Genomic DNA, 144,179 nt, shown 5'->3' with positions numbered 1-144,179 from the left:
AAATGTTGACAAGTCCAGTTTTCTTAGCGTGATTATAATGTAATTTTAAAGGTTACAAAAACATTTCTACTAACTTTATTTTTATCCAGAATATAACTTTTGAATGTTTATTTTAATATTCTAAAAGTGTTAAAATGTCCAGTTTTCTTGTCATAATTATAACATTATTTAAAGGTTACAAAAACGTTTTTCACAACGTTCTGCTAACTTTATTTTAACGTTTATTTTTAATATTCTAAGATCATTTTCTTTCAACATTATTAGAACTATATCAAATATTAATATAAGAACATCTGTTTTAACATCTATGTAACTTTTAAAAAAACATTGGTGAGAGTTGTGAGAATGTTCCCAATTATTTGGGGTTTTGTGAGGTTTAACTATTGCAAAAATACTTCTAAAAATACTAAAATATTTTATGAATATATAAAAAAGCCATTATAAATATATTTAAAAAGAAATAAATATTTTTTAAAAAATTATAAATATATTTTTAAAAAAATTATAAATATATTTTTTAAAAAAGTCAGGCATCACAACATCATTCATGGAAAGTTTTAATTGGATGTTCATCTAACTTCAAAAAAAAAAAAAAAAAAAAAAAAACATGAATATTTACTAAGTTTTGATGGTTAAAAAGAAATGCTACCATAATGTTTGCAAAATGATAAAGTGCAATGCTTTCTCTAACATTCACTAACCAAGAAAAAAAAAGTTGTTTAGAATTTATTTTTGAAAGCAAATATTGCTTTCAATTTTTTTTTCATTTCTTATAAATAACAATAATGTTTAATATTTATTAAAATGTGTTATAAATATATTTCATTCAATACTGAAAAATATAATTATAAGTTAACTAAAGTTAACTAAAGCCATAAAACTATTTGTGTCACTTACAAAATAATTTAAAAAACAAATAAATAAAAATAAAATAAACATTAACTTAAATAAAATAAAATATAAATAAACATTATTTTCTTAATATATTTAGTTATTTATTTATTTACTTATTATCATAACTTCTTTTCATTTGGCTAGTTGCAATTAAATATTTCTAATTTTCATTTAGTTTAACTCGATGCATTGAAATAACTACAACTGAAATTAAAATTTGCAAAAACTATATAGACATTTAAAAAAAAAATCTAATAAAAAGGTGCCAAACAAAACGAAAACAGAAAATTTTTAAGTTTAAGTTTTAAAATATTGAAAAAAAATGTAAACTATTTAAAAAAAATAAATAAATAAATTTAAAGGCAGGCATCACATGTATCCTACACCACAAAATCTAAGAATGCATTGCACAGTGCTTTTTTAGATTTAATAAAAAAAAAAAAAATTATTTATTATATTTTAAAATTAAACAAATAATAATAAAAATAAATGCATTTGCTTTTCTTGCAATCAAATGATATAACAAGTCTAAATTGTGAGATATAAACTCAGAATCGCATGAAAAATAGTCTGAATTATAAGACAAAATGTTGCAATTACCTTTTTTATTTTTCCCATGGTGGAAAAAAATATACTAGACATCTCAGGGCTAATATAGTTAATTGAAACTAAAACTAGAACCATAAAACAATCAAATAACAAAAATAATTCAATTTAAAAAAAAAAAATTACAATAGCATCTCAATTATACTAAAATAATAATTTAAAAAAAATCACTGTGTTTATAAAATAAATAGCACAAAACCAAAATGAAAAGGATGAAACAAAACAAAAAATAAACAAGGATAATTTCTTGTGTGTATATTTGTTCCTATACATTCAATTGGATTTTAACCAGGACTAGATTAGAATAAGTAGTGAGTTCTCATCTGTAAGTGGGACAGTTTTTCTGTCCCTAAAACTATATTTCTTATTCTCGCAGTGATTTTCGCCGCGGCCCGCGAGACGATTCCTGGACTCCAGGTCTGTCAGTGTCATGAAATAATTACACATAAATATTCATGCCATGTTTCTATGCAAAATAGCATCTGTTTTTGAAATAACATACCATCTGTTTTGGGGACTTTTAGGGACAATTGTGATAAAGAGCTCTTGTGATACGCATTATCCATTTTGATCTGAAGAGACGGATGTTTTGGTTGCGCTGTTGGACGTCGAGGCGTGTTTCGCTAATAGATCATCCTAATCGCTCTGTGAAATCCTCATCAAACAAGTGGAGATATTCACTGTCTTTTCTTCATTTGTAACTTATTTTTACTATTTCAACACAGCCAAAGACAATGAATTCTGTTGTTTAAATACAAATAAATATATTATTTTTTTAAAGCACACATATATGTATTTTTTATATATTTTTATATATTTGTTTTATACACACACACACACATATATATATATATATATATATATTTCTTTTTTCTTATTTATTGAATTAATTGTATTTACCTATATAATGTTCATTGTTATTATTATTTATATTATTATTCATGCATTAACTATTTTTAGTTAATTCTTAATTTTTAATTAATAATTAATTATTATTAATTATTATAATAAATAAATATTAATGAATTCATTGTATTATTATAATTTATTAAGAAATAATTATTTATTTTATCGTGTTAACTAATGCATTCGCTTTTTTTGTTTAGTTAATAATTATTTTTGATCAGTTGTATTGATCTGCACCATTTCTTCACGTTAGATGGACAAACCGTCGTCTATCATGCATCCGTCTCTTCATCTCTCCCTCCATTCGTCTATGACAGAGGGAAATGAGAGCGTGTCCTCCGGTTAAATTTAGAGCAGATTTTCACTTTACGAAACGCCGGCGGCTTTTAGCACCCGAGGTGTTAAACACACACATTATAGGTGGGAAAACATTCCCAGCATCCCCTTGGCATGCAGGTCAGCGACGACGCTAAGGAAAAGACACAAGGAGGTCAGAGATCATGTCCAGACCTTGAGTTGGATGCCGTGAGAGCTGCTGATGAGACCAAAGACGCTCAAATGAACCTGCAGCAGGACAGGATGCACACTGCATACTTCGGTTAAATGCTGTGTAAAATAAAAATAATAATAAATATTTAAAAAATTAAATATATAAAAAGAATGTGTAGTGCATACTGCACTCTCCTGTAAAACATTATATAATATAAAAAATACAAAATATTAAAAAATAAATAAATAATGTGTACTGCATACTGCACACTACAGTTAAACAATATGTAATATAAAAAATAATGCATTTTCAAAAAATTTTAAAAGTGTTAAAATAATGTGTACTGCACACTACTTTTAAACACTATATTATATAAAAATAATAAATATTAAAAAAATAAATAAATAAATAAAAATAATGTGTACTGCATACTGAACACTACTGTTAAACACTATATAATAATATATAATAATATTAAAAATAATAATCTTAAAATATATATATATATATATATATTTTTAAATCACAACAAAGTTGCTTAAAAATGATTAAAAGTGATTAAAGTTAAAAGAAAGATATAAAAAAAAATTTCAAAATGTTAATACAAACTACAATAACTATAATGATATCAAAATAACTGCTGCCTACAACATTTAAAATATCAAAATAATAATTAATAATAATAATTAATTAACAAAATAATTAAAAATAATAATTAAAACTAAAACCATTAAAAATGTTGTTGGAAATGAAATAAATGTTAATCTAAATAAAATAAAATAAAACAAAACATTAAAAAAATGTGAACTTACTTTTTAATTTCTGTTTAGTTTAAGATGATTTAAGTACTAAAATAACTAAAACTAAAACAAAAATTAATAATAAAAACTATATAGACATATATATAGAAAAAAACTATATAGACATATATAAAAATCACAAAAACACAACAAAATTACTAAAAAAAAACTGAATTCAAAATGTAATAACTGTAATAATACAAAACAACACTCTTCCTGCAATATTTAAGTAAATAATTGAATGTAAAAAAAACACAATATTTTAAACAGTTGTTGTCCAGTACTTTCTTAAAAATGCTTATTGTGCATGTTTTAATCCAATTTGGTTTATAAATGCTTTAATATTTCGCAATCTGATCAAATAATGTGTCAAGAAATTGATTATTTAAAAAATATTCTAAAAATAAATTATTGTAATTAATAATATTTTTATATACATATATATTTATATTTTTATAATAACATTCAATTTTAAATAATATTCAAATTTCAAAAAATAACTAAAATATATATATAAAAAAAACATTTATATTATCTCTTATGTGCACTGAAGGAAACAGATGCACAAATTTCACAAAAAAATATGAAGAAATGGCAAGTAACACACTGAATTAAATGTGACATTTTTAAGTAGAAACACTGAAACAGTATTTTCTTGTAAAATGTACTACTAAAAGACATAACCTGGAATAAAAGAGTTTTGAACTAAAAGAGCTTGAGTTTTATTCTTGCTTGATGAAAATGAGTTAAACTAACGGAAAAAACAATGTCCCGGGACAAACCCTCTTACCCTGACAAGGCAAACAGCCGGAGGCCTCCAGAGCCCAAACTCACCCCACCAAACCCAAAACACAGCGGCCACCGCGCTTTCATCTCAATGCCACACGGGTCAGCAACGTAACGGCGGTTTGAACATAAATAATGCAGCTTACATCTTCACAAAGACTGGCGGTGTGAGCGTCTTCTGTTGTGGTAACAGAGAGAAAGGCTTCAGGTTCAGAGCTCTTCCCTCATGTAAGAGTTCAAACACTAAAGACCCTGAACAAACACGCATGCCGTCTCTTTCATACAACGAACATGTTTGACTGCATGAAAAACTTCACTTTCTACTATCATCTACACAATTAAACCATTTAGACGACAGCTGATACGTATATAATATATATTGTAAAGTTTTCCTCAAAGTTAGCAAGAGTGGCTACCAAGATTTTATTTATTTATTTATTTATTTATTTATTTATTTATTTATTCATCATTCTATGCACTAATCAGTTTCTAATGCTTCCATTACATGCTTTCTTTTACATCAGTGGACAGAAATATCAAAAATATACAATATACATTTCAATCTTCAGACCGACTTCAGCAGCACTTACAAACACTAAACTTAGCAGTTTTATTCCTATCTACATTCTGAAGGTTTTTACTGAGGGGTTTGTTCATATAGGATTTGCATGGTTTTACTATTGCAACTTACTATTCCTACTTACGTCTATAGATTTAAATTACAATACATATCTATAAAGGGCGTTTTCTCAAAATGAGTTTTTTTCTACCTACACCAAAATGTGGTTTTATTCATGTCTATATTCTGAAGGTTTTTACTAAGGGGTTTGTTCATATATCATTCAGACTGATTTTATCACTGCATTTTAACAATTTGTCTGTAGATTTCTATTTCAATACATGACTTTACATGACAATACATGATTTTTTCTCCACTTTAATAACACTTACAAACACCAAACTTAGCAGTTTTATTCTTGTCTATATTCCCAAGGTTTTTACTGCAGGGTTTGCTTATATATCATTCACAAGGATTTATTTAACATTTTATTTCTAAAAACATGGTGAAAATGCATATATTTAAACGTTGTGAGTTTTTTCTCCACTTCAGCAGCAGTTACAAACACCAAACTTAGCAGTTTTATTCCTGTCTATATTCCGAAGGTTTTTACTGAGGGGTTTGTTCATATATCATTCAGACTCATTTTATCACTGCACTTTAAATATGTATGTCTGTAGATTTCAATTAGAACACATAACTTTTAAAGCCTGTTTTAAAAGCAGTTTTCAAAATGAGTTTGTTCTCCACTTATACCTACAAACACCAAACTTGGCAGTTTTATTCTATGTTCTTAAGGTTTTTACTGAGGGGTTTGTTCACATAATACTTGCATTGTTCTATTATTGCACTTTATCTACTTGCATCTATCTTTTAAGGTAATTTTCACAAAATGAGTTGTTTCTCCACTTTAGCAACACTTACAAACACCAAAATTTACAGTTTTATTTCTCTCTATATTCTCAAGGTTTTTACTGTGGGGTTTGTTCATATGTTATTCACAATAAGTTATATAACATTTTATTCCTAAAACATGGTGAAAATGCGTATCTTTAAAGGTTGTGAGTTTTTTTCTCCACTTCAGAAGCACTGACAAACACCAGACTTAGCAGTTTTATTCCTATCTATATTCTGAAGTTTTTTACTGAGGGGTTTGTTCATATATCATTCATATGATTTTACCACTGCATTTTATCTTCTAACGTCTATAGATTTAAATTATAATACATATCTTTAAAGGGCATTTTCTCAAAACGAGTTGTTTCTCCACTTCAGCAGCACTTACAAACACCAAAACTTACAGTTTTATTACTGTCTATATTCTGAAGGTTTTTACTGAGGGGTTTGTTCATATATCATTCACAATTATTTATATAACATTTTATCCTAAAAACATAGTGAAAATGCGTATCTTTAAAGGTTGTGAGTTTTTTCTCCACTTCAGCAGCACTTAAACACCAAAATTTACGGTTTTATTCCTCTCTATATTCTGAAGGTTTTTACTGTGGGGTTTGGTCATATATCATTTGCATGGTTTTATTATTGCACTTTATCTACTTACATTTATATATTTCAATTACAGTACATATTTTTAAAGGCCACTTTCTCAAAATGAGTTGTTTCTCCACTCCAGCAGCACTTCCAAACACCAAAATTTACAGTTTTATTCCTCTCTATATTCTGAAGTTTTCCACTGAAGGCTTTGTTCATATATAATTCAGATGGATTTCAATCACTGCACTTTAACTATTTGCATCTGTAGATTTCAATTACAACACATAATGTTAAAGGCTGTTTTAAAGGTAGTTTTCAGAATTTGTTTTTTTCCACTTAAGTAATACTTACAAACACCAGACTTAGTACTTTTATTCTTGTCTATATTCTCAAGGTTTTTAGTGAGGGGTTTGTTCATACAGCATTCACACTGATTTCTAGAATATTTTATTCCTACAAACATGGTGAAAATGTGGATCTTTAAAGGTTGTGAGTTTTTTCTCCACTTCAGCAGCACTTACAAACACCAAAATTTACAGTTTTATTCCTATCTATATTCTGGAGGTTTTTACTGAGGGGTTTGTTCATATATCATTTATATGATTTTACCACTGCATTTTATCTATTTGTCTGTAGATTTCAATTTCAATACATGACTTTAAAGGCTGTTATAACAAATTTCTTTTTCTCCACTTTAATAACACTTACAAACACCAAACTTAGCAGTTTTATTCTTGTCTATATTCTTAAGGTTTTTACTGTGGTGTTTATTCACATATCATTCACAATTATTTATATAACATTTCATTCCTAAAAACATGGTGAAAATGTGTATCTCTAAAGGTTGTGAGTTTTCTTTCTCCACTTCAGCAGCACTTACAAACACCAAACTTAACAGTCTTATTCCTATCTATATTCTGAAGGTTTTTACTGAGGGATTTGTTCATATATCATTCTCCTGATTTTATTATTGCACTTTATCTATTTGCGTCTGTAGATTTAAATTACAATACATATCTTTAAAAGTTTTTTCTTTTCTGCATTTCAGCAGCACAAGCTGTGAGTTTGTTGAAACAAATCCATCATTAAAATGTTTTTAGCTTCAAACCATCTTTCCTGGCTAGAACACGAGTTCATTATCCATAATAATGTTTCCTCTAGTGAAAAAGTGGTCTGGTCTGAATCAAGAGAGAAATTTGCACATATCAAGCACCGATTACAAGCCAAAACAGCTCTAAACAAATATGTGGTTGGATTTTGATGTGGGAGACAACAGGAGATGGACTTTTTTCACTGGAGGACTGTGATTGGAGACTCGGATTATAGTTAAAAAACGTCTTGATGGATTTGTTTCTTACAAACACAGAGCTTTTGACTTCTCAAGACGTTAATTGACGGACTGGAGTGGTGTGGATTACTTGTGGACTATTGCGATGTTTTGATCAGCTGTTTGGACTCTCTGACGGCACCCATTCAATGCAGAGGATCCACTGGAGGATCCAAATGTGATGAACATGATGAGGGCATTGTCAGAAAATTTTCATTTCTGGTTGAACTATGAAGTTCCACTAAAATGAAAAAGGAAGAAAGTTATTTTCCAAAGCTTTAAACAGATATTCCCCGTCATCCCGCACCACTGAAACACATCCAGCCTGCAGTCAACCAGCAGATGCTGTGCTTTAGACTCTATTAACTAACTAGCTGGATATATGGCGGTAACACACTGGTGATCCGGCTCTGATTATTGCCACGGCAATGACCTTATATCGAGCCCAGCGGACGCCATCTAATCTGGGCCTGTGAAAAATAGAGCCGGACTCGTGCAGACGGCATCGGGCCTGATTTATGCAAACCAGCTTCCCCGGCCTGTCATGGGCTAATCATCAGCAAGGATGATAGATGATGTTTATTTTACCATGATGGAACGCAACCCCCTGGCTGATGATAATTACAATAAAATGGACAGATCAAGCCGGCCGAGTTATTAAATTATCAAACTATAATTTGCATTAATGTCGCTGTTTTGGGGGCTTCCTGACAGGCGACTGCATGCGGATGCGGGAGAAACCGTATCACCTTCACAGCTGCTGCCCTTGACCTCTAACACCTTCCTCTTCCTCGTTTCCCTCCTCATAGGATCCCACACAGATAACCGAAGCGGCTCTATCTGTGAAATCCAGTTGCATGCGTGCAAACGTCTCGAAATTCATCTCGAGCCAGAATCGATACGTCACATCGAGGGCTCATGCAAAAAGAGCGGAAACAGAAATATAAACAAGAGAAGGCAATGACAGGAGCAGCGTTCACTCCTCAGAGCGAGATGAAAGAGACATGCTCTGAGAAAACACAGAACACACCGAGGATTTTTGTGGAGTTTTGCTTTAATGCACAAACAAACCTGTTCAGAATCATTAAATGTCCTTACAGTCAACATGAAATCAACATCACTGTATTTATATACACATATAGAGACACTTTTACCATCAAATCAATTCATTTATAGATAAAACCAAGAGCTTCTCTTTTTCTCACTTAGGAATAAATCACATTATGGACGTAAAATAGCTTGAGAATATAAATTATTCCTGTAAAACTTGAGATATTAAATAAAAGTCAGTTATTATTTTTCAGTATTATTATTCAGTAAAATCCAAACAAAAAAGTTTGCATGTGTTTTTTAAGTATCATATTTCATACATCAGGTTTTATGGCTCATATAGTCTGATATAGTGAGAATATGGAAGAAAAACAGCTCAATCTGTGTTCAATTCAGAGACACAAATGGAGCAAAAATATGATTTTTTTATATGGACAAAAAGTGATGAAATTTGAATACTTATAATGTAAATCAATGAGATATTTAAAACATTGTTGCAACATTGTTTCTAAAACATTGACATTGTTGTGATTACAATGTTACTTAAAAGTTACAAAAACGTTTCTTACAATGTTATTTTCACCCAAATTATAATGGTATTTGAACATTTATTTTTAACATTCTAAGAATGGTACAATGTTTTATTGGAATTAAAATTATTTCCTACAACATTTTGCTAACTTTATACTCAACCAAGCTGTAACATTATTTGAACGTTTATTTTTACCATTGTAAGAATGTTAAAATATCCAGTTTTCTTGTAATTATTAGTGCACGTTATATAGAGACACTTTTACCATCAAATTAATTCATTTATAGATAAAACCAAGAGCTACTCTTTTTCTCACTTAGGAATAAATCACATTATGGATGTAAAATATAATTTCTGTAAAGCTTGAGATATGAAATAACAGTCTGAAAAAAAAAAACATTTTATATGGTTTATTATTCAGTGAAAATCTAAACAAAAAAGCTTGCATATGTGTTTTTTTTAAGTATCGTATTTGATACATCAGGTTTTATGGCTCATATAGTCGAATATAGTTAGAATCTGGAGGAAAAACAGCTCAAATATGAAATCTGGTGCAGATGCTGATATTTATATGGACAAAAAGTGATGAAATGCGTTTAATGCGTTTAATGTAAATCAATGAGATCTTTCAGATACTTACATAAAATTGTCTAAATATCAGTTTCCAGGTAACAAATTTAGACAAAAACATTGTTGCAACATTGTTTCTAAAAAACTGACATTGTTTTCTTGTTGTGATTACAACGTTACTTAAAAGTTACAAAAACGTTTCTTACAACAAATGTTATTTTCACCCAAATTATAATGGTATTTAAAAAAAAAAGTATTTTAACATTCTAAGAATGTTACAATGTCCAGTTTTATTGGAATTAAAATTATTTATATTGAGCAGATATTTATATGGACAAAAAGTGATGACATTTTGAGGCATTTAATGTAAATCAGTGAGATCTTTCAGATACTTACATAAAACTGTCTAAACACCAGTTTCCAGGTAACAAATTTAGATTATAAAATCATTGTTGCAACATTGTTTCTAAAACACTGACATTGTTTTCCTATTGTGATTACAACGTTACTTAAAAGTTACAAAAACGTTATTTTCACCCAAATTATAATGGAATTTGAACAGTTACTTTCAACATTCTAAGAATGTTACAATGTCCAGTTTTACTGGAATTAGAACGTTATTTAAACATAAAAACATTCTACTAACTTCATATTCACCCAAGCTGTAACGTTATTTGAGTGTTTATTTTTTACATAAAAAACATTTAATATTTTAAAAATAAAAACATATTTTAAAATGTTAAAATATCCAGTTTAATCATAATTAGAATGTTAAAGATTACAAAAAGGTTTTCATTCTACTAATTTTATTTTTACCCAAAAGATAACATTATTAGAACGTTTGTTTAATATTCTAAAAATGTTTTCTCTCACCATTATGAGCACTAAAATCATGAGGACATTCAGAGAATGCTGTTCTAAGAATGTTTTCTCGACGCTATAAGAATGTGTATGAAATATTAATAAAGTTACAAGAAAATTCCATCAACATTACTTTAAGAATGTTTTGTCCCAACATTTATCTAACTTTTTAAAAACATCATTTAACACTGTGAGAACGTTCACTCTCTATTTCTCCAATAATATGTCTTAGTAAGTTGAGATTGAAATGATGCAAACATATAATGTAATGCAATCCAGTGATGATTGAGGGATGAACAAATAAACGTTCCTCAAAAGATCCTGATGATCTGATTTTTCCACAAAATGATTTACGGAGAATCAAGTAAAGCCAAGCTGCTTCAGTCCAGTGAATGTTCATCTGGAAATATGACTCATTCTTACGTTGACTTGATAAAAATCAGATTTGACAGCAAAAAGACACGGTGGAGGTTTGTACAATTAAACTAAAGCACCTTAAAACTGTATACTAGTAGTGTACAGTATCTAGTATGGATAGTATGTGCAGGAAGCGCTGTTGCAGATAATTCAACACGATCACATCTACTGGGTGTGAAGTTCAGATGTAGTTCTACACGGATTCGGCGTTCGGAGTCTCACGAGCGCCTCGTTTTCTTCTGTCCGCGAGCAGAACTGAGTTTACTATGCAGCCAAGGACTCACGCTGAAACATTTGCCTCAGTTGTCCTTTTTTAACGAAGTGTTTGAAGGGTCTCGCTGGGGAAGGAGAAGCCCTGGTGAGCCGCCAGCTGGACAAGAACGAGGAACGAGAGGAGGAAAAAAGAGGGAAGGGAAAAGAGAGAAGAGGCTAATGGGGCTGCTCCTCTTTAAAGTGTGATCTACCAGAGGAATTGATGCATGTGAGAGCTCTGCTTTTGCACTTCTGCTCATCTGTTTGACTAGAAAACGAGAGAAACTTTCTTAAAGACACTGAAATGCACACTTTATCTAGAGAGGAACCCGCCAGGTTTGGTTTTAGGCAAGTTTATTTGTAAGTTTTTTACAATGCACATTGTTTTAAAGCAGATTTATGGTAAAATATGATGTTAATATTTATAATATTTTAATGTCTTCATGCCTTACTGTTGCATTTAGCAGTCACAAAGCTCAGGAAACATATTCCCAAATAATAATAATAAATATTTAAAAATATTACAGTACATATTCTTTCAAAGCAGCTTTACAGAAAAATATGATGTTAAAATTTATAATATCTTAATATTTTCATGTTGTATTTAGCAGTCACAAAGTTCACTAAAAATGAATAAATATATTTCAAAATGTATTTTAATAATACTTTTTAAAAAAGAAAATAAAATATTTAAAAAATAAAAAAATATAAATATGAATAAAAATATATTTAAATAATATATTTTTGTAAAAGTTCAAATTATTAAAAAAATACAAATACATTTGTTACATTTATTTTTAGTAATAAAATTAAATTAAAAAAATGATTTGGTGGTTATTATGGTTCATTAAACTGAAACTAAAATAAAAAAAAAAAACATAAAAAATATTTTTAATGTTAAATGAAAAAAATGTTAACAGAAACTAAGTAAAATGTTTAATAAAATTCAGCTAGTTATCAAGACAAACTTTCTCATTTTCACGAAAAAAAATTTTTTTTTAAAACTATATAAACAATCTTAATGTAATATTTATAAAATAATATTTATTATATCTTAATATCTTCATGTTGTATTTACCAGTCACAAAGTTCACTAAAGATGAATAAATATATTTCAAAATGTATTTTAATAATACTTTTTAAAAAAGAAAATAAAATATTTAAAAAATAAAAATATATAAATAAAAGCAAAAAATAAATATTTGCTTTTAATGAGTGATTAATGCTGTGCATTAATTTAATTGTATTTGCATTGTCCTCAATAAAAACTCAATAAAATAAATAAAAACAAAAAATAAATATATTTGATTTCATTTCTGATTATTGTAGTCAAATTATTGTAGTTAAATGTATAAACTTTATATAAAGAGATGGACAATAATATATAATTTAATTTTGATTGTTGGTTAATTAATGAAATATTCATTAAGTTTATTTATTCAATAAAAAAATATTTGGTGGTTATGTTCAAATAAAAGAGCAACTGGTCATTTAATTTTAGTTATTATAGTTAACTAAAACAAACTCAAATAATAAAAAAAAAACATTAATTGAATGTTAATTGAAATAATAAAATAAAAATGTAATAAAATAACAAATATTTATTCAAAATTTTCTCATTTTAATTTGAAAACTGAAATAAAAATAAATAAAAATTATATATATAAACAAAATAATAAAAAATGCCAAAACACACACAACAAAATTACTAAAACTGTAAGTAAAATTAAAATTTAAAAATAAAACCTGATTCAAATTATTAATGAAAAACTATTATAGTAAATAGCACTGTTATTTAAGGGAAACCAAGTACATTAATTTTGCGATTTAAAACATGACAGAAACTAATATTGTATTTATAATTAGATTACAAATATTGTTGTAATAAACCAAACTGTCCAAACATACACTCATGTATTAAAGCCATTAAATCTCCTCAAAGCTGATAGGAAACGTGTTTCACGTCTGCACTGAAGGAGTTAATCCATGCTAATCTGAACATTGTTTATTTCTGTCTTTTCATACAAAACACAGATCATTTACTGTGAGACATGAAAGGGAGCACCAGCAGCCCCCCGGTGATACGGTCCAGGCTCTGACCATTAAACCCTGTTTATGGATCACAAAACAAACAATAACAAACAAAAGAAATCACGCGTAATTAGCAGAGGTGGCAATTTCAAACAGATGTGAGATCTGGCCGCAGCCCAGTCGCCGGTAAATACAGAGAGCGATTGACGGCGAACGCTCCAAAACTCGCTCTCGGCCAATCAGGGCGGAGCGTGTGTCCCCAGCGGACTTGGGGGTCAAAGGTCACCTGAGCTGAAGCAGATCAGAGGGGCCGAGGGCCTGGAGCCCGGACACCGTCATAAATCCAGCAGCGCAGAGGAAGCAATCCTTTACCAACAATCACACGCGTCTCAAACCATATTCACTCAGTTATTTTCTGTTTATGCGTATAAGCACTGATTAGATCATTTTTAATACCTATAGTTCTCTAAATTATGTTTGCATGACCTGCACTTGAAGTTATTGTAAAATGCACATAAACAATCAAAAAATAAATAAATATATATATATATATATTGGTCAAAATCTATCTTAAATATATGCTAAATGTATGTTGTAAATGCTGAGGTTCTAGAAAATATATTTTTAAAATTTAATAAAATAATTAAATAATATTTAAGAAATAAATTAAATATTTAAAATAACTTATACTTAAATTAATTAATTTCAATTAATATTTAAAATAATAAATAATATTTAGTTCACAAAATATATTTCAAAGTGTATTTCAATAAAACACATTTCCAGTCTTACAATATTCTGCAATTAGGCTAATGCAAATGTGGATGGAATATCTTAAAATGAAATACATCATGATTTCATACTGCTTAATTTATATATATATATATATATATAAATATATATTGTAATAATGTAGCTAATGTTTAAATGTGAAAAAAATTAAATTAAAAATTATATATATATATATAATTTTTTTTTTTTTTTTTTTTTTTTTATTTTTTTATTGATTTTGAATGTAATTATATATGTTTTGGTCATTCTTTTGTACATTTTATTATACTTAATTCATATATAGCATTATTTTGCATTTAAATCAGCTAAAGTTGACTTTAAATTAATAAAATATTGCAATTTATGCGCTTTATTATGTTTAATTATATCACAAATCAGTCAAATGAACTTGAGATGTAAACGCAGCTTTTAAAGATGATAATAAAAAAAAAAATTTTCTTCCTCCCCAAGTCTGTAATATGCTGCAGTGTCCCAGTTTACTACGGTAAACCTACTTACAGTTGGACAATATTAGTGCATGTAGGAAATAATACAAGAATGCAACAAGTCTGAGTCATAAACACATAAGAGCATGTGAATTATCAGCATAACACGCCCCCTAGTGGAGGACAAAACCAAATGTGCAGTTTGACTTTGCAAATTCATTAAAACATAAATGTAAATATTTTGGATGTGCTGAATCAACTTAATTTTTGCAAAACTCACCCATTTGTAACATCTTTTCCTCTGCCATCAAAGTTTCTTTAGAGAAGAGCATCTGTTAAAAACATGAATGCAGATGTTAGACAAAATGGACTTGAATTGGTAAAAATGCACCATGTATAAATTGTTCTATTAGTAAATGACATTTAATATCAGTTTAAAATGTTAAATTTTCATAACACGGTGGTGTCTGTACTTAAACGGACGTATAAACGCAGGCCTCAGGTGTAATTCAGCAGCTATTTAAATAATCCAGACGCGCAGTAAACAGCAGAACCATAAAGGTGTCCGCATGTGTGAGAAAGAGACGCTTTATTTAGTGAGTTCACTGTAAAATCAAGGTCAACATGCAGGTTACACTTCAAAGATGAGGAGAGAAAACAAAACCAGAGTCTTGTTAATGAAAGGACACAAAAGAAAAGAGGAAAAACCACAAATCAACACTTTCACTGGAAAGTCCCACATCTGAAATTCATCTTTTCCATTGAAAAATTACAAAACAAAAGCTTCAGGGTTTTATAAAATTGATTTCATTTGAGATGTTTCAAAATAAAACACACACACACACACAAGAATAAAATTAACTTTTGTAATTCATGTATTTCTCAGTGAAAATGTGTTTTTAGTTTATTTTTTATTTATTTATTTTTAGAATAATATGCACCAAATAATCTTCTCATTTCAAGTTCATAACGACTTTGACTAAATGTCAGTTCACTTTACTTTCTTTGCACTTAATGTACTTTGCTTGTAATGGGAAAATACATATTTTTTCAAATGCAAAGCAAGCATGAGTTTAAAACACTTTATTGTCTAAGTATATACTATACTATACAAGTGTGTACTAAAACTATACCGTGTCATAAATGATCCTGATACAACAAACTACTGTTGGTGCTTGTATCTTCGCTAAATTCATTAGCTCAAAATACATTTTTAATGATTAAACTCAAGGGTGTAGAATTTACTAGAGATGCTATGACACCCTACCAATACCCAGCCACTACTAAATCGTCCCTAGCAATAATTTTGAGCAAACAATTAAATATATGTGTATCTGTTGTAATTTTGGCCACATCTGAAATAGATACCGTTGATATTACCTGAGATGTTCTTATGCTATTTTATGTTCATCTGCTTCTCCCATTTGCTCTTTTTACATTGACTATCACTTTATAAAGACTAATACAATCAAATATTTATTACAATATATACTGATAAATGTAACATTGACTTAAATGCCTTCAACTGATTTCCAGTTGAACTGTCAACAACTAAACTGCAGTGCTCAAACTATTTCAAATATAGTGAATTAAGCTACAAACTCCATCATAATGCACAATGTTTCCATCTAACATGTATGTTTGAGCTGCAGCTCGTCATATTAATGGAGTGTTTCACTAGTTAGCAGTAAACCGGTTACCACACCTGTTCGTACATTTGTGTTGGATGTTGACTGGTGAAAAAACCAGCATATGCTGGTAGTTATGTTTTGATGCTGGGATGCTGGTTAGGTAGGTTTTGATGCTGGTTTAAGCTGGTCCTTTGCTGGTTTTTGCTGGTCATGTTGCTGGTCAAGGACCAGCATGAACCAGCAAAGGACCAGCATAAACCAGCTAAGGACCATCTTAAACCAGCTAAGGACTAGCATGAACCAGCAAAGGACCAGCATAAACCAGCTAAGGACCAGCTAGCAAACCAGCAAAGGACCAGCTTAAACCAGCTAAGGACTAGCATGAACCAGCAAAGGACCAGCATAAACCAGCAAAGGACCATCTTAAACCAGCTAAGGACTAGCATGAACCAGCAAAGGACTAGCATGAACCAGCAAAGGACCAGCATAAACCAGCTAAGGACCAGCATAAACCAGCAAAGGACCAGCTTAAACCAGCTAAGGACTAGCATGAACCAGCAAAGGACCAGCTTAAACCAGCTAAGGACTAGCATGAACCAGCAAAGGACTAGCATGAACCAGCAAAGGACCAGCATAAACCAGCTAAGGACCAGCATAAACCAGCAAAGGACCAGCTTAAACCAGCTAAGGACTAGCATGAACCAGCAAAGGACCAGCATAAACCAGCTAAGGACCAGCATAAACCAGCAAAGGACCAGCTTAAACCAGCAAAGGACCAGCTTAAACCAGCTAAGGACCAGCATAAACCAGCAAAGGACCAGCTTAAACCAGCTAAGGACTAGCATGAACCAGCAAAGGACCAGCATAAACCAGCTAAGGACCAGCATAAACCAGCAAAGAACCAGCTTAAACCAGCTAAGGACCAGCATGAACCAGCAAAGGACCATCTTAAACCAGCTAAGGACCAGCATAAACCAGCTAAGGACCAGCATAAACCAGCATCAAAACCTACCTAACCAGCATCCCAGCATCAAAACATAACTACCAGCATATGCTGTTTTTTCACCAGTGTTGGAATAGAAAAATGGATATTTTACTTCTAAACATCATTCTTTTTTCGCTTATTTCAGTTAATGTCATAAAACTAGCGAGCTAAGCCAGTAGTAGTACTGACAGTGTCGTGTAAACATGGCTGAAGACGCGAAAACAGGAACAGACAAACCGAATCAATTGAGTGAGTCATTTACACTGGAGCCGCTCCAATTCATTCAAACACGTGACTTCAATCATTCAGTTCTAGCGATTCACCAGCAAATAAATGAATTAATAAATAAACCAGAACGAAAAACCCTGTCATGAATTTAGATATCGCTTATAATGATTTTAAAAAGCATGTTTACTAATGGGTGAAAGCGGAGCTTTTCGAAACTCCGAATCAGTAAACCATTGCATCGCAAAATGATTCACTGTTTCGAAGCTCTCCAATCGGATCGTGTATCACGAATCATTTGATTCAGATCGGAAATGAGATCCACGCTCTGAAGTCCTGATCAGAAATGATGGTTTTCGAATCATTATTCAGATCGGAACAACAGAGAGCGGAATGTGAATGATTTGATTCAGATCAGGACTTCGGAGCGGGTTCGCAAATCATTTTAATTTTATCAGAACTTCGCATATGGCGAATTATTTGATTCAGATTGGAACTTCGGAGCGTGTTCGCAAATCTTTTATTAAGATTTGATCTTCAGAGCGCGGATCGTGAAACATTTGATTCAGATCAAATTCGCTTCGAAGTTCCGATCTGGAATGATGGCTCGCAAATCATTATTCAGATCGGCACTACGGAGCGCGGATCATGAATCATTTGATTTGGCTCATAATTTAGGAGCGAGATCACAAATTATTTTCAGATTTAGATCAGAACTTTGGAGGGGGTTTGCAAATCATTTGAATCAGATCAGAACTTTGCATATTGTGAATTGATTCAGATCGGAACTTCAGAGCGTGTTCACGAATCTTTTTATTCAGATTGGAACTTCAGAGCGAGGATTGCGAAACATTTGATTCAGATCAAATTCGCTTCGAAGTTCTGATCTGTAATGATGGTTCGCAAATCATTATTCAGATCGGCACTACGGAGCGTAGATCACAAATTATTTGATTTGGCTCAGAATTTAGACGCGATTTTGCGAATTATTTTCCGATTTAGATCAGAACTTTGGAGGGGGTTTGCAAATCATTTGAATCAGATCAGAACTTCGCATATTGTGATGAGATCAGATGATTGATTCAGATCGGAACTTCAGAGCGTGTTCGTGAATCTTTTTATTCAGATTGGAACTTCAGAGCGCAGATTGCGAAACATTTGATTCAGATCAAATTCGCTTCGAAGTTCCGATTTGATTCAGATCAGGACTTCGGAGTGGGTTCGAGAATCATTTTGCGAATTGAATGATTTGCGATCCAAGCTCCGAAGTTCTGATCTGGAACAATGATTCGTGAATCATTATTCAGATCGGGACTACAGAGCACAGATCATGAATCATTTGATTTAGCTCAGAACTTCGGAGCGAGTTCGCAAATCTTTTTAAGGTTACAGTTACAAAAATAAAACAAAGAAATCCCTTAAGATTTTATTTTTAGTGTGTGTGTGTAACCACAGTTTTACTACAAATATAATCGCAAAACCATGGTTAAATTGTGGTTACCATTATTTAACTATATGGTTTTGTCTTTTGTATTTTTTGTTTGTTTAATTTGGTAGTAAAACCATGGTTAAATTTCATAAGAAATGTGTTGCAAGGTTAACAAAAAAGTAATAAACTTACACCTTAAGAGATAATATAGGATGAATATAGAGGTTTAGTTTTGACTGCTTTAGAATTAATAGAACGTTGGATAGTTTCATGTACTTGTCTTTGAATAAATAAAAAAGAGGTTCAGAGATTTTTGTTTCTGTAGGGTATGTGAAATTTAGCTAGCAGGAAACACAAATGAATTAATTTATATTTATTCTCTTTCGAGTAGTCAAACAATCCAAAGGAAACAAATATGAATAGTAAATATTAATAAAAGTTATAAGAACGTTCTATAAACACTACTTTAAAACATTTTGTAACTTTTAAAAATGCAAAATGTGAATTGTTGTTCGAATACAGTTTTGAAAACCTATGTATTCCACGCGAGATGTGTCAGACCGCAGTAATAATGTTTCTGGCCTTATCATTGCGCTGCGAAAGTCTGGTTGTGTTGAGATAATGACATTGGGCTGATTGGAGTCCGTCTTCCTCCAGCAGCACTGCTGCAATGCGACCGCATTAAATTTCATAGTGTGCTCAATTACATCTTCATAATCAGAATGGATGACAGAACGGCCAATTCACCTCCCGGAATCCCTGAACACGAGACATCTAATGTCAGCCTGACAGGCCTCACATGGGCCGGGGGAGCCGAGGCGCGCATACATATTAATCAGGCCGATTAGACGTGTTAAACGCGGGCCAGTATGGAGAGGTGGGTCTCTCGGACCTCCAGGTCTGCATCTCATCACCGCGGCCCGTTCCTTCCGCGATGACCCGCTCGGCTGCCAGCGTCTGCTGCAGTCCGCGCTTCCCTGCGTGCACCGGGGCCGGCGGACTCCCACGAGCCCGCGCTCGCTCCCTGCCATCTGCTGTGATTTATAGAAAACGGCCGATGATTTATGGTCCAGTCATCGCACAATGAAGTCGTCCTCTTTCATTCGCTCGACCTCCCCGACCCAGCCGCCACTCCCAGCCAGGTTTGGGAAATATGCTCTAATCATACACTAAAAAGATGTTTAAACAGTGAGGTCTGGCGGAGGGAATTGAGCCCTTTAATAGAATTAATTTTCTCTGGCTGGGTGAATGTTGATGAGGAAAAAGCGTGCGGTGGCGCGGCGGAGATGAGACGCGGCCACCGCGGAGAGAAGCGGCCGCTAATGAGCGCGCGTCGCTCGGGCTTATACCTGCGCCGGGACTCGCGGCGCCAAATAAACAATTACAGGTGTACGGGGAATCGCAAACAAGGATTTAGGACGCAACCTGGAAATATTAAAATCTCAGATGAGCATTAAAGCAATCGTTTACTCTCCTTCCTCCTTGTTCCAGCTAACAAAAATAAGTCGAAAACGTTATTTTTGAATCTGAACTTTAAAAATGTCCAGTTTTCAATGTATAACGTTCCATTTTTTGCAAACTTTATGGGAATCTCATACTTTTGGATGTTCTGAAAGTAACATTGAAAAAATGTTCCGGAAAAGTAACATTTTTGTTGTATCATTTTAAAAACCTGAAGGAACGTTCTGTTAATGTTACTGGAAGAACGTTTGCTAACTTTTAGAATCTTGTCAGGACGTTCTAAGAACGTTCCCTGTTAGCAGTCGTTTTTTTATCTGTACCCAGCTAATGCCAATGAAAGACTGTTAGCACAGAGAAAAATCCTCAGTCACACATAAACAAAAGTTCATTTAACTAGACAAGCTGTAGAAACTCAAATACATTTTTGTACAGAAGAATTTAAAACTTAAAAAACAGTTTATGTTACTAAATCTATAGTAAAACAAAACTTAAAACAAACACTTTTCAAACAATTTACTTTAATGATGCATTTCTGAGAAAAACTGGAATTTAGTAATAAAAATAAATGTGGAACTTGGTTTTATCCATAGGAATTGGTCAGATGGCTTCTAGATGTGAAGGTGGCTGAAAAATAAGAGGCATTGATGACGTCAGCTGAAAAGAAAAGTTGTTTTGGATCACTGATCTATATAAATATTAGTGTTTCAGCTGCATTTCCTCACAATAAAATGACATGCACTGATAAATCTACACAATCTGACCTCACTTCGTAACTAAAGAGACAGAGCGACATGCGTCATAATCTGAAAACCACGCCCACCGGAAGCGGGTGGGGCAGTGGACCCCAAAAAACGAGCGTTTAAGGACAAAAGTAGAGCTCAACCTGTCATATTACGCTACGAACTACACCCACTGGAGGGAAACTAAATGGTGACAGGAAACAATCATTATTTTTAACAATTTCAAAGGATTATTTCACCACCTTATGTAAACCTGAGAAGAGGAGATGTATTGAGAAACTTAATTTTGTAGGTCTATTTCAGTGCTTCTTTTTCCTTACCTCTCTTTTGCTGGAGAAATTATCCAACTGAATGGCTCAACGTGAAATACCCGGATATCTACAACTATCCGTGTCCTTAAACGCTCTTTTTTGGGTTCGACAGCTTATAAAAACGTAGTTTTTAGCTTGTTTACTGTACACCTTGTCACATAGCAGCTTTCAGACATTGTTCTGTTTTTTGTTATCATTTAAAAATGACAAGGAGGCAGCTTCCCGCAATACAAAGTCAGTGGCGAGCGTTAGATTGTTTTCCCCCGCGGTGTTTTGAGCGACAGTTTATTTAGAGGCGTGGCCTTCATTCGTACTTTTATTTTCTTTTAAAAACCGTACGTTTTCACTTAAAACGCCACCTTGTAAAATACTTATGTTGTCCTGTAAAATTGTGTTTAATAACTTATAGACAACTGTTGACGATTAAAGTGACCAGGTCAATTCTTCATTCCTGAATGACTTTTAGTGTCACAAAAATCGTTGAGCTCCACATATGAATCCTCCTCGTGATATTCCAATGATTAATCACACAGAATGAAGTCTACAGTAAATCAATTTCTCCGTGTTAAGGGCTCTGTCAGCGCGGCGGATCTCACGGACTAATACAATCAGGCGCCATCCCGCTATTTTCAGCTTCACTGCGTCTCTCATCTCTGTCCTCCATCGCAGATGATGATGATGCTCTTCTTCTGATCGCAGGACAGTGATGGTGTGTCAGGACACATGTACCTCTCCAGACATCAGTAATTATCATCGTGTCATTCATGATTCAGACAGCGTTCTGTCATTTCACCATGATCTCAGAGGACGAATGGACGCTTTGACCATTTGCAAATTGACTGTTATGTCTATGTGAAGATGTTTGAGAATTAAGATGTTTACTTAACTTTAAACCCTACACTATTTCAGTGCAATTACATAAAACTCTCTCTATAAATCCCTAGAAATTATTTTAAAAACCTCATCTGGTAATCCAAATGCAAAGTCATGAACCTTGAGTATGTAGTATGCAGTAAATGCAGTGTGCTAGTTTTCCATATCCAGAATCTGATTCTTCAAGAGCTTCAGCTTTGTTTTACCTCCACCTGCTGGTGGGACACAGAAGTGAGATGATCTCCAAAATGAACAATTCCCCAGTCGTAAACTGTACTAAAAGTCAATCATGGATTTCACGTCAGCTCTTATAAAACAATATATCCATTAAAAGCACACAGCAAGATAGAAAAGCAGCGGTAGATAACCAAAGGACAGAATGATGTGCAGGTAACGACTACAAAGAATGAAACTTGTGAAGGTCTGGAGTGAAAGTCCAGTGAGTCTTCAGACATCAGAGTGACAGATGAAAGAGCATCTCATTACTGACACTCGTGACCTTCAGCTGGACGGAACAGAGAGAAGAAGAGCCAGAGAAAGACTTGGGGAACGTCTTGGTTCATGTGTTTGATTGTGCAGAACGGCAGGTTTGAGTGTTGAATCTCACAGCGATTTAAGAACATCAGTTCAGGTCATATTTCACCCTAAAATCAACTGGAAAATTTTTGGCATAGTGGCATCTTCATGGAAATTAAACACGATCAAATTCTACTATTTAAATGCATCTAACTGTAATTTGCACAATGCAAAAGTAAAATATTCAAGAACAATGATCGTTACATTTAAGATAAAATCTCCCAAATGAAATTTGCATAATGCAAAATTAAATTATTCCAAGATATTGATAATTTAACACATATAAGATCAAATTCTACAATTGAAATTTGCATAATGTAAATTATTTAAGAATACTGATAATTTACATATTTAAGATCAAATTTTCCAATTTAAATGCATCAAATTTGCATAAGGCACAAGTAAACAATTCAGATATATTGATAATTTAACATATTTAAGATCAAATTGTCATATTCAAATGCATCAAATTTACATTTGCATTAAAACATTCAAGAATATTGATCATGTTCATTTAAGACAAAACTCTCCAATTAAAATTTGCATAATGCAAAATTAAATTATTCCAAGATATTTATAATTTAACACATATAAGATCAAATTCTCAAATTTAAATGTGCATAATGCAAAATAAATTGTTTCAGAATATTGATCATTTAAACTTTAAGATCAAATTGTACAATTTAAATGCATCAAATCTGCACCAAGCAAAACTAAAACATATTTAAGACAATATTCTTCTAATCAAATTCAAATTTGCAAAATGCATTGATGCAACTGATGCAATTGACAATTTAAACTTTAAGTTCAAATTCTCCAATTTAAATGGATCAAATTTGCATAAAGCAAAAGTAAACAATACAAAGATATTGATAATTTAACATATTTTAAGATCAATTTCTCCTATTTAAATGCATCAAATTGTAATTTGCATAATGCAAAAATAAAACATTTTTGATCATGTTACATTTAAGATAAAATTCACCAAATGAAATTTGCACAATGCAAAATGAAATTATTTCAAGATATGATAATTTTACTCATATAAGATCAAATTCTCCAGTTCAAATGCATCAAATTCAAATTTGTATAATGTACACTGTTTAAGGATATTCATAATTTCAAATAAATACATTTAAGATCAAATTCCCCTATTTAACTTTACATAATGCAAAAGTGAATTGTTTCAGGATGTTCATTTAAACTTTAAGATCAAATTCTTCAATTTAAATGCATCAAATTGGCATAAAACAAAAGTAAAACATTCAAGGATATTGGTAATTTAACATCTTTAAGATAAAATTCTCATATTCAAATGCAAATTTGCAAAATGCAAAAGTAAATTATTTAAGGATTTTGACCACTTAGGACCAAATCCTCCAAATTTGTTTAATGCAAAAGTAAGGATATTGATAATTTAAGGTTTAATTGTATTTGTCATGATGTCTTTAAACATTTTAATGGTCTAAAACAGCCTTGCTTTTTTAAATTTAATTCTACTGAAGTTTCGTGTTCTGATGAAATGTTCTGCAATTAAAACCGTTGCTTCTTTCTTCATCACAATCCCTGACTGATGTGATTAAATGAGAAAAACTCACAGAGAACGTCGACAGATCCGAACACAGAGACGTCAGCATTAAACCAGAGAAGAATCACCATCGATAACCTCAATATCAACACCTGTATTAATATTTAAAGATAAGATGACAAGACGCTGCATAATCAAAAATCATTCACATCCAGTGCAATAACGACAGAAAATAAAACTCACGCAGACACCGAAGTGGAAAACTCAGGTTTGGTTTATCTAGATTGCAAATTCTACACAGGTGAACGTGAACAAAAACAGGTGGTGTATATATACAGCCGCAGTGTCAAATAAATACAGACGTGGATATTAAACATAAGCATGCGCAGCATGTCAAGCTCTACGTCTCAATCTACTGGCGTCAGCGAAGCGTTTATGCAAAACTTTCTTCAGTTAACCAACTTCATCCAGTTAACTAGTCACTGATCTGAGTTGCTCTTATCAAACTGAATTAAAGATTCAAGCAGGTCCGTATGTAGTGCCCTATAAAGTATTTACAAATCTTATATTTGATTCTCTCAGCTTCACATATAATGACCAGTAGTGACGTTTGTGTAGTGAAAGACTGAATTAGTGTGAATCGATTGCTTGCATGCAGTGTCCAGAAATCGAAAATAGGAAATGTTTAAAATATATTATCTTTTTTGAATCGTTACTAGAAGGATTGTAAATGATTCACTCCACAAAAACACAATTTTTTTTTGTGTGTGTGTGTGGAATGTTCTTTGGGATTCCTAACAAGAGCGAATAGTGTGACTTTGTTTCCATAAACTGATGTAAGGCCTTTAAAATCAAATTGGAGAAAATAAAACTGAATTAAATCTGATGTGAAACATCCAGCAGTAGCACAGAGTGATTCATTTAAGCACCAAGATTTAAAACCGGGTACAAAAAGACAAACAGAGCACTTTAAACGGCACAAACAGGCGCAAACCTTCCTAAAACCGCAACAGCTGGGTTAAAACAGCAATTTGACTAGTAGAAATCCAATTTGGATTATTTTTTAGGTACAATCATCGTTCTAAAAGGTTTAGAATTCTGCTTTTGTAAGTGAATCTTTCATTTAATGATTCGGTTTTGTTCTGGATCATTTTTGAATGAACACTGAGGAAGATTCTAATACATCAATATGGTCCTTAAATCACAAAAGGAGACACACTTATCATAAATCTCCATGTTAGTGTTGAAGTAATCGTGGTTCGCCTAAAATTTCTTCTGTAGTGCAGGAATGCGAGATTTCGAACTAAGTTCGTGCTAATATTCGTCCTTCTTATAATCACAAGCTCTTCGCCTGTTGGCCGGAAATAAAAGGAATACTGTACAAATACAATCTCTGTTCTTGCATATTCTTAAATGCCCAAAAATGAATCTCATTACTAAAAGAGCATCCTAGAGAACTCGAGGCAGCAGCGTTAAAGACGTAAAAATGGGCGTTACATTCACTAATGAGAGGTAAAACGACTTCTGATTGGCCGGTCGGAGAGAACGTTACATGTGCTTTGAATATGAGGAAGATATACGCCATGGCAACAATAAAAGAGCGATAAAAACAGTTTCTCTTACACACAGAGGCACGACTGCTGCACACGCACATACACACTATGTTGGTAGCAGATGTTTGTTCTAACGCAGCCGATCGCAGACCCCAGCGGGCTCCGCTTGAATCGTGTAAGTGTTTGCACCTGTTCAATTAATGAAGCAAATGCACACGTGCAGCTGAAGATCTACTCGCAAATGTGCAAAATCATGGGAGAGAGTTTGAGGACGCGTGAGCGGAGGAATGATTCAGCTGTGAGACGACACGTCTGAAGAACTGCTGCTGTTGCTGTTGGTGGTTTGAGCTCGCTTGATGTACAGATTCAACAGCTTCATCTGTAGAGAAAAAAATCAGACACATTAGCTGCCTAAATATATATTAAAAATATATAGACAAAAGAAAAAAGATAAAACTAAAAATGACAAAAGCACAACAAAATTACTAAAACTTTAAGTCAAATTAAAATAAAAAACAAAAATAAAATCATTCAAAATATTCACAAAACTATAGTAGTATATCAATGATACTAAAATAACACTTGAACATTACGCTGCCTTCATTTAAGCATAAAAAGACAAAATTACATATACACTACCAAAAGTTTGGGGTCAGTAAGAAATGTTTACATTTTATAGTTTATATTTAACATTAACATGATTTAGCATTATTTAGCTTGTTGCTAGCACGATTTAACGTGAATTATCATGTTGCTAGCATGATTTAGCATGTTCCTTGCATGTTGTTACCATGATTAGCACGTTACTAGCATGTTTTTAGCATGATTAGCATGTTACTAACATGTTATTAGCAGGTTTCCACCATGATTAACATGTTACTAATATGTTGTTAGCATGGTTAGCAAGCTACTAGCATGTTTTTAGCATGATTAGCACGTTACTAGCATGTTGATAACATGATTAGCATGTTGTTAGCTTGATTAGCATGTTTCTAATATGATTATCATGTTACTAACACATTGCTAGCATGATTCTAGCATGATTAGCATGCTACTAGCTAGCATTTTAACATGATTGTAACGTGATTAGCGTGTTACTAGCATGATTAACATGTTTCTAACATGATTAACAAGTCACTAGCATGTTGTTAACATGATTAGCATGTTTCTAATATGATTATCATGTTACTAATACGTTGCTAGCATGATTCTAGCATGATTAGCATGGAACTAGCATGTTAGCATGATTCTAATGTGATTAGCGCGTTACTAGCATGACTAACAAGTTTCTAACATGATTAGCAAGTCACTAGCATGTTGTTAGCATGATTAGCATGTTTCTAATATGATTATCAAATTACTAACACACTGCTAGCATGATTCTAGCATGATTAGCATGTTACTAGCTAGCATGTTAGTATGATTCTACTGTGATTAGCATGTTATTAGCATGATTAACATGTTTCTAACATGATTAGCAAGTCACTAGCATGTTAGTATGATTCTACTGTGATTAGCATGTTATTAGCATGATTAACATGTTTCTAACATGATTAGCAAGTCACTAGCATGTTGTTAGCATGATTAGCATGTTTCTAATATGATTATAATGTTACTAACACGTTGCTAGCATGATTCTAGCATGATTAGCATGGTACCAGCAAGCATGTTAGCATGATTCTAATGTGATTAGCGTGTTACTAGCATGATTAACAAGTTTCTAACATGATTAGCAAGTCATTAGCATGTTGTTATCATGTTTTAGCATGATTAACATGTTACTAGCATGTTAGGGGGTTACTAAAATGTTGTTAACATGATTCGAGCAGGATTAACAAGTTACTTGCTAACATGATTAGCATGTTTCTAGCATGATTAACATGTTTCTAACATGATTAGCAAGTCAGTAGCATCTTGTTAGCATGATTCTAAGCATGATTACCATGTTTCTAGCATGATTAGCATGATTCTAACGTGATTAGCATGTTATTATCATGATTAACATGCTTCTAACATGATTAGCAAGTCACTAGCATGTTGTTAGCATGATTAGCATGTTTCTAATATGATTATCATGTTACTAACACGTTGCTAGCATGATTCTTGCATGATTAGCATGGTACTAGCATGTTAGCATGATTCTAATGTGATTAGCGTGTTACTAGCATGATTAACAAGTTTCTAACATGATTAGCAAGTCACTAGCATGTTGTTAATATGTTTTAGCATGATTACCATGTTACTAGCATGTTAACGTGTTACTAGCAGGATTAACATGTTTCTAACATGATTTGCAAGTCACTAGCATGTTGTTAACATGATTACCATGTTTCTAGCATGATTAGCAAGTTACTAGCATGCTTAGCGTGTTGCTAGCATGTTTCTAAAAGGATTAGCAAGTTAACGTTAACATGATTCTAGAATGATTAACATTTTATTGGCATGTTGCTAACATGTTACTGGCATGTTGTTAGCATGATTAGCATGATTACTATGTTTCTAGCATGATTAGCATGATTCTAACGTGATTAGCATGTTATTATCATGATTAACATGCTTCTAACATGATTAGCAAGTCACTAGCATGTTGTTAGCATGATTAGCATGTTTCTAATATGATTATCATGTTACTAACACGTTGCTAGCATGATTCTTGCATGATTAGCATGGTACTAGCATGTTAGCATGATTCTAATGTGATTAGCGTGTTACTAGCATGATTAACAAGTTTCTAACATGATTAGCAAGTCACTAGCATGTTGTTAATATGTTTTAGCATGATTACCATGTTACTAGCATGTTAACGTGTTACTAGCAGGATTAACATGTTTCTAACATGATTTGCAAGTCACTAGCATGTTGTTAACATGATTACCATGTTTCTAGCATGATTAGCAAGTTACTAGCATGCTTAGCGTGTTGCTAGCATGTTTCTAAAAGGATTAGCAAGTTAACGTTAACATGATTCTAGAATGATTAACATTTTATTGGCATGTTGCTAACATGTTACTGGCATGTTGTTAGCATGATTAGCATGATTACCATGTTTCTCACATGATTAGCAAGTCACTAGAATGTTACTACCAAGATTAGTATGTTTCTAGCATGAGTAACAGGTTTCTAACATGATTAGCAAGTCATTAGCATGTTGTTACCATGATTCTAGAATTATTATCATGTTTCTAGCGTGCTTAGCATGTTACTAACATGTTTCTAGCAGGATTAGCAAGTTACTAGCATGTTGTTAGCATTATTCTAGCATGATTAACATTTTATTAACATGTTGCTAACATGTTTCTAGCATGACTAGCAAGTTACTAGCATGTTGTTAGCATGATTCAGGCATGATTAGCATGTTACTAGAATGCTGTTAGCATGATCAGCATACTGCTAGCATGATTTAGATATATAGAAATATAGAAATACAGTACATAGAAGCGAAGCTTGATTTCGTCTCAAGGGTCACTTTCAAAAACATAAAATTTTATTTATTCCCAACTTTTGAACACTAGTGTATCTTTGCAGTGATGGGAATCCTAGAATGCGCTGCAACAAGTAACCATATCGATAGTATCTGACCTTGCTGCCGGTCAGCTGCTGTAGATGAGGCTTCAGATCTTCACCGATGACAGAATAAATGGCCACCAAACAAAACACACTGGCCTTGCGTACGCTGCTCTCTGTGTTATCATAGCCCTGAAACACACACACACATTCATCTCACTGACTCTGCATCAGGGTTACAGCTGACAGGTGTGTGTGTGTGTGTGTGTGTACCTGTAAGAGTCCCGGAATGATGTCGGGCAGGAGCAGAATCAGGGAATCCTGGGAAATGCGCTCGATTACTTTGGTCTGCATTTTAATGGCGGCGAGGTTGATGGGATAGTCGGCCGTCTGGACGATGGGACACAGGACTTTGATGCACTGCTCCGAGTGAATGGATCCGGCCAGAGTGGACGCCGTTTCTTCTGCCGCTCGTACAACCTGAGGAGATGCGAGACACGACCATCACACAAACAGCACAGAAAAGACGCCTACTTTCTCTACTGACGTTAAAGATAAAATGACTGATTTTAGAGAAAGAGCTTCTTAACCATTTTGGCCCCACATTGAAGGCCTTACACTGTCCAAAGCAATATTTCAATGCTCGCATTTGGAATAACATGTATCTGTAAACATATTTTTTTTGTTAATTAATTATGTAATTAATTATTAATTAATTGCAATTTATTAATTTAATTTAATTTACTTTAAAATATAACCAAAAAACCAAAATCATATTAAAACATTCATTACTTCAAATAAAAGTCTAAATTAAAAATAAAAAAAAAAATAGATAAATAAATAATATGTGTATATATATATATATATATATATCCATCTATATATATATATATATATATATATATATATATTATTTATTTTATTTTTTTTCATTTTAATTTAGACTTTTATTTGAAGTAATGAATGTTTTAATATGATTTTGTTTTTTTTTAACTAGCCAATGATACTAAAATAACACTGCCATTTATTAAAATAGGTAAAATAATTATAATAATTATAATTAAATGACAACAATTAAATGTAATTATTTCAGAAGTTTTAAGAGCTGAATGATCTTTTTATCCAGTGAACTATTATAGTTTTGTTAGGTGTTTTTTAATTTAATGTAATTTAATTGAATTACTTACTATTGTTTTATTTTAATTGTAGTTCAATTTTTAGTAATTTTATTGTATATCTTGGGTGTTTTTATTCGTTTTTATAAAACTTATCAATATATTTTTTAGGCATTTTTATTAGTTTAATACAGTTTTAGTTTTTTTTTTTGTCTTATTTATTTTAGTATTTCAACCTGATCTAAATACAAAGATCAGCAACTAGCTGAAATAAAATAAAATAAAATAAAGTAAAATGTGAATGTAAATTCTGTTTTAGTTCACAATAAGGCTTATATATATATATATATATATATATATATAAAACCAGGTTATTTCATTTTTTCGTGTTTGTTTAGCTTATTTTGTCTTATTTCAAGTTGTGCTGTTTTTAGAGAGATTCTCTCTCGATCTGGCTCACCTCTTTGTGACAGTCTTTATGGGCCTCCAGGGTTTTCATGATGGTGAGTTCTGCATAGTTTTTGAAGCGCGCCGGTTGACTGCGCATGATCTCCTTCAGGACACGCAGCGCCAGCGCTCGGATGGTGTGCTGCGGATGGAAACAACCATCATCTTGTTATTTAGCTGCATCTGTGCTGTTTTTAATTGCTGGAGCTCAGATTTCTGACTATCAACATCATTTCTATACGAGTCGAGTGCGTCTCTCACGTCTTTGTCTCCCAGCGTCTCCAGCAGCAGCAGCAGCATGGTTTTGAAATGCTCCTCCCACACGGCCAAACTGTCGTCACGCGTCACCTTCAGCAGCTCCAGCAGAGCGGCCCGCCTCTCCTCCACACGGTCGCTGTGATTGGACAGCTCCTTCAGCAGCTCGCCAACCATCTCCAGGTGCTGCCCGGGTCCTTCCCAATCAAATTCGGAAAACATCAAACAACAAATCTGAACATTTATGCACCAAATCACATCTGTATGAATCACTGAAGCAAAATGGAATTGCATAATTCAGAAAAGGCCTTTAGTACTAAATGACCGTTAACTTTTTTAGTAGCCTTATATTTTAACCAGTCCTTAAAAAGTATCTATAGAAAATCATCAATGTATTTAAGTATTTAAGTATTTAACTAAATCTGAATGCTTTCGAAATGTTTACACATTATTATTAATCCTAAACTAAAACATGCAAAAAAGCAAAATAAACAAAACATAAAATATGACAAAACATAAACTTGTTTTATTATAGATAGGCAACACTACTCGTTGTTTTTTGAAGTACTAAAATAACTGACACTAAAAACAGAGCAAAATCACTAAAATGTAACTGAAATGAAAATGAAAACAGAAAACAATAAATAAACATAAATTGAAAATAAATATTAATATTTAGATCACAAAAACTAATAAAATGGTATAAAATTCCAAGAAATTGAACTAAAATAAAAATAAAAACAAAAATAAATAAACAAACTAAAATAAATTAAACCAAACCAGTAATATTTAAAACACAAAAACTACAAAAAAGACAAAGAATTAAAATTAACTAAAATTAAAATGAAAAATAAACAAATAAATAACAATAAATTAAACCTATTTAATATTATATTCAATATTAAAAACACAACAACTAATAAAAATCGCATAACAAAAACACTAAACCTTACACTAAAATTAAAACAAAAACAAAATAATAAATCAATCTGAAAATAGCAATACTTAAAATACAAAAATGTAAAAAAAATAAATAAAATAAATAAATTAAACTAAAACTAAAAACTGAAAATATTTAAATAAAATCTAATTCAAAATATTAACAAAACCAATAGTATATTAGTATATTACTAATAGCACTTATAGTATATCAGTGATACTAAACATTGATCTATGGAGATTCTCTTCAAACATGTTCAAATCATTTTCATACCTGCAGAAAAACTTTTTGGATGCATGATTTTGTTTTCTCCGCCGTCCTGTGGACGACCTGAAAGAGAAACCCAAACGCATTGGCCTGTTTCTGTAATTATTAGGAAACTATTCTTTAATTGATGTGTTTATTCTTTTACCGTCTCGGATGTGCTCCACATCATCAAACACAGCAAGCGCTCCTTTCTCGTAGGTGCTGATGGAGTCGCTGTAGTTGTATGGATTGTATTCCCGAGCCCACGGGCCACTGAACGATCGAGGGGACGGTGTGTTTAATAATGACGTCTTGTTGTCCAGCGCCGTCCGGCCTCCCTCCATCACACCAGCAGACAGACGAGGATCCACACCGGACGACGCCACACTGGTCTGAAAGACAAGCCTGCTTATTTAGCTTCAACCTGGTGAATATAACATCTATTTATCAGAAAAAGTCATTCAAAAGTCAACTACTGTCATGCTGGAGCAACATCTTGAAGACAGTCTTGCAGGTAGTGGCACTCACCGTATCTTCCTTCTTGCCATCGCGTTTGATGGGCTCGAGTATGTCTTCCTGACTACGGAAACTGAAGCTCTGGATGGCTTCGGTTACGCCTCTCAACGAGCTGAAGATCTCCTCTGAGTTCATGTTCTCAGTGTCATACTCCAGCATACTGCACACACATACACACACAGAGTGAGGTGTGACTTCATATGCATTGACTTTAACATACAACACAAGGCTGACAGACGACACACAGATGTGATGAATGCGTTTACTGCTCAGCTGCAAAGTCAAAGTGACACATTTTAAACATTTTATACAGACAGATCAACACTTGACAAACATCTGCATTTGCCACAAAGCAAAAAGCAGTGGGAACAAAAGAAATCAGATTGATGAGAGACAGAAAGACATGACAAAAGTAATGAAAATGTAAGACACGGATTGTCACGCTGAGAAAGTATAAACAGTAGTGCAGTTTGACCAAAATATAAGGTTTGCACATTTTTTTAGGATATTTAAAATAGTCTTAAGGCAAGACACTACAGGTGAACAGTGTAAAAATATTCTTTTCTCCAGATGATTATTCACATTACATTAAGAGAGCTGTTGTGTATTACAAGTTTTGTTGAAATATTAAGTTTAAATATGCACTTACGGCATTATCTAATTAAATTTGCATACATTGATTTGAACATTGGATAAATTCAGGTTCAAAATTATTTTGATTTTGTTGAGATATTAGGCTTAAAGATTTTAAGAGAGGGGATTTTGGATTTCTCTTTTAATCACTCCATAAATCAGAAAATACTGTCGACAAACAGAAAAAATACCATGTTTTTTATGAATAAACTGTTGTATAAAACCAGGAGAATGACATATGAACAAATCCTTCATTAAAAACCTTCAGAATATAGACAAAAATAAAACTCTTAAGTCTGGTGCATGTAGATGCTGCTGAAGAGGAGAAAAAACTCATAGCCTTTAATGATATGCACTTGCACCATGTTTTTAGGAAGAAGATGTTGTAAAAATAAGTCTGAATGTTATATGAACAAACCCTTCAGTAAAAACCTTCAGAATATAGATAGAAATAAAACTGTAAGTTTTGGTGCATGTAAGTGCTGCTAAAGTGGAGAAAAAACTTTTAAAGATAAGTGTTGTAATTGAAATCTACAGACGTAAATATATAAAAATACAATAATAAAACCATATAAATGATATATGAACAAACCCTTCAGTAAAAACCTTCAGAATATAGACAGAAATAAAACTGTAAGTTTTGGTGCATGTAAGTGCTGCTGATGTGGAGAAAAAACTTTTAAAGGTATGTATTGTCATTAAAATCTATGGACGCAAATATATAAAAATGCAATAATAAAATCATATGAATGACATATGAACAAACCCCTCAGTAAAAATCTTCAGAATGTAGACAGGAATAAAACTGTAAATTTTGGTGTATGTAAATGCTGCTGAAATGATGGAGAAAACTTTTAAAGATATGTATTGTAGCTGAAATCTACAAAGGTAATTACAAGTTCAATAAAATTAGCATTTAAATGTGTATTCTGGGTATTTTTCTTACCTCTAATTTAAAATAAGACATGTTATAGAAGCAAAATAGCAAAATTGACTAGTGCTCGAAAAAAAAAAAAAAAAAAAAAAAAAAAAAAAAAATCACTGGCTTTGCCTGTAGTGTTTTGCCTTAAAGGAACATTCCGGGTCAACTTAAACCCGAAACAATCCTTTAAATGTCATGCATCGACTTTGATTTATTAGACTACAAATGAAAAACCAATAATTGTGCAGGAGATTCCTGCTCTTATGTGTTAGCATCCTGACGCCCGGGCCGAGGTGTTACCTGGGCGAATACGCCCTCCGATAGGCCCGGAGAGGGGGAGTGGCGGGGCCAGGGTGGGGAGGAGGAAGGTTAGAAGGCTTTGAACTCCAGCCCCACAAACGACTGAGTCAAGAGGAAGAGGAGAATGAAGAGAGAGCAGGGAGGTGTAGAAAAAGAGGAGGAAGAGAGGAAGAAAAGAGGAAACAGTGAAAGACGCTAGTTCTCAGACTAACATATCCTGACCAATCATGACGCCATCAAAGAGTACATCACGTCTTGCCAGTTAAAGTGAGTTTTGGTCCAAACCAGCTGTATGCACAAATAGATACTTGTGTTTTTTGCATAGTGCTGGGAAACTCCACCCACAATGAAACCTGATTGGTCCGCATGGCTGCCTAATAAACAGTAAATGTTATTATTGTTAAATAAAATTAAAACCATAAAAAATCATTACAAAATAAACATGAAATATTTCAGTTATTTGCCACAGCAATATTTCTAATTTTCGTTAAGTTTAATAAATAACTAAAATAACTAAAAGAAAAAAAACTTACTAAAAACTATACACACATATAAAAAAAAACAACACACACAAAGGTAACCTTAAGTAAAATAAACAGATCATCTACATATAAAATTACAAAAACTACAACAATGATACTAAAATAACACTGATTCTGAATGGCTGAAATTTTATCACTACAGACAGCATTTCTACAACATTAAATCATAAAGAATATTTAAAAAACAATAATTATTAAAAGAATTAACAAATAAACACATCTGAGTGGTTTGATAGAATTACAGTCACTGTTGTTGCTCATTTCAGCCAAAAAAAAATAGCACGAAATGTCAGTATTTCACTAAATTTACTGTATGAGCATCAAGAGTTTTTTCTTTCAATAACAAAAAAAAGAGAAAAACTAAAAGATAAACTCAACAACTAATAAAATCGCTTATCATGGCTGGTCAGAACAAATTTATCACATTGCATCACAACAAAAAACAATTACAATCTGCAACATTAGATGCACCACCCTTTGAAATGCCAAAATTTAGTAATATTAGTAATATAACATGGATTTAATGTCGCATTTTATGATGTGCATTTAGTGCAAAAGCTGTTTGTTAGTTCATGCAGAAACGACAAACATCCTAAAAACAAATCTAAACAACATCAAAATTTATTTTCACTCAAAGAGTCTGAAAATGAATGAAACATGACTGTTTATTCATTTTCGTTATTAAACTAAAACGTGTAAAATCATGTTCAAAGATGGGTTACTGATGAGGATAGAATCACTAGAGCAAATGTTTGTCTTTTGGAGCAAAAGACAGTGAGAAAGCATGTGATTGTCATTATGTCCAGGACCAGAGGGAATCTGCATCAAGTTTGCTGTAATTATATTAAATGGTGCATGATAAAAAAAAAAATGTTAGATGTAGCTGAAAATGTAGGTTTTATTTTAGTACAAAATAGTATTAAAATAATATATATATTTAAAAATATATATATTCAAATAAATATTCTGGTTGATGTTTAGCATGATTACTATTGTTAACTAATAAATAATAACATAAAACGTAAACCTATTTTTTTAATTCTCTTTCACTTTAAGCTAAACTTAAACTTTTAGTTAAGTTTAAAACAACTAAAACTAAATTAACAAAAAATAATAAATCAGTAATAAACTAAATTAGCATACATATAAAATATAATATAAACATAAAAAAACACAAATTATTAATAAAACGCAACAGAAATGTAGGTGAGAATATTATATATTATATTAATATTAAATATTTATTTTATTCTAGTACATTAATATGCTAATTTTTTAAAAATAAACTAAAATATTATATTTTTAAATATATTTAAAGAAATATTTCAGGTGATGTGTGTATAATTTAGCAGTGTTTTTCCTCCTATTTCTGCGGTCTCAGATTCCATGTAGTCCTGAAAATGTCCCACAGCTTCACAGACTGTTGATGTATTTTATTTGGTTGTTTTGAGATGATGTACCTGGGTGACAGTCCTCCGTGTGAGCCGTTGGTGGGTGAGGTCAGAGGGCTTGTGCGGGTCACCGGGTGTCGTGGAGGGGTGCGTCCCACACTGCCGCCGCTGCTGGGAGATGCCTGAGACTTAAGAAATGACACAAAAGTGTGAGCGAGCAGCACACTGTAACATTCACTGATGGAAAGCGAGATCAGCGTGTGTTTACCACTGCAGCCACATTACTGCTGTTCTTCAGATGGTTGTGCAGGAGTTTAGTGGCTCCATCCTGGAAGGTTTTGGGTAGGGCGCCTAACAGCATGGTGAACTCTGGGGTGTTCAGCTCAAACAGGGCGATCAGAACCATCTGAGCAGCCTGGAAAACACACAACCAACACAAATAAACACTAATGAGATCAGGCAATGTAAGATTTTGTCACTCGCCAATGTAGTTTTGGTTTTCAGTGAAGAAGGAAAAATGATTAAACGCTCAAAATGCATCACATTGTGCCTGATTAGGTGCAAATAAAGTCTTGCAATAACATGTGAGTTTGATATGCATCCCATTGGGCTTTAGTGAGGGGTAGAAGTCATGTGAAATCTGAAGTGAATGCATAAAGACTGTGAGGGACAGAAATTTACATCGAAAGGTCATGGATCACACCCCATCCATTTTATAGAGTTTTTTCAATGTTTCATCAGATTAACAATCAACATCAAGGTTTTTTTTTTTTTTTTTTTAATTGGCTTCAAATTAAATAAGCTTCTATTTAGATATTAAGTTATTAATATTAATTCTATTCTTTTTTTTTTATTTATCTTAATTTATTTCCAGTTTATTTTTGTAATTTTATGTCATTTTTTTTATTAAGCTATTTAGGTTTCATTTATTTTTATTTATTTGCAGTTTCATTTTTAGTAGTTTTTGATTTTTAAATAATATTTATTGACTTCTAGTTTTTTTGTAATTTTGTTATTATTATTATTATTATTATTTTAGTATTACTATATTATGTTATACATTACTATATTTAGATTAGAATATAATATTATTGTTTTTATTAATATTTTTAATTAGCTTTTATGTTTGTATTTTCAGTGTTCATTAATTACTGTTTTAGCAATTTTGTTGTCATTTGTATACATATACACATGTTTTTGTAATAATATTATTTAGGCTTGATTTATTTTTAATATTTAATTTTATTTTTTGTTTTTTAAAAATGTAATTTAATTTTATTTATTTGTATTTATTTGCAGTTTAATTTTTAGTAATTTTGTGAAAATTTTATTAGGTTTTTGATTTTTAAATAATACTTATTTACTTCCAGTTTATTTTTAAATAATTTTGTTATTATTATTTTATGTTATATTATATTAATTATATTATATTATATTATACATTATTATTAATTATTATTATATTTAGATAATATACTATTATTATTTTTATTAATATTTTTAATTAGCTTTTATTTTTGTATTTTTTAGTGTTATCATTTTAGTAATTTTGTTGTCATTTTTTTAAAAATTGTATTAATAATATTATTTAGGTTTAATTTATTTTTAGTATTTTAGAATTGTATTTTAGTATGTTTTGTGTGATTGTTATATGGGTTTTTTTATTACTATTTTAGGTTTATTTTATTTTTATTTTACAGTTTAATTTTTAGTAATTTTATGTCATTAAAAAAACATTATTCACGTTTAATTTATTTTTATTTATTTCCATTTAGTAGTTTGAGCACTTCAACTTCAACTTATTTAAGTTAGTTACCAAGACATTTCTAATTTTCATTTACTTTAAGTTTTTCATCGAAATATATAATAATAAACATTTTTTAATAGTAGTCATTTTAATTGCCCTGAAAAAACTCAAATGTCTGTCCCTCACATCCCCGTTTTCATTCATGCCAACACAAATACACCATCTGCACTGCCGAAGGTCAAAGGTCATTCAAGTGCTTCAGATAAAGATGTTAGTGGCGCAGAAGTGAGGAAAGACGGTCATCGGCTGCCATGCTGAAACATCATCACGCATCAGAGCAAAACCCTCCGCCGCAGCAGTGTTAGACAAGCCCGGCGTGACCTCCACAGGCAGTCAGGAGGTCAAAGGTCAAAGGTCGGGGGTCACTACCTGCTTACATCTCTCCTCCAGGTTACTTTCCCCCGGCAGGGAGGCCACAGTGGAGCTCCTGCCCGACGCCTCCTCGTTCGGCCAGATATGAAGCGTCTGAGACACACCACAACTCACTTTGACAAACGAACATCAGCCGGAGCCTCACAGAAGGGAAGCGAAGCGCGAGCAAAACCACACTGACCTTCCTGACGTCGGAGCTCTTCGGTTCTGTGGTCCACGTGATGATTCGAGAGACGGCTAAACGCGTCTCGCTGGAGTTCACGAAGTCTGACGGATCCATCTGTCTGGCTAAAGATTCGATGTACTTCAGGATGGCCACCTTCACCTGCTCACACACACACACACAGAGTGGTTAATATGACTGTGATTTTTAGGTTATAATGTGAACGAAATGTTTCAGGGCAGGAATTACAACATTATACAAAGTTTAAACTGACCTTTTGCTTGTGACACAATCAAGACATTCAAAAGGTTTGATAGCACTTAACAAAAAATAAAACTAAAACATTTTTTAAAAATAAAATAAGCATTAAGTGTAATAAAATAAAATAAAATAAAATAAAATTAAATTAAATAAAATTAAAAAAAATAAAATACTACTTATATTTTATCCAGTTTCCAAAGCAGCATTTTCATTTTGTTTTACTTGACACACTAAAAACTAATACTAAAATGAAAAAAAAAAAGTATAAAAATGATATGGACAAAAATAAAAACAATAAAAATGACAAAAACACACAACATAATTACTAAGACTTTAACAAAAATGAAAATGAACAAGGAAAATATAAAAATTAAAACTAATTAAAAATAATAATAAAAAAATGATGTCTCAAATAATAATAAAAAAATATATTAAAAAAATGCATTCAAAATATTTTTATGAAAACTCTAAAACTATCTTTGTTACTTTAAATAAAAGAAATGTTAACTGAATTTTTTTTTTAAAAATTAAGGCAACATGTTTTTTTTTGTTTTATTTGTCATACTGAGAACTAAAACTGAAATAAACTTTATTAAAAAATATATATATACATTTAAAAAAATTACAATTAAAACAGACAATTTAAATGTAACAACTAATTCAAATATTAATAAATTCAATATTAATAAAAAACTTTTCTTTAAATGATGCCATTTAAAAAAAAAAAATAAAAATAAAAATAACAAAAACTCCACAAAAAGTCCTAAAACTAACTAAAATTACAATGAACATAGAAAATATAAAAATAAAAATGCACTCAAGATATTTTTATAAAAACTCTATATTTTAAATAAAATAAATGTTAACTGAAATAAAAAATACATATACACACACCCACACACATATGTATATGTATTTTTTATTTCAGTTAACATTTATTTTTATAAAAATATCTTGAATGCATTTTTATTTTTATATTTTATATGTATATATATCTCATTTTAGTTTTGTTTTACTTGTACTAAAAACTAAAACTGAAAATAATAATAATAATAATGATAATAATAATAATACGACAGAGACATAAAAAAAAACATGAATAAAAATGACAAAAACCCACAATATAATTAGTAAAAATTTAACTAAATTTACAATGAACATGAAAAATACAAACATGAAAACCAATTCAAAATATGAATAAAAACTATAATAGCATATCAATGATACTAAAATAACACTGTTTACAATATGTTCATTTATCAGCATCTATTAATCTTAGCTAATGTTAATTTTAACATTTACTAGCACATTTTTTAAAATCAAAAGTCATATCTGTTAATATTATTTATTGAGCCTGAGCAACATAAATTAAAAATGAGCAGTCTATCTAACATTAATAAGGATGAATAAATACTGAAACAAATAAATTGCTCATTGTTAGGTAATAATTAATATAAATAATAATTCTGCTATTTTGCATAGTATTATTCAAATAGTATTTTTCTATTTTATTTAAAATTGTATTTTAATATTATTAGGTCAACTACTATTTTTATTAAAAATGATTTAATCCAAAATGTACAGGGTGGTTTTATGGAATATTACATGTTGTTTTTGGTCACTGGTTATGAGCTCAATTGACGCAGAGGAGGAAAACATTGGGAAATTGGGAAATAAAGAGCGGACAGACCTTGAGGTTTGGGGTCTGCGTCTGATCAACGATAAACCGCATCAGGATGTTGAACTGCTGATCGTAGGGAAAAGAGTCCCTGTGAAAACCAGGACGGGAAGAAGAAAATAAACAAAACGGGTGACACAAAACACCACGGGACAAAAACACAGCATATGATGAACACGCTTGAACCGTTTCTAGTCATTTCATGGTATAACTGCTTAAGTGAAGGCGGTTCGGACCTGGTGACGTCGAGGGCCCGCTGAACTTTGGCCTGAACGGAGCCGAGAAGATCGGCCCCCATTTTTTTCAGCAGCTGCGTGAGGAGAATAAAGAGCCAGTCCTGAAGATCCTCTCGGTGTAACGTGATGAAGTCCACCAGCGTCTCCAGAAACATGCTGAACACCTGACAAACACACACACACACAAACATTTGAGCATTTCTGCCGTTACGCTGTAGGAGCCGTTCACACGTTGTTGTTTTCATTGTTGGTTCACATCACACTTTGGCCGTCCTTTTCCAACTAAACTACACGTGTGAATCAAAATTAAATATAAATTAATTAATTAAAAATGAATAAAATACAATTAAAATAAATAAATGTAAAAAAAATGAAATTAAAAAAAAAAAAAAAAAAATATATATATATATATATATATATATATACACTTTATTTCAGGTAGTTGCCAAACCAACATTTCACATTTTCATTTTTTAAGTAGAACTATTTTTTTAAACAGAGTACTAATTAAATAAAATAAAATGTCATTTTACATTTAATTTTTTACATTAAATTACATTTATTAATATACACTATATATATATATATATATATATATATATATATACAAATATATACAAATATACAAAAGTATAATATAATATAAAAAAAAAATATATATTAATAATATAATATTAGTTATTTCAGCTAGTTGACAAGGCAATATTTCTCATGTATTAAAATAACTAAAATTGAACTAAAAAATAATAAAAATAATATGCACATTTAAAAAAATAAAAAAAATGATAATAACACAAAATTACTACAACTTGAACCAAAATTACAATACAACAACATAAAATTATATATACACACACACATACACACACATATACATATACATATATATATATATACTTTTACTGAAAATACAAAAATAAAAGCTAATCAGCACATTTGTGAACCAATATAAAATAATAAAATATAAATTAATTAATTTTAAATTAATAAAAAATTAAATTAAAATTAAAATAAACAAATGTAAAAAAATGAAATCAATTAAAAATACATATTTTAAAATTATTTTATTTCAGATAGTTCCCAAAGCAACATTTCTCATTTTAATTGTTTAAGCAGAGTACTAATAATATAAATTAAATTGAATAAATAAAATGTACTTTTTAACACAAATTTAATTTTTTTACATTAAATTACATTTTAATTTGAAACTATATAGAGATTTTAAAATCATACATATATAATGTATATTACTGTTATTATTTATATTTAAATTTAAGTTCATCTTTAAATGAAAATTATAAAAATATGACAAGGCAAAATATGCATATATATATATATATACTTCAAAATGACAGTAGAATAAAAAAAAAAAAAAAAAAAAAGATAACATTTAATAATACATAAAAAATAAATAAATAAATAAATCAATAAAAATAAAAATAAAAATATCTAAATACTATAATCGTATCTCAATGGTACTAAAACAACACCAGTGTGAACGGCCCCCAACTTTTAAAAGTGTATTTATGATATTTGTTTACAAGATTTTGAGGTTTAAAACACTTACTCTCTGATGCATCGGCCCAAAACAACACCAGAACATGAAACACAACAAAATCATCAGTATTAGAAATCACAACAAACCTATTACAAATCAAATTATTTTATGAAATTATGATGAAATGTCACCTTGCTGTGAGGATCTGCAAACATCCTGGTGAAGATCTCACACAACCTCTTCAGCTCCACACGACTAAAAACACACACATTAGATTTATAATTTAGTAAAAAACACATCAAAATAAAAAAAAAAAAAATTGTAAATTGTATTATCATCAGAAACTTCTTTATTTTAAAAATGTATAAAATGCATACAATAATTTATATTATTATTAATATTATTATTATTGTTGTTATTATTTGTAATAATCAATGCATTAAAAATTAAAATATGTTTATTATTAATAATTTAAAAATAAAATGTAAGAAAATATTTATATAAATATATATAAAATTACTTTTTCTTTACAAATAATAAAAAAATACTTGTAAATGGTATTATCAACAGAAACTTCTTTATTTTTATTTTAAAAAATGTAGAAAATGCATACAATAATTTATATTATTATTATTATTATTGTTAATAAATAGTGCATTAAAAATTAAAATATATGTTTATTATTAATAATTTAAAAATAAAATGTAATAAAATATTTATATAAATATATATAAAATTACTTTTTCTTTACAAATAATAAAAAAAATACTTGTAAATGGTATTATCAACAGAAACTTCTTTATTTTTATTTTAAAAATGTATAAAATGCATACAATAATTTATATTAATATTATTATTATTATTATTATTAATAAATAATGCATTAAAAATTAAAATATAATATACTTATTATTAATAATTAAAAAATAAAATGTAAGAAAATATTTATATAAATATATATATATAAAAAAATACTTTTTCTTTTAGTTATCAGTGTAGTCGGTGGCGTCTTTACCTGAGGACTCTTTGGCTCTTCAGGAGGTTCTGGAGTCCCAGCAGCCCCTCTTTCCTCTCGGACCAGTTGGAGCTGGCGCAGTGGTTCAGGATCTCGGCCACGTCCTCCGTCTGACGCAGGTAATGCGGGACGCCGCCGTTACGGGAGCCGAAGGAGCGTTCGGAGCAGGCGCTGGACGCGTCGCTGTTGGCGTCGTCATCCGAGTACATGCCGGGAGACTCGTATCGCCGCAGCATCGGCCGCCGCTGCAGGACATAAACCACACACATCTGTCAAATACAAACCTGAAGGATCTAACACTGATTTTTAACACTTAATCAGGTGTCTATAAATCAACTACCGTTTTTCTGGAGTCTCCTAAAAGCTGCAGGTTTTCCAGACGAACGCAGAGGGGAAGTAAAGACAAACACATCAGGAATATGATGACGGATGATAATCAGACCGGACATTGAGGATGTGATTCTCACCAGAGCGTCTGCGACGGCCGCTTCCACCTCCGTGCCCGTGTTCAAGATCCGCATGGCGTTTACAGACGCCGAGATACGAGCCTGATGGATGAGACCGAAACGATCTGACAGAGACAGAGACCGAGAGAGACATTAATAACATTACATGCAACAACGTCAAATTAAATCAAACAGTCAATGCATGCTTTTCATTCATTAACATATCAGCACATAATCATACAAAACACTGATTGATTTCACTGAAAACATGCAAGAAAACAATACAGAAAAATGCATTTAAAATCAAGAAATTACACAAAACTTCAAAAAAAACAACAGTAAACTTCCAAAATTAAACACTAATATGCAATAGGGCCGAAAACAGAAAATATATGATTCAAATCTAATTTTAATGATGAATGATTCAAATCTGAAAATTAAATGCCCGCAAATAATTTTGGGATTTTGAATTAATTAATGCATATATGCATTAAATAAATAAATAAATAAATAATAGAACAAATTCCTAAATATTGACCAGGGTATATTACAGTTAATTACAACTAAAAGCATTTTCATACAAAAATAAATAAATAAATAAAAAACAAAATTTGAACTGAAATTATTTAAATTTATTTATTTCTAAATTTTGACATAAAATGAATAAAAACTAAATATATATATATATATATATATATATAAATAACAATAAAAATGAAAAAAATTACCACAATTTTAACTACAACTAAAATTAAAAAGAAAATGTAAAATACATCATGCACATAAATATATGTGTATATATGTGTAAATAAAAAAATAATAAATAAATAATAGAACAAATTCCTAAATATTGAGCAGGTTATATTATAGTTAATTACAACTAAGAGCATTTTCATTAATAATAATAAAAAAAACACTAACCAAAATAATTTTAATTTATTTCAGCTATTTGCCAAACTATATATATATATATAACAATAAAAACAATAAAAAGAAACACACAAAATGACCACAATTTTAACTAAAATTAAAAAGAAAATTTTTTACCAAAATAATTTACATTTATTTCAGCTATTTGCCAAGGCACCATTTCTAATTTTTGATTAGCTCAACGGGATGTAAAATAAAATAACTAAAATATCTACATTTCTAATCTAAATTTAAAACTAACTTTTAAAATAAAATTAATAACAACTATATAGATAAAAAACCAAAACTAATAAAAATAAAAGAAAACACAAAAATTAAAATAAAAAAGAAAATGTAAAATACAAAAATAAAAACTATTCAAAATATTAATAAAAACTATAATATTATTTGAAAATAACACTGATATGAACTCATTCAAATTTGTTAAACTGACAATGTCATTTTTAAAATAAAACAAAAAATTAAATTAGAAAAATACAAAATATAATTTATTGCTTTTTTGGACCCCACTGTATATTAAAGTATATATTAGAATAATATATGTAAAATAAATAATATGTAAAATAAAATAACTATAATATCTAAATTTCTAATCTAAATTTAAAACTACATTTTGAAAAAATATATATAATAATAAAAACCATATAGATAAAAAACAAAAACTAATAAAAATAAAAAAAATTACTACAATTTTAACTAAAATAAAAAAAAAAATCAAAATAATAATAAAAAATTTATAATATTTTTTGAAAATAACACTGATATTGACTTCAATAAAGTCAAGCTGATAATGTCATTTTTAATATTTTTTTGAAATTTTAATAATTTTTTTTATTTTAATAATAATTTATTACACTTTTGGACCCTCCTGTATGTTAAAATTATATGATGGCAAATAAGACATACATTTTTTTTTTTTCACACAAATCAAAACTTCACATATTAAAAATAAAATAAAATAAAATAAAATACATGCACACCATACTTTGACAAGGCTGTAAGGAGATTTCATATAATGTCAAAATCTCCAAACATCAGCTGATGAACTGTCCTGTCCAATATTATGACATAAATGACAATAAAAAATGCATATTTCACAATAACAACAAAAGCACAAAAATACAAGCAGCATAACTGAAACAAAAAGTTACAAAGGTGCAAAACAACCGTCCAGTTCACATCCAGATAAACTGAGCTGGTTTGATTCACAGTGTTAAATCTTCATCAATGACAGTGAATGCAGCTGTAATTGTTGGTCTCTGGCGCCACCGTGTGTTTGAACTCAAGACACACAGGAGCCTAAACCCGCTGAAAGTCGCTCTTAATCTGGATGTGACTGACATACATACACTTATAAACAAATTCAGCACGAGCCCTGTTAAAAACGCTGATGATCAGGATTGTGGTGCCGTGACCCGGACGCCGTGAAAATCACCTGTCTGCAGGACGTCGGCGGACGTCAGTGCGCTCGTGGAGCGAGAGTGTCTGTGGGACGCTGGGAAGGATGGGGTCACACACGTTACAGAAAAAAAATAAATAAATATTCACACACTCACAAACACAGTTAAATGAAGAGCAGTTATAGGAAAGAAATATATGAAATGTTAGATTTTAGAGTTTCAGGAAAGGCTGGATGACAGATTTGCATTGATTTAGGTTCAGTCAAATTAGGATATTAAACTCCAAACTGCTCAAACCAAACCCATTCTGATAGCTGAAGTGTGTGAGTAAAGACATGCGCAGGAGTCTGGTCTGGTCTGGTTTTCGTGTCTTACCCAGCGGACTGAACCCTCGAGCCGGACTGGTGTCTCTGCTGCTCTCCCGACTCGTGTCACGACTACAGCCCTGACTCATGCTGGGCCGCGGGATACGACTGGCCCGCACTGACACACACACACACACACACACAGGAGCAGCACAGGACAGAGGAAAGACGTGCAGGTAGAATGAGACCGTGATGAAGATACAACAGCAGAGATATTAATAGATGGTGAAGCACAGCTTAAAACATCACATATAAATTCAACTTGTCCTATCAAGACAATCATAAAAATATGACATAATATATATATATATATATATATATATATATATATATATATATTACATTAATATATAAGTATTATTATTTAAATTTAACCTTTTTTTATTTAACTCCTTTCAAAAAATAAAAAATAAAAAAGGAAATAAAAAGTAGAAAATATTACTAATACGTTTATGATTTTTGTGAAATGGGAAGTTGAATTTAAATAATAATAGTAATAATAATAATAATAATAAATACAGTATTATTTTTAATTAGTATTATAATTAAATTAAATTCTATAATTATTATTTGTTAAATTTAACTTCTCCTTTAAAAAAAAAAAATTGATATATAAAATGCCAAAAATAATATTATACATTATTATTATTATTATTATTATTATTATTATAATTATGAAAATTCAACTTCCCCTTTCAAGAAAATCATAAAAATTGAAAGAGGAAGTTGAATTTTCATAATAATAATAATAATAATAATAATAATAATAATAATAATAGTAATAATAATAATAATAATATCTATATATTCTGTCATATTAATACAGTATTATTACAACATTATTATATTAATAATACAGTATTATTTTTAATTATAATTATAATTACATTAAAATGTAAAATTATATTTATTTATATTTAACTTCTCCTTTAAAATAAATAAATAAAATATATAAAATGCAAAAGGTAATATTATGCATTATTATTATTTTTTATTATTAAAATTCAACTATCCCTTTCAAGACAATCATAAAAATATGAAAAAATATATAAATATATACAAATAATAATAATAATAATAATAATAACACAGTATTATTATTACTGTTATTATTATTATGAAATGTCAACTTCCTATTTCACAAAAATATGACAAAATATATATATATATATATATATATATATATATATATATATATATATATATATATATACACAATTATTATTATTATTACTATTATTATTATTATTATTATTATTATTGTTGTTGTTGCTGTAAATCCCCTTTCACAAAGTCATAAAAAATATAACAAAATATTACAAAATAATAATATTATTAATAATACACAAAATTATATTAGTAGTAGTACTAGTTGTGAACAAGTAATCAGATTTTTTTTTAAATGAACAAACTCATTTGAAAAAAAAATCAACTTAACCAAACATACTGAACAATACAGAAAATATCAAGAACCAAATAACGTTAAAAATATGAATACATTATTATTATTCTTTAATTCAACTTTCAAGAAAATTATAACACATGTAAATAAAGAAACAAAAAAATATATACACATAGTAACAATACCATCTTATTTGTAGCAGTAGTAGTAAACATGTATTCTGTAAAATGAAATTAAATGAACAAACATAATGAACAACAGAGAAAAAAAACACAATCACTCAATCACAAATAATTACATGTTTCATCAGTGTTTGCAGGCCAGAAAATCTAATAACACAAATGTATATCTGAATTAAAGAAGAGAACAGTCTAGATCCAGACAAGCGATCAGTCTGCAGTAAATGATGCTCATATAACGACAATCACATGAACACAAACAGACAGGAGAACTGCAGCTGGTTTGTGTGGTTCACTGCAGACATATCAATCACATATTGATCACTGACTCAGTAAATGTGTGTCACATGGATAATAGGCCGCTCTGTGCTAACTAGTCTATCGCACAGGTTTAACCCACTTACACAGCATTTGGCTGCACATACACTTCATAACTACACAAAAATAAATCATATAAAATATAAATGAATCTGTTTTTGAATGAATCATTTGAGTCAATGATTCAGTGACTCATTTAAAAGCCAATCACTAGCTTCATTTCTCAATGAATCAGTTTTTTTGAACAAATCATTTGAATGAATGATTCACAAATTATTAAAAATCAGACAAAATCTATAAATATATACAAATAATAATAATGTATTATTTTTTAACTATTATTATAATTACATTTAATTTTATAATTATTATTATTATTTACACTTAACATCTTTAAAAAAAACAAAATCTATAAATATATACAAATAATAATAATAATAATAATGATTTTTAATATGTTTTGTCATATGTTTATGATTTTCGTGAAATCGGAGGTTGAATTTTAATAATAATAATAATAATAATAATAATAATAATAATAATAATACAGTATTATTTTAAATTATTAATATAATTTATTAAATTAAATTAAATTCTATAATTATTATTGTTTATATTTACCTTATCCTTTAAAAAAATCTTTTAAAAAATAAATAAAATATATAAAATGCAAAAAATAATATTATAAATTACTATTATTACTATTATTATTATTCAATGAACCACTCCTAATTAGAAACTGAAGTTGTGTTGGATAAAGACGATAAATGTCTTACCGTCTCGTGCGCGGCTGGGGCTCGTCTCTCGACTGCAGCCTTGACTGCGCGGGATCTTACTGCGTTTGTCCGACGGGGTTCCTGCGGATCCGGCCGATCGAGGGACTCTCCCGGAAGAACGAGCCAAGAGTTTCCCGGGTGAACTGGAGCGGCTGCCCGCTAAAACACAGAAACATTTAACTTAATGTTTGGTGTCTTGATTTAATGTCAGTGTTATTTAAATACTGTATATGTCTAGATTACATCAATAAAAGCGGATGGGAGCGGCACATGCATCAGACACAAAAACAAAGGCTGTGTAAGACAGAGATCGTCCACTCGTACATTGATAAATGGGAGAAAATTAATACGGCACACTTCTGTTCAGTTTATCATTATATTATGAGTTTTAGTAATTGTCTTTTTTTTATTTTCTTTTTTTTATATATTTTATTTTAATTCTTTTTTCCAGTTTTAGCTTAATTTTTATTTATTTGCTTGTCATTTTTATTCATTTTCATTTCTTTTTAAATATTTCTAAATAGTTTTAATTTATTTTAGCACTTTTCATTTTTACATTATTCTTTAGTTTTATATTAATTTTTAGCAACTGTGCTGTTTTTGTCAGTTTTCTTCATTTTTGTTTTTATTTCTAAATAGTTTTTCATTTTTTTTTTTTTACTATTTTTAACTTTTACCATATTTTTTATTTTTAGCTTACGTTTTAGTAATTGTGCTATTTGCTTTTGTCAGTTTTGTTAATTTTTGTAATTTACTTTTCAACTCTTTTTCAGTTTTAGTTAGTCATTTTTATTAATTGTCTTTTTTATATTTTAAATTTTTTTTTCAGTTTTAGCTTAATTTTTAGTAATTTCCTTGTCATTTTTATTCATTTTCATTTCTTTTTAAATATTTCTAAATAGTTTTAATTTATTTTAGCACTTTTCATTTTTACATTATTCTTTAGTTTTATATTAATTTTTAGCAACTGTGCTGTGTTCTTGTCAGTTTTCTTCATTTTTGTTTTTATTTCTAAATGGTTTTTCATTTTTTTTTTTTTTTTTTTTACTATTTTTAACTTTTACCATATTTTTTATTTTTAGCTTACGTTTTAGTAATTGTGCTATTTGCTTTTGTCAGTTTTGTTAATTTTTGTAATTTACTTTTCAACTTTTTTTCAGTTTTAATTAGTCATTTAAATTTTATTAGGGTTAGGGTTAGGGTTAGCTCAGTTTTAGCTCAGTTTTAGCTTAATTTTTAGTAATTTCCTTGTCATTTTTATTCATTTTCATTTCTTTTTAAATATTTCTAAATTGTTTTAATTTATTTTTAGCACTTTTCATTTTTACATTATTCTGTTTTTTTAGCAGTTGTGCTGTTTTTTTTGTCAGTTTTCATTTTTGTTTTTAAAAAATATTTCTAAATAGTTTTTATTTATTTTCACAATTTTTTATTTTTACATATTCTTCAATTTCAGATTATTTTTAGTAACTGTGTTATGTGCTTTTGTCAGTTTTGTTCATTTTTGTTTAAAAATATTTCTAAATGGTTTTTCATTTATTTTTTTTTACAATTTTTAACTTTACAATATTTTTTCATCTTTAGCTTACTTTTATAGTAATTGTGTCAGTTTTGTTAATTGTTTTTTTTTATTATTTGTAAATAGTTTTAATTAATTTATTTATTTATTTTTTACAACTTTTTACATACATTTCAGTTTTGGCTTGTGTTATGTGCTTTTGTTATTTTCAAAATTCAAAAAATAATTTTAGAACTCATATTTATTCCAGTTTTAGTTTTGTCTCATTTAGCAAATTTCGTACTTCAATTTAAACTTATTTCAGTTAGTTGCAAAGCAATAATTCAACATTTTTGCTTAATTAATTTTTGTTATTTAATATTTATATATTTTATCTTAATTTATTTTATTTTAGCTTTATTTTTAATACTTTTAGCACAAGTTAACAATAATTATACTGGCTGGAAATAACTAAACCAAGAGCATTACCAAGATGTACTTTAAGGGACTTTGACAAAAACAGAGACATGACAGCAAAATCATACTAATAACACAGCGGGAATCAATCGCAGCAGTTCAGTGAATAACATTGCTGCATCTGATGCAGTGGATCATGCTTTCATGACGGGACGCATGCAGACGTCAATCCGTGTTTTACTCCGTACCGTGAGTTTTACCCCCCACCGGATTAGCCGATCTGGATCCTTGACGCGGGACAGTGAAGAGAAACTACATTACCCATGAGTCCATGCGTCAGCATGAACTAGTTGATCTAAAGCATGCTGATGTTTATGAGGCGGGACAGGAAGAGAGACGGAGTTCATATCTCTTCAACCGAAAACACACGAGAGCCACATTATACTGGAGTATAATGTATATTACAGCCAATGATATTAAAGCATACTGTACATCTACTGATAAAGGTTTATTATTTGTTTCACCCCAAAATGAAAACACTCACTCAAACACAAACAATCCTTTTTTGTGAATTTTAATTTGTCTCTTTAATATTCCTATCATTTCTGTGTAAAGATATTTAACATAAATTCTGATCTAATTTGTCAACCAGAGCAGGACTGTTTAACAGGATGACGTAACCACAAACTCACGTTGTGATTGGGACACGGCTTTGGCTCGGCTCCGCCCCCTGCTGTCTGTCACAGGAGCTCCGCCCCCAACCGCAGTCTCTGAACTCTGTCGTCTTGTTCGCACGCGACCTGAAGGAGGACAGAGAAAAATACAGAACCGTAAAATTACAGATGAACACAAAAATTATTTCAGTAACTGTAAAATGCATTTATTTTCATTTTTATTTAATTATTTTTTACATATTTGTAATAAATATTTCACTAACATTTTAAACTACAAAAAATGTGAAAATAATTTAAGTTATTAGTATGAATATTAATAACTGAAATAATATGTAATAAATAATAAAAATGACAAAAGCACATAAACTGAAATCAAAATGAAAACTGAATAATTTAAATAAACCTGATACAAAATAAAATATAAATATTAGTTGAAAAATAAAAACCAAATTAAAAGTATAAAAATTACTACTAAAGAAAATTACTGAAATACATTAAAATGATTTAGAAATATTTCAAAAATCTAATAAAACTGAAAGTAACTAAAAATTCTAAATCAAAATACCAACTGTATTGAAATAAAGCTGAAATAAAAATAAAAATTAAATAAAAACAATAAAAAATTAAACAATTAATTAATTAATTAAATTAATATTCATATACTGAGAATAAACAAAAAATATTACAAATAAATATTCAGTTTTATAATAAAAATAACTATATATACATTTTTTAAATAGAAAAATATGTACAAATATGTATATTTATATATAAGATATTCATTTATTTTATATATATATAAAATATATATATATATATAACAAATATTTAGATATTTTTCTATTTAAAAAAGTAATAAAACTGAAAAAAGCACATAAAATGACTAACACTTCAAAATCAAAATAAAAACTGTACTGAAATAAAGTTGAAATTAAATAAAATCTAAAACTTTTAGATAAAACATAAAAATTAAACAATTAACAAAATAAATTAATACTCATATACTGAGAATAACAAAAAATATTACAAATATTCAATTTTATATAATAAAAATTCTAATTAAATAATTAAAATATATATATATATATATATATATATATATATATCAATTATTATTTTAAAAAAATCAAACACATTATTACAAATGCAAATATTAAAAACATATTTTAATCCAAAATATATATTTATTACTGACATAAACAGACATTACTTATTGCAGAAAGGACTTACTATCATGTAACTGTGCAAACTGATGCATACATGCACAAAAACCTAAATACAAAACCCAAACACACGACTCTTATACTCAACAAGCCCGAACTGAACACAGACTCTGAAGACTCATGCTGACTGACATGAACATGTTCAATCCGCTTATCCAAACACATATACTCATATAAATGCTGGAGAATGACCATCTAAATGTTTTGAGTGATTTTATGTCACTTATTTCTCAAATGTTGACAATGTCTCAATGTCTTTTACCCACACTAGCCGAAAAACTGGACCTGTGTTCTCTGTACGTCTCAAACAGACTGACGACATCTCAACACAAAATGGCACAGAGCGAAATATAGACAGATTAGGACGAGGAGACACACACATACATCTTACCCTCCACATTACCGGCCGCATCTTTGAGCAAATAAGAGCAGAGGCACAACAGAAGACAACAGCGTCAGCGCGTGTGACAGGAAACGCTTTGTGATCATGCAGGAGTGAGTTGTTCATTATAACAAGTGTGGAGTCGCTCAAAACTCATGCTTGGAGTAGATTATAAATGCCTGATCTAAAAACTTGGCTATTTCATCCTGATACACAACATAACATCTTTCTGTTGTCAAACATAAAATAATAATAATAAATGCACACCACTGGACAATTCAACATTACCTGATTTACTTTTATATTTCAAAAAAGGCCAAAATGTTAATTACACGGCATTAAAATTATTATGTGAAGTGACTTTATAGAAGGTAAAAGCTGGTTTAAAATAAACGGAATCAAAATATTTAATTTGGTCATTTCTAAACTCATTAAATAATGTGATATTCTATGATGAGATATAATTTTTTAAATGTATAATTTAAAAAAAATAAATGTAATACAATTAATTATATATTAATTGAATATAAATAGCACAAACATGTTTAAAGTTAATGTACTTTAATTAGAAGTAAAATATAAATATATAAATGTATATATATATATATATATATATATATATTTCATTTATGTATAATATTTATTTTTATTTAAATAATAATTAAAATATATTAACTGCACAGACACCTAAAAAGGGTTCTTAAATTATCTTTAACAAAAATGCAAATAAAATAAATTACATTTAAAAAAAAACATTTAAATAAATAATGTAATAAAATTATATTTGAATATGATTATAAATTAACATATTTCTATATGACATTTACTTAATTTAAATAATAACTGAAGGACATTAACAGCACAGACAGAAAAAATAAAATAAAATAAAATAAAACATACAAAACAAAATAAAACAAACGAAAATATTTTTTATTTAATTAATAAATTACATTAAAAAAACATTTAAATAAATAATGAAATAAAATTAGATTTAAATAAGATTATAAATTAACATTTATATATGACATTTACTTAATTTAAATAATAACTGAAGGACATTAACAGCACAGACAGAAAAAATAAAATAAAATAAAATAAACAAAAATATTTTTATTTAATTAATAAATTACATTTAAAAAAAAAAACATTTAAATAAATAATGTAATAAAATAATATTTAAATATTATTATAAATATTCATATTTACATATGACGTACTTTATTTAAATAATAACTGAAGGACATTAACAACACAGACAGACAGAAAAAATAAAAGAAACTAAACTAAACTAACCTAAAATAAAATAAAATTAAAATTAAAAAAATGGGCCCTTAAATTTCACACCATCACTTCATTGTCAGATTGTCTGAAACTCACAAAAAATTGTAATAAAAAAAGAGTTACAAACAAATTAATTATTTTTTTTTCTTTTTTTATAATAATTGAAAGACATTAAAAAACAGAGGTCTTTAATTTCACACAGTCACCTGATTATGCAATTGTTTGGCTTTCTACACCAGTGTTTACTTTTCTTCATCTCTCTACACATGTACGTGTCGTTGTTTTACCTAGTGAGGCGTAGGAACCGGGCGGCAGCGCTGAGGCTGAGCTGAAGGGGGCGGCAGTGGGAACGGCGGGCATTCGTGATTTGGCACTGGCCGCGGCGTTAACGTCCACATCGCTGCGCGATCGCTGGAGAGACCCGGACGAAGAGGACGCGCGAGAACTCACCACTTTAGCTGAGAGACACAACAAACAAAATACTTACATTTATGCAACACATTTAATAAAACTCAAATTTCAGTATAAACATGCATCTACACCGCTATTATCCTTGTACATGTATATGCTCACTTTTGCTCAAGTTGCTCCCGACAGGTGTTTTGGCAGACAGCGGCCGACTGCGAGACAAATTAAGAGTGTGAACACACGAAGATTGGAGTGTGAAAGCTCATTCGCACATTAAGGAGTGTTAATCAAGAGCGTTTCTCACGTGAGGCTCTCCTGAGAGCTGGAGGACGAGCGGTCGGACTGCGGCAGAGACATGATGCTGTCGGAGCTCTTCAGGTGAGACTGGAGCGCTTTCTGATAGGTCAGTTCCAGCGCCTGAAACAGATGCTCCGCCTCCTTACTGAAGTGGGCGTGGAAACCCCAGTAACATCTGCAAAACATTCATTCATCACATTACACTGTCATAAACTCACTGTACGAGATATCAAAATTAATGCGCAACATAATCAATGACCGTACTGAGATCAACCAATGTTTTATTAGCATTATTAGGCTGGTATTAGAGCTTATTTTCTGATTACAGGCTATTATACACCGTTATTAGTGCCTAAATGTTATTTATCTACAATAACTATTCTATATTGTAATCAGGGTTATTGTTAACTAAAACTAAAACCATTGAAAAAAAAAACATAAAAAAAACATTTCATTTCTGCTGGTTGCCAAGTCAATAATTCAATTAATTCGTCACAATTAAAAATAATAATAATACAATGACCAAAAACACAAAACAAAGTTGCTAAAACTTTAGGTAAAATTAAAATAAAAACTGAAAACTAAAAACATTTATTAAAAAAAAAAAAAAAAAAAAAAAAAAAAAAAATCACAAGAATTATTATAATAAAAATATAGTACAACATTACAACTAAAAAATAAAATCTACACAGTTCTATTTAAAAGAAAATTAATTAAATTAAAATAAATTAAAAAATAAATAAAATTTAATTTAATTTAAAAGATTTATTAAATTAAATAATAAAACAGGTCCTAAATTTCACACAGCCACAGCAATATCGGATTGGTTGGTGCTCTATAACAATAAAATAAAAAATTAAATAAAATTAAGTATGTATATGTATATATATATATATATATATATAGTTACATTAAAAAATAATAATAATAAAATGACCAAAAACACAAAACAAAATTGCTAAAACTAGCTAAAATTAAAATTAAAACATAAAAATAAAAGCATTAAAAAATTTCACAAGAACTATTATAGTAAAAATATAGTACAACATTACAAACTAAAACATAAAACACAGTCTTATTTTTAAAGGAAAATGAGAAAAAAAGCCCACAAAACCAAACTTTATAAAATTATAATTAAATCACAAAACATAAAAATAAAAACATTCAAAATATTCACCAAAACTATTATAGTAAAAACATAATACAACATGACAAACTAAAACATAAAATCTATATTTAGAACAATAATAATATGACAAAATTTGCTAAAACTTCAGCTAAAATTAAAATTCAAACTGAAAACATAAGAATAAAAACATTCAAAATATTCACAAAAATTATTATAGTAAAAATATAATACATTACAAACTAAAACATAAAATCTGTAGTCGAATTTAAAAATAATAATAATAAAATGACAAAAACACAAAACAAAATTGCTAAAACGAGCTAAAATTAAAATAAAAAAATTAAACATTAAATTAAAAACATAATAAACATAATACAACATTAACAAAACAAAATCGCTAAAAATTTCACTAAAATCAAACCTGAAAACATAAAATTAAAAATATTCACAAAAACTATTATAGTAAAAACATAACACAACATTACAAACTAAAACATAAAATTTTATATAAATGTATTTAAAAATGAATACTAAAAATGACAAAAACAACAAAATTACGACAACTTTAACTAAAATAAAAATAAAAACAGAAAGCAAAAAAATAAAAACATATTTATTTATTTATATAGTCATTTTATTATCATTTTAAAAAATAATAATAAAATGACCGAAACACAAAACAAAATAAAAATAAAAATTTCTATAAAATTAAAATTAAAACTGAAAACATAAAAATAAAAACATTCTAAATATTCACAAAAACTATTATAGTAAAAACAAAATACAACATTACAAACTAAAATTTATATAAATGTATTTAAAAATGTATAATAAAAATGAAAAAACAACAAAATTACTAAAGCTTTAACTAAAATAATAATAAAATGACCAAAAACAACACAAAAAAAAAATTCACACACAATCAAAACAGAAAACACACACACACATATTTAATAGTATAAAAATGTTTTTTTTCCCCCCGAAATCAGCTCATTTAAGTCTGCATTTCAGTTTTTTACATTAAGTAAAATGTCTATATCAGTGCATTTCTTCTGTGTTGAGATGATTTGGACATCAACAATCATGTTAGTATTATTATTTCTGAATAGAAACACAGAATCACTCACTTTCTAGCGACCGATCTGGCCTCGGAGTCGGCATCGTGAACTCCTTTCTTAATGGTTTCCATCAGGACAGCGACATGCCTGAGGAGACGACAGAATAAAAACACTGTTAGAGTCCATTCAGCGGCTCTGCCAAACTCCACCACAGCAGAACATGAGCTGAGATCAATCAATCGGCTGAAACTCGATTCCCCATCCATTAACCAGGAAGTGCTGGCGAAGGCGAGGTGACATTGCCACGGCCAACATGTGCGGCTTCATCAAGGACGTCAGTCTGATTCTGAGCGTGTATGCGTTCATGAAGACCTGATTTCATCTCTGAGACCCTTTATGAGATGAGACACAGACACTAGATCCTCTCCGGAGGATTCGGACTGTCATTGTGTCATCAGGTTTCATAAACGAGGCAGGAAAGACAAGAGCAAAGCCACTATGAAACTGTGATTTGTCAAGATATTTAAAGAAATAGTTCACCCAAAAACCTTGACTCAAATGAATCACTGAATCATTTGGATGAACAGGTTTGTTTTGCTTTATTTTCTGATTAAATTTGTACTAAAATAACTAAACAACTAAATAAATAACTAAATAACTAAAACATAAATACAAATAAATATATGTATATAATATATACAATTTATTTTGATTTAAATAATAAAGTGTATAGACAGCAAAAAATAAAATGAATGAATAAATAAATAAATAAAATTACATAAAATTAAATTACATTAAATTACATTAAATTCAATTTAATTCAATTAAAAAAAGTAAAATAAAATAAGATAAAATAAAATAAATGAAACGGGTCCTAAATTTGACAAAGCCACTTCAATATCGGATCGGTTTTTCTAATATGAACGAAATAAGAAAAATTAAGTATATATGTCATATTTTAAAATATATATATATATATATATATATATAATAAAATGACCAAAACAAAGAAAAACAATTTCTAAAACTTTAGCTAAAACTAAAATAAAAACTGAAAACATAAATATAAATATAAAAACACTTAAAAAAAAAAAGAAAAAAAAACCCACAAAAACTATTATAGTAAAAATATAATATAACATTATAATGTAAAACATAAAATCGACAGTCATATTTAAAAAAAAAATACTAAAATGATAAAAACACAAGATAAAATAGCTAACATTTAAATGAAAATTGAAAATACAAAAATAAAAACATTCAAAATAATAATAATAATAATGACCAAAAACACAAAACAAAATTTCTTTAAGACAAAAAAAATCTTTAGCTAATATAAAAAAAAAAAAAATGAAATATAAAAATATATTTGAAAACAAAAATGTAAAAAAAAAAAAAAGGATTAAAAAACACAAAAATTAATAAAGCAAAAATATAATATAACATTACAATGTAAAACATAAAATCCATCGTCATATTTAAAAATAATAATAATGAAATGATAAAAACACAAAACATATTTCATATATACATATATAAAACAATATATTTATTTATACATAAAAATGCAATATATAAAATTCTATATATATCATTTAATAGTGAATAAATGAAACGAAAATAACACTGACTGCAATAACCATTTTTTTTTTCTCACGAAATCAGTTCACTTATGTCTGCATTTCAGCATTTTTTTTTACACTGAGGTGAATGTCTACATCAGTCCATTCCTTCTGTGTTGAGACAGTGAGTTATGCGAGTTATGACTTAAATGAATCACTGAATCATTTGAATGAACAGATTCAATAAGCAGAAACATCTGAATGAACTGATTCACTAAAATGGACTTTCGAACGTTAGTTGAGGACACTGCACGAGACAAGTGTGTATGAATTGCTAAGGTCACTTGGTTGTGTCAGTCTTAAACGCTTCAGTTGTCATTTGCAACCTGTAAATGACATGCGAGTGAGTAAATGATGAACTGTCCCTTTAATTCTCACCTCTCTAGAGAATTCGTCTGCCACTCTTGAAGCAGAAGATCTAAAAACTCATAACAGCGTCTGTAAGTCAAAGAAAACATTTTCTGTTAGGATCAGAGTGGATGTGTTTTTTGTGTGTGTGTGTGTGTGTGTGTGTGTTCTCACCGTCTGACGGCCACTGATTTAGATGTGCAGTTGCTGGTCATGATGGGAATCAGACGTGGGTAGTGAGTGTGCTGAAGAAAAAACAACACATATGACAAATATGATCAAATTAACTTTTTGGACATTTTAATAGCTTTTAGGTTTTTATATATATATATATATATACATATATAATTTATATTATTATTTATATTATATATTATTAAATATATTATTATATATTTACATTATTTATATTATTATTATTATATATTCATAATAAATATTTATTATATTAATATTATAAATAATGAAACTACATATACGTAACATTAACAGTATATTTTATTAACATAAATACATATACAAATATTAAAATATATGTAATATATATTATACACTACCACTACCAAAGTTTTGAACTGTAAGATTTGTAGTTTTTTAAAAAAGACTCTTCTGCTCACCGAGCCTGTGTTTATTTGATCCAAAGTACAGCAAAAACTGTCAAATTTTGAAATATTTTTACTATTTAATATAACTGCTTTCTATTTGAATATATTTTAAAATGCAATTTATTCCTATGATTTCAAAGCTACATTTTCAGCATCATTACTCCAGTCTTCAGTGTCACATGATCCTTCAGAAATCATTCTAATATTTTGATTTGCTGCTCAAAAAACATTTATTATTATTACGTTAAAAACAGCTGAGTAGAATTATTTCAGGTTTCTTTTATGAATAGAAAGTTCAGAACAGCATTTATCTGAAATAGAAATCTTTTGTAACATTATAAATGTCTTTATCATCACTTTTGATTAATTTCAAGCATCTTTGCTAAATTAAAAGTATTAATTTCTATCATTTATCACCAAAAGCTTTTTTAAATGCTGATCTTGGATCTTTCTATTCATCAAACGATCCTGAAAAAATGTACTCGACTGTTTTAAATATTGATAACAATAATCAAAAATGTTTCTTTAACAGTAAATCAGCATATTAGAATGATTTCTGAAGGATCATGTGACACTGAAGACAAGTAATGATGCTGAAAATTCAGCTGCGCATCACAGAAATAAATTAGATTTTAATAGATATTCAAATACAAAGCAGTTATTTTAAACAGTAAAAATATTTCACAATATTACAGCTTTTGCTGTATTTCAGATCAAATAAATGCAGGCTTGGTGAGCAGAAAAGACTTCTTTAAAAAAATCTTACTGTTCAAAAACTTTTGACTGGTAGTGTATAAATATAGTATTAATTACTGCACACACACAATATATTTATAAATACTATAAATAATATTGTTACATGTAGTTTTATTGTTTTTTATGTATATATGTATTAACAACTTAATACAAATATTCCATGTATAAATGCTGTTTAATCTATATTGACTGTTTACGCCGCAGACTCATTTAATTTAAAGTACAACTATTTTCGACAGCATCGGTTATGGAGAATAATTCAATAGGAAGCACTATGGGATGTTTGTAACTGCTGTGATGTTTATCAAACCCACAAAAGCCACAGTAAACACGTGCCGTGCAGGACGCCAGAAGAGACACAACTAACACGCAGATCAATCTTATTGATCATGTTTGCCGCTCTGAATCCAACATCAGGCCTGACTGCGCGACACACAGAACATCAGCAGCCCATTTCTGTGTGCGTGTGTGTGTGTGTAAACATACCCGTATAATGAGACGGATCGCCGCCATCCCGGACGTGGCCATAACTTTAGCGCTGTTGGGGACGAGGTTCAGTAACGTTGGCATGATGTTCTCGGCTCCGTGATCAAATTTATTGGCCAACACAGATGACAGGTGCCTGGAAGAGACACATCAGACATTATACAAATACACAACACTTACACTCCGTTCTAAAACCTACTGAGCTGCCTGTGTTTAATTATATGTTGATATATTTATATATAATATTTATTTTTTAATATATTTAATCGACACAAATTAACGCAATACTGACCGGCATCCAAAAAATATAAAATGACATTTGTATATAATATTTATATATTATATATTATACACTTAAAATGTTCACAATTAAATAAAATTAATATTTAATATTTATATACTGAGATATTTCTTTATATAATATTTTAAAATATTTTTAATTAACACTAAAATTCCATCCAATACTGAAACATAAAAATATTTTATATATATTTATAAATATATAATATTTTAAATATTTTTGATAAACACAAAACTCACACAATATTGAAAAAAAATCAATAATATTTAAAAAATATATTGACTTATTTATTTGTATAAAATATTTTAAAAAACATTTAAAATACAAATTGAAGTGCACTATTTTACTCAATATCTGTGCATATTCCAGCATCATGTCATTAACTTCGCATCATGTTAACTTAAATCAAGTTGTGCATTTTATATGAGGAGCTAAACTTGTAAACTAAATCAGTGGGGCTTTTTTTGGTTCCATTTCAGATGTTGCCTATGAAGGCAGTTGCCTATGGTTTGGAACGGAGCCCGTCGGTCTTACGAGAGAGTGTGTTTTCATGCACACTAAGTGCTTCACACTCTCGGCTCCATCATGAAGCGCAGCAGATCTTACAATGCTGGACTCCGTCCAATGTTTGAAACCAGACCACTTAAACTAATTGATTCTTTTCATTAAACTAAGTCTGTCAGCACCACTCAGCAGTCAGTCCATCTTCAACTAGAGCTGAACGGGATGATGGTTTATAACAGCGACTGTGTCAACCCAGAGAGATGTAGGTATATTCGAACACTTATCAGTGGTTTAGACTGCTTTACATTACAGAAAACAATCAATGGAGATGAAGTTTTTAGCCTAAAAACAAACATTTTACTCACCCGAGTGTGATACAGGCCTCGCGCACCACCTGCGAGCGCAGATCTTTGGCCGAGAGTTTGAACGGTCCCTCCAGCTGCCGTAACTGCTGCGAAAAGCCATCGTAGTCGCTCGCGCCGGCCAACAGCAGAGAACGAACCTTCTTCAGCTGCAAACCAACCAATCAATGAGTCAAAGGACACAATCAAATGACATGAACCTATAATACTGGATTGATGTGATAACGACCAGTTTGATCGTACTTAACAAAACAAACATGACCGGATGGACTTGCATCATGCTGAAAGCTCTAATTTGTATGGAAGCTTGATTCTGCCACAGGATAAAAAACTAAAAAAGGTTATTTATTTATACCTCACAATTCACAAAAATCAGAATTGCAAGAAAAAAGTAGAATTGTGAGATATAAAGTCAAAATTGTGAGATAAACTCAGAAATGAGATTTAAACTCAGAACTGATAAACTCAGAATTGAGAAATAAACTCAGAATAATGATATAAACTCATAAATGAGATAAACTCAGAATTGATAAACTCAGAACTGATCAACTCAGAATTGAGAGATATAAACTCAGAATTGTAAGATATAAACACAGAATTGATAAACTCAGAATTAATAAACTTAGAATTGATCAACTCAAAATTGTAAGATATAAACTCAGAACTGATAAACTGAGAATTGTGAAATATAAACTCAGAATTGTAAGATATAAACTCAGAATTGATCAACTCAGAATTGATTAACTTAGAATTGTGAGATAAATTCAGAATTGAGATATAAACTCAGAATTGTAAGATATAAACTCAGAATTGATAAACTCAGAATTGTAAGATATAAACACAGAATTGATAAACTCAGAATTAATAAACTCAAAATTGTAAGATATAAACTCAGAACTGTAAGATATAAACTCAGAATTGATCAACTCAGAACTGATTAACTTAGAATTGTGAGATAAATTCAGAATTGAGATATAAACTCAGAATCGTAAGATATAAACTCAGAATTGATAAACTCAGAATTCAGATATAAACTCAGAATTGATAAACTCAGAATTCAGATATAAACTCAGAATTGATAAACTCAGAATTGATAAACTCAGAATTGATAAACTCAGAATTGCGATTATAAACTCAGAATTGATAAACTCAGAATTCAGATATAAACTCAGAATTGATAAACTCAGAATTGTGATATAAACTCAGAATTGATAAACTCAGAATTGATAAACTCAGAATTCAGATATAAACTCAGAATTGATAAACTCAGAATTGATAAACTCAGAATTGCGATTATAAACTCAGAATTGTAAGATATAAACACAGAATTGATAAACTCAGAATTAACAGACTCAGAATTGATAGTTAGAACTGATAAACTCAGAATTGTAAGATATAAACTCAGAATTGATCATCTCAGAATTGATAAACTCAGAATTCAGATATAAACTCAGAATTGATAAACTCAGAATTCAGATATAAACTCAGAATTCAGATATAAACTCAGAATTGATAAACTCAGAATTGTAAGATATAAACTCAGAATTGATAAACTCAGAATTCAGATATAAACTCAGAATTGATAAACTCAGAATTGTGAGAAACTCAGAATTGTGATATAAAATCAGAATTGATAAACTCAGAATTGATAAACTCAGAATTGTGAGAAACTCAGAATTGTGATATAAACTCAGAATTGAGAAACTCAGAATTGTGATATAAACTCAGAATTGATAAACTCAGAATTGTAAGATATAAACACAGAATTGATAAACTCAGAATTAACAGACTCAGAATTGATAGTTAGAACTGATAAACTCAGAATTGTAAGATATAAACTCAGAATTGATCATCTCAGAATTGATAAACTCAGAATTCAGATATAAACTCAGAATTGATATAAACTCAGAATTGATAAACTCAGAATTGTGAGCTATAAACACAGCATTTAGATATAAACACAAATCTAAAATATAAACTCAGAATTGCAAGATATAAACTCAAAATTTTCAGATATTGAGATGTAAGCTTGCGCAAAAAAAAGGTAATTTGTGTCGATTGCAATACAGACTTTTTTCTTGTTCTTGCAATCTGACTTTTTACTCAGAAATGTGAGAAAAAAAAGTTCAAAGTGTGAGATAAAGTCACAACAACCTCATTTAGTTTGTCTCCCACGGCAGAAACAGAGTTTCATAATTTTACAATAATGACCAGTTGACATTACATTTTTTCTACTTAATAAACAAATGAATAAATGATGGACATTAAACACTAATTTGATTTTAAATGATTTGTTGATTATTTTGATATTTGAGAACGAGAGACATGAAACTAGCACAGCTATACATGAACTCCCTAAACAGTGAATAACAGCATGGTCATTATATATATATATATATAGAGAGAGAGTCATTATACACAAACATGTGACCACAGAATGATTCCATCGACCAATCACAATCAAGTTTTCCAGAGAGACGGGTAACAAACAGTCGTTTTATTCTGTTATAAATGTGAGATCACTCACTGCAGCCACTCGCTGTTCCCAATCGTGTTTTTCATCGGAGAGAATTTCTCGGATCTTGTTCATGGAGTCCTCAAGCTCTCGAGCTGAGTAAATCTGTGAGAAACAACAGTGTCATCAAACTCACTGAACACTGGCGCCTGTCCAGAGATCTCTAATGGAAAACCACTGAATCCAAACTGACACTCCACATTACAGATAGACGCGTCATTATTGGTGCGTTATTGATGATTCCTTGAGTTACTGACACACACGTGAATTCAGATGCAGTTTGAGGTCAGTAAGATGTTTAATGTTTTGACTTCTGCTCACCAAGGCTGCATTTATTTAATAAAAATACAGTAAAAATACAGAAATATTATTGCAATTCAAAGTAGCTGTTTCTATGTGAATATCTGTTAAAATGTAATTTATTTCTGTGATCAAAGCTCAATTTTAGCATCATTACTCCAGTCTTCAGAGTCACAGGATCCTTCAGAAATCATTCTAATATGTGACCCTGGACCACAAAAGCAGTCGTAAGTAGCATGTGTATATTTACAGCAATAGCCAACAATACATTGTATGGGTCAAAATTATCCATTGCTCTTTTATGCCGAAAAACATTAAATAGAATCTTTTAACAGTGTCTTTACTGTCACTTTGGACAATTGAATGTGTCCTTGACAAACAAAAGTATTCATTTATTTAAAGAAAAAAGTCTTGCTGAGCCCAAACATTGTTGGATATATTAGCGTTCACCTACAAATACTCACCTGTACGGCGGGAACATCTTCAAAGGCACGGATGAAGTCTTCTTCATCGACAGCACCGGCACCAGAGCTCTCTTTACCTGATGAGAAAAGAACAGGTTTTAGTATTTTATAAATACATTTATTTTAATAAATATTTTATAAATAATTTTTTAAATATTTTTAATTACTATTTCATTTTTATATGTATTTTTTCTATAGAAAATAATAACAAATATAAACAAAAAAAAAATCACATGAAATTATATATATATTATAATTATTTAAAATAAAAATAACATTATATTTAATTTATATATACACAATAAAAAATGTAAATATATACATATAAATATTACATATTACATATAACAAATTATATATATATATATATATATATATATATATATATACACTACCGTTCAAAAGTTTGGGGTCAGTACATTTTTATTGTTTCTTTTTTTTTTTTTTTTAGAAATTAATACTTTTATTCACCAAGGATGTATTAAGTTAATAATTAAAAGTTTATTAAAAGTTAATAATAAATAATTTACATTGTTATAAAATATTTATATTTTGAATAAACACTGTACTTTTTAAACTTGTTATTCATGAAAGAATCCTGAAAAAAAAAATTACAGGTTCCAAAAAATATTTGGCAGCACAACTGTTGATATTATCCAACATTGATCGTTCTAATAATAAATCCGCATATTACAATGATTTCTGAAGGATCATGTGAGTAACAGGAGTAACAGCTGATAAATCACAGGAATAAATTCTATTTTAAAGTATGTTAAAATAAAAAAAACATTATTTTATATTGTAAAAACATTTTGCAATATTACTGGTTTTTTTTTTTTTTTTTTAATCAAATAAATGCAGCCTTGATGAGCATAAGAGACTACTTTAAAGACTATTACAAGTCTTACTGACCCCAAACTTTTGAACGGTAGTGTGTATATATATATAATATTAAAAACATTGTACAATTTTTAAAATAAAATTAGCATTATATTTAACATTTAAATATATACATATTAATATTACATTTAACAAATTATATATAAAATGTAAATAAAACATTATACAATTTTTGCAATAAAAGTAACATTATATTTAATTTATATATATTTAATATATATATATTATATATATTTATTATATTTAATTTAAAAATACAATAAAAAATATAAATATATACATATAAATGTTACATATAACAAATTATATATATACATTATATATATACACATATATATATATATATATATATATATATAAATATTACACAATTTTTGTAATAAAAATAACATTATATTTAATTTATATATACACAATAAAAAATGTAAATATATACATATAAATATTACATATAACAAATTGTTTTTTAATATCTATTACAAACATTATACAATTTTTAAAATAAAAATAACATATTTAATTTATATATATACACACACAATAAAACATTTTAATATATATATTAAAAACATTATATGATTTTTTTATTTAAAATAACATTATATTTAATTTATATATATAAAAAATGTAAATATATACATATAAATATTACATATAACTTCTATATTTCACATATTTATATTACTATAATATTTTATATTTTAGATATAAGTTTTAATATTTTTAGGGGGGTTTAATTGAGTTTAATTGTAAAGATAGCCGCAGCTAACATGGCGTTACAATGCACCTCAGCGTTGAAATGTTTTTTACTTGTATTACAGAAACACTGGAACACTGAACTGGCCAATCAGAACACAAAAAGTGTTTTATAAAATCGCAAATTAACAAAGTCAAACTTCACCTGAGCTCTTGGTGCTGGACGCGGAGCTCGGCCTGCGCAGGGATCCCGTCCGCCGCACCGATGACGCTCCTTTAGAGGACGACGAGGAACGACCTCCATCCACCGAATCGTCATCATCGATGTTCTTATCTGAGAAAACACAGAGAAAACACTTCTTTAATGACAACATGCGATTTCAAACAATTTATATACCGTTACAGTTGTTATTAATATTTTAAATTTGATATATTGATAATTTAATTACATTTTTAAATCATTACACGCTTCTGAAGGATCATGTGACACTGTGTGTAATGGCTGATAAAAAATTCAGGTTTGCATCACAGAAATAAATTATATTTTAAAGTATATTAAAATAAAAACCATTATTTTATATTGTAATAACATTTTGCAATTTTACAGTTTTTTTTTCTGTATTTTTAAGCAAATAAATGCAGCCTTGATGAGCAGAAGAGATTTCTTACTGATCCCAAACTTTTGAGCGGCAGTGTATATATATATATATATATATAAGGTTTTATAAAATGCCGCATGTGTGTGAATCTGAAGGACGTCACCTCCTACACTCAGCAGCTCAGGGAAAAACCCCGGCAGAGCCGCTCACGTGGGGAAACCAGCACCAAAATCTGCCAGACCAGCGATCAATCGCCATGAATTATTTATATACACACACACACACACACTCCCCGACCTTATTCATCATGCATTAGTGTCAACACCTCTCTCCCACAATCCTTCACTGTGAACGGCCTCCTAACACACGCCAAACTACTCCAGAAACCTCCAGGGAAACAAACACACATTCATCCAGACGTCCAAACCACAAACACCTATTATTTAACAGGAAAAAACAGACCCAAACCCTCCTCTGAGCCTTAAAAACAACTTTGAACATAATTTATGATCATTCTTACAATCAAAATGAGGTTTCATGTCATTTCTGAAGACAAATTGTGTTTGCAAACACACATTTACACATATTCTTGTTTTTTCTGACCTCTAAACCTTCATAAACAATTAGCAGGAAGGTAAGAAGGTTTATTAAGTATTTTCCATTGAAAGTTTCCATAATGCATGTTGTGAATGAATTAAATAAATTAAATAATTTAATGACTTTAATCAAATAAATAAAATAATGTAGAAAAATGCTAATAATTTGCCGTTTTAATATAAAATATAACAACATAGTTTAAATATAAATAATAATAAAAACATAATTCATGATAATAATAATATAAATTGTAAAAAATAATATTAAAAACTATTTACATTTTAATATAAATACACATAAAATATAATTTAATATAAAATAAAAATACATCATTAATACTAATAAAAATGTTAGTAATTTTTGGTCCAATTTGATGTTAAATTAAAAAAAAAAATAACAAAAAGACAATTAAAACACCTTATTTAAAGTAAGAAAAAACATAAAAAAAATAAAAATAAAATAAAAAATAAATAATGAATCATTTTTGCTTACAAACACACTTTTGTTTAGTTTTAAATTAAAAAAAATATAACAACATATGGTTAAAGTATAAACAATAATAAACAATATATAATTCATACTAATAATTTGTAAATAATTTATTGGTCCAATTTTGCGTAAAATTAAAAATGACATTTAAAATAAATTAAAAAAGGCATAAAATAAAAATAGAGAAGTCAGGTCAAAAGGATGGAGACATAATAATACCAAATAATTTTTGCTTAGCAAAAAACATTTTAAACATCATTTAAAAAATACATTTTTAAAAAAAATAATGTAAAAATATCATTTTAAAATATTATTGAAATTTTAATATAAAATAAAAAATATATAGCATTAATACTATAAAAAATTAAGTAATTTTTGTAAATGCAAAATTTATAAGTAAAAATGTATGCTTTTTATTTTAAATAAGGTATTTTAATTCTGTCTTTTTTAATTAATTAATTTATTTATTTATTTTTAATTTTGCATCAAATTGGACCAGTTTTGATGCAAAATTAAATAATAAAAAGACAGAATTAAAATACCTTATTTAAAATTTGAAAAACATAAAAAAATTAAAAAATAGAGAAGACATGTGAAAAGGATGGAGGCAGTCTAATTATAATAATAATTAATCACACTTTTGTTGTTTTTACACAGAGAAAATGACATTTTCTGTCCTCTAACCATCACAAAGCATCTGTATATCTTAATGAATACATTATTTATGAGTCTATTAAGAATTTTCAAATTAAAGCTTCCACAACGCAGGTTGTAAGGACATAAATGAAGGCAAAACACACACACACACACACACACACACACGGTCTGCATGCAGCATTTAATCACAGCGATCAGATTTCAGGAAGACAGAGGCAGAGAGACAGACAGATGTGAGCCGCTATTACTCTTGAGACAGCATGCAAACAGAGACGCCGTTTGAGGAATAAAAGCGCCACTGATGCTCGTCCCCTCCTGACCTACAGATGCCTCGTCTCTGTCTCTGTCTCTGTCTGTCTGTCTGTCTCCGTCCCTCCGCTCATGCAGTGCTCAGACAGTGAATGCTTACAGGCGCAGATCCTCCGGCACACCAGCTTCCTCAACATATCGTCAGGCTTTCCCACGCTGCCTCATTCTGACACAGCCTCCAACGGCGGTGCGACCCCTCCCTGCCTCCGCGAACGTGTGTGTGTGTGTGTGTAAAAACCAGAGCATGCTGGGATGAGCTATTACTCATGAAGCTCCGCCCACATCACTGGGTGGAGGAGGGCAAGGGAGGAGCTTCACACACGGGCTGTGTTCACAAAACTGCTCACTACATGCATACTATTTTTCAGAATGTGTGTGAAACAGTATGCAGTATGTTTCAGTGTGCTGCACTGTTAACACACGACCTCACCTAATTATCTCATAATACAAATGTAACAATTAAAGTTATTAATTAAATAATTTAATAAAATAAATATATTTAAAAAATATATATATTAAAAATAAAAAATACATTTAAAATATTGTTTAATATAAAATACATATACTACTAATAAAATAAAATATATACAATTATTTAAAAAATAAGCAATAAATATAACATTTAAAAAGAAAATATTAAAATTAATTGAACATAAAATACATATAATACTAATAAAAACATTTATTTAAAATAATATTCCTGACCCAATTCTATAAAAAAGGGAAAAACAGAATCAAAATATCTAATTTAAAAATGACTTTCAAACTAAATAAGTTAGAAGGTGAGTCAAAAGGGTGGAGGTGGTCTAATTATAAACATAATTAAAAAGTATAATTAAAACATTTAAAATGAGAATAATAACAGTAGAATTGCATAGACATTTTTAGATTGTATCTAAAATAGTATGCAGTATGCATTGACAAATGTTTAAGTATGCTGCACTGTAGTCACATGACCTCATTTCACTGCATGTTTAATTCATTTAGTGGCATTTAGTGTCGTCTTATATCAAAAAAAGTTACAATGAAAATAAATAGCAACAAGTCCAGTGTTTTTTTAATATTTTAAAAAATATTTTATTATATTTATTTTCTTATATACAAAATAAAAACATATAAAGTATACAATTATATAGTTTTATATGATTTTATTTAGTATATAATATAAAATATAAATTTTATTTACAATTAATATATTTTAATGCACATAAAATAAGAATAAAAAAATGAAACTGTGCGTATATAAAAACAATAAATATTAATTAGGATAATAAATTTGGTGTAAAATGTCTTCTAAATAAACAAACAAATAAATAAATAAGATTAAAATATCTATTTATATCTAATTAAAATAAATATATTTTATATTTCATTAAAAAATAAATACAAAAAATAAAAACAACAATAAACGTTAAGTAGGACAATAAATTTGGTGTAAAATGTCTTCTAAACAAACAAATAAATAAATAAGATTAAAATATCTATTTATATCTAGTTACAATAAATATATTTTATATTTAATTAAAAAATAAATACAAAAACAAAAAAATAATAAACATTAAATAGGATAACAAATTTGGAGTAAAATGTCTTCTAAATAAACCAACAAATAAATAAGATTAAAAAATCTATATATCTAATTAAAATAAATATATTTTATATTTAATTAAAAAATAAATACAAAAAATAAAAATAATAAACATTAAATAGGATAATACATTTGGTGTAAAATGTCTTATAAATAATTAAACAAATAAATAAATAAGATTAAAATATCTATTTACATCTAATTAAAATAAATAATAAGTACAATTAAAATATTATTAATAATAATAATAATAAAAATGACAATGCATATTATATTTTTAGGATTGCAGTATGTAGTATGCAGTGATAAATGTTTTAGTGTGCTGGACTGTTGTCAAATGACCCAATCTCATTGCATGTTTAAGTGTCCAATTATCTCATAATAAAAAATTAACAACTAAATATATTGGAATCTAAAAATAAATCCATACATAAAACTACAACAGTAAAATATTTTTTAAAAGTTAACTAATTTTGTGTAATATGTCTCAAAATACAAGATTATATCTTTTTAAATTTAAAAAAAAAAAAAGTAAACATAAAATATGATAATCACTGAAAAAATACACGTTTGGATTGGCTGACGTGTCTCAGGAGGGCGGGGTTTGAGAGAGAAGGCGAGTCAAAAGGATGAAGGCAGTCTAATTAAACTATTATTAAGTAAGTATAATTGTAAAAAAGTAAATAATCATTATTAGCAGTAACAGTCTAAATATCTGAAATCATTTACATCAGCTTTGAAAGTCTAATCAAATAATGAGCATAAATGCACAACATTAAATTTAACTGATGACATCAGTCCTGGATTATTCATCACTTCAATCTGAGAGCAATGCATTGTGGGATAAACTGAATCAATGCACATTTACGGCACATTTTGGAAAATGCAATCATCTGGGTATCCAAAGTGAAGACAAAATTCACATGCAGTGTACACGGAGTACATACTGCACACTGCAGAAAGAGTAGTATAGCAGTGCACTATTCCAAAAAAAAAAAACAAAAAAGAAAAGAAAAGAAAACACACTCTGAACAAACACACACACACACACAGAGTCATCTAAACAGCTGACTGAACTACATAAAGCAAAGCATCCGCTCATGACTCACACGTTCATCATCGCTGACAAACACACCGTCACACACTGACACAACAAAATGAGCTTAACCAGCACTTAACACACAAGAACACTGCTGAACACTTGAAGGAGTCGAAACAGACCTCTATTGTGTGTTTCTGAGAGAATTCATCTTTTGTGTGTACGATAAAATCTACAAATCCTTCATATTTCATTTTCTTTTTCAAATACAAACACTACCAGTCAAAAGTTTTTGAACAGTAAGATTTCTCATGTTTTTTAAAGCCTCTTCTGCTCACCAAGTTAAATAGAAATAATTAAATAGAAAGCAGTTATTTTAAATTGTAAAACTATTTTACAATATTACTGCTTATGCTGTATTTTAGATCAAACAAATGCAGGCTTGGTGAGCAGAAGAGACGTCTTTAAAAATATTAAAAATCTCACTGTTCAAAAATGTTATATATGTATAATAAACATTACACATATTTAATATTTATATTTATAAAATATACTATTAATTATAGTACATATATGTAGTTTCATTATTTATAATATTAATATCAATGTATAAATGTTTTATATGAATATAAATATATAAGTATATACACTACCGTTCAAAAGCTTGGGGTCAGTAAGACTTGTAATAGTCTTTAAAGTAGTCTCTTATGCTCATCAAGGCTGCATTTATTTGATTAAAAATATAGAAAAAAAAACAGTAATATTGCAAAATGTTTTTACAATATAAAATAATGTTTTTTATTTTAACATACTTTAAAATAGAATTTATTCCTGTGATGAAAAGCTGAATTTTTATCAGCTGTTACACCAGTCTTAAGTGTCACATGATCCTTCAGAAATCATTCTAATATGCGGATTTATTATTAGAATGATCAATGTTGGATAATATCAACAGTTGTGCTGCCAAATATTTTTTGGAACCTGTGATTTTTTTTTCAGGATTCTTTCATGAATAACAAGTTTAAAAAGTACAGTGTTTATTCAAAATATAAATATTTTATAACAATGTAAATTATTTATTATTAACTTTTAATAAACTTTTAATTATTAACTTAATACATCCTTGGTGAATAAAAGTATTAATTTCTTAAAAAAACAAAAAAAAAACAAACAAACAATAAAAATGTACTGACCCCAAACTTTTGAACGGTAGTGTATAAAAATATATATATTATTTAAAAACATTAAAAGTGTAAGTCTAAATGCAGAATGCAAAAAAAACCCAGGAAAAAATTGCAAAAAATGTGATTATTTAAAAAAAAAAAAAAAAATTACATATTTTAATAATTTAAGAATAGTGTAATAAACATGATTTAGATAATTCAAGAAAAAATGGTCATGTTTCACCAGCAGGTGGCAGAACACTAAAACTAATGAGCTGGTAGTTTGTTTTACAAAACATACTCTTATTTTAGAAATTTCAAGTAATATTAAAGTCAGTTGTGAAATAGCAACATAATAAAACAACACATTAATAACACAAAGACTCTCAAAATAAGACTCTTGGTTGCTTTAAACTTTCATAACAAACATTATAGAACAAACACACAAATATGATCTGGTAAAAAAATCTAAATGACAAATTAACAACACACAAAGAGCAACAATATAAGTAAATGATCATCTCCACATGGGCTGATCAGACCGATAATCTCCTGATGCTGTGATTTAAGACCAAAAAAGTCTTAAAAACTGATCTAAAAGACGTCTTTCAGTGACAAATGATTTGTGAGATTATGATTTAGAAAATTGCCTGAAACCAGAGTACTAGTATTTGGGTTTAAACTAGATGGAAATATGCTGTTGCTGATCTGAGTGAATCTAATAATCCTCATTAAGACAGAATGAGAGGAATGTGAGCAACACACTGACTGATGGGAAGTTACGTAACCAAACATGAGCCCAATTTTCAATATATGCGGTGTAGTTCGCAGAAAACTGATCAAATGTGTCTAATAATAATCAGATGAAATCCATTAGACTCCTAAATGTTTGTGAGAATGGAATTTTCTTGAAAACTGGCTTCATTTTATTCAAACAAAATATAATAATATCTCTTTCATTTGATTTTAGGGTGAATCGTGACAGATTTTGCTACGTACATCATTTGGAGCGACCACTCATCATGTGGTGCGACCGATAATAAGAATAACTGTATTAAAATAAAAATAAAATATCTCATTTCTGTGGTTCTAATATGAATTACTGCTACAGCATGCTTAAGTGAATGATGTTTTTAATACATATTTTTAATAGTTACAGAACAATAAATCTGCTAACTACATTTAAGAAGGCAACTCTGAAATTATAAAACTAAAATATGAGATCATTATTTACAAAAACTCAATAATAATTTAATTACAGAGAACATCTAAAAAAATGTTTAGCATTTTAAGTAAATTAGTAATTTTAATATAAATCATGGTCGCACCACATGACATTTTTTAAGGCTGCGGCCAATTCGTTGAAATTTAATTTTTTTTTAAAACAGGCTTCATTTTATTCAAACAAAATATAATTTCTTATCTCTTTCATTTGATTTTAGGGTGAATCGAATTTTTCTGTTATTCAAAGTGTCAAAAAATCAAGTGGTGCGACCGTCTGGACACAACTTTATTTAAAAAATATTTTTGATTAATTTTCTGCACTATGTGACATGATCCTATATAAAATTACAAAGCATTTGTATTTATATTTATAATATACAAACAAACTTTGTCTGATGATTTCCATTTTATGAAATATCATGTGGTACGACCATCAACAAACTACCATTTTGGGGCTTTTAATGTTAAAATCTATTACCAAAGATAGGACTTTGCATCATATAACAATTTGCCATTGACCCATGGAAGCATCAAGCAGATTTCAAATTTGGAAAAAAATAACCTTTTTAACGACTGGTATGTAGTTACCACATTTGGATATCATGTGGTATGACCTCAAAAAACAATGAATATAAGGTTGTTATTATAAATTTCATAGTGACCTTTAGTGGGAAGCTAGCTTGTTTTGTTCAGGTGGCCAACATTGTACTTGTACATTCTGACTGAATTTGAAATATCATGTGGTGCGACCAAACATCATGTGGTGCGACCACTGCAGAGTGTTTTCCATTATAGATAAATGTCCCAGATTGGCAGTTTTTGTGCTTTTATATTCAGTTTATATACATAAAATACTTTATTTTAGTACCATTTAGAATAGATTTTTATACAATTTAGTTCAATTTAGACCGTTTGATGTTTAATCTTTGTACAATATAAGAAAAATGCAAAAATGAATTTAGAGCATATAATTTTTTTTGGTAATTATACATTTATTAGTATTCTTTTAATTTATTCATTAATAACTATTTTGACTGAATTTGAAATATCATGTGGTGCGACCACTGCAGACTGTTTTCCATTACAGATAAATGTCCCAGATTGGCAGATTTGTGCTTTTATATTCAACTGATAGTTTATATTTATTTTAGTATCATTTGGAATAGATTTTTATGCAATTTGGGTCATTTCAGATGGTTTATGTTTAATCTTTGTACAATATGAGAAAAATGCAAAAAATGAATTTAGATGTAATTTTTGTTTGGTAATTATACGTTTATTAGCATCCATTTATTTATTTATTTATTAATAACTATTATGACTGAATTTGAAATATCATGTGGTCCGACCACTGCAGAGTGTTTTCCATCACAGATAAATGTCCCAGATTGGCAGGTTTTGTGCTTTTATAATCAATTGAGGGTTTATATACATAAAATACTTTATTGTAGTATCATTTGGAATAGATTTTTATGCAATTTGGGTCATTTCAGATAGTTTATGTTTAATCTTTGTACAATACGAGAAAAATGCAAAAAATGAATTTAGAGCATGTATTTTTTGTTTGGTAATTATTCATTTATTTGTATATATTTATACATTTATTTACATTTACATTTACAATTATACATTTATTTGTATATATAATTGATTTTTTAAAATTAATTTATTAATAACTATTTCAATTGGATTTCACTGCCAAGCAAAGTAAAATAAATGCTTGAACCGATCATCTCTTCATATTTACTAGTTATAGCACAAAATAAACATGAATGAACATCAGAAGGTATTTTGTTTCACCCGTGAAAAGATGTCAATACATCTCTTTAAATAGATTTTTAATGATATAAGGCCTTTGCGTCATTTAGAGCGACCACTCATCATGTGGTGCGACCGACGACAGGAATAACAGCATTAAAATAAAAATAAAATATCTAATTTCTGTGGTTCAAATATGAATCACTGCTACAGCATGCTTAAGTAAATTATACTTTTATAACATGTTTTATCAGTTGTCTGCAATTTACAGAACAATACAACTGCTAACTACATTTAAGAAAGTAACTCTGAAATTATAAAACTAAAATATAAGATCATTATTTACAAAAACTCAAAATAATTGAATTACAAAGAACATCTTAAGCATTTTAAGGAAATTAGTTAATTTTAATATAAATCATGGTCGCACCACATGACATTTTTTTAAGGCTATGGCCAATTCATCAAGATGAAAAAACACTAAAATCACTTAATTTTAAAATTTAATATGAATTTATTTGTAGACAACATTCTTAATGTTTAAACTATTACAACAGATATGATTATTTTTTGTAATTTAAAATTGGCCTGTTGAAAATCCTTATACGTCAATGACCCATATGCATGTCTGCATTTGTTACGGTGCATTAATGCATCAAACATCATGATCTTTCTCCCTCCTTCAAGTCAAAAACACACAATATCTGATCAGCAGTGCTCATTTTTCCTCCAAACTGCTCTCTAACCTACTTTAAAAGTCTTTTGTATGAAGTGACGAGTATCTGGACCGACCGAAGATAAAAAAAATGTCCTATTTGAGCCGTGCGTCCAATCCAAAGCTGCTTATTTTTACAGCGGTGCGTGTGGGCTGATCTCAAAACGTCCCACACACTTTCACTCTTACGAAATGCACACAAGACCCTGTGAACAGTGAAATCCCTTCTTCGTTTCTCTATCAAACGCTCGCTTTCACTGCAATGGTGTTAAGACCGTATTAAACTGCACAAACCTCCTTGAGCTTTCATGGTGTCGCCGTCTAACGCTGAAGTTGCTCGTCTCTCTGTGATTCACATGTACAGACTCCTGTTCAACACGGCATGTTAATTGGCAGCTGACAAACGCAGGACAAAAGCAACATTCAGTATCTGAAAACACAAACCTCTGAGGAAACCTCAGCTCATTACGGGTACTATAGTTCTCTCCTAGATTCACGAGTTCATCCAAATTTCAAAAAAAGCTTATAGACGTAATTATAAGTCAGACATTTCAGGTTTTTTAATGTTCATCTCATCTCATTTTGTAAGTGACATTTAAGTTATATTCATCCTAAAGTTGTGAAAACTGCATCTCTATATTCATCCTGTGTGTCCAATTAAGGTGTAAACTGTAAATTAATTTAAGATTTATTTATTTATTTATTAATTGACTGATTGATTGTTAATTTGGCAACACATCCCTTACTCCAAAAAAACACACAAAAAAAAACACATGGTACTATACTTAAAACATGTTTTGCTACACTAGTTTAACCATGATATTTGTAGCAAAACTCTGGTTATACAAAAAACACGGTTACTACACTTTTACTATAGTAAAACCATGGTTAATTTTCTTAAGTGATCTGTACTTGTGTATACTTTCTTTCTACTAATGGTTTGATGTTTTCTATTGTTTAATGAAAAAAAAAAAGAAATCAGAAAAAAAAAGATTTGTGAACCGAAGACCCGATATGAATCAAATTATTCACAATCTGAAGCTCCAACCTGAATCAAAAGATTCACAAACCTGCTCCGAAACTCCGATTTGAATCAAATGATTCATGACACCTGCTCCGAAGCTCCAATCTGAATCAAAAACTTTGTAAACTCGTTCCTATGTACAGATCTAAATCAAATGATTCACAATTTGTGACTGGCGCTCCGAAATCCCAATCTGAATAATGTTTCATGAACCATCATTTAAGGACTCAGAGCACTGAATCATTGAATCGTGAACTCACTCCGAAAACCCAATCTGAATCTAACAATTAACGATACGCAAAGTTTTGATCAATTGATTTGCGAACCTGCTCCGAGTTAAATCAAACGAAGCTCCGATCAGAATGAAAAGATTTGCAAACCTGCTTCGAAGTCCCGATCTGAATCAAATGATTCACAAACCTGCGCTCCGAAGCTCCGATCTCAATCAAATCTGAATCAAACCCGATCTAATAATGTCTCGTGAACCATCATTTAAGGACTCAGAGCGCGAATCACAAATGATTCATTTTGGGAAATGATTTGTGAACTCGCTCCGAAAATTCAATCTGAATCTGATGATTAGATACATGTGAAGTTACGATCATCTGATTCGCGAACCTGCTCCGAAGTCCTAAACCAAGTAACTCAATAGTTGCAATAGTATTTGCAATCCGTGCTTCAAAGTCCTGTTCTCCATCAAACGATTCACAATCTGCGCTCCGAAGCTCCGATCAGAATGAAAAGATTCGCAAACCCGCTCAGAAGTTCCGATTTAAATCAAATGATTCGCGATCTGTGCTCCAAATTCCCGATCTGAATCCACGTTCCAATCATAATGAAAAGATTCATGAACCCACTCCGACGTTCTGATTTAAATCAAATGATTTGCCATCCGCGTTTCGAAGCTCCGATCTAAAACAAATGATTCACAACTAGTGATTAGTGCTCCGAAATCCCGATCTGAACAATGTTTTGGTCATTTGGCCGAATCATTCAATTCGCGAAATAATTCGCTCCAAAATTCTGATCCAAATGAAGTAATCCACGTTACGCGATTTGAATTCCCGATCTGAATCAAAAGATTCGTGATTTGATTTGAGTTTCGAAAAGCTCCGTTCACTATAAGTGCTTTTTAAAATCATTACAAGCGATGTTGAAATTTGAAAATGAATGGCTTTTTTGATCTACTTTTTGCTAGTGACTCGCTTGAACTGATTGATCGAAGTCACGCGTTTGAATCAACCGGAGCGTAAATGACTCACTCAATTGATTCAATTTGTCCATTACACGACACTTTTAGTACTACTACTGGCTTAGTTCGCTAGTTTTGTACCATTAACTGAAATAAGCAAAACAAGTATGATGTTTACAAATAAAATATCTATATTTTCATTCCAAAGATGGCATCCAACACAAATCTACGAACATACTGAGGTAAAGTAACCGGTTTACTCCATTAATATGACGAGCTGCAGCTCAAAATACATGTTAGATGTAAACATTGTGCATTATGATGGAGATTGTAGCTTAATTCACTATGTTTGAAATAGTTTGAGCACTGCTGATAGTTTAAAAAGAAATCAGTCCTTAAAAAGTGCATTTTTTAGCATTTCTCAGGTAATATCAGTGGTATGACCTATTTCAGATGTTGCTGAAATTATAACAACATACACGTTTAACTGTTTGATCAAAGTTATTGCAATTTTAGGGACAATTTAGCAGTTGCTGGATATTGGTAGTTTCACTTTTTTCTTAAAGGACAAGTCCACTTCAGAACAACAATTCACAAATAATGTACTCACCCCCTTGTCATCCAAGATGTTCATGTCTTTCTGTCTTCAGTCGTGAAGAAATTAAGGTTTTTGAGGAAAACATTTCAGGATTTTTCTCCATATAATGGACTTCATTGGTGCACCGATTTGAACTTACAAAATGTAGTTTAAATGCAGCTTCAAAGGCTCTAAACGATCCCAGCCGAGGAAACGTTCGGTCATTTTTTTTGGAAAATAAAAATTTGTATACTTTTTAAGCACAAAAGCATGTCTAGCACAGGCTCTGGGATGCAAGTTCACGTACTATTGAATAACGTCGAAAGGTCACGTGGAACTACAGACCCAGTGTTTACAAAGCGAACGCACAAAGACTAAGAAAGTGCAAGTAAGTCAAACACTGTTTACAAACAAAAAGCTACAACGATGTCGGACGATTCTGAAGTTGTAGGAGAAAATAAGATGGAGTTTTTCACCATACTCTACCTTTTAGAGCCGGAGTACACAGACGATGAACTTAGACGTGATTCGTAGTAGTGATGGGAAGTTCGTATGGGATTATTTTTGTGCCAATAAGAATGAACGTAACTTTATAAAACTGAACGTAACTTTCCAAGAAACGATCAAAAATATGCCACTGCAAAAGAAGAAAAACACAATGAAAATGAAAAAATGAACTCAGTCGCACGAATTTAACATGCTCTTCAAATATGCTCCATTCTTTGTTAATGATTTTCAAAGAATCGTTTTCGCGAATCATGGATTCTGAATGCGTTGCCACAGCTTTCGCTTACGCTTCGCAAATTTTCGTTTGCTGTTTTGGCACAAACCTCTCGTGGGGGCGGGCTTAACAGCGATCTACTCTGATTGGCTAATGAGCTTTTGATGGACAGTTGCTCTCTGACCTGGAAGCACAGACGGTGACGTCAGTGGCGCACATATTGGAAAGTTGTTGCGGTGTGCAATACGTCGTGCTTTGTTTATAGAAACTATCAGAACTGTTGCACACTGTACATGAATAAAACTTTTATCGATGTTATTGATTAACGTTACTTTAGCAACACGAACTTACTTCAAGCTGCCCTGAGGGACAAGCTGAGGTGGAAGATGATGCTGCTCCGTGTCTCTCCTGGGAGCTCATCTTTAGAAACTAAGAGACGACCGTAGGTGAAATACTAATAACATTAATACTTAATATAAACAAAGCACGACGTATTGCACACCGCAACAACTTTGCCCGCCACTGACGTCACCGTCCGTGCTTCCAGGTCAGAGAGCAACTGTCCATCAAAAGCTCATTAGCCAATCAGAGTAGATCGCTGTTAAGCCCGCCCCCACGAGAGGTTTGTGCCAAAACAGCAAACGAAAATTTGCGAAGCGTAAGCGAAAGCTGTGGCAACGCATTCAGAATCCATGATTCGCGAAAACGATTCTTTGAAAATCATTAACAAAGAATGAAGCATATTTGAAGAGCATGTTAAATTCGTGCGACTGAGTTCATTTTTTCATTTTCATTGTGTTTTTCTTCTTTTGCAGTGGCATATTTTTGATCGTTTCTTGGAAAGTTACGTTCAGTTTTATAAAGTTACGTTCATTCTTATTGGCACAAAAATAATCCCATAAGTTCGGATCATTTTACTGACTTGGACCTTTGAGTCTCGTTCAGCAAAATGAACGAATCTTTTTTTTGAGTCATTTCCTTCATTTTAGCAAAATATAATTAAAATGTTACGTGTTGCTTCCCGAACACATCTACTGCTTACACAAACGTTGATCACACTACAAACAAAACAAAACCATAATGCTATAAGAAACAGAAAAGATTCATTCATTGTTTATCTGGGTCTTTAGTCTATGATTAGCTCACCTCACCTCCTATCTGACAAGTTTTTGGGTTCGAGTCGTTCGTTCATCACGTGACAGACCTGTAAGATGAACGAACGACTCGAAGACTCGAAATGTGAACTAATTCCAGTACAGAACCTAATAGGATGTTGCGCATGCGCAACTGAACGAATCACTCCCCGAGACGACTCGTTCTTCCCGAGTCACATTAAAGATCCGTTCAAAATGAACGAATCATTCAAGAACGTGCATCCCAGAGCCTGTGCTACACCAGCTTTTGTGCTTAAAAAGTATACAAATTTTCATTTTCCGAAAAAAATGAGCAATCGTTTCGCTAGATAAGACCCTTCTTCCTCCGCTGGGATCGTTTAGAGCCTTTGAAGCTGCGTTTAAACTACATTTTGGAAGTTCGAAATCGGGCACCAATGAAGTCCATTATATGGAGAAAAATCCTGAAATGTTTTCCTCAAAAACCACAATTTCTTTACGACTGAAGACAGAAAGACATGAACATCTTGGATGACAAGGCGGTGAGTAAATCATTTGTAAATTGTTGTTTTGGAAGTGGACTTCTCCTTTAAGTTCTTATGTAATATCAGTGGTATGACCTATTTCAGATGCAGCTGAAATTATAACAACATACACGTTTAACTGTTTGATCAAAGTTATTGCAATTTTAGAGACAGTTTAGCAGTTGCTGGATATTGGTAGTTTTTTTGTGCAGATATTCTCCTGTGCATTTTTATTTTACACTGAATACAGACGTTAGTCATACAATCAGAGAGCGTTTTCTCAAAAGACAGACGACTGATCACAAGCGTTCACATTCGGGATGTAAATACCAGGTGTAAACGAGGTGATAACAAGAATATTTTGTTCTTGAACAGCCTCAGATGAATGCGAAAGCAGAGTATCAAATATTAAGTTGATGATCATGAATACTTCAGAGCACTTCAGACACGGCTCACAAACTCACACGAACCGAACCGCCACAGAACGAGCCGTTAAAACGGTATTAATATGCTAATGATGATTTCTAGTCACTGGACTATTTGCAACCTATAAACGGAAGAAACAAAATTCAGCTGCTTTTCAATGCAAATGACACTGAAACCCTGAAACGCTTGATCTCAACATGCAATTACATGCAACAAACCCTTGCAAATGTCTTTAATGCACCTGCGACACTCACGTTCACAAACGTTCACATCATCTTACCGTCTCCTGCTGTCATGACGGAGATTTGCAGTAATGAAGCTCTGCTGTGTTTCTCTAGTCTTGTGACTGAACACACACACACAGCAGCGACTCTCTTTCCTCTGACCTCACTCGCATTTAAAGGAACAGTCTGTCCACATTCCACCATCCCAAACGAAACCGAACCAAAACACACACACAAATACACTGAAACTGGGGCAGTGAGGAAACAATGGCTTAACAATGGGAACAATCTTGGCGGTGAGTATTGCACACACACAAGAAACCACTGTTTATGTGCTGGAAACTTCATACATAACTTCATAAAGCGCTTTCGTCCAATTCTAGCATGATAGAAAGTGATTCACACCTGACGGCGTCTTATTATATCACACTGATCACACAGATTGTTATGTGTGACATCAGATATTACAAGACTGACTCACCTGAGGACAAGATCATGTTTCCAGAACGCTGGACTTCATCAAACCTGCTGAAAATCACATTCAGCCTGAACAAAACGTAAAGAAGAAAGACTTTATTAGAGCGTCAATCACATTATAAAAGAGCAGAATTTGAGTCTCTCCAAGCTTTTTACTAAATAAATCATAAAGCGAAAAATAGCAAAAATAAATAATTTAAAAGTAAAAGATTAAAAGTGAAAAACAGTAAAAAAAAAAAAAAATAATAATAATAATAATTTATAAATAATAATAATAAATAACATAATAAATAATTTAAAAGTTAAAAATTAAAATAAAAATATAAGCAAAAGTAAAACAATAAAAAAATAATAATAAATAAATAATTAAAATAAGTAAATAAAATTAAAAGTAAATAAAAGAATAAAGTTAAAAGTGAAAAACAGTTAAATAAAAAAATAAAAAAATAATAATTTCAAAGTAAAAAGTATAAGTAAATAAAATTATACATGTAAACAAAAAGTATAAAAGCAAAAGGTTAAGTGAAAAATTGTAATAAATAAATATATAAAATAATCATTTAAAAGTAACAATTAAAATAAAAAGTATAAGTAAATAAAAGTTTAAAAATAAAAAGTAAATAGTAAAAATAATAAATAAAATAATTGAAAAGTAAAAAATTAAAATTAAAAACATAAGTAAATAAAAGTATAAACGTAAATAAAAGTAAAAAGTAAATAAAAGTAAAGAGAATAAAAGGTAAGATAAAAAAAAACAGTAAAAAAAAAGTACAAGTATAAAAGTAAAAAGTAAATAAAAGTATAGAAGTAAAATGTTTAAAAAAAGAAAACAAAAAGTACAAGTAAAATAAAAGTATAAAACAAAAACAAATTTGTTCATAAATAATCATTACATTAAAAATTACATTAGAATTTTGTTGAAATTAAAACAATAAAAGAAATAAAAGTGAAAAAAAAAGAAATGTATGAACTATGACATGGTTTGTGCACCAAAACTATTAATGGCATATATATTAATTAATGTTTGTATTTTTTATAATAACTTCTTTAAAAAAAAAACACTACATCAAAATAATAGTAAAAAATAAGTAAAATAATAAAAGTTAAATTACCATTAAAATTAAAACACCAAAAAAAAACAAAAAACACTGAATTTAAATATGTTTTTAAAAAATGTTTTGTAAAATGATGTTGGCACCAGAGCAAAAAAAAACAGTCGACAAATAAAAAGCACACAATATTAAAAATATAAAGTGGTTTGTACACTGTAAATCAGTAAAACCATTTTTTATGATTTATTAAGTTAAACTTAAAACAAATGTACTAAATTGAAACAACGAAACCAAAATGTAAAAACATTTGTAATAAATTACATTAAATATTTAGTGTAAAATGTGGATGACACTCTTGCCATGACGCAGAGATTTTAATAATAACAATGGATATTTCTGTGATTTTATTACCGTGACTGCGGCAGCCCCTTTTTCCCCAGATCCATCCTCACTCTCTCCCCGACGTGTCTGTAAATCTCCACCAGACAGTTCATCGCACCGTCCCGAACCTGACCATAAACATCCACATCTATTCATCCATCGCATGCTTTTAATTAAACAATCAGAGTGCTTGATGCACAACATACAGCAAATATTATGTGAAACTACATGATATGCAACACTAAACATTTGGACATGACTTCACTAAAAAACAGACACTTCAGCTTCATTCATCACACTGGAAATACACATCAGATGCTAAAATAAAATGATAGTAGAAGTTGAGTGCACTGTAGTACTCCATATCACTATACAATGTCAATAGCAGTTCCTGTGATGACCAGCAGGGGTCTCCATAGACTATAATACTACAAACCCAGAGATCTGAAGAAAACCAGAACAAAACCTTCTCACCTGACTAGTTGGATCTCCTAACAGATGACAAATATGAGGAACAATCTTGCTAAGGGTTAAACCCTGAGCTCCGTATCTGCAAAACATGACAATAAAAAGAAAAATAACATTTTAAATGAGTCAGGGTTTTTATAGTAAATTAAAACTGAAACTAAAACCATAAAATAAATCTGTTACCTGAAATAAAAATATAAAACACTAAAAACTTACCAAAAAAAAAAAAAAAAAAAATTTATTTAATATATATAATTTTTTTTTAAATAAATATATATATATATATATATATATAATTTGAGTTTTTACTAAATAAATCATAAAGTGAAAAGCAGCAATAAATAAATAAAATAATAATGTCAAAGTAAAAAATTAAAATGAAGTGGTGAGTCAGGGCTTTTATAGTAAATTAAAACTGAAACTAAAACCATGAAATAAATCCGTTACCTGAAATAAAAATAAAATACTAAAAACTTAATTAAATAAAATAAAAATACATAAAAACCTTACACATTATACACATACAATTATAAATTATTTATTTCTTTGTGTTTACTTTAACTACTTGCCAATGCCACATTTTTTTATTTTTAACTTGATGTAATAAAATAATCAAAACTAAAACTGAAATAAAAATGAATAAAAACATTTTTAAAAATACTAAAAATCACATTATAAAGGAGCAGAATTCAAGTCTCTCCAAGCCGAGTTTTTACTAAATAAATCATAAAGTGAAAAACAGCAATAAATAAATAAATAAATAAAATAATAATTTAAAAAGTAAAAAATTTAAATAAAAGTATAAAAGTAAAAACTAAATAAAAGTTAAAAGTAAAAAATATTTTTTTAAAAGTATAAAAGTAAACAAAGTATGAAAGCGAAAAGTTAAATTAAAAGTAAAAAATAAAATAAAAAGTATAAATACAAGAATAAAAGTAAAGAACTAAAAAATAATAATAATAATAATAATAAAATAATAATTTAAAAGTAAAAAATTTAAATAAAAAGTATAAAAGTAAAATGTAAATAAAAGGTTAATTGAAAAACAGTAACAAAAAAAATAAATAAAATAATTTCAAAGTAAAAAGTTATAAATTATAAATAAAAATATATATAAATAAATAAAAGACAAAAATAACTAAAGCACATTACAAAATCACTAAAACAACAAGAATTTAAAAAAAAAGGAAAAAAGAAAGAAAATATACAATTAAAAAATGATCCAAAATATTAATAAAAACTCAACGATATCAAAATAACACAGGTAAAATAATGGTACGTACACATTAAGAGTGGAAATAAGGCAAAAGCAAACAGCTTCTCTGGTCCGATTGTTTTTATGTCTGAATCCGGCCAGCATTCGGTCCCAAACATACTGCAAATAAAAATACTTTCATTAGTTTTAACCACAATTTATTTCATATTAGTCTAAAGCAGGACTCTGTAGTGTTTCACCTGTGGATTGGCCGCTTGGTCCATCATTTTTAACAGGAGCGACAGCGCTTGATCTCGAACCTGGTCCTTAGAATCGCCTAAACGATCAATTAAACTGGGCAGAACTGACAGAAAAACAAAAATAAGACATATTATATGAAATTTTTAGCCTCAGTATTGATTAAAATGAGTTTCAAATCAGTGATCAAATAGATCAAACTTTACAATAAGTACATTTTAATTTAATAAAATATTTTAATCAAATAAAATATTATTTTAAAAAAATTATGAAATACATGTTCAGTAGTATTAATAATAATAATTACTATTTTTAAAAGTATGAAACTAAAAAGTAAATAAAATAAAAGAAAAAGGTGAAAAACAGTAAAAATAAGTAAATAAATAAATAAAATAATAATTTAAAAGAAAAATAAATAAATAAATAAATAATAATAAATAATAATAATAAAAAATAAAGTAAATAAAGGTATATAAAAAAAGTAAATAAAAGAATAAAAGTTAAAAGCGAAAAACAGTAAAAAATAAATAAACAAAATAAATAAATAAATAGAATCACCTAAACGAATGACTAAAACTGAGAAAATAAAAATAAGACATATTATTAAGATTATATGAAATTATTAGCATCTGTATTGTTTTAAATCAACAAACTCGTAAAAATGAGTTTCAAAACAGTGAACAAATACATAAAACTTTATAATATTTACTCAAAAAGTGTTACATTTAAAAAAAGCACATTTTAATAATTTAATAATATTTTAATGAAATAAAATATTATTAAAAAATACATGTTCAATAATATTAATAATTATGATTACTATTATTAAAAATATAAAAGTAAAAAGTAAATAAAAAAGTGAAAAGCAGTAAAAAAACAACAACAATAAATAAATAAATAAAATAATTATTTAATTATTTAATTAAATTAATAAAAGTAAAAAACTGTAATAAAAGTATAAGTAAATAAAGGTATAAAAGTAAAAAGTAAATAAAAGTAAAAAGTTAAAAGTGAAAAAGCAGAAAAATAAAATAAAATAAATAAATAGAATAATAATAATAATTATTATTATTATTATTATTAAAAATATAAAAGTAAATAAAAGAATAAAAGTAAAACTTAAAAACAGTAAATAAATAGAATTGCCTAAATGATCAATTAAACTGAGAGAAAAACAAAATTAAGACGTATTATAAAGATTATATGAAATTATTTACATCTGTATTGTCAAATCAATAAACAAACACATAAAACTTTATAATATTCAAAAACTCAAGAGCTCAACATTTAAGAGGGTAAATTTTAATAATTTAATAAAAAAAATATTATTTAAAAAACAAAAACAAAATAAATATTAAAAAATATATATTATTTATTTTTTAATTTATTATTATTATTTTTTTATTAAGAAACATTTTTACCTGTTCCTATTTGTGTTTTGAAGCGATCCTGTAGTCTGGTCACTAAAGCAGACACTATGTCCATTCCCAGCAGCGCCACCTTAAAAACACCAAAAATATTGATCAAAATAAAATAAAAGTCCTATATTTTGATAATAACATCAATAACTTACTTTACAAATGACATTGAGTAAGACTCAGAACTCAAAACTGCACCAAAGCATCTTTTTCTCCAAATCAGACTGTGTATGCAAATCCAAGCTGCAAAGGATTATGGGTAATGCCCACTATACTGGGTTTTATTCTCAAATATCCACAAAAACACGGCCAGTTTGTAGTAACTGACGTCAGACAGTGTGAAAGTGAAAGGTGTTGAATGAGACAAGCACAATATGTGAGTGAAACAGCCGTGTTTGTGGTTTTCCACTGTTACCGTCGCTGTGAAGAGCAGCAGGACTGTAGGAAGACACTGGGCCGTACGTTAACTGTTAACTTTCCTTGTCTGGGGGTGGATTGGGCTGTTCAATGAACGTATAGTGAGAACAGCCCTGCTAACACCTTACCAACACAACCCGCATCATCTGAACTATCTAGTTTAGGCTATGGTGCAATTTTTGGAACCTATAAATAAGTTCCTGTTATAAGAAAACAAATCGTTTGAGAAGAACAGCGCTCTCTAGTGCACAAACCCAGAACTACAGTTCCACATCTAAACATTTTAATGGGATCATGTGGCTGAAAAAATTCTAAGTAACATTACAAATGTATATGAAATCAACTACAATGTTTTTAAACAAAACAGAAATTTAAGAAATGAAGTAATTTAACTTAATAAACATTAAAATATGGAAAAACTTACAAATGTACTGCACAACATTAAAGCAATAAACAGACTGATTCTTTAAATAAATCAATTAAATAAATTGTTATATATATATATAAAAATAAATAAATAAATAAATAAATATATATATATATATATATATATATACATATATATATATATATATATATATATATGTTTTATTTATATTGTTAATTTTATTTATATTATTTGAATTTATTTATATTATTTTATTTATATTATTGTCATATTTATGACACTTTTATTATTTTATTTACTATTATTTAAAAAATTAAAATTAAAGCAATAAACAGACTGATTCTACTTCTGATATCTAATTAAAAAAATTAATTAAATAAATCAATTAAATAGTTATATATATATATATATATATATATTAGTTTTATTTTATTTATATTATTTTATTTACTATTATTTTAAATAATTAAAATTAAAGCAATAAACAGACAGATTCTATTTTTTTATTAAATAAATCAATTAAATAAATAGTTCATTTATATATAACAATACATAACATTTATTATGTATATTATTAATTTAATTTTATTTATATTATTTTATAATTTATATTATTGTCAAATTTATAGACTTGTTCTATTTTTGATATCTAATTAAAAAGTGTAATTAAATAAATCAATTAAATTGTTATAAATTGTATATATATATAACAGTTTTATTTTATTTATATTATTTTAAATAATTAAAATTAAAGCAATAAACAGACTGATCCTATTTAATTTTTTTTTAAAACTTTTAACTAAATAAATCGATTAAAGAACATTTTTTTTTTGCAGTGATTTTAAGAATAATCTATATTAATGTGATTTTACTACAGCCCCCTCAATTATAACACACACACACACACACATACATATATATATATATTATAATTTATAATTAATTTAATTTATATTATTAATTTTATTTATATAATTATTATTTACATTTATTTATATTATTTCTATTTATATTTATGACTGACTTTTATTGACTGAATTGGATCCTTACATTTAAAAAATTCCAATTAAAAATTTCAATTAAGATTTCAATGTCAAAATAAAGACATAATGTGTGCAACAAACTATGGCACAGATTTGCATTATTATTATTTTTTTTAATAAAACCTGTGCAACTGTGTGTGCATATTATGTGTGTATGTACTATCTAGGGTTGCATGAAGCAGATGTATGTTCTCCACACTCATCAGATCACACGCCACATAGGTTTATTACATCATTTGAATGTTTATTCCGTCTCACGCATCGCTGCGACAGCCTAATAACAGAGACTCTGAGCGTGAGGTAAAATAAGGCGTCCGGGCTGCAGTGGGACCCCGGCTGTCCTCGTTACGGAGAGTGGGGTGATTACTCTCGCCGGAGACGCTGGGTTTCCAGGCCAGCGGTGGGACGAGCGCTCTGATTGGCTGACGCGGCTCAGGCGTTTGTGAGCCGTTAAATGTCATTAAAGGAGGTGTGAAGAACACATGCGTGCTTATTCTGCACCGCCTGACCACTCAAACTGACCATTTGGCCATTATAATAACAATTAGATTATCGATTAGATTGAGCTAATTAAAATGTCTTTTATTAGCCATATGACTGTGAGAGTGTCAGTACAGTAAACAGTACAGCAGCGCGGCTAATGGAAATGCATCATGTCACGCTGAACTACATTCACTGCAGTACAGCGACGCAGCTGATGCAGGACACACACACACACACACACACACACACACACACACACACATCACACTATCAAATGAAACTCAACAGCCCAGAATCAGCAGATTTATATATGTATTTATATGGATGGATTTATAAATATGTACATTAAAGAGATAAATCACCAAAAAAACATACCGTTTCAAAACTGTACACATTTCATTCTTATGCACAATGCCAAAAAAAAAAAAAAAAAAAAAAAATTTAGGGCTAACTTTGGGGAAAAATTTGCAATTTTTCAGATTTTTTTCTTTTTATGAAATTGTGTTGCTGTTTTAAAATGCAATTTAAAAACATGGTGGTTTGTAGGGCTGCACTATTTGGCCAATTTTTTTTTGCTGGATGTGGTTTTATTATTATTATTATTATTATTATTAATTCTTAAATATTATCAATTATAAAATATCTAAAATAAAATATATTAAATATTTAAATACTGTAAAATATAAAAATACTGAAAACAGATTAAGGAATATTACTATTATAATACAACACTGCAAAAAAAGAGAAGATTTAAAAATATAATAATAACAACAACAATAATAATAATAATAATAATAATAAAAAACAAAATAAAGAATATTACACTATAAATTACACAATATAACACTGTAAAAATAATCAAGCATTTAAAAATATAACAATAACAATAATTCGTAATTATGATGATGATTATTATTATTATATTAATTATATAAAAATTATAAAATATATTAAGTAAAATATTAAAATTTGTAAATTTGTAAAATATAAAAATAAAAAAAACAAAATAAGGAATATTACTATTATAACACAAAAAAAAATCAACCATTTAAAATATTACATTATTATTAATATAAAAATTATTAAATTATAAAATATATTAAACAAAATGCATTAAATATAAAAACACTGAAAACAAAATAAGGAATATTACTATTATAATATAACACTAAAAAAAACAAGCATTTTTAGTATTTTTTTTACAATTATTTAGCATTTTACAATTATTATTATTATTATTACTACTACTACTACTACTACTACTACTACTACTACTATTATTATTATTATTATTATTATTATTGGAATTATTATTATTATTAAATAAAAACAAAATAAGGAATATTACTATTGTAATATTTCACGGTACATTTTTTTAATCAAGCATTTAAAATATAATAATAATAATAATAATAATAATTATTATTATTATTATTAAATAAAAATGTAAAAAGACACCTAATGTAAGGATTATTATTTAAATATTTAATTATTAAATTAAAATTAAAAATGTAAAAAAATCAAGTAATTATAATATTGTTGTCGCTGTTATTAAAAAAACGAAAATTACTAAAAAAAAATAATTACTATTGCAATGTTTCACTGTAAAATTAAAATTAAAATTATTTAGCAAAATATAAATAACTTTTAAGAAAAAAAACTTATTATATAAAAGGATAATAATAAATGAAAATAATATTTTTATTTTACAATGTGTTGTAATTTAAAATTACAACACAAATATTCATGGCTTTCTTAATTTTGTTGTTCAAACATCAGACTTTAATTGTGACGCAAAACCACAGGGAGCTCTTAAAGCTTCTCTTTTGTTGATAAGCTCCTCTTATTAGAACTTTCTGAAGATGGTTGCCGCATGTTCCCCAAATGCACATTAAAGCGACTCAAATTCAAAGCAGATGCAGAGATGGAGCTCACGCAGAGCAGCGTTTACTGCAAAACCAGTCTAAAAAACACTGTGACTTTCACCCAATGACTTGCACTGCATGGACAAAAAAAAACAAAAAAAAACAGGGACATTTTTCAAAATATCTTCTTTTATGTTCCACAGAACAAAAATAAGTCATACAGATTTGAAACGACACAACAGTGATTAAATAATGACAAAATGTTCATTTTTGGGGTGAACTGTGCCTTTAAAAGTGTTAAGATGTATCACTGGTCAAAGAAAAAAAAAAAAACAAAGAGATACAAAGTAACAGAGGTGAACTGATAGCCCCGCCCCCAAACTCACACCATTGGCTGGCTCCTCAAATAAACTAATGAAGCCCCTCCTAGTGAGCTTCTCTACATCTCCTCCTGTTTATCAACTACAAAACCATTAGATAACCATCCGGTTACAAACACCCTGCTCTTCACACGCTCACTGAGCTATTTTAACACCGTCAGGCTGAATCATCACTCAGTGTTCAGCCCACACACATACATGAGGATGAAGAAGCTTTTAGAGTAATGAAGAGGCACTGATCAACAAATCAAAATAAAAAAATTAAATAATAAACAGCCACAAATACTAAATTGCTGGAGCTGCACTGAATATTTCACACTGAGACTCTATACGCCTGCTGGACAGAACACACCTGACAGGAAGTAACGTCTGGAAGCAGAAATCTGAGAATATAAACACTGATCCCAGAAAGGCTCAGAGCCACAAAATAAAAGCACTGGAGCCAAGTACAGTATATGGAATCGACCGGACAGTAACCCACACTATTATTACTATTATAAGTATAACTAATTGAGTTTTGAGGGCACAGATTTTGAGTGCATCTGGTCGTGGACGTGTCATGAGTGAAATCTAGCAGCAGATGTTCAGAGAAAATAGCAGAAAAACAGCTGCAACCTCAGATGCTGAATAAAGATTTAAATGTGATTTAAGGCACAGAAACTCCTTGCAAAAACTCAACAGATTTATGTGTAGAAAACTTTGGATTATTGAGCTTGATGAGCTGAAAATGTCTCCGAAAATCACTGTTGCTATTGGTACTTAAACTGTTGAAAATCATTTTCAGGAACTGAAATAGAGCTGCAAAAAATTAAAATATAAAAATTTGCTGAAAACTTACTGAAACAGAACTGAAATAAACAAGTTTAATTTAAGGAACTGAAATTAAATATATTAAAGCAAAATCACTTTTTTTTGAATAATTAAAAAAAAAATACTAATGCATTTTCAGAAACTAAAATAGAGCTGAAAATAAAAACTAAAAATTCAATAAAAACCTTAAACTCACAAAAGAAAAAAAAAAAGTAACAGAACTAAAAACAAACAAGTTTAATTTAAAGAACTGAAATTAAATGCATTAAAGCAAAATAATTTTTTTTAAATAATTTTAAAAAATACTAACGCATTTTCGGTAACTGAAATAGATCTGCAAAAAAAACAGAATATAACAATTGGATGAAAACCTTAAACTTACAGAAAAAAAAAACTGTAACAGAAGAAATAAACAAGTTTAACTGAAAGAACTGAAATTAAATAAATTAAGGCAAAATATAATTTTTTTTAAATAATAATTAAAAAATTAATCAATTTTCGGTAACTGAAATAGAGCTGCAAAAAAAATAAAATAAAAAAATTTGATGAAAACTTTAAAATTACTGAAACGGAACTAAAATATACAAGTTTATTTAAAGAACTGAAATTAAATATATTACAGCAAAATAATTTTTTAAAAAATAATTTTAAAAAAATACTAACGCATTTTAAGAAACTAAAATAGAGCTGCAAGAAAATAAAACCTAAAAATTTCATGAAAACCTTAAACTTATGAAAAAAAAAAACAACAACCTGTAACAGAACTGAAATAAACAAGTTTACTTTGAAGAACTGAAATAATTAAATAAATTAAAGTTATTTTTTTCTTTTTAAATAAAAACAAAAATAAACTAATCCATTTTCAACTGAAACAGAGTTGCAAAAAAACAACAACAAAATATAAAAATTAAAACCTTAAAAAAAAAACTGAAACAGAACTGAAATAAACAAGTTTATTTTAAAAAACTGAAATTAAATAAATTAAAGCTAAATAAAAAAAAGTAAATATTAAAAAAAAAACTAACTCATTTTCAGTAATTGAAATAAACCTGCAATAAAATAAAACAAATACAAGATGAAAAACTTACACTTAAAAAAACTGAAACTTAAATTTAAAATAAGTTTATTTTAAAGAACTAAAAGAGCTAAAACTGAAATAAAAGTGAATTAAAAATAAAATAAATTAAAAATAAAATAAATTATATATATATATATATATATATATATATATATATATACACACACAAATCTAACACATTTTTCCTTATATACACATGTATGTGTGTGTATTTATATATACATAATGCAACTAATCGTTTTGCAGCTCTAAAATAACTTGGATTATTTATTATTAATAATTTGTTTATTTTGTTTATTTGTTTATTATTTTGCATTATTTATATACTTTTTAAATAGTTCTAAATTAACACTGCAGAAAACTGTATTTATCTGACAGAATGATAAAAACACGGATCAAGAACCAAAATAAAGTTAAATAACAGAAAAATGACTAGCAGAAAATGAGACTGATATTGAGCGACTTCTTAAACCAAACATTATTTTTCTGGCTAAAGCACTGAGAATGTCAACCAGCAGAATTTAAAATGCTGAAAAACCTAAAGATTGAACATTAAAAGCGACAAGAAATCAATGCCAATTCAAAAACCTCCTAATGCATATTACACTCAAAAGCTTTCTGAGAAATCTAGACAGCAGCTTTAGTCCGTCAGGCCACTGAAATGCACACAATAACTATAGTTTATAAGCACAGCCTATGCTTTTCATTGAATAAAAACTGCCTGTCGTCCAAAAATGCAGTCCTGTCAAATTCTAAATCAGTTTCCACTCAAATCTCAAGCTTCAGCAAAGACCAAAAGTCTCACAGAATCCGTGAGAAAGGGAGTGACTCTTCCTGAAATGATAACAAGTGCTTTTATCATCAAAATCAGCAATCATTTCCACTGCGACAACATTTAGCATTTCAAAATGTGGTATCTGAAAGATTTGCGCTGATGATATACAACTTCAATGCAACAAACCAGGAACCAGCATCTTGAGAAGACAAAAGCTTAAACATAACAATAATTAGCTTATTCATAATGATGCCACATATTTGAGCTGTTTTGGCTTGTAAATGGTGCTTGATCTGTGCAGATTTCTCTCCTGATTCACTTTCCACTAGAGGAAGCCTTATTATGAATTATGGAGTCATATTTGAGTTTAAAATGTCTTAATGATGGATTTGTTTCAGCTTTTGTCTTCTCAAGATGGTGTGGATTACTTTTAATCAGCTGTTTGGACACTCATTCTGACGGCACCCATTCACATCCATTGGTGAGCAACTGATGCAATTCTACATTTCTCCAAATCTGATGAAGAACTCATACACATCTTGGATGGCCTAAGAATAAGCAAATTTTCATTTCATTTTTGGGTAAACTATTCCTTTAAGTAATTGTTTTGAGAATTTCATCAAACTTCTATCTGGTAAACAACAAAGTTAAGCAAAATTACTTTGATTTGATTTGTCATTTCATCACTTGCTCACCAATGGATCCTCTGCAGTGAATGGGTGCCGTCAGAATGGGAGTCCAAACAGCTGATAAAAACCTCACAATAATTCACACCACTCCAGTCTATCAGTTAACATCTTGAGAAGACAAAAGCTGAAACAAATCCATCATCAAGACGTTTTTTAACGCAAATACGAGTCAATAATCCATAATAACGCCACATATTTGAGCTGTTTTAGACTGTTTTGGCTGGTAAACGGTGCTTGGTCTGTGCAGATTTCTCTCCTGATTCAGACCGGACCACTTTTCTACTGGAGGAAGCGTTATTGTAGACTCGTATTTGAGTTTAAAATGTCTTAATGATGTTTTTGTTTCAGCTTTTGTCTTCTCAAGATGGTGTGGATTACTTGTGGATGTTTTAATCAGCTGTTTGGACTTTCATTCTGACGGCACCCATTCACATCCATTGGTGAGCAACTGATGCAATTCTACATTTCTCCAAATCTGATGAAGAAACAAACCCATACACATCTTGGATGGCCTAAGAATAAGCACATTTTCAGCTAATGTTAATTTTTGGGTAAACTATTCGCTTAAGTCATTGTTTTGAGGCAACCAACAAAGTTAAGTAAAAATACTTTGATTTGATTTGTCATTTCATCCCTTGCTCACCAATGGATCCTCTGCAGTGAATGGGTGCCGTCAGAATGAGAGTCCAAACAGCTGATAAAAACATCACAATAATCCACAAGTATTCCACACCACTCCAGTCCATCAATTAACATCTTGAGAAGACAAAAGCTGAAAAAAATCCATCATTTCAACATTTTTAACGTTTTTAAGCGTTATTATGGATTATAGACTTGTATTTGACTTAAAAACGTCTTAATGATGGTTTTATTTCAGCTTTTGTCTTCTCAAGATGGTGTGGATTACTTGTGGATGTTTTAATCAGCTGTTTGGACTCTCATTCTGACGGCACCCATTTACATCCATTGGTGAGCAACTGATGCAATTCTACATTTCTCCAAATCTGACGAAGAAACAAACTCATAAACATCTCGGATGGCCTGAGCGTGGGACATTTTCATTTGTAATTGAACTAAAACGAAACTCTCTCACCTTGAAATTGCTCGCGTTGACCCATGAGGTTGCCAGACTGTCCACCATCCTGTCCAGCATGCTCTGATCATTTTCCAAGTCATGTGACTTCTGTCTGTCCAGGATGTAGTCTATGATTTCCGGCCCCACTTGGAATCGTCGTCCAACCTCCTTCTGCGTGACCTGCGCCACTATGTACTCCATATTGGGCTCCATGATTTCAAGATGGACCACGACTCAGAACAACACATAAAAACACAAACACTGGCCAGAACAGAGTTTTAGATCCTGTTAATCCAAAAACACAATCCTGAAGGGATGTGGGATGCAAAACGATGCTGGAAGTATGAATGCGGGATTGTGGATGACGTGTTAATTGAACGATATTATAATCGACAGATCAAACACTGGTGGTGTAAATCCATCTGCAGGGAAATCCTGTCAAACAGCCAGTCCATCACTCTAAGCCCTGCAATGCAAATTAAAATATAACAGCTCAGGTTACAACTGAGAGACTCATATGCAACTATTACAGAAGGTTCAAACGCTCACTGATGCTTCAGAAGGAAAAATGATGCATTAAGAGCAGGGGGTGAAAACTTTTGGAACTTCAAGATCAGGGTAAATTTAACTTATTTTGTCCTCTGGGGAACATGTAAATATCTTCTGTAGCTTCTGAAGAGCAGTACTAAATAAAAAAATATGATATTTAGGCAAAAGAAAAAAAAATGTACACATCTCCATTCTGTTCAAAAGTTTTCACCCCCGGCTCTTAATGCATTGTTTTTCCTTCTGGAGCATCAGTGAGCATTCAAACCATCTGTAATAGTTGCATATGAGTCCCTCTGTTGGGATCAAGATGAATATTAAAATCATACAGTCATTTTTGGAAAGGGTTCAAATACACAAAAATGCTGGAAAACCAAAGGATTTTTCTGAAGAACAGCAGGCAGTTTAACTGTTCAGGACAAACAAGGGACTCATGAACAACTATCACTAAACAAAAAAACACAGTATTAAGAATCAAGTGTATGTAAACTTTTGAACAGGGTCATTTTTATAAATTCAACTATTATTTTCTATTGTGGACTATATGTAAACATATTTTATGTGAAATATCTTATTCAGCTCAGTACTAAATAAACAATTTTGTATGATCCCTCTTATTTTGATAAAATAATTAACAGTTTGCAGATTCTGAAAGGGGGATGTAAACTTTTGACCTTGACTGTACTTTCATGCTTGCTTTTATTTTACTTTAAATGTACATAATACCTGTTATTATAAAAAGACTTCTGTTGTCTGATTGATAGTTTAGAGTTAATTATCAAGTCAAAGCTCTTTTAGTGTAATTGTACAAACGTCCACCTTCAGCTGGTGCGTCACGCGTCTTTTTGCTGTCAAATCTTGACTGATTTTTATCCAGTAAACATCAGAATAATTGTAATCATATTTCCAGACAAAAACTTACTGCAATGAAGCAGCCTGGCTTTACTTGATTCTCCATCAGTCATTTTTTTCATCTCAGATCTAAACATTAGGATCTTAAGAACGTTTATTTGTTCATCTCTTAATCATCACTGGACTGCATCACATTATATGTTTGGATCATTTCAATCTCATCTTACTAAGACATATTATTTGAGACTGATATTTATATAATTTTATGTCAGTATCTGCTATCCTCTTATATAGGCCTCACTGATTTACATTACAAGCATTAGAATCACTTTTAGTCCATATAAATATCAGCATCTGCACCAAATGTCATATCTTTGCTCATTTTGGGTCTTTGAATAAAACCTAGGTGTTTTTTCCTTCATATTCTCTCTGTTTTAGACTATATGAGCCATAAAACCTGATGTACCAAATACAAAAACACATACTTTGAGGGTTTTTTCTTGTCTAAACTTTCACTAAACTGTTCAGTTTCTCAGATTTCTCTATTATTTAATATATATTAGGCTTTACAGGGTCAATTTTAGCTAAAGTAGTTGTATCTAAAGTTTGCTTATCATCCCTATCAATCTTTTTCAGCAATGCAAAGTAAGCTTATGGGCGAGACTTCCGGTTCGTTAACCGCTAGTGAAAATAACGAGATGAAAACAACGTGCTGTAAACGGTAAAACTTTGCACTACAAACCAGTGTGTTCATAATTAAGATAACACATTAAAATAATATGGTAAGACGTACCAATTTGCAATATAAAGCAGGAAAACCAGCTGTTTTGTACAGCTAAAATTAGCTGGATGTGGATGAAACCGCAAGCCACACCCATAAAATTTACAAATGTCCGCCGCGGCTCTAACGAAAAATGGATAGTGGATGAAGTGCTCGTTTTTTCTTTTAATTAATCTATAGCAATAATTAGCAATAAATCACTATTACTTTGAGATTTCTAATTACTGTAGCTGTATGGTGCAGATAAATATACCATGAAAACTTCAACCAAAAAGTAATGAAACATGTAAAAGATGATGTAACTCGCATCATGCATGCTATTTTTGAAGACATTAGCAGTCGCGTTTCATCCATTAAACATTAATGAGCAGCTGCTGTGATTGCTAATCTAACTTTAGCAGTGTTTAATTTCACCTAGCAGTTGTTTAGCAGCTGTCTGGCTAACAGATCTCACTATAAACAGGACGGGCTGCTTGACACTTATATGCTAACACAAACCCCGGAGCTTTCAGGGAAAACCCAACGGGTGTTAAGCGCTACAAAACTGATAAAACATTAGCAACACTAGCCAGCGTCGCGATATCGTTGCTTGGTAACGGCGAATAATGTTGGTTGTTATTAGCAACAGCTCTAGAACCGCACGAGGCCCGAAGAGTGTTTACAAACACGCGCGCGACATCATATCTCAGCTCGTGTGTTTTAAAACACAAAAGCTTCAAATGCATTTATTTACACCCCGAATAACACGGCTGGAGTGCAAAAATAGTCTTAACTGCTATATGCACCATGCGTTTCAATATGTAAACATCGTTAAATCAATATAAATTTACATGCAATTAATGCATTAATATTTGTTCAGATAATAAGGACACAAGTGTAGTTTGTCTTATAGATATTTTTACTTGTTTGTTTTTAACATAAACAGTGTGAAGTAAAAGTTTTGTTTTAATAATGTCTAGCTATCTAAAAATTATATTTTGCATATCCCTACATTATTTTTCATGCATGCATGCATGTAAATACCATGACATAATTATAGCAATTCACGGTATAAGCATCACCACACCATGGCACCTTTCTGTATTTCACTCAGTACAGCATTCAACTAATTTCAAGTCTATTTTCTAGTTGCATGTGCATTATTGCACACGGCTACTCCTGTAAACTATAATCTAAAATCTCAATCTGGATTGGCTACATCTAACTTTCGTTTCACATAAGCTTGCAAATAAAACAAAAACCAAGACATTACAATGAATAAATCCATGCAACTTAACAAATAATGATATAGATATGGACATTATAAATGATGCTGTGTTCTTACAGTTCAGTGTTTGCTTTGCATGCATGACTGTAAGAACGTATCCCGCTGATTGTTACTGCATGCACAAACTAGTTTCATTGACAGTGCACGCAAAGCCCAGCCACAGCATGCTGAGTCAGAACGCAACTAGTGATAAGCTGGTGGGAAAGCTCGTTTGATAACGGACGTACCTGGCATGTCGCTCTAAACCCGTTACATGGGAACCGTTTCCCGTGGGTTGATCATCAGTTGATTTTTGGAAGGAAACAGCAGTGATCTCCGCCCATTGTGCGGCTTCAAACATGACGATGGCACTGCGCATGCGCCAGATTGAGGCGCAAGCGCGACCTCTGCCGTCTATTCTAAACAACCCAATAATTATAGCCCGCCATCTGCTGTCTGTTCATCTCAGCATTATTACACAGGATAAGCCTCCTTTATAGTATTTGTCATGTAAATTGTGAAATTGTCAGTTAAAAAGAAGAAAACCGCTAACGTGGTAACGTTACAACGAGGTAACGTTCTGGTAAGATTCTCTCAAAGTAATGAATAAACATTCCTCCAGTAACGTTATAAGAAGGTTCGTTTTCATTTCTGGTTTAAATCTTGTCTTTAATAATGTTAGCACAAACACGTTATTTATGCATTATTTATGTAACGTTTATTCAGAAACGTTTTCTAAAAAGGTTTTCAAAATGTTACTACTTTCAGAATGTTCAGAGAACATTCAAAAGTAACATTACTGTAATGTTTGCTAAATTATACGATGAGATGTTCCCTTAACGTTCGTATAACCAAGAAAACATGTTTATAAACATTTAAAAACTGGACGTTTAGACTGATCAGAGAGCTTTCAATAGTTTCATAACTTAATAGAAACTTTAGTAAATCAACTCAATAATTATAGCGCCATCTGCTATCTTTTCAACTTATTATCATCACACAACAGAGACGCCTCCTTTTTAATATTAGTCATATAAATTATGAAATTGACAATTAAAAAGAAGAAAACCGCTAACGTGGTAACGTTACAATGAGGTAACGTTCTGGTAAGGTTCTCTCAAAGTAATGAATAAACATTCCTCCAGTAACGTTATAAGAAGGTTCGTTTTCATTTCTGGTTTAAATCTTGTCTTTAATAATGTTAGCACAAACACGTTATTATGCATTGTTTATGTAACGTTTTTTTCTGAAACGTTTACTGAAAGGTTTTTATGTTACTACTGTTTTAGAACATTCAGAATACAATAAAAAGTTACGTCCCCCTAATATTTGCTAAATTATACAATGGAATGTTCCCTTGAAGTTAATAAAGTTTGTAATACGTTTCAAAACTGGACGTTTAGAATGTTCAGAGAACATTCCAACAGTTTTCATAACTTCATAGGAACTTTAGAAATCATCTCAATAATTATAGCGCCATCTGCTATCTTTTCAACTTATTATCATCACACAACAGAGACGCCTCCTTTTTAATATTAGTCATATAAATTATGAAATTGACTATTAAAAAGAAGAAAACCGCTAACGTGGTGACGTTACAACGAGGTAACGTTCTGGTAAGATTCTCTCAAAGTAATGAATAAACATTCCTCCAGTAACGTTATAAGAAGGTTCGTTTTCATTTCTGGTTTAAATCTTGTCTTTAATAATGTTAGCACAAACACGTTATTTATGCATTATTTATGTAACGTTTATTCAGAAACATTTTCTAAAAAGGTTTTCAAAATGTTACTACTTTCAGAATGTTCAGAGAACATTCAAAAGTAACATTACTGTAATGTTTGCTAAATTATACGATGAGATGTTCCCTTAACGTTCGTATAACCAAGAAAACATGTTTATAAACATTTAAAAACTGGACGTTTAAACTGATCAGAGAGCATTCAATAGTTTTCATAACTTCATAAAAACTTTAGTAAATCAACTCAATAATTATAGCGCCATCTGCTATCTTTTCAACTTATTATCATCACACAACAGAGACGCCTCCTTTTTAATACTAGTCATATAAATTATAAAATTGACAATTAAAAAGAAGAAAACCGCTAACGTGGTGACGTTACAACGAGGTAACGTTCTGGTAAGGTTCTCTCAAAGTAATGAATAAACATTCCACCAGTAACGTTATAAGAAGGTTCGTTTTTATTTCTGGTTTAAATCTTGTCTTTAATAATGTTAGCACAAACACGTTATTTATGCATTATTTATGTAACGTTTTTTTCTGAAACGTTTTCTGAAAAGGTTTTCAAAATGTTACCACTTCATGAATGTTCAGAGAACATTCAAAAGTAACATTACTGTTTATAAACATGTTTATAAATGTTTATAAACATTTAAAAACGGCAACATTTAAATTATGCATTGTTTATGTAACGTTTTTTTCTGAAACGTTTTAGTTGGGCATTTGTCTAGGTTTTCGAAATGTTACTACTTTCAGAACGTTCAGAGAACATCCAAAAGTAACATACCTGTAATATTTGCGAAATGATACAATGGAATGTTCCCTTAACGTTCGTATATAACCAAATGTTCGTAAAACATTTAGAAACTGGACGTTTAGACTTATAAGAGAACATTGAACAGTTTTCATAACTTCATCACACAATAGAGGCGCCTCCTTTTTAATATTAGTCCTATACATTGTGAAACTGTCAATTAAAAAGATGAAAAAATGTAATTCAAAAGTCAATTAAGAATAATAAAACCGCTAACGTTACAACATTGTAACGTTCTGATAAGGTTCTCTGAAAGTAATGAATAAATACTTCCAGTAACGTTTTAACAATGTTCATTCAAAGTTTTCTGGTCTTTAATAATATCAAAACGTTGGCACAAAAAACCTTATTTATGCATTATGTAACGTTTTTTCTGAAACGTTACATAGGTTTTCAAAATGTTACTATACTTTCAGAACGTTCAGAGAACACTCAAAGTAACATTCCCGTAATATTTGTAAAATTATACAATGGAACGTTCCCTTAACATTCGTATAACCAAGATTTATAACCAAATGTTCGTAAAACATTTAAAAACTGGACGTTTAGACTTATAAGAAAACATTGAACAGTTTTCATAACTTCATCACACAATAGAGGGTCTCCTTTTTAATATTAGTCCTATACATTGTGAAACTGTCAATTAAAAAGAAGAAAAACCGTAATTCAAAAGTCAATTAAGAATAATAAAACCGCTAACGTTACAACATCGTAACGTTCTGATAAGGTGCTCTCAAAGTAATGAATAAATACTTCCAGTAACGTTTTAAGAATGTTCATTCAAAGTTTTCTGGTCTTTAATAATGTCAAAACGTATTTATGCATTGTTTATGTAACTTTTTTTTCTGAAACGTTACATATGTTTTCAAAATGTTACTATACTTTCAGAACGTTCAGAGAACGCTCAAAGTAACATTCCCGTAATATTTGTAAAATTATACAATGGAACGTTCCCTTAACATTCGTATAACCAAGATTTATAACCAAATGTTCGTAAAACATTTAAAAACTGGACGTTTAGACTTATAAGAAAACATTGAACAGTTTTCATAACTTCATCACACAATAGAGGCGCCTCCTTTTTAATATTAGTCCTATACATTGTGAAACTGTCAATTAAAAAGAAGAAAAACCGTAATTCAAAAGTCAATTAAGAATAATAAAACCGCTAACGTTACAACATTGTAACGTTCTGATAAGGTTCTCTGAAAGTAATGAATAAATACTTCCAGTAACGTTTTAACAATGTTCATTCAAAGTTTTCTGGTCTTTAATAATATCAAAACGTTGGCACAAAAAACCTTATTTATGCATTATGTAACGTTTTTCCTGAAACGTTACATAGGTTTTCAAAATGTTACTATACTTTCAGAACGTTCAGAGAACACTCAAAGTAACATTCCCGTAATATTTGTAAAATTATACAATGGAACGTTCCCTTAACATTCGTATAACCAAGATTTATAACCAAATGTTCGTAAAACATTTAAAAACTGGACGTTTAGACTTATAAGAAAACATTGAACAGTTTTCATAACTTCATCACACAATAGAGGCGTCTCCTTTTTAATATTAGTCCTATACATTGTGAAACTGTCAATTAAAAAGAAGAAAAACCGTAATTCAAAAGTCAATTAAGAATAATAAAACCGCTAACGTTACAACATCGTAACCTTCTGATAAGGTGCTCTCAAAGTAATGAATAAATACTTCCAGTAACGTTTTAAGAATGTTCATTCAAAGTTTTCTGGTCTTTAATAATGTCAAAACGTATTTATGCATTGTTTATGTAACTTTTTTTTCTGAAACGTTACATATGTTTTCAAAATGTTACTATACTTTCAGAACGTTCAGAGAACGCTCAAAGTAACATTCCCGTAATATTTGCAAAATTATACAATGGAATGTTCCCTGAACTAAGAAAACATGTTTTTAAAACATTTAAAAACTGGACGTTTAGAATGTTCAGAGAGCGTTCCAATACTTTTCATAACTTCAAAGGAACTTTCGCAATGCATTTTGGTTAACTGACATATTTTGTTTTGCGTCTGTAAGATTTATATGCACCATTGTTGAATCGCTGAACAACAGCACTAAACCTGTTCACCATGCGTTCTTGTGTTGTTTTACTCCTCCCATCATATATAAATCATGTTCCTCCTGCGCCACGCGAACCGAAACGCACTTTGACAACATGTCGTTTGAAACCGAACGGCCACGTATTACACTATTACTGAAATACGCGTTATATTACATCTAAAACTAAATTCTAAATCGCTGTCGAAAGTAAGGAAACAAGAATCGAGATGACAAATGAAAGACAATCGTGTGACTTCCTGAAGTGACTCCGCGCTCAGGTGAGTTTCTGTCTTCACTCAGCTGTAAACAGGGTTAAAATATATTTGTGAATTGTTTTAATGGGTTAAGAGATTTAAATATGTCATGTATTTAAATATATGTACATACGCACGACATAATATTATTTTAGGGATTTAATATGTAACTTATTACTTCATGTAAATGATCAGAATGTTGCCTGTTCGTTTCTCAAATACATTTTTTAATTTTTGTTATTATTGAATATATATATATGCATATTAGAAAAGTGTAAAAGTGAATTCAAGTTAATTGGGACACTTTTTGCCATTGAGAGGACTGGGTAAAAAATGAAATTATATATGTATTTAATTATATATGATTTGTTTAACTTTATTTACTTTTAAATATAAAAATACCATTAGTCCAAATCCAAAATATTTTGTAATTTTAAATATATATCTAATACCTGAATACCTGCATTTAACCTATATATTCTTGGTTTCTTTCTCAAGTGTGTCAGGAAATGTTACATATAGATTATCAGTGATAAAGCATATCTTTCGTCTTTATCAGACTGACTCTTCCTGCCAAATGTTTAACTGCTTTTTTATTTTAACGTGATTTATTTTTTCGATGAAAAATGATGAAGCATCACTCCATTACATTTCGCACACTTAGACAAATGCTCAAACTAAATCTATATTGCATAAAGGTAAAGTGTTTTGTGTAACTGCTTGCATGGCAGATTCTTTCAGTTGTGGTCTGCAGTTTTGCACAAGCTGCAGAATCTTGGCACACTGAGATAAAGAGTCATAATGCAGTGTGTCCTATTTAGGGACTGCATGGGTGGATGTTACACTAAGGCCTATTTTCCCCGGTAGAAAACAGCGCTGACCTCTTTCTTACGCCGTCATCTGGTCACTGACGGTTTTCAGAAGTCTTCTTGGTTTGTGTCAGTCGGTGAAGATGCAATGCAGAGTCACACACGGCATGTGCAAACACGCTCAGATTGAACCATAAAATAAATGCACTGTATGAGCAGCACTGTGTGCATGCTCTATTGAAGCATACAAACATGTTGTTTTTTATCGCATTTAGGTTTATATATTTACAACAAAAGCAGTGAGCGTTACCTTGCAAATAGGACAAAACTTTTCAGTTTTTCACACAAAATACCTCACCTAATGTGTTCGCAGATTTGTGTTGGATGTTATCATTGGAATGGAAACAATGATATTTTATTTGCACACATCATACTTTTTTGCTTGTTTTAGTTAATGTCATAAAACTAGCGAGCTCAGCCAGTAGTAGTACTGACAGTGTCGTGTAAATACGACTTAAGACACAAAAAGGGAGGAACAGACAAACCGAATCAACTGAGTGAGTCATTTACACTGGAACCGCTCCGATTGATTCGAACTCGATCATACCGTCCAAGCGATTCACTAGCAAAAACCAGGTCAAAAGAGCCATTTATTGTCGAATTTTAACATTGCTTGTAATATAAAAAAAACACAAACCGGAGTGAAACAAGCTTTTGGAAACTCCAAATCGGTTAAACTATTGGGTCGCAAAATGAGTCACTGTTTCGAAGCGCTCCAATTGGATCGCGAATCATGTAATTCAGATCAGAACTTCAAAGCGCCTATCACAAATCATTTGATTCAGATCTGGACTTTAAAGCAAGCGTAGCGAATCATTTTATTTAGATCAGGACTTTGGAGCACAAATTGCGAATCATTTTATTTACATCGGAACTTCGGAGCGCGGATCACAAATCATTTGGTTTAGATCGGAACTTCAAAGCGGGTTCGTGAATCTTTTGATTCAGATCGGAGCACGATTTGCGTATCACTCGATTTAGATCGGCTCAGGAGCGCGGACTGCAAATAATTTAATTCAGATCGGGACTTTGAAGCGCAGAGCGCGAATCATTTGATTCAGATCGGGACTTTGGAAAGCAGAGTGCGAATCTTTTGATTCGGATTGGAACTTCAGAAATGTATCTCGAAACATTTTTTTTTAGATCGAACTTCAGAGCGGGTTTGTGAATATTTTATTCAGATCAAGACTTCGGGAGCAGGTTAGAGAATCTTTTTTCCTAATTTATTTTTTTATTAAACATCAAACCATAAAGGCAGTACACAAATTAGTCTTTTTTTTCTTTTGCATGTTTTTTTTTGAGTAAAACCATGGTTATTTTTGTAAGAGATTTGTTGGCAGGTTAACAAAAAAGTAATAAATTTACACCTTAAGGGATAATAATATGAATAGATGCAGTTTTCACTGTTTTAGGATTAACTTTCGATACACTTGTCTAAATCAACTTTGAATACAGAGAGGTTTAGAACCATATTTTTGTTTATGTATGTGAAATTTAGCTAGCGGAAAACGTAGCTATATTTTTCTATACAATATATTTTTTAAACAATCCAAAGAAAACATCTTTAAAACAGACAGAAAATTCACTTACAAAATGAGATCGGATGAACATTAATAAATCTGATAAAAATGTCTCTGTATTGTTTACTGGCAAACAAGTGAATGAATCTTCGTCAGAAAAGTGACAAAAACAGCAGCTTGAATCAAACCTACACACATGAAATGTTAATCATGAATGTTCACTGAATGTTCTGAAACAAGTAACAACATTTAAAAAATGTTAGATAAACGTCCAAAGACGTATGAATAATGTTTTTGTGTTTATGTTTAGAGAACATTATTAAAGACCAGATAACTTTGAACAAATATTCTGCTAATGTTACTAGAAGAATGTTTTTTCCAAATTCGTTCAGATACCCGACCCACATGGCCCACAGAAGCGGTCAGTACACCTCTCTAAACTATCCCGAGGAGAATGACGAAACCAGGAGTGAAGAGTTTGAGTCAGATCTTCACCCAGATGTTAGTCACACCCATTCCACAACCATCCCACAACCCAGGCAGATCATTCACCAGCATAATGCGGTGAGCTACACTCAGCCCTTTCTATCTGCATCATTCGCCCATCAGACGCCCTTCCCCAGCTGGGACGGACCCATCAGGGCGGATTCTCCTCATAGTCTGCCCTCCTGCCTTCCATCTGCCATCTACCAAACACTCTCAGAAGGTGGCTCGTTTTTTCCCAGCAGGCCTCACTCTCTTCCGGGCAGCTGTAGTCCGAGTCTGGAGAGTCTGGATTATCCTAGATCTCTGCGTTCGTTTCCTCCATCGGCGAACCTGTATCACCATCCCTCGCCCTCGTACCCCAACGCTTACCTGCGGCCGCCGTACTGCGGTCAGTACGGTCCACCGCCGCATCACATGATTCCGGTCCATCACTGTAGCTCCAGACCGAGACATCAGCCTCCCTACAGACCCTCAGGTACGTTACGTTCAAAAGTTTGGGACTGGGATGATTTTTAAAGGAAATGTCCAGCTAACAAAAATGTGTTCCTATAAAGTTGTAGATGTTTTCTGAACATTCTAAATGTCCAGTTTTTTATAAGTGCTTTTATAAAATGGTTATTCCATATATGTAGTAAGGTTTCACAAAACAAAACAGAGCAAATAAAGTGTAATGATTTAAATAATAACAGTATTCTCCCACCAAACGATATAGTTCCTCAAAAACAGTTGTGGTTGCAACAAAGTGGTTGCCGATCCACACACAGAAGTAAACAAAGGTGTATGTTTGTAGAGTAATTAACAACAGCTTAGAACACGGCTCAACCAATCAGAATCAAGGACCGGAACTATCCGTTTTATAATGTTACTTTCAAATGTTACTCTGAACATTCTAAAAGTAGCAACATTTTTTAAAAAAGCATGAGATAAACATCAAAACATTTCAGAAATAAAATGTTCCATAAATAATGTTTTTGTGCTAATGTTTTGAGAACATTACTTTTTTTTTTTTTTTTTAGCTGGGTTAATACTTTTATTCAGCATGGATGCATTAAATTGATCAAAAGTGACAGTAAAGACATTTATAATGTTACAACAGATTTCTATTTCAAATAAATGCTGTTCTTACTATTTATCCTGAAAAATAAAATGCATCAAGGTTTCCACAAAAATATTGTGCAGCACAACTGTTTTTAACATTGATAATAATCAGAAATGCTTGTTGAGCAGCAAATCAGGATATTAGAATTTCTTATTTTTAAAGGATCATGTGACACTGACAACTGGAGCAATGATGAAAAAAATTCAGCTTTGATCACAGGAATAAATTACATTTTGCAATATATTCATGTAGAGAACAGCTATTTTAAATTGTAATAATATTTTACTATTTTTACTGTGTTTTATGATCAAATAAATGCAGCCTTGCTGAGCAGAAGAAATATAAATAAAAAAAACATTCAAAAAAATTACAGACCTCAAACATTTGAACACAAGTGTGCCTTGTAGGAAAATTATAATTTAATTCCTACAAATAAAGTTTACAGGTTATTAAGATGAATATTTTGGATGGTTTTCTAAAAACAAAACAAAAAAAATAATAAAAACAATATTAAAACATGCTTCTATAACATCAGGCTGTAAAATGTTTGGTTCTAATTGAGAGAAATAGAAATAAATAAATATGTTCCACCCATCATTTACTCACCTCTATTAAGTTCCAAAATCATTTGTTTTTTTTAAACAAAGATCTTAAACCAAAAATGCAAGATGTTCAAAGTGCACAAAAAGGGACAGAAACAACACATTTCCATTTGTGCATGAGAAATAGCAATGTTGCATTTGGTCAAGTGACAATAAAAATCTGATACAAGGCATCTAAATCTAGAAATCTTGAATTCAGCACAAGCGCTTACGTACAACAACAGCTCGGTTCTCACGTTGTTTCACAGAAGAGTCAGAAAAACATGTGGTTGAGACAGAATTTACACATAAGAGTTCCTGCTAATTCAACCACAAACTCTCAGAATCACTGCTGGCCTATATGTGTCACGGGCGGTAAAGGATATCTGGGTCCAAATGCAGGGGAAGAATAATTTAATATAACAAACACAAATGAACGTAAACCCAAAAGGCCAACACGGCACAAACAGAATACTAAATGAATAAAACAGGGAACACGGTCAAGGCCAGATCAGGAACACACAAAAGTACATACAAGACAAAAGACAATGCAGACCTGACGCAGGAGTGAGAAGTGAGAGTTCTTATACAGTAGTCCAGAGTGTGAACAGCTGTGAGCGTAATCAGTGCAAATGACAAGACAGACGTGAACAATCAGGGGAGTGCAGTGCAAGGGGAACAGCGACCTCGAGAGGCTGAGGGAAGACCCACAGCCCCGATCATGACAGTACCCCCTCCCTACGGAACGGCTTCCAGACGTTCCCAAAGTCTGGAGGGAGGAGGTACGGAGGAAGGCAACTCAGGGGGAGGGACGGCGGGCCAGGCCCGTGCAGCACAGTCACCGCCGCGTCAGGAACAGAGAGAGCGGTCACCGCCGCGTCCGGAACAGAAGGCACGGTGAGGGCCGCGTCCGGAACAGAGAGCGCGGTCACCGCCGCGTCAGGAACAGAGAAAGCGGTCACCGCCGCGTCTGGAACGGAGATAGCGGCCGCCGCCGCGTCCGGAACAGAGAGCGCGGTCACCGCCGCGTCCGGAACAGAGAGCGCGGTCACCGCCGCGTCCGGAACAGAGAGCGCGGTCACCGCCGCGTCTGGAACAGAAGGCACGGTGAGGGCCACGTCAGGAACAGCGAGCGCAGCCGCCTCCGCGTCAGAAACGGAGATAGCGGTCGCCGCCGCATCCGGAACGGAGATAGCGGTCGCCGCCGCGTCCGGAACGGAGATAGCGGTCGCCGCCGCGTCCGGAACGGAGATAGCGGTCGCCGCCGCGTCAGGAACGGAGAGAGCGGTCGCCGCCGCGGCCGGACCAGAGAGAGCGGTCGCCGCCGCGTCCGGAACAGAAGGCACGATGAGGGCCACGTCAGGAACAGCGAGCGCAGCCGCCTCCGCGTCAGTCCGGAACAGAGATAGCGGTCGCCGCCGTCGCCGCCGCAGGAACAGAGAGCGCGGTCGCCGCCGCGTCCGGAACAGAGAGCGGTCGCCGCCGCGTCCGGAACAGAGAGAGCGGTCGCCGCCGCGTCCGGACCAGAGAGAGCGGAGCGCCGCCGCGTCCGGAACAGAGAGCGCCGCGTCCGGAACAGAGAGCGTCGCCGCCGCCGCGTCAGGAACAGAGAGAGCGGTCGCCGTCAGGGAACAGAGAGAACGTCCGGAACAGAGAGAGGTCGCCGCCGCCGCGTCCGGAACAGAGAGAGCGGTCGCCGCCGCGTCCGGAACCGGAACAGAGAGCGGTCGCCGCCGCGTCCGGAACGTCCCCGGAACAGAGGCGCGTCCGGAACAGAGAGCGGTCGCCGCCGCGTCCGGAACAGAGAGCGGTCGCCGCCGCGTCCGGAACAGAGAGAGCGGTCGCCGCCGCGTCCGGAACAGAGAGAGCGGTCGCCGCCGCGTCCGGAACAGAGAGAGCGGTCACCGCTGCGTCAGGAACGGAGATAGCGGATGCCGCCGCCTGCCCGCGGAAGAGCGTCTCCGCCCCCGCCAGAAAGCAGGGCCGCATCTGCGCAGCCTCGGCCCTACAGGTGTCCATCCCCGCCAGACAGGCGTAGATAAACTCAAAACGAGCGGCCGACGCCGCCTCAAAAGACATCCCCGCCGTATCTGGAACAGAGCGGGTGGTCGCCGCCCCCAAGCGGGCGCTCGCCGCCGCTAAACGGGGGGACGCCGCCTCCCTGAAAAAATTCCTCCCCGCTGGACCCATCTTGGAGGTCTGCATTCTGTCACGGGCGGTAAAGGATATCTGGGTCCAAATGCAGGGGAAGAATAATTTAATATAACAAACACAAATGAACGTAAACCCAAAAGGCCAACACGGCACAAACAGAATACTAAATGAATAAAACAGGGAACACGGTCAAGGCCAGATCAGGAACACACAAAAGTACATACAAGACAAAAGACAATGCAGACCTGACGCAGGAGTGAGAAGTGAGAGTTCTTATACAGTAGTCCAGAGTGTGAACAGCTGTGAGCGTAATCAGTGCAAATGACAAGACAGACGTGAACAATCAGGGGAGTGCAGTGCAAGGGGAACAGCGACCTCGAGAGGCTGAGGGAAGACCCACAGCCCCGATCATGACAATATGTGGTTATTTTATATTCTGAATATGCATTTTTGGTTTAATTCACAGGCCTGATCCAGTACAGACAAATGGACACGCGCTTCTCTGAAAAGTGAGTCCTGTCATTTATTCTGAAAAAAAAAAGCTTGCAAACTTTATCAGTCTATGATCTCATGCATTGCATGTGTTTTCTGTACGTGTGTGTCTTTAGTGGAAATGCATCTGTGAACTCCAGACAGGCCAGTCAGGGTATCACACACCTGCCACAGGAACAGAGTGAGTACTACTTCCTGTCAGCACATCAACATGACACGTACATGTAATAACATGGATAGCAGGGTTAGAAATAGACTTTTACGTTAAGGTGCATATATGTGCCTCCGGTAGTTTTTTACTTTGGTATAAGTACATTTTATAATTACATTATTAATTGTATCAGTGTTGTCTTTAATGTCAAGTACTTACATTTAGCCAATTACTTAAATCAGTAAGAATACTTCAAATTGTTACCAGTAAAATGGTTTATAAATTCTACATTTAAAAAGCAGGGACATATTACAGGGTATGAATGCAGTATTATGACAAAATTTCGCATGCGAGGGCGCTAAATATCGAATTATTGGGGTAACTTTAACCTGCAGACATGAAAAACAAGCCTGCGGCAACAGTGTTAAAGTAGCTCGAATTCACGGGAAAATGCAGACTTGGCAACACTAGTGTACGCACACTTAACTCTGCGTGTTTGGTTGTGGCTAGATTCCCAGATAACCCACATCCGTCTGCAACATGTCTTTTATCCCTGAAAGCACAGGTAAAACAACCAGTGGCAACAGTGTTAAAGTAGCCCAATTCAGCAGGAAAACCGTGGACTTGGCAACACTGGACGGGTTGGTTCATGTGTGCAGCAGGGTTGCCAGGTTTTACAACAAAACCCAGGCAATTGCTACTCTAGGGGTAAAATTCACATTTGAGGGCAATAAATATTGCGTTATTGGGGTCGCTTTAACCGACGGACATGAAAAACAAGCCTGTGGCAACAGTGTTAAAAAAGCTCAGCTCTGCGGGATAAACTGCAGACTTGGCAACACTGGACGAGTTGGTTCGTGCAAGTTCAAGTTATGCAAAATCTCATGTTATAATCACTGAAGCTGTGAAATGTATCTCTTAAATTCTGCATTTCATTGTTTATGATGAGAGAATTCGCAAGTGCACAGAATTCAGTCAGTGTGCAAGACAGGGTTGCCAGGTTTTTAAAACAAAACACTATCAGGGTTGTGTTTTATTAACGTCTATACCTACCCCAACTCTAAACCTACCCCTTACAACTCTGATAACAAACATACATTACAGAGACGTCTATTTGACGTCTGCATTTACATCTAGAAGATGTATTTTTTAAAGTGTTTGCTCATCTGCAATACGTCTATTTCCTATCAGATGTCAAATAAATGTCTTTTAGATGTCTTTAAGATGTTTATGATTTAGAATGAATGTAAAACTGACAACTTACAGATGTCTTTCAGATGTTTGTACATAGCAGATGCTTTCCAGATGAAGTGATCTCCCTGATAGCACACATACATCTCGGAGATGTCTATTTGACATCTGTATTTACGTCTGCGAGATGTATTTTTTAGATTGTTTGCTCATCTGCAATACGTCTATAGGACATTTCTTATCAGATGTCAAGTAGACGACTTTTAGATGTCTGTAAGATATTTATGATTTAAAATGTATGTAAAACTGACATCTTACAGACGTCTGCCAGATGTTTGTACAGAGCAGATGCATTCCAGATCAAGTGATCTTTAACAGACATCTTGCAGATGTACGTGTGCTACCTGGGAAAGATCACTTGATCTGGAAAACGTCTGCAAGATGTCTGTTAAAGATCACTTGATCTGGAAAGCATCTGCTGTATACAAACATCTGGCAGACGTTTGTAAGATGTCAGTTTTACATCCATTCTAAATCATAAACATCTTAAAGACATCTAATAGACGTCTGTTTGACATCTGATAGGAAACATCATATAGATGTTTCGCAGATGAGCAAACACTAAATGCAGCACACATACATCACGGAGACGTCTATTTGACATCTGCATTTACACCTGGAAGATGTATTTTTTTTTTAGAGCATTTGCTCATCTGCAATACGTCTATTGGACATTTTTGATCAGATGTCAAACAGATGTCTATTAGATGTCTTTAAGATGTTTATGATTTAAAATGTATGTAAAACTGACATCTTACAGATGTCTGCCAGATGTTTGTACAGAGCAGATGCATTCCAGATCAAGTGATCTTTAACAGACATCTTGCAGATGTACGTGTGCTACCTGGGAAAGATCACTTGATCTGGAAAACATCTGCAAGATGTCTGTTAAAGATCACTTGATCTGGAAAGCATCTGCTGTATACAAACATCTGGCAGACGTCTGTAAGATGTCAGTTTTACATACATTCTAAATCATAAACATCTTAAAGACATCTAATAGACGTCTGTTTGACATCTGATAGGAAACATCATATAGATGTTTCGCTGATGAGCAAACACTAAATGCAGTACACATACATCACAGAGACGTCTATTTGACATCTGCATTTACACCTGGAAGATGTATTTTTTGGAGTGTTTGCTCATGTGCAATACGTCTATAGGACGTTTCCAATCAGATGTCAAACAGACGTCTATTAGATGTCTTTAAGATGCTTATGATTTAGAATGGATGTAAAACTGACATCTTACAAACGTCTGCCAGATGTTTGTACACAGCAGATTCTTTCCAGATCAAGTGATCTTTAACAAATACAGTAATTGCTGTTCAGCGTGACAAAAATTGTGCAATATTGATGTTCAGCGATGACTCATCTAAACGCCTCTGATTGGCCCATTGTATTCATAATCACATCAGAAATGTGTGTGATTGGTTTTAATGCTCTATGATGCAAAAAAACACACAAAAAACAGCAACAACAGTTGAGATATAAATGTAATTTTGCTAATTTACAATTTTCTTTCATTTTTACAATAGACGTAATAATAAATTTAATTGTGCATGGACATTTTTGCTGCAAACCGTCTTATTTTCAGACCCCAATGTAGGTCTGTAGTAATTGTTATAAGGTCATTTGATGCAACAGGAAAATACAGTGCAGAGTTTCATGTTGCACGTGTCGGTTTGACCTACTCTTTCAAGTGTGTCGCATGTTTTTTCTCCACACAGGGAAAGTGTTTGTCACATATGAGGCCGACAGTGAAGAGCATCTGAAGGAGATTATTAAGTTTGTGTCTTTGCTGAGGAACAACGGCTTTGACACGCATGTACATCAGTCATTCTACAGTTTTCTGTTTAATCCAGACTTGGTTTTGTGGGTTTGTATTGATTCTTGCGTCTTTGTGCACAGATTGATGTTTTCGAGCAGCAGCTGAACAGCATCAGTAAGATCGACTGCATGGAGCGATATCTCAATGAGGTAACTTTGCGAGGACAGGAAGTGATGTTATTGGCATCTAAACGAATACAGCTCCAGAATCTCTCTCTCTCTCTGCAGAAAGATTACCTAATCATCATCATCATCAGCCTGAGGTATTACGAGACCATATCAGGCATTAATACCAGTGTGGAGGGTGACGAGAGAACATCAGACACTGTGTACATCCACAAACAGGTCTGAACATAACATTCACTTCTTAAAACAGCAGCTCTTCTTTAGCAAATAGCCAATCATGAATCACCTTAACCTCTTCCTAGCCACGCCCCAGTAACCGCTGTCAAGCCCTCGAACAACCAAACCCCAAACAGGCATATCTTCAAATGTGAATGTCATAGAGACATGCGGCTTGGTTTATGTCTTTTATACTGGAAAGCAACCTTTGGAGTGTCATCACTGGCAGCTGCTAAACCACTCCCTAGCAACCAAACAGAGTACCCTAGCAACCATTGAACAAGACTTATATCTCTGCAACAGAACATCGTATAGACATGGGAGTTGGTTCTTGTGTTTCATGCTAGCAAATAGGACTCCCAACATGCTAACAGTGAATAGCTACATGGTAATAGTGATTAGCTAAGAGCTAAAACATGCAAACAATAATACATAGTTGTTAAAACATGATCACATTGCGCTAGCATCGTGCTGTCATTGCTTAGCTAAGTGGTAAGACATGCTAATAGCACGCTAACATCATGCTAATGACACGTTAACTGTATTAGCATTGCGGAAAACATATTAGCATCTTGCTAAAACATGCTAATAACATTTTAATAGTGTTATCCATGTTAACATCTTGTTAAAATTATGTTCATGTTAGCATGATTCTAGCAAACATGTTAGCATGTAATCATGTTACCTTAATGACACGTTAACTGCATTAGAATAATGGAAAACATAGCATCTTACTAAAAATGCTAATGACATGTTATCCATGTTAGCATCTTGTTGAAAACATGTTAGCATCATGCTAGCAACATGCTAATCATGCTAAAAACATGCTAACACATGCTAGGATCGCCTGCCTAAGTGCTAAGACATACTAATAGCATGCTAATGTCATGCTAATGACACGTTAACTGCATTAGGATAATGGAGTTACATAGCATCTTGCTAAAAACATGCTAATGACATGATAATAGTGTTGAAAACATGTTAAAGCATCATGCTAGCAACATGCTAATCATGCTAAAAACATGCTAACACATGCTAGGATCGCCTGCCTAAGTGTTAAGACATGCTAATAGCATGCTAATATCATGCTAATGGCACGTTAACTGCATTAGGATAATGGACTTACATAGCATCTTGCTAAAAACATGCTAATGACATGATAATAGTGTTGAAAACATGTTAGCATTATGCTAGCAACATGCTAATCATGCTAAAAACATGCTAACACATGCTAGGATCGTCTGCCTAAGTGTTAAGACATGCTAATAGCATGCTAATGTCATGCTAATGGCACGTTAACTGCATTAGGATAATGGAGTTACATAGCATATTGTTAAAAACATGCTAATGACATGATAATAGTGTTGAAAACATGTTAGCATTATGCTAGCAACATGCTAAAAATATGCTAACACATGCTAGAATCACCTACCTAAGTGCTAAGACATGCTAATATCATGATAATTACATGTTAACTGCATTAGGATAATGGAAAACATAGCATCTTGCTAAAACATGCTAATGACATGTCAATTGTGTTATCCATGTTAACATCTTGTTGAAAACATGTTAACAACATTCTAATCAGCCTAAAAATATGCTAACACATGCTAGAATTGCCAACATAAGTGCTAATAGCATGCTAATATCATGCTAATGACATGTTAACAGCATTAGGATAACAGAAAACAGCATCTTACTAAAAACATGCTAATGTCATGTTAATAGTGTTATCCATGTTAGTATCTTGTCATGCTGGCAACATGCTAATCATACTAAAAACATGTTAACACATGCTAGGATAACCTAGCCTAAGTGCTAAGACATGCTAATAGCATGCTAATGACACGTTAACTGCATTAGGATAATGGAGTTACATAGCATCTTGCTAAAAACATGCTAATGACATGATAATAGTGTTGAAAACATGCTAGCATCATGCTAGCAACATGCTAATCATGCTAAAAACATGCTTACACATGCTAGGATCGTCTACCTAAGTGCTAAAACATGCTAATATCATGTTAATAACATGTTAATAATGTTGTCTATGTCAACATCTTGTTAAAACATGTTAGCATCATGCTAGCAACATGCTAATTTCATGTCATCAACATGCTAATCATGTCAACATGTTGCTAGCATCATGCTAATTATGTTACCTTCTTGTTAAAACATGTTAGCATCATGGTACCATTAATACTTTTGCTGTTTCCAATAGATTTTAGTGTGGGCATACAATGCAATATTTTAATAAGCACAAAAATGCATTGCACACACAAATATTGAATGTATTTAAACAATAATAATATTATTATTATTAATACTTCCGTTCCAGTAGATTTTCATGTAAGCTTGCAATGTGATATTTTAATAAGCACAAAAATACATTGTACACACAAATATTAAATGCAATAAAATAACAATTATTATTATTATTATTAATTCTATTGTTGTTGCTATTCTGTATTATTATTATTAATACTTTTGTTTCAAAAAAATGTGCTTATCTCTAGTTTTGTGTTTGATTCCCTCCATCAGCTGCAGAGTGAATTCATTCAGAACGGCTGCAGGAACTACAGGTTCATTCCTATTCTGTTCCCGGGGGCTAAAAAGGTTTGTGAAATTCACCAGACAATGCAATTCACCCCAAAGCATTTCAGCGAATCAAAGCATGTTTGTAAGCCTGTTAAAACATTAAACCGGTTAATCTACTCCCACACTGTCTACACTTCACAGACAGATGTGCTGAACTGTAGAATCATGCTTCATGAAGCGAAATACCAATTCTTGTCTTGTCGTTCTCAGTGTTACGTTCCAACCTGGCTGCAAAACACGCACATCTACAGCTGGCCGAAAGACCGGGACGATATTCTGCGCAGGTTAATGCGCGTGGAGAAATACAACCCTCCTCCCATCGGCCCGCTGCCGACCATAGTGTCCATTCCCCTTTAGAGCAGCTTTTCTTTATACTTTTTGGACCAAATTTCTGTTTGAAGAAGCTTTTTACACTTTTTAACTAGTTTGTGAATGGAAAAAGTAGATCTGATATGTTTGAGTTTGTTTCTGTTAAACTGTGACCTGTCAAAGTTACTGTAAAAAGAAACACAGTAGCATAGTATTCACTATTATTGTTATAATAATAATTATTATTAGGCGTTTTGGTACTTCATCAGTTCTTTGCATTGAAAACATAAATATATGCACATTTATTTATAGTGTTACAGTTCTCAGGTTTTTCATTTTTGATTGTTTTTCCTGTTAAGATGTTTTTTTTAATTTTATCTTTCCAACCATGGATCATTTTCATTGTACTTTCTGAAAATGTTTTATGAATTAAAGAATTAAATGTATTAAAATAATGCAACGTCATTATCAAGTAACTATTTATTAATTATCGAATTCACTGTCTTTTTATCTTTTGAGCCGTTTAGCATTTTCATTGTGCCTTCTGAAAGTGTTTGATGAATTAAATAAATAAATCTAATAAAATAATGCAACAATACATTATATTTAATAGTAATATTTCATAGAAAAATACAGTTCACTGTCTTGCAACATTCATCTTTTGAAATGTACATATTGCTTTTCTAGCACTTTCTGAAAATAATTTATGAATTAAATAATTAACTCTAATAAAATAATTCAGTAATACATCGTTATTTACTAATAATATTTCATACAAAAAAAAAACATTAAACTCAAGTTTTATCTTTTGAGCTGTATATAATTTTCATTTTACCTTGATATAAAATATTTAATGAATTAAATAACTACATTTATTAAAACAAAGCAACAATGTCATTATTAAGTATTAATATTTCATATCAATAATATATAATATATATTAAATAATATTTCATAGAAAAATACAACTTCAAAAAAAAAAAAATTTTTTTTGAACTGTTTATAATTTTAATTGTACTTTCTAAAAAATAAATGTATGAATCAAAGAAAATACAGAAATAGAAATAATCTAATAATCTAAAAAAAAATGCAATAATACATAACATTTAATATTATTTAATAGAAAAATACAACTCACTGTTTTTTAAGTTTTATCTTTCAAGCTGTATATATTTTAAAATTATGCAATAATACATCATAATATTTCATACAAAAAACACTAAAATCAAGTTTTATCTTTTGAGATTGCATTGTACTTTCAGGAAATATTTTATGACTTAAATCTATGAAATAATGCAATAAAAATACTTCATTATTTAATAATAATATTTTTTATTATTATAACATACCCTCAGTTTTATGTGCTGAACTGGAGTAGCGGATGAACATTAATATCTGTAACAGAGATGCAGTGTTTAGTTTACAAGGACAATATTCACATTTCAATACAACAGCAAAAAAATCATTGTGGTAGATCAAAACTAACATTCACATTAAATTAATAAATAATAACAAACTGAAATGATTCCCACAAGTCTAGCGTTGGATGAAAGTGTCGCTAACTCACTATCATACAACAGATTAGTATTCTGGATTATTTTTTTCATTGTGACGTTTTGCATTTAATAAACAAATATAATAAACTCACAAAAAACTGACGTACCGATGAAATGACAGCAGCTTTAATTTCAAAAACACAGTAAAACCTGTCATTCGCCCTTATTTTCATCATGTTTAACAGCTGATCATCACGGCTTAAAGTAATGCACATAAAACATAAATATGGCAAAACAGCAGTCAAATAAAAAAAAACACTCTGCTTTTGGCGACGTTTTAGTGTTTAGTATCAGATCAGACATTGTGCGGTATGTACAGCTTGAGTCCGTGCGTCACAGCGCCGCTAGTTGAACATGATTGATTCGGGATCCTGGTTCATCATTTGCGCCATGTGTCGCAGAACATCCTTCTTAGTAATGATTCCCAGCAAACGTCTGATGCAAGATAAAGAGAGAGAGTAGATGTTTTAGTCACCAGTAGTTTAACCAAACCTCTGATTAGCAGATTAGACACGACTCGTTCTTTAGAAAGGGATTTTTTAATCACATCCGTTTGACTCATTTTCAGTTCATTTTCTTCTGCTCAGCAAGGCTGTGTTTATTTGCTCAAGAATACTGTAAAAATTGTGAAATATTTTTAGAATTCAAACCAGCACTTTTTATATGAATATCTCTTAAAATGTAATTTATTTCTGTGATCAAAGATCATTACTTTAGTCTTCAATGTCACATGACTTTAGAAATCATTCTAATATGCTGATTTGCTGCTCAAGAAACATTTCTGATTATTATCAATGTCGAAAACAGTTGTGCCCAATAATTTTGTGAAAATGTGATACATTTTATCTTTAAGGATTTACAGATGAATAGAAAGTAAAAAAAACAGCATTTATTTGAAATAGAAATATTTTATATTTTACATGTTGTTACTGTCTTTTGATCAATGTAATGTGTCCTTGCTAAACAAAAATGATAACTTTTGAACAGTAGTGTATATAATTTAATTTATGAACATAAAATATACTAAATTAATGTTTTAATGTTTGTCGACTTTATTCTCGTAACGCTTCGACTTTATTATTGTAATGCTTCGACTTTATTCTCGGAACATTTCGTCTTTATTCGTGCAACGCTTCGACTTTATTTGCGTAACGCTTCCCTTTTATTCGCGTAACGCTTCGACTTTATTCGCGTAACGCTTCGACTTTATTCGCGTAACGCTTCGACTTTATTCGCGTAACGCTTCGACTTTATTCGCGTAACGCTTCGACTTTATTCGCGTAACGCTTCGACTTTATTCTCGAAACATTTCTCATTACATTTCAACTTTATTCTCGTAACGTTTCCTCTTTATTCGCGTAACACTTCGACTTCATTCGCGAACCGATTCGACTTTATTCTCGTAACGTTTCGACTTTATTCTCAAAACATTTCTCATTACATTTCGACTTTATTCTCGTAACGTTTCGTCTTTATTCGCGTAACACTTCGACTTCATTCGCGTAACGCTTCGATTTTCTCTCGTAACATTTCATCTTTATTCTCGTAACGTTTCGACTTTATTCTCGTAACACCGACTTTATTCGCGTAACGCTTCGCTTTTATTCGCGTAACGCTTCGACTTTATTCGCGTAATGTTTCGACTTTATTCTCGAAACATTTCTCATTACATTTCGACTTTATTCTTGTAACGCTTCGACTTTATTCTCGTAACGCTTCAACTTTATTCTCGTAACGCTTTGACTTTATTCTCGAAACATTTCTCATTACATTTCGACTTTATTCTCGTAACGTTTCGACTTTATTCTCGTAACGCTTCGACTTTATTCTCGGAACATTTCGTCTTTATTCGTGCAACGCTTCGACTTTATTTGCGTAACGTTTCGCTTTTATTCGCGTAACGCTTCGCCTTTATTCGCGTAACGCTTCGACTTTATTCGCATAAAATTTTAACTTTATTCTCGTAACGCTTCGACTTTATTCTCGAAACATTTCTCATTACATTTCGACTTTATTCTCGTAACGTTTCGTCTTTATTCGCATAACACTTCGACTTTATTCGCGTAATGTTTCGACTTTATTCTCGTAACGCTTTGACTTTATTCTCGAAACATTTCTCATTACATTTCGACTTTATTCTCGTAACGTTTCGACTTTATTCTCGTAACGCTTCGACTTTATTCTCGGAACATTTCGTCTTTATTCGTGCAACGCTTCGACTTTATTTGCGTAACGCTTCGCTTTTATTCACGTAACGCTTCGCTTTTATTCGCGTAACGCTTCGACTTTATTTGCGTAACGCTTCGCTTTTATTCGTGCAACGCTTCGACTTTATTTGCGTAACGCTTCGCTTTTATTCGCGTAACGCTTCGCTTTTATTCTCGTAACGCTTCGACTTTATTCTCGAAACATTTCTCATTACATTTCGACTTTATTCTTGTAACGTTTCATCTTTATTCGCATAACACTTCGACTTTATTCGCGTAATGTTTCGACTTTATTCTCGTAACGCTTTGACTTTATTCTCGAAACATTTCTCATTACATTTCGACTTTATTCTCGTAACGTTTCGACTTTATTCTCGTAACGCTTCGACTTTATTCTCGGAACATTTCGTGTTTATTCGTGCAACGCTTCGACTTTATTTGCGTAACGCTTCGCTTTTATTCACGTAACGCTTCGCTTTTATTCGCGTAACGCTTCGCTTTTATTCGCGTAACGCTTCGACTTTATTCGCATAACATTTCAACTTTATTCTCGTAACGCTTCGACTTTATTCTCGAAACATTTCTCATTACATTTCGACTTTATTCTCGTAACATTTCGTCTTTACGCGCGTAACACTTCGACTTCATTCGCGTAACGCTTCGACTTTATTCTCGTAACGTTTCGACTTTATTCTCAAAACATTTCTCATTACATTTCGACTTTATTCTCGTAACGTTTCGAATTTATTCTCGTAACGCTTTGACTTTATTCTCAAAACATTTCTCATTACATTTCGACTTTGTTCTCATAGTATTTCGACTTTATTCTCGAAATATTACAACTTGTAATCTTAAGGTTTTTTTTTTTAACATGGCACTAAAACGAGATCTCATTGGCCACCTCTCGCTTAAACTAAATATTAAACAGGTACGTTAATTGAACCGCCTCAGATCCCATTATATGCCATTTTGATCATCTTTAGTCGTCTAAACAGACCGTTATTTAGGTTCTTACCCGCTTCTTGTGACCAGACACTGGCGCAGACCCAGCTTGCGGAAGATGTCCACCACCGTCTCCATGGGCGTGTGGTCGGTGACGGTGAAGGGACTGAGGTTCAGGATGCGTCTGAGTTTGAGCGGCTGAGGGTTCGAGGCGGGAAGCTGCGGAGCATCTTCGGTGAAATACACCACGGAGTTACTCACAACCCCGTCCTGCTTCTGACGCGCATTCTCTGACAAACACACAGTCACAGTTGTTAACATTATACAGTGTTTCATACCTGGACTGAATATTTACAACATACTTGCAATTATGCTAATGTATTTTACTCAGTCTTCATTACTCAGTCTTCAATGTCACATGATCCTTCAGAAATCATTCTGATTTGCTGCATTTATTTGATCAAAAATACAGTAAAAATTGTGAAATATTATTATAATGTAAAACAGCTGTTTTCTATGTAAATATCTATAAAAATGTAATTTATTTCTGTGATCAAAGCTGAATTTTCAGCATCATTACTCAGTCTTCAGTGTCACATGATCCTTCAGAAATCATTCTAATATACTGATTCAAGCCAAAGTTAATGTTAGTTAAATAGCGTGTGTGTCTTACTGATGGCCAGGATGAGATCGCGTCTCTGCACGAAGCCGATGAGTCTCTCGGACTCGCGCGAGACGACCACAGGAAAGCCGTTGTAGTCTGTGTCTTTGATGAGCGTCTCCACGTCCTCCACTGTAGTGCTGTCCTGCGTGAGGACGGCCAGCGGCGGCTCGTTTCGGCGCGGCCGCATCACGTCGGTGGCCAGCGTGCGGTGCGTGAACTCGTCCTGGTCCAGGTACGGGTAGCCGTTGAGCTGGATGTGAGCTTCGTAAATGCCCTCCTTACCGAAAGCGTCGGCCACCCATTTGCTGGTGACGGCGGCCGCCATCAGAGGAACGATGTACTCCAGACCGCCCGTCAGCTCGAACATGATGACCACCAGAGAGACCGTCATACGCGTCACGCCGCCTGATTCAGACACGTTCAGAAAAAGTTTATAATCTACATCAGCAAAGCTTTCTCTCATTCTAATTGATCTGAAGGGATTCTGGAGCGTCTTACCTAAACACGCAGCGGCGCCGACCATGGCATAGAGACCCGGAGTGACACAGTCTGCACCCGGACGACACCAGTTCTTAAAGATGATCCAGTCGTGATGATGATACGCCATCTGCTCCACCGCGATGCCTACGATACGGCCGGCGATGGCGCCCACCGCCATACTGGGGATGAACAGACCTGACGGGATCTGAGGAGAATTATGACAATTTATGACATTTAGCCATGGATCTATATTACAAACGTCTGTGCCGATGTCAAATAAATGAATAAAATATTAACTTAAAATCATATGTATATTTGCAGGAAACAATGCAGAATAAAAATGCAGAAACTGAATAATTATGCCTGTTTCTTCTCTTGAAATAAAACTATATATAAGCTAAATAAATTATAAATATTAGATGAAAAATTTTTAATTTTCTTTTAACTTTAAATATAATTTACCTGAAAAAAAATGTAGAAAATACATAATATTAATAATATATAAATGCACATTTAAACACATAATATAAAAATAATGAAATACAATTAATAAGATAAAAATTAATATACTTTTAACAGTTTTTTCTCTTTAATATAATCCAACTGTTTTTTTTACAGAATTAGTGTAATTAATGTTATGAAGAAACAAACTAAAATAAATTAATTAATTAATATATGTATTATTAAAAATGAAATAAAAATAAATGAGATCATTAATGCTAAAATAAAAATGTAAAAGAATTATTAATTATAAGAATTATAAAAGTTAAATAATAAAATTTATTATAAAAATATGTATGCAGATTCAAATACATAATATAAAAATAATAAATAAAAATAAGTGAGATTAAAATAAATATGCATCATTTGAACTGTTTTTTAACAGTATTTATTTTACTTAAAATATAAATTCAAAGTAGAAAGGTTTCCTTGGATTGAAATATATAATATAAAAATATTAAATATTAGTATAAATATTTTGATATATTAAAATTAGAAAGGTTTCCTTGGAAACTACTTAAAATAAAATAATATTATAAATATTTTAATATTATACAACATATATTATACAACATATACCATATTATTATTATTACCAATTTAAAAAAAATAAATGAGATCATTAATACTGAAATAAAAACTAAAATTAAACTAAAAAGAATTGAAATGTAAAAGTAAAAGAAAAAAATGTTAATGAATTTTCTCCTTTTAAAAATATATGCACATTCAAATACATAATATAAAAATAGTAAATAAAAATATGTGAGATCAAAATAAATATGCATTAATTGAACTGTTTTTTAACAGTATTTTTCTTTATATATTTATTTAATATTTAACGTATATAAAATAAAAATGAGATCATTAATATTGAGATTAAATTTAAAATAATTATTTAAAAAACGCTGAAAATAAAAGTAAAAAATAAAATAAATTACATAATATAAAAAAATAAAAATAAGTGAGATCAAAATAAATATGCATTAAATGTGCATTAAACTGTTTTTTGACAGTATTTTTCTTTAAACCTTAAAAATAATTCAACTAAAATAAAATATAATAACATAAAAATAACAAAATAAAAATAACATAAAATAACACTAAAATAATAACAAAATTATTGAAACTAAAAATAAAACCAAAATATAGAAATAACAGCTAATTCAAAAAGTTAATAAATACTATAATACCATATCAGTAATACTAAAATACATGAGAACATGGTCGTTCTCACCTTCATGCCGAATGTGAAGATGGTAATAACGATCTTGAAGATGAGCGCCAGCGCGAGCTGCCAGAGGGCGCTGTAGACGCCGGGGCCGGCGGGTCTGTCGGGGATGTCGTCCACGGGTCGGGTCATGTTGGGGTTGTTGATGTAATCGCAGAGCTGCGAGGACTCGAGCGCGCCGCAGTCGTTGAACAGTTCCGAGATCAGTTCGCTGGTGCTGCGGCGCGTGTACGGGTTGGGGTAGGCCAGCACCGCCGTGATTCCCGTCACCACGATCACCTCCAGCACCGGGTACTTGCCCAGAAGCGTGGTCTTGCGCCGCCGGCACCAGGCGATGTTGCAGCGGATGAAGAGCGTCCCCCAGAGCCCCCCGAACACGCCCAGCAGGATGAACGGCACCAGCTCCGCCATGTACCACGGCGTGTGATACTCCACGTAGAACAGAACCAGACGGTTGTTGCCGAACGGGTTGATGGAGCGCAGCGTGAAGGCCGCCACCAGCGCCGCGAAGAACGACCGCCATAACGTCTTCAGAGGGAAATAATAACTCACCTGCAGACACACATGATATTTAGATTAGGGCTGTCAAGAGATTCAAATGTTTAATCTGACTACATGATATGAGTGAGTCATTCATTCAACCAATTCATTCAAATAGCTGATTTATTGAGAAACAAAAATATCATTTGAAACACATTTGATTCATTCACACAGCTGATTCATTCAGAAACTAAGCAAGAGAGTTTCTTTATGAAGAGTCACTGAATCATTGACTCACTCAATTTATTCAAACGACTGATTCATTTAGAAACTAAGCAAGAGAGTTTCTTTATGAAGAGTCACTGAATCATTGACTCACTCAATTTATTCAAACGACTGATTAATTTAGAAACTAAGCAAGAGAGTTTCTTTATGAAGAGTCACTGAATCATTGACTCACTCAATTTATTCAAACGACTGATTCATTCAGAAACTAAGCAAGAGAGTTTCTTTATGAAGAGTCACTGAATCATTGACTCACTCAATTTATTCAAACGACTGATTCTTTCAGAAACTAAGCAAGAGAGTTTCTTTATGAAGAGTCACTGAATCATTGACTCACTCAATTTATTCAAACGACTGATTCATTCAGAAACTAAGCAAGAGAGTTTCTTTATGAAGAGTCACTGAATCATTGACTCACTCAATTTATTCAAACGACTGATTCATTCAGAAACTAAGCAAGAGAGTTTCTTTATGAAGAGTCACTGAATCATTGACTCACTCAATTTATTCAAACGACTGATTCATTCAGAAACTAAGCAAGAGATTCTTTATGAAGAGTCACTGAATCACTGACTCACTCAATTTATTCAAACGACTGATTCATTCAGAAACTAAGCAAGAGAGTTTCTTTATGAAGAGTCACTGAATCATTGACTCACTCAATTTATTCAAACGACTGATTCATTTAGAAACTAATTAAGTGACTATCTTTTTGAAAAAAAAAAAATTACTGAATTATTGGTTAACTTGATTCATTCAAACGGCTGATTCATTCATAAACTTAGCAAGTGACTGTTTTTATGAACGAGTCATTGAATAACTAACTCATTTGATTAATTCAAATGGCTGATTCATTCAAGAAACAAAGCAAATGACTTTTTATGAACAAATCACTGAATCAATAACTCACTCAATTCATTCAAACAGCTGATTCATTCAGAAACTATGCAAGTGCGTTTCTTTTTATGAACAAGTCACTGAATCATTGACTCACTTGATTCATTCAAATGGCTGATTAATTTGGTAACAAAGTAAGTGACTGTGTTTATGAATGAGTCACTGAATCATTGACTCACTTGATTTGTTCAAACTGGTGATTCATTCAATAACAAAGCAAGTGACTGTTTTTATGAATGAGTTACTGAATCACTGACTCATTCAATCACTCAAATGGCTAATTTATTCAGAAATAAAGCAAGTGACCCTTTATGAACAAATTACTGAATCATTAACTCAATTCATTTAAACGGCTGATTCATTCAGAAAGGAAGAAAGCGACTGTCATTTTGAATGAGTCATTGAATCATTGGCTCACTTGATTTGTTCAAACCGGTGATTCATTCAGTAACAAAGCAAGTGACTGTCTTTATGAATGAGTCACTGAATCATTAACTCATTCAATTCATTCAAATGTCTGATTCATTCAGAAACAAAGCAAGTGACTTTTTATGAACAAATTACTGAATCATTAACTCAACTCATTCAAATGGCTGATTCATTCAGAAAGGAAGAAAGTGACTGTTGTTTTGAATGAGTCACTGAATCATTGGCTCACTTGATTTGTTCAAACCGGTGATTCATTCAGTAACAAAGCAAGTGACTGTCTTTATGAATAAGTTACTGAATCATTGACTCATTTAATTAATTCAAACAGCTGATTCATTCAGAAACTAAGCAAGTGTGTTTCTTTTTATGAATGACTCACTGAATCACTGACTCACTCAATTGGTTCAACCAACTGATTCATTCAGAAACAAAGCAAGTGACTGTCTTTACGAATCAGTTACTGAATCACTGACTCACTCAACTCATTCAAATGCCTGATTCATTCAGAAAGGAAGCAAATGACTGTCTTTATGAATGAGTCATTGAATCATTGACTCAATTTAATTCAAAGAGCTGATTCATTCATTTGTTCATTATAAATCATGTATAAATATATATGCACATTAAGCATAAATATATAAAATAATTTAAAAAGTACAGACAGGTGTGTATGATATCAAAACAGAAATATTGAAAAGGAAAAGTGTGTGTGTGTTTGCACCTCCTCCAGACTGAACAGAACTCCTCCGATTGGAGCTCCGAACGCAACCGACACTCCTGCGGCCGCAGCTGCCGACAAAACCTGAAACAAACATATGCAGAAGATGATTTCAGAAAATTCTTTTGAACTCTGTCTTACATCAGTCTGGTCTCCTCCAGCATGCAGATGTGCGCACCTCTCTGCGTTTGCCCTCGTTCTTGCTGTATTTGGAGAAGAGGCTGCAGAACAGGTTTCCGCAGCAGCAGGCGACGTGCACGAGCGGCCCTTCCTTCCCCAGACTGAGGCCAGACGACACGGCCAGCACCAGCGTCACCGTCTTTATGAGCAGCGTCCACTTGCCCAGATACCCGCGGATGATGAAGCCGCTCAGGATCGTCTTTATCTGGAACAACACACACAGACTCACAAACTCAGTCCTCTTGGACAATTATATCACAGCTCATCTGTAGATTGTTCTCTAAGGTTTGCTTCTGCACCTCTGGTATTCCTGATCCGCAGGCGTACGGAGCAAACACTCGCACCAGAGACACGGCCAGGAAGGAGAAGAAGAGCGCCCACAACACGTACAGGAAGTAGTTCAGCACATACACGCCTGCGCCCTGATCACAGAAACACACACAGATATCAGAGAGTGTAGAGAATGACAAACTAGAACTGCATGCTATGAGGGGAAAATCAAACTGTGATTTTTATAATAGCTAATTCTGTGATTTAGCCAAAATAATTATATATATAACTACAATAATAATAATAATAACTAATTATTTTTAGTGTTATTATTATTATTATTATTATTGTTGTTAAACATTAAACTAAACAATTAAATATTAAACAAAATAAGAAATATTACTTTTGCAATATTTCACTAGAAAATAAACAAAATCTAGTAATTAAGAAAAGATATCATTTTATTTTACAGTGATAAATTACAATAATATTTAAGACTGTCTTAATTTCTTTATTTTCAAACATTAAACCATATTTATTAATAATAATCATTATAATTAAATAAATATGAAACTAAATTAAATATTAAACAAAATAAGAAATATTACTATTGTAATATTTCACTGTAAAATAAACTAAATCTAGTAATGAAGAAAAAATAGATTTTTATTTTACAGTGCAAAATTACAATAATATTTAAGACTGCCTTAATTTCTTCTTTATTAATTTCTTTATTAAATTCTTTATTTTAAAACTTATTTATACATTTAATAATATTACTAATACTAATAGCAAAAATAATAATAATAATAATAATAATAATTATTATTATTATGATTGAATAAATATTATACTAAATAATTTGATATTCAACAAAATAAGTACTACTATTATACTACTAGTACTACTATATATTTTACTGTAATATTTTTTTACAGTGCGATTACAATTACAATAATATTTAAGACTGCCTTAATCCCTTTATTTTAATACATTAAACCATATTTAGTAATATTAATAATAATAATAATAGTAATAATACACAATAATTATTATTAATATTCGAATTTATTATTATTATTAAATAAATATTAAATAATATTAATATTAAATAATTAGATATTTAACAAAAAAAGAAGTATTACTGTTGTAATATTTCACTGTAAAATAAACAAAATCTAGTAAAAGAAAAAATAAATTTTATTTTACAGTGCTAACAGCACATATTTTAGACTGCCTTAATTTCTTTATTTTCAACAATTAAACCATATTTAATAATAATAATAATTATTATTATTATTATTATTATTATTACATTAAAATATTAAACAAAATAAGAAATATTAGTATTGTAATATAAAAGTACTGTAAAATAAACAAAATCTTTTAAGAAAATTAATAATAATTTTATTTTACAGTGTAACTATAAAATGACAATACTGTTTAAGACTTTTTTATTTTCACATTTTAATTTGAATAAAATTTAATAAAATGAACAATACTAATATTTAAGACTGCTTTAATTTATTTATTTTTAAACATTAATAATAATAAATATAATAACAATAATAATTGTTGTTGTTATTATTAACAGTATTACTGTAAATACTAAATAAAAATATTACGCAAAATTACTAGAAATAAACTAAATGTAGTCATTAATAAAATCAGAAATTCTTAATTTCTTCATTTTCAAAAATTAAAAAAACAACAACATCACATCAAGGTAAAAAACAGGTTTAAAACCAGTTTTAACTTGTTAATCACTCTGTGCTGTACCTCCGTGTATCCTGTCATCAGTTCAGCCCATTTCTGCCACTGAGGACATTTGTCTCTGTCGGCGAAGGTGGTTTCATTGGACGTCCAGCAGCACTGCTCATGACTGTACCAGAGCGCAGACAAACACACGCCTTCCTTCAGATCCGTCATCCAATCAACAGCCAGATCGATCACTCCAGCCAGCGTTCCTGTGCGAAACCAGAGCGACACGTTACAGTGTTGTCATTAATGGGCGTGTCTTTGGCCAGTGATGTCATGAGTGGGCGTGTCTCTGCACCTGACAGCAGGCCAATCAGCAGCATCACCAGCCATCCTGACCAGGCGTCCAGCAAACTCTTAATGAACTCCCAGATGGACTCTTTACTCTTACTGGTGATCTGCAAAGACACACACAATAAACCGCTGTACTAATGATTCAAATGCACCATATCGGCGTCAGACGGTCCGGTTCACCTTCCGGTGTCTGTCGGTGTCTCTGGATTTCTCTCTCAGCCAGTCGATGGTGTGAAAGTCCTCGTAAGTGCCGACGTCTGGGAACGGCTCGTCCAAGAAGTCCATCAGGTTCCCGGCGCCGTTCATCTCCTCTGTAGGAGTGGCACTGCTGATGCCTGACAAGAATAAAAAAGATTGTCAGTAAATATATTGTTGCATGCTGGGATGCTTTTGAACACTATTAAAGGAGGAACATGCTGAAAAATCCATTAAAAACTGAAAATATGAAAAAACATTAACATACAGTAGTAACAATTTATTTCTATATTGTACTTTTTTTTGTTTAAAAAATGTTTACATGTATTTAATTTTTTTTTTCAAACATTAAATCATTTAGTAATAAATAAATAATATTAATTATTTTTAGTAGCATTAAATAAAAATATAAAAATCAGAACTATAACTATTGTAATATTTCACAGTAAAATAAACAAAATCTATAAAGAAATTTAATATAATACTTTTGTTTTACAGAGCAACCGTATTAATTACAATTACAATACTCATTTTGAAGACTGTTAATTTCTTTATTTTTAAACATTTAAGCATATTTATTAATACTAATAATTACTATTAAATAAAATATTAAACTAAATAAGAAATTGTAAAAATTCACTGTAAAATAGACAATCTAATGCCTAAGTAAAATAATATAATAATAATAATTCTGCAGCGCAGCTATAAAATGAGAGAACTCATATTTAAGACTGACTTAATTTCTTTATTTTTAAACATTAAACCTTATTAAAAATTTATAATAACGATGTCAATAACTTTTTTAAGGGGTTTTATTAGATTAATTTTAATTTTTCTTTACATTTTATTTATTTATTTATTTATTTTTTAATTTTGTTTAAAACTAAACTCAAGCTTGTAATCAGCATTCAAGCTGGAAAAAAAAATTCAGAAAACCTTATATTTTAATATCATAGGAATACTTTATTTTTAGGATTTATTTTAGATTTTAATTAGATTTATTTTTATTTGTTTTTTTTATTTAAAAAATGTTTACATTTAAATTTCTTTATTTTCAAACACTAAATAATATTTAATAATAACAAGAAAAAAAAAAATAATATTAATTATTTTTAGTAGCATTAAATAAAAATATCAAAATCAGAACTATAACTATTGTACTATTTTACAGTAAAATAAACAAAATCTATAAAGAAATTTAATATAATACTTTTGTTTTACAGAGCAACCGTATTAATTACAATTACAATACTCATTTTTAATTTAATTTTTATATTTTCAAACATTTAAGCACATTTATTTAATAATACTAATAATTATTATTAAATAAAATATTACACTAAATAAGAAACTGTAATATTTCACTGTAAAACAGACAATCTAATGCCTAAGTAAAATAATATAATAATAATAATTTTACAGCGCAGCTATAAAGTGACAGAACTAATACTTAAGACTGCCTTAATTTCTTTATTTTTAAACATTAAAGCATATTTAAAAATTATAATAACAGTAATAATAATAACTTTATTTTTAGGGGTTATTAGATTTTTTTTTTTTTTTTTTTTAATTTAGTTTAAAACTAAATTCAAGCTTGTAAGCAGTATTCAAGCTGAAAAAAAATACAGAAAACATGATATTTCAATATCATGCACCGCTTCACATTTCTATCACTTTTAACATCTATTAAAAATATATTTAAAATAAAAATTCTAAATATATTCACATACTCATATACATATAATTTTTAACAAATATTTTTCCAATAAATTCATTTTTATTTTTACATTTTTATCTAATTTCAAGCTTTAAAACATTTTAAATGAGCACCTCAACTTACATGAAACACCTTTTAAACAAAATGTAAAATACAGAATTACAAAAAATAAAATAAAAATAAATTAATACTAATAAAAAATAAAAAAGATAAAAATATATAAATAAAAAAAATAATAATAAAAATACATTTATATATTTTGTATATATATTTAATATAAATAAATGTAATATATTTTATATTTTTAAACATACATATATATATATATATATATATATACACACACACATAATACCATGGTGCATGTTCAGAAACAGTAGTACCATAGTCTATTCTTTGTACCATCTTTTAATTGTAATATATTGTAGTTGGTGTTTAGCTGTATTTATTTATAACAATAATATTAAAAAAAACACAACAGAAACGGACGCACGCAGAGGCCTTACAGAAATATGACTCAGGTCAGATTTCACACGTGTATTTCTATCTGTGCTGCACAAACATGTTAAAACACAATGCGTGAATGAACCCAAACACATTAAAGACATAAAATGCGCTCAAATTAACCCTAAATAACACGAGCGCCGCACAGAGCAGGTGCACGATGACTGACACAAACAAACACACTGGTATGTGACAAATCTCACCCTCTGCCTCCGCCATATCGCTGTTAGTGTAATAAATTATAGATGCAGTGATGATTTGTAGTGTTTATCCATCATAACATCAGAATAAACTGATGCGGCAGGACGGCGACATACAGTGATGACGTCAGGGCACGCATGAACGTCAGCGCGGCGCGACGTCTGCGCAGAGACGGAAAACAAGCGCTTGAAAATCCTGTTGAGCTGCATCACAATCTAAGGACGTTTTCTGACATATTGTGCAGTGGAAATGATAATCTATTCGAACGGAGATGAAAAACGGCTCGTGTAATCAATGTGAAAAGCGGGCCATCACAAATGACTCTAATTGGTCAATCCTGATACACGCTGAGAAAAGGAACAGAGACACGTGACAGATATCAGTGGTGAAAGCAGTAATATCCCAATTTAATTTACACAAATTTTCACAAAATTAAATTATCTGTTTTTAGAAAAACAAACTACCGAAATCTTTTGAAAGCTAGAAAACTGGGGTGTGTGATAGAGAATTTTAATGTGTTTTTTCTTTTCAGAATGACATTTTGCAATGTGAAGAACAGTACATTAGACAATTATTTGTTTTATTAGGACTCTTTGCAAACTAAAGGTTATAAATACTTACATAATAAATTACACATGAACCATCTGGAACGAGCTAAACACAAAAAAGTACTAAAACATATAATGATTTGAAAACACTGAAATATACATAACTTTTTGTCTGGCAGCCAATAAAGTGACTATGTAATACTGTCCTTGTGGCATTGAATATTTAAAAAAAAAAAAAAAAAAAAAAGGTAGCTTTGATTTTGGCATTGGTGGGCACATAATGGCGGGCAACAAAAAACTTTGTGTGCTTTGTATAACTGTACTGCTTTAATGGTCTGATAATGTTTTCTACTGTTTACTAAAAAAATAAACTGTTTACTAAAAAAATAAATAAATAAAAAAATTCTGAAAAAAAGATTTGTGAACCCGCTCCGAAGTCATGATCTGAATTAAATGATTTGCAAACCCACAACAAAGTCCCAATCTGAATCAAATGATTCACAAACTCCCACACAAGTCCTGATCTGAATCAAATGATTTGTGAACATGCACCGAAGTCCTGATCTGAATCAAATGATTCGTGAACACGCACCGAAGTCCTGATCTGAATCAAATGATTTACGAACCCGCACTGAAGTCCTGATCTGAATCAAATGATTTGTGAACCCACACCAGATTCCAATCTGAATCAAATGATTCGCGAACCCGCACTGAAGTCCTGATCTGAATCAACTGATTTGTGAACACACACTGAAGTCCGATCTGAATCAAATGATTTGTGAACACGCACCGAAGTCCTGATCTGAATCAAATGATTTGTGAACACGCACTGAAGTCCTGATCTGAATCAAATGATTTGTGAACCCACACCAGATTCCAATCTGAATCAAATGATTTGTGAACACGCACCGAAGTCCTGATCTGAATCAAATGATTTGTGAACACGCACTGAAGTCCTGATCTGAATCAAATGATTTGTGAACACGCACTGAAGTCCTGATCTGAATCAAATGATTTACGAATCCGCACTGAAGTCCTGATCTGAATCAAATGATTCGCGAACCCACACCAGATTCCAATCTGAATCAAATGATTTACGAATCCGCACTGAAGTCCGATCTGAATCAAATGATTCGTGAACCCACACCAGATTCCAATCTGAATCATATGATTCGTAAACTCGCAACAAAGTCCTAATATGAATCTAATTATTTCTACTCCCACCGAATTCCGGATCTGAATCATATGATTCATATGATCTGAATCAAATGATTTGCAAAGCTGCTACAAGTCCTGATCTGAATCAGATTATTCGCAAAGCCGCACCCAAGTCCAGATCTGAATCAAATGATTCGCAAAACCCACACCAAAGTCCGATCTGAATCAAATGATTCACAAACCCACACCAAATTCTGATCTGAATCAAATGATACATAAACCTGCAGCAAAGTCCGATCTGAATCAAATGATTCACAAACCCACACCGAAGTCCGATCTGAGTCATATGATTCACGAACCCACACCGAAGTCCGACCTTAATCAAATGATTTGCCAATCCGCACCGAAGTCCGATCTGAATCAAATGATTCACAAACCCACACTAAATTCTGATCTGAATCAAATGATACATAAACCTGCTCCAAAGTCCCGATCTGAATCAGATAATTCTCGAACCTGCTCCGAAGTCCAATGTAAGTCAGATGATTCGCAAACCTTCTCCGAAGTCCTGATCTGAATCAAATTATTCACAAAGCTGCATCGAAGTCCCAATCTGAATGAAATGATGTGCGAACCCGCTCCGAAGTCCTGATCTGAATCAAATGATTTGTGAATCTGATGTTGCTGGATATTGGACGTGTAGTGCCCTACTAAATTCTATACCCTTGTTTGAAAATTTTTTAAATCCCATATTATATATTTTATTATACAGTAGTAAAAATCTCTGTAGTCTAGTAATCTGGTGGAAATGTTACCACGGTTAGTTGTTTAAAGTTCTTGACCTCTTTGTGACCTTGAGGTAACTGAAAGTCATCAAGCCTTCTTCTAAACTAAATGAAAGATCTAATTCAGGTCTTTTGAACATGTGAACCATTGTGTGAGCTGCGTGGGAGAGAGTTTTATCTGGAAGTATTTTTTCTTCTCAAACTTCAGCTTTCATGTTCAGCCCCCAAATACTGCTGGCATATAATATAAACACACACATATACAACCCCACTTGTGATGTAAAACAACAGGTGCGTTCACGCCATAGTGTAATTACGAGATACCACCTTGTAAAATGAGTTCACATCCTTGTAAAACTTGTAATTACAACTTGTGAGTTTTCTGAGAACCTGTAACACCTGACCACCTCAGATTCATTAGGCGCTTTGTTTGGGCATTAAACAGCTCGTATATTCAGCTTGTATTTATTGTGTATTGTATTGTGTTTCAGCTTTTTTAATATTGTATTCGTCTGAAAGAAGACAGTCATATACACCTAGGATGGCTTGAGTGTGTGTAAATCATGAGATAATTTTCATTTTTGATTGATCTATCCCTTTAGACACTGCAGGTTTTTCATCATGTGTTTTTTCAGATGAATGGTAAGAAAACATCCAAAAACACCGTTAAGTGTTTAATTTTGTCAAAATAAGCTTTTTCTTCTATACTGAGCCATAAATCTCCACTTCAGTAGCAGAAACAACAAACATTTCATTTTTATTCCCGTCTATATCCTGAAGGTTTTTACAGAGGGATTTGTTCATATATAATTTACTTAATTATATACAACATTTTATTACCCCCAAAAATTGTGATTGATTGTGACATTGATTATAACGTGAACTAAGATGAGTGTCAGCTTGCACGTGTGTAGTCTGTGTAATCCGGGTCAATACAGTTAGTGTGTGTCGAAAAACTCCCATTTCATTTTCTTCTGGGTCGGTACTTCTGCTACAATGTACACTGTAAAAAATAAAAAGCACAATTTGTTGAGTCATCTTAAAATAATTTGTTACCCTGCTGCCTTAAAATTTTAAGTTCAGTCAACTAAAATAAGTTTATTCAATTTGAAATGTTAAGTTGTACTAAGTAACAACTTAGATATTTGTGTTTGCTGAACTTAACAGATGGGTAAGTAACCCAGCAGCCTTAGAATTTTAAGTTAATTCAACTCAAATATCAAAGTTGTCAGTTAGTATAATTTAACATTTCAAGTTGAATAAACTTTTTTTGAGTTGACTGAACTTAAAAGTTCAGCCAGGTTACAAATTATTTTAAGTTGACTCAACAAATAGTTTTTTACAGTGTAGGACGATTTTGAAGTTGAGGGAAGTAAATGATTTGGGAGTTTTTCTGACATACAGAGAAATAACAGAGTTCATGCACACCTAGACAAGACAAGCGTTTGAGGTTAATTAAAAAGTATATAAATTGTCTATTAGTTTCAAAACCTCCCAATTGTTTTGCCAGACCCTTCTTCCTCGAGCTGTGATCGTTTAGAACCATTTGATGATGCATGTAAACCGCGTTTTGGAAGTTCAAACTTGGGGGCACCATTGAAGTCCATTATATGGAGATAATTCCTTTTTAAGATTTATTTTCGGCGTTTTTATGCCTTTATTTAGACAGGACATTGTAATTAAACAGGAAGCAAAGTGGGTAGGATCGGAAACGTCCACGAGCGGGGATTCGAACTCGGGACGGCCGGAACGTAACAACACTATATGTTGACGCGCTAACCCCTTGGCTATTGGCGCCGACTTGAGAAAGTTTCTGAAATAAACATATTTCTTTACAATTGAAGAAAGACAGCCATGAACATCTTTACTGCCAAGGGGGTGCGCAAATTATCTATACATTTTTGTTTTGGAAGTGAACTTCTTCTATAAGACCAGAACTTAGGAAAGCCAATGTGTGCCATGAATCCAACTCTCTCTGAACGAGTGTGTGTTTGCAAGTGTGAATGCTGCTGTTGTTTGCGTCTCTGCGTCGGGAGAGATCAGAGCTTCTGCCCACCCGTCCGGAGATGACGCGCGGCTCCCGGCGGAGGCTTATCATCGCGGACTGTTGCACCTCTCAGTCTACTAACAAGCAGACAGAGAGGAGGGGAAGGAAGGAAAGGAGAGCTGTGGTCATGGACTCTGGATTAGGGACTCTGGAGCTACTAGGTGTGTTTTTCTCGCTGGCCGCCAGCTTGTGTTCGCTGGTCACCCTCATGATGCCGCAGTGGCTCACGCTCTCCACCGAGCTCTTGCCAACCGAAAACTTCCAGCTGGGACTTTGGGAAACCTGCGTGGTTCAAGATCTCGGGTTCACCGAGTGCCTACCCTACAATAGTCTACTGGGTCTCCCGGCGGACATCCGACTGGCCCGAATCCTGATGTGCACCACTTTGGCGACGGGTTTAATGGGTCTGTTATTCGCCATCCCGGGCATCAACTTGGTGAACGGCTGCAGGCGCACGGAGAGCTTCAAAGTCAAAAGAGCCTTGAAGATGCTTGGAGGGATCCTCAGCATCGTCGCAGGCGTCCTCGGGCTTGTGCCCGTCTCGTATGTCGCGCATCTGACGGTCCTCCGGTTTTTTGACGAAAGCGTGCCGAGAGTGGTTCCTCGATGGGAGTTTGGAGATGCGCTCTTCCTTGGATGGACAGCCGGGTGTTTGCATCTGGCGGCTGGTTCCTTGTTGGTCACTTCATGCTTGTTTTTGCGGGACGAAACGTGTTTGCACCAGTCTATAGCGCTAAACAGAACTCATATGACCCGTCCAGAACGATCTCCACGCGGGAGGACAGAATATGTGTGAGATTTTTGAGGAAAACACACTGTTTTGCTTCAACTAATCAGTTATTCAAAGATTGTAAATATAATGCTGCTGTTTTTAGTTTTTTGGGCAGATCCTATTGTGAATCATTTTATAAGCTCAAACCCAAATCTGCATGTGAATGTGATTCTAATGAAAGCACTAATCGTGAAAACAAAACGTGCAATCTTTCCGAGAAAGATTTTTAGGACTACGAGGTCATTTATGAGAGACAATTTTATGCTAATTATCCAAATGTTACTGGAAAACCAGATGCACGTGTGTTTTTATATTTAAATGAGAATGATTGAATGAGAGGAAGGTGATAGTATACTTTGTGTTCTCTGAAATGTCAAAGCAAAGCACCAAAGTCAATAAATCAGATGAATGTTCGTCTCTCATGTGATGTATGAAGAGATGCAGGTGATTTTTCTGCATTTTAGGGTTTTGTGCTCAACAAACATCAGTTTGTATTCAAGATTAAACAATTTGCTTTAATTTCTTATAGTTTAAAACCCCACTAAATATAATTTATTAAGCATTTTAGTTTAGCATTACTTTCTTAGTTTATGATCATCACAAGTGATATCATGCATGTTTTAAACTAAGAAATTAAAGTAAATTCTTCAAACTTGAATAAAATGAAAAAATATTTTAGCGAAACTAATTTTTCTTCCCAACATTTTGGGAAAAATTTACTTTTTTATGTTAGATATAATGTTAATATGTGCATAAGAGCTCAACAGTCTGAGAGGAGCACATACAAATCTATTTAAAGTTGCCAATAAAATGTTCAATTAAAAAATTATGATGCAAAAGGAAGAAAAAAGGATTAATTCTCCACTCTTTCTGAGTCACTAATCAAATGCAAACAAATACATGAATATAATTGCAAAAAGAAATGCTAAATTCAATGCAAAGAAAGCATTTTCTCTGACATTTCAATCCCACTAAATCTAATTTATTAAGCATTTTAAAATATTCTTTCTTAGTTTATGATCCTCACAAGTGACATCATAAAAAATGCATTTTTAAAACTGAATTTTGCATTTCTTTAATGTAATTTTTATCATGTATTATTTATTTGTTTGCATTTGATTAGTGACTCAGAAAGAGTGGAGAATCATTAATTTTTCTTCCTTTTGCATCATATTTGTTTTAATTAAAATTTTTCATTTTATTTGTCCCTCTCAGAACTCCCTTGCATATATTAACAATATATTTAAAACAAACAAACAAAAAAAGTAAATGTTTTCCCAACATGTTAGGAGCACAAATCAGCTTTTTTTCATTTTTTATTAGTTTTAATAATTCGCCTTTTAAACATGCATATTTAGGAAATCACTTGTGAGGATCATAAACTAAGAAAGAAAATTTAAAATGTCTATTAAATTAGATTTTTTCATGTATTATTCATTTGATTAGTGACTTTTGATTTGACTAGAGAGTGGAGAATCAATAATTTTTCTACCTTTTGCATCGTATTTTTTTTTTTAATTGAACATTTGCAACTTTAAATAAGTTTTTAGGGCTTTGAGCTCCCTTGCATATATTAACGTTATATTTAAAAAAATAAAAGTGAATGTTTTCCCAAAATATTGGGAAGAAAAATCACTAAAATATTTTAGTTTAAAACATGCATATTTAAGATAACATCACTTGTGAGGATCATAAACTAGGAATATTTTCTAGAATATTTTAAAATGCTTTTAAAATTTAATGAGGTTCAAAGGTCTTAACTTTAGCATTTTAATGCAATTCTTTCATGTATTATTCATTTGTTTACATCTGATTAGAGACTCAGAAAGTTTCTGGAGAATCATTTATTTTTCTTCCTTTTGCATCATAATTTTCATAACTTAATTGAACTTTAAATAAATTTTTTATGTGTTCCTCTCTTTTGAACTCCCTTGCATATAATAACACTATATTTTAAAAAAGTTAAAAAGTAAAAGTTTTCCCAAAATGCTAGGGAGAAAAATCGGTTTTCACTATAATATTTTTTAATTTTTATTTAAGTTTCTGCAGTTTGCTTTATTTTATAGTATAAAAAATGCATATTTATGGTGAATGTTAATTGTGATGATTATAAATGAAAAAAAAAAAAATTGATATTATTATTTTAAGGTCTTAGACCACTAGTACATTTTTGTTTGCATTATTTTAATTATTTATTTGTTTGTTTGTTTTGCATTTTTCTCATTCAAAATTCTAATTTAAAAAAAAAATCAGATTTTTTTGTGGGGTTTTTTTCATGTAGTACAAATTTCATTCATGCTACATGAAAAATAAAATAAAAAAAAACTTTTTTTTTTTTTTTTACTTTATTTAACATAATGTTTGGTTTGTTTGTTTATTTCAAACTCTGAAAAATTTTAAACAGATTTTCAATGTGTTCCTCTCAGACTTTTGATCTCTCTTGCATATATTAACAATATATAAAAAAGTTTAAAATATCACATATTATAAATTGTGATGCTGAAAAGCAAGAGTTGAAGCTGTTTTAAACCCTGATTTACATAGACAAACACATCTAAAATAGACTATATGATGATGAAATGTGCAATAATTTCACCTCACATTCATCTACGCATAGTTTTGTTGGATGTGGCAGTTAGTTTTCTTAGTTTGCAACATAACTTTGAAGAAACAATGTTATTAATACACGTTCTTTGGCGAAAGTGATGAATGTGTTCATGACCTTGTGCTATCTTATTGAGACAAAATTGCATTACATAAGACAAATCATTATATAAGAGATATCCAGAGTGTGTGATCTCTGATGTGTTGTGATGTGTTCTTCATGAGGAATGTGTCTTTGATCATGAACTTTCTAAATCCTTTCAGCGTCTCGTCTGAAGTGTTTTAACCGCTGAGCGTCCGTGTGCATTGGCCCAGCCTGCATTCATGCCGTCAAATCAAAGTTCTCATTGTTGGCTTTCCACAATAGACTCATTATTACTTTGTATGCTAATCTTCCCATCTTTACATACAAAGGTTTGTTCACTATCGGAGCACATGGTGCTGACGGCTTCCTGCCCACTTCCTTTATGATAATCAGCCATATGGATGAAGCACATCCCTCAACAACTGCTTTTTTTTAGGCAGATTAAAGAATTGCAATTGCTAAAATATTTAGGCATCAGTTTAAGATATATGTGTTGGAAT

At 31.1% G+C, this 144,179-nt stretch overlaps 4 protein-coding genes and 1 non-coding gene across 5 annotated transcripts; 3 read left to right on the top strand and 2 right to left on the bottom strand.

Moving 5' to 3' along the window:
• Positions 1-24,807: 24,807 nt before the first annotated feature.
• LOC127172973 (CLIP-associating protein 1) lies at positions 24,808-101,966 on the bottom strand. Its single transcript, XM_051122544.1, has 40 exons — positions 101,851-101,966; positions 98,196-98,643; positions 89,178-89,256; positions 87,759-87,862; positions 87,587-87,678; positions 86,310-86,385; positions 85,866-85,963; positions 84,407-84,471; positions 68,193-68,321; positions 66,392-66,468; positions 65,640-65,732; positions 63,116-63,261; positions 61,946-62,081; positions 60,273-60,343; positions 60,129-60,188; positions 58,198-58,275; positions 55,949-56,116; positions 55,810-55,856; positions 55,524-55,694; positions 52,369-52,476; positions 49,762-49,920; positions 47,097-47,204; positions 46,757-46,816; positions 44,413-44,516; positions 44,286-44,309; positions 43,946-44,190; positions 43,122-43,185; positions 41,433-41,596; positions 41,209-41,287; positions 39,276-39,419; positions 37,184-37,330; positions 36,985-37,103; positions 33,140-33,287; positions 32,778-33,003; positions 32,639-32,695; positions 31,432-31,622; positions 31,184-31,312; positions 29,882-30,088; positions 29,684-29,800; positions 24,808-26,483 (listed from the first exon to the last, which is right to left on the bottom strand). Exons 2-40 carry the CDS (start codon positions 98,388-98,390, stop codon positions 26,397-26,399), a joined length of 4,572 nt encoding a protein of 1,523 aa, XP_050978501.1. The 5' UTR covers positions 98,391-98,643; positions 101,851-101,966; the 3' UTR covers positions 24,808-26,396.
• LOC127173566 (U4atac minor spliceosomal RNA) lies at positions 89,648-89,778 on the top strand. The gene has a single exon (XR_007828785.1). It is a non-coding gene; the product is annotated as a U4atac minor spliceosomal RNA (small nuclear RNA).
• A 4,340-nt stretch (positions 101,967-106,306) lies between the features above and the next one.
• traf3ip2b (TRAF3 interacting protein 2b) lies at positions 106,307-120,704 on the top strand. Its single transcript, XM_051122122.1, has 9 exons — positions 106,307-106,514; positions 109,272-109,840; positions 113,666-113,708; positions 113,808-113,872; positions 116,826-116,923; positions 117,007-117,075; positions 117,154-117,270; positions 119,809-119,883; positions 120,076-120,704. Exons 2-9 carry the CDS (start codon positions 109,285-109,287, stop codon positions 120,220-120,222), a joined length of 1,170 nt encoding a protein of 389 aa, XP_050978079.1. The 5' UTR covers positions 106,307-106,514; positions 109,272-109,284; the 3' UTR covers positions 120,223-120,704.
• Positions 120,705-121,486: 782 nt separating this feature from the next.
• Positions 121,487-135,835, bottom strand: clcn4 (chloride channel, voltage-sensitive 4). Its single transcript, XM_051123213.1, has 12 exons — positions 135,683-135,835; positions 133,244-133,398; positions 133,068-133,167; positions 132,791-132,978; positions 131,041-131,163; positions 130,740-130,946; positions 130,565-130,645; positions 127,759-128,304; positions 126,042-126,228; positions 125,553-125,948; positions 124,953-125,169; positions 121,487-122,165 (listed from the first exon to the last, which is right to left on the bottom strand). The coding sequence occupies exons 1-12, from the start codon at positions 135,696-135,698 to the stop codon at positions 122,075-122,077; spliced, it is 2,307 nt and encodes a 768-aa protein (XP_050979170.1). The 5' UTR covers positions 135,699-135,835; the 3' UTR covers positions 121,487-122,074.
• A 4,414-nt stretch (positions 135,836-140,249) lies between these two features.
• Positions 140,250-141,457, top strand: LOC127173372 (putative claudin-24). The gene has a single exon (XM_051123214.1). It carries the CDS (start codon positions 140,346-140,348, stop codon positions 141,012-141,014), a length of 669 nt encoding a protein of 222 aa, XP_050979171.1. The 5' UTR covers positions 140,250-140,345; the 3' UTR covers positions 141,015-141,457.
• Positions 141,458-144,179: the final 2,722 nt, after the last annotated feature.

Source organism: Labeo rohita, chromosome 11 (assembly GCF_022985175.1).
Source record: "Labeo rohita strain BAU-BD-2019 chromosome 11, IGBB_LRoh.1.0, whole genome shotgun sequence".
In the NCBI taxonomy this organism is placed as follows: Eukaryota; Metazoa; Chordata; class Actinopteri; order Cypriniformes; family Cyprinidae; genus Labeo; species Labeo rohita.
The sequence above is the reverse complement of the archived record's forward strand: the minus strand, read 5'-3'. Positions and strand labels throughout refer to the sequence as shown.

Bases quoted from the DNA above. Each gene is read 5' to 3' on its own strand.
- LOC127172973 (XM_051122544.1), bottom strand. From the start codon at position 98,390: ATGGAGCCCAATATGGAGTACATAGTGGCGCAGGTCACGCAGAAGGAG. The intron at 55,695-55,809 runs GTGAGCATATAC...TGTGTCTCTCAG, and splicing joins CGGGAGCAACTTGAGCAAAA to CTAAAGTGGTGAGTTCTCGC. The intron at 29,801-29,881 runs GTACACACACAC...TGTGTGTTTCAG, and splicing joins TCATTCCGGGACTCTTACAG to GGCTATGATAACACAGAGAG.
- traf3ip2b (XM_051122122.1), top strand. From the start codon at position 109,285: ATGGCCCACAGAAGCGGTCAGTACACCTCTCTAAACTATCCCGAGGAG. The intron at 117,076-117,153 runs GTAACTTTGCGA...CTCTCTCTGCAG, and splicing joins TGGAGCGATATCTCAATGAG to AAAGATTACCTAATCATCAT. The intron at 119,884-120,075 runs GTTTGTGAAATT...TGTCGTTCTCAG, and splicing joins TGTTCCCGGGGGCTAAAAAG to TGTTACGTTCCAACCTGGCT.
- clcn4 (XM_051123213.1), bottom strand. The intron at 130,947-131,040 runs GTGCAGAAGCAA...GTGTTGTTCCAG, and splicing joins GCGGATCAGGAATACCAGAG to ATAAAGACGATCCTGAGCGG. The intron at 126,229-127,758 runs GTGAGAACGACC...AATTCTCCTCAG, and splicing joins TCTTCACATTCGGCATGAAG to ATCCCGTCAGGTCTGTTCAT.
- LOC127173372 (XM_051123214.1), top strand. From the start codon at position 140,346: ATGGACTCTGGATTAGGGACTCTGGAGCTACTAGGTGTGTTTTTCTCG.